The sequence below is a fragment of the Mercenaria mercenaria genome, chromosome 10 (assembly GCF_021730395.1).
Source record: "Mercenaria mercenaria strain notata chromosome 10, MADL_Memer_1, whole genome shotgun sequence".
NCBI lineage: Eukaryota > Metazoa > Mollusca > Bivalvia > Venerida > Veneridae > Mercenaria > Mercenaria mercenaria.
The window spans coordinates 41640215-41784393 of NC_069370.1; the positions used below are offsets into that span (position 1 = coordinate 41640215).

A 144179-nucleotide genomic window follows, 5' to 3' on the forward strand; every position below is an offset into this window, starting at 1 on the left:
TCACAACATTCAAAACTGATAAAAAAAAGCAAAGACAAAGACGTAATAATAGTAGCCACGGTCCCTCCAATCGGAACTTTACGGCAGGGTATGGACGTTTACGTAATAAAAGTTTTCACGGTAAAACATATGAAAGAATAAATAACGGAGCGTTTGGTTCCGTCTTAGAACGGTCAGTGGCAAATTCCACTGGGCATTTCATACCCATTTATGATGCACAACAAACCTCATTCTTAATCCAAGGCATGTTCTGAACCTTTTCTACCTAGCTTTGTATTTTTACATACTAAATGATTTCACAGATGGTAACATATTTTCATTAATTCAGGAAATTGCGACAGAAAAATGTAGTGGTACACTAGTTTTGTTTCACCTATGAAATAGCTGCTTCATTAAAACCAAACCATATTTTGTTATATCTAAAGACTTTCGTCACTATTTTAAGATCAAAGACGAGATATATTTTGTCAAAATTTGTTCCCACATCTTGCAATTCTTCAGCCATTGTGCACACAAGAACACAGCCATACATCAAATAAATGAAGTTTCATCTAGATAAAGAAGTTTCAAGTCATAGTAAACCATTCTGACTGATAGAGAGAGATATAAGCAAACACATTTAATATTCATCACGTGTAACAGTCATGATCTACAAATATATGCCATGAACCATTCGAACAACCATCTTAGTATTTTGTTTTTTGTTGGGTTTGACGTCACACTGACACAATTATAGGTCATATGGCGGCTTTCCAGTTCTAATGGTGGAGGAAGATTCCATGGGCAGGAACCTGGGTAGAACAATCGACCTTCCGTAAGCCAGCTTGAAGGCTTCTTTTCATGAAGAATTCTACGTCCCATCTGAGGCACAACACACATCGGTGAGGACCAAGTGATTCTTAAACACTCGGCAAAGGAGGCCCCTGCAATCTTAGTAAAAAGAATGGTGACGAAATGATAACAGCTCGTAAGAAAACTTTTTTTCCAATTTCTTTTCTCTGTAATGTTTTGAAATATAAAGTAAATGTAACTAGTATTGCTACTAGTATTGCTAGGCTATCATAATGCCTACATAGTTTATTTTTATGAAGACTTATAAAAACGTTAAGACCTGTACGTGTTTAGGATTGTAGTTTTAAAATTAGCGGCGAAAACAAGTATACTTGTCTGTAAGGAAATCAGCAAAGTCACTACAATGTTACCTTGGTATCAAGAATAGCCACGTATTTTCCCACACCAACTGTAGTATATAAAAAGTGATCCGAGCTTCAGCAACAAATACTAACAAATTTACAATATATGCATCTTGAGCTATTGAAACTATGTGATGAGAATCTTAACGTTGGTAGTATGGACGATTTTTGTGCACAAAACGGCTCTTACTTCTCGTTAAGACGTTGTACAGACAATATTAAACCTTTGGTAGAAGCAGGATAATGAGAATCCTCTTTCTGTATAAATTATATCTTGGGATACAAAAAATTGAAATCAATGTTGAACATTAATGGTTACTTATAATCATGTCTTACATGACAACCAGTGCGATTGGAGTTTTGCTTTTATACATAACGAAACGAACACCGTTGACGTTTTTTCGGAGCACTTTACTTTTGTAATTCTTGAAATAACAAATAAATAAACGTAATTATATACAATTCAAAGCCAGGTAATTTATCATACCAAACATCAGACAGAAACTGTATCAATGAAACTGATCTAAAGAAACCAACGTCAGCAGTACCAAGTGATTACAAACCTAACACCTGTACCGAAGGTATTTTGAGGAACACCCACAATAGTTAGTCAATACCACCAGTAGTAACATTTGAAATTTTAAGGATTTCCAGCTGGTTACAGAAGAACAAGATTAGTGTTTTAAATCGACTGTTTACTGATGCATTTTATTTGGCTTTCATAAAACTTTATCAGATCAACCTTACCTTAAACTAATTAAGTTATAAATCATAACAGAGTAGCAATAAATCAAAATTCAAAATTCAATAACTTTGAAGTTCATTCATGAAAATTTTCTTTAAAAAAATGGATGGTAGGTTTGAATTATCTCTAGATGAACATTTCATGGTTGATAAAATTCTCTAGGCTTGTTAGAAGATAATTATGGATAATTTCTGAAAAAGTAAAATTGCTTCATTCCTAAATTTTAACAGTAGCAAGCTGTGCGGTATGTTTTGCGTAAATAAAGGTATATCTGGAATCTGAACAGTTACATTATTTGTGGAAAAGAATAATTTCAAGGAATTTTGTCATGGTTACAAAAAATATATTGTTCTTTCTAACTGTATGAATTAATATTTTCGTAAGACAGTTACAAGCACATATCCGCTGGTTAAGTACCTATCCGAATATCAACACAGTTTCACCACGAGCGACCAGTCAATATCTAACTGCTTAATAAATAATAGATCTTGTGCTACATATACAAATGGGCTATTATTTAATGCAATAAACTGCATGCGAGCCTACAGAACACCAGTCTCTTATTAACCAATTAACTGTAATTGTGTTTGTTTTATTGCACCTACATGTCCTATAATAATGTATACAATACTGAATGTACACAAGAATAAACATTTCACAATATACTACTGTCAATGAAAGTTTTTCAGTTTCTTTTAAGTAACAGTTAATAGTATTGCTATTTAACATATTCAAGAAATCTATTCTAACGGTCAAACATTTCTGACATTCACACATTAAAGTTAATATAAGTCAAGATTATTTTTAACCCTAAAATTCTAAATGTTCAAATTTTTACTCAACCACTTCTATATACCCGAAGATAGCCGTGCAACGTACTTCTATTTCTAAGTCTAGAGAAATTTGTTTCAGATGTCTTCACGCAATTGGTGAATCAAATGCATAAAGTAGTTCCGCCAGTGACTAAACTTTTCATTGACAAGTACTAATTATTTTAATAAAATATATAAGAAGATCCTTTTGAGGCACAGAATAACTAAACAAAATAACATCAAACTCGGTCTGATTGAGTCCATGAGAGGCTATAAAATGTGCAACTACTCTCATTCCTACACCATTACTAGCATCTACTTAAGTAGGACTCTATTATGAAACCCCTTTATCACAATGGTCAAAAATTTGATAACATTTGTGTCACAATAGGGAGCAACTTTTCAGATGATAAGGTATATTAGTCAAATAATCAGAGATCTGTAGAAAATATTCCTCTAATATAAACCTCGTTTATTTATTCTATTAACAACTTCCTCTGCTTTGTTTGACTAGTTCTTCAGATAGTTTAGTCCTTAACGTTGATGATTTTATAGACAGACCGTAATGTCCATTTAGATAGTAATGCTTATTTTACACATATTTACTATTGATTCTAACAGCCATTTTCTTGTAGACTTACAAACAGATCCTAGACATTTGGTAGCGTTAAATAGACACTTAAGAGAATTGGTGTCGTATTGTTTCAAGTGGTGTGCGATAAGACAGTGTGAGAAAATCCATTTTTCAGTATACAGGAAAATGACAACCCTGCAAAGCAAAAAAAAAAGTTGCATTGTCATTTAATCGCTCAAAATTTTACAGTTTGACGGATATATCTGGTTCTTTGCATGTTGTTGATTTCATGAACTATGACAATGGCAGTATTTAAGTCCCGTGTGGCGGTTGCGATTGGGGACGACGTGATGGAGTTGACATTTCACTGCAGCAGTGAAGTCGAATCTGTTGTTATTTCTGTTATTTTACTTGGTTGTACTTTATTCTTGCAAATTTCCTCGTGCAAATATTACTTTGAAAGAACAAGCTAATAAATAATACACTTTAAAGCTAAATTAAAATGCAAAAATAGTACCATCTGATCCTCTTCCATCAATTAAGTTGGCAATACTGGTGTTAGATATGTTTAAATTAAACTATTCAAACTTTTCAATAAGTTAATGTTTAGATCAATAACAATATAGTTTTTGTAAGGAAAGCGGTTGTACAAATAATGATAAATAACACCGACTAAGTTTTTTTTTATTCTTTGAAGTTCAGTCCCTCTGATATCTGTCAAATCTCGAACTTTACCGAGGTAATTTTCTGGAGAAATGTCGAAAATAAACGAAATACTCAAGAATATCTTGTCTTTCTATTACTAAAACGTTTTGTATGAAGCCTCTTTAAATTCTTTTAAGTGGCTGTAGAGGTTATTGTGAGGACAAAAAATGTGAAGAAGTAAGTACAAAAAGGGCTATGGCTTTCTGATTTTCAAAACAGCATACAGCTTTTGTATTCTTTATTTGATTTTGATGGAACCTAAATTTGTTTCAAGTAACATTCAATTCCCTTAAGTGTAAGGTATTGTCTTAAATTTTCAAAATAGAACTAAATAAAATATAAGAAGTAAGTGAAACTAATTAATAGTTAATCAAGAATGAGTTATGATTCTTACGCCATCTCATCTTTCATTTTATCAAATTATATCAGATTTCATTATGTATGATAGAGTTAAGATATTGTTTTAAATATTTGAAAGCGTTCAAAATGGGATATTATCTTGCATTTATTATACATAAAGCTTTTCTATCTTTTTTTATCGATATAAATAATATTTCCTAACGTGGTTTGAAAGCTTTTGTCTTAAATGTTTTAAATGTGAAAAATGTAGGACAATAAGGCAGACAATTTTATAAGTATTCAAAACAGATTAACCTTCTTATGTTCGTTTCTTTTTCTCACTTAAATCTATCACTGCTTCATGCTACATTGTATTCCTTCCTGTGGATTTGGAATCGATGTCTGAAATGTGAATAACATAGCACATTTAGGGAAAGCAAACATTCAAGATAGTTATGGTACTTTGTTTTCTTTTTTGTGGTGTTTCCATGAATCATTGGATCAAGTTTCATTTTTTCTGTAATATCAGTAATAGAGGGTATCGAATGAATTCTGAAACTACATGAATTTAAAGATTTTTCAATGGAAAACAGCAACTAAGAAACAAGAAACATACTACCTTGACCTCGATATTATAATAAAGAAAGACATAAAGAACTTTTCTGAGCAACAAAGTGTTCTTCCATTAAAAAGAGGAATGAATAACATTATAGTAAAAATCTGATGGACTGAAGTTATATTCTCTGTGGATATTTTACAAAAACAACTTCGGTGACTTAGATCGTATCATCTTCACGGAGTCGGATAAAGCCAAAGTATATAGAAATATATGGCTTTCGTAAACGTCAAATGAATGGCAATATCTTCAACATTTTGGCTATTTCTCCGTTATTTGTTTTGTCTCTAACCCCTTAACACACGTTTTAGCGCAATTTCTGTTTTTGATTCTTTTTCAAGGAATCTATCTGCCTGTTTTCAATACAATTTCGTATCAAGTCCTTTCTGATTCAAATAAAACTGAATTATTTATGTAGCGAAGTGGCACCCTGGACGCAAAGTGTAGCAAATTGTGAAACGAAATAACATTAAAGACTTCATCAAGAGTGTTAGATCAAAGAAAGACGCAGTTTAATGACCAAGATTGGTTTCTATCTATTGAAGCTCAGTTTCACTATTTGATTGATATTTCAAATACACGTGTTAGGGATTGGGTTGTCCAGACTATTTCTGTGTGTATTTTGTGCTGGAAACGAAACACCACAATAAAAGAATATGGTACAGTTAATGTACGTAACACCTTTGCGACATAAAACGCTGCGTCATGATATATTGTAGGATCAGCTTATGAATGCATAACATTGGTATACAATAAGGGAAGAATTTGTATAAATGATCTGAAGTTTTGACTCTGTCATCATTGATTAAACCTTTTCAAAATACACAAAACCTGAGAAATGATAATTGCAAATTCAAACGATTGATTGTTTTTCTCTGTCCTGTCAGTATATCGGGACATTCATTATTTCCTAACTTTGGTTGCCAGTTGTTGCCATATCGTATAAAAACAAGGCAGTCTGAAAGACAGCTAAATCCCCCGCCACTGCTATGGATAGTGAAAGGGTAAAACCTTTGATTTTAGCTGTGACCTTGACCTTGAACTGACATGGCTGACTCATGAATTCTGCACAACGTCTTGATGAGGTGATCATTTGACCAAAGTTTCATGAAAATCCTTCAAGGGGTTTAGGAGAAACAGAGCCGAAACCTTTGACCTTCAGTTGTGACCTTGACCTTGAGTTGACATGGCTGACTCATGAGTTCTTGATGAGGTGATCATTTCACCCAAGTTTGATGAAAATCCTTCAAGGGGTTAAGGAGATACAGAGTGGACACCAAATGGAAGGCTCAAACCTTCGACCCTTAGTTGTGACCGTGACCTTGAGCTGGCATGGTTGACTCATAATTTCTGCACATCGTTCTGATGAGGTAATCATTTGACCCAAGTTTTATAAAATTCCTTCAAGGGGTTTAGGAGATATAGAGCGGACACGAAATGGAAGGCTCAAACCTTTGACCTTCAGTTGTGACCTCGACATTGAGCCGACATGGCTGACTCGTAAGTTCTGCACATCGCCTTGAAGAGGTGATCGTTTGACCCAAGTTTGATGAAAATCCTTCAAGGGGTTTAGGAGATATAGAGCGGACACAAACTGGAAGGTTCAAACCTTTGACCCTAAGTTGTGACCTTGACCTTGAGCCGGCATGACTGACTCATGGTTCTGCACATCGTCTTGATGAGGTGATCATTTGACCCAAGTTTTATCAAATTCCTTCAAGGGGTTTAAGAGATATAGAGCGGACACAAAATGGCAGGCTCAAACATTTGACCTTGAGTTGTGACCTTGACCTTGAACCGACAAGGCTGACTCATGGGTTCTGCACATCGACTTGATGAGGTGATCATTTGACCCAAGTTTCATGAAAATCCTTCAAGGGGTTTAGGAGATATGGACCGGACACGATTTTGTTACGGACGGACGGACGTAAGGACGGACGCAGACCATTCCTATAATCCCTCCGCCACGGCGGGGGATTAACAAATCGTATTAACATACTACACACTAAAAGATGAGTTTATTTTCCTTTACATCATTCATTAACATCAAACGCCTAAATACCACATTATATGAATGATGCCTGCCAAGTTTGCACGCTACCTTCGGCAATACGGTCGGAGTAGTGTCCCTTTTTAAGTAGCAAGTACAGTTAGCAGCATCGGTACCATGTGTTTGTAAAAATGTTCAAGTTCCGGAACTGGAATAAATTATTTAAGCATTATTACAACTGGACTAGATACTATGCTATATGGAAAGAATATAAACTCTTGTTCCATAAAAACGCTTCTAATGTCATTAACGTAAGTCTATATTTTGATTCCCCTCCCGATGTTTAATCGGACGTGTGGTTTGCCCTCCCTCTGACCATCTGCCAATACGTCAAGTCATACAAAATACAAGTCATTTTGTTCATGAAATTTAGTACAATATAGATGGTAACAAGGAAATAAACACGTCTTTCAGTTGCTATGAAAAAATGCTTGCTATTGACAACAACTAGTATACAAAAATGATAAAGAAGTGGTAGATTTGGATCCTGTGATAAGCTAGAATGTACAAGATGTTTTCATGAATGTTCATACATGGATAGATTGCAATACGGAGAATATGCAAGTCTTTTTTCATTTTGTTACAATATGGTTGCAATGGTAACAAATAGTCTTTAAATATTACAAAAACGTGGATTTTGCGTGAACTTAAAATACAAGAGATTTTTCACGAAATTTTGTAAATATGTGAAAATGTGGAAAACATGCACACTATTTATCTTTTTCGTTTGTCCGTCCGTCCGTTCGTCTCCCTGTTTGTTCTTTTTTCGATTATGACATTACTTTAAATCCGCGATTGATTTTATTCATGAAATCTTGGACATAGATAGATGGCAATTCGTAGAATATACAGTCCCTTTATTCGACTGTGTATCTACCCGTTAGTCACTTAAGACTGCTAAGTTCCACCGTACAAAAATATTTACATGAGACGACGTATAGATGGTAGGTTATTTTGGAGATTAGTTTTATTCTGTGAATGGAATTCTGAGAGCTCGATCGCTTGCTTACTGTCCGTTTTTCACTGGCCTTTTTTCTAAGCGAAATGAAATGGATTGGTGGGTCTTTCATTGGGCTTACACAAGTAGCTGACAGATTCCCATTGGGCACATCTTGACAGATCTTGTCATAACCAAGCCACTTAAAACAAGTTCGTGTAAAATCGGTACAAATTCAGCTGACTTCTTGCACATGTGTATATTTTGGTAGACAATTTTTTGTTTAAAAGTTCAGACACGAAAAAAAAAACAACAACAGGCCAGCGAAAAAACCAAGAACCACTCAGTTACCCTGTATTTGGTTACATAATTCAGTAGAAGAAGGCAAAAAGTCGTAACTACGAATAAAACATTGTCTACTTACAGTATCTACGTTTTAACGCATTTGACTGCTCCCGAACTGTAACGCCCAATATACTAACATACGCCGTCTTGACACCGGTAAATACAGGTTTCCAGAGGTGAAGTCAAGAGGCATGAAAGCTGTTGCGTACCAATCACTCCAAATTAGCTAGGCGGAAAGGGAAGTTCAGGACAAAACATCCTATTTCCCAAACAATCTTCACAACATTGCTTTCAAAACTAAACTCCCATGATGACAGACTGGTGTTACAATATCGCTGCTCAGTACAAAAATACACAAATGTTGCTTTATTGCATCGGTGACATCATTTTCGATTTCAACTGTACTTAGTACCTGCACATGCTTTACGCTACGTAACGGACAGAAACGTATGCTTATCTTAGATATCTATCAAAAAATCAAAAGATTATCTATTAAATAATCGGGGGCTAGACTTGTACATGAAAATGGTTCATAACTAACATTCCGGCAATTGATGAACGTGTCTGATTAATATGCAACTATTTTGAGATTGTTTGTGAACATTTTGCAAGGAGTTTCAAGTAATTCTTTGTCGCATGCTATTATTTTACACGGAAGGATTCTATGCTTTAAAAATACCAAAGTTAACTACATTCTATTAATTATGATAACATTGTATTTTTAGCTTAAAATGCTGTATTAGGATAGTAATTATCACCATATTACAAGCCTTGTGATAACTCTGAAGGTCAGAGGAGGCAGCATGCTCTATTGTTTTGATATCTGATAGTGAAATAGGTCATATCGGAGGAAATAAGAGGTATCACTGTATTGACTAATACGCTCGACGTGGGTGATGATGTGGGATAACAGTTAAAGTTTGAGTCAAATTCATTAGTAAAACTGAATCAAAGTCATTTAGTAATAATAGAGATAAAATAAAAGTGAGTCAAAGCATTATACCAGAAATGCTGAGTAAAAAGAGCATTATTCATAAAATGCTTGTCCAAGATTTATGAGCCTTGTGTCATATGCAATGGGTGCTGATTTTGAGTTTGAATGAAAGCCATATCGTTCACCAACAAATGAAGTAAAAGCGCCAGAAAATCTAAGTACAAAGAGGACATGATTCGTGGACTATTTGTACCAGAGGTATGAACCTGGTGTTGTGTCAAGATTGTAACTGAGATCAAATTTAATCTAAGTTGGATCATTATTGTTCAAAGTTATAAGTTTACTTCAAAAATAATAGGCAAAATAATTTACCCCGGTCATACACTGCATTTAAGTTTGCTATTAAACTTTAAATCGAGGCCTCTGTGGACGAATGGTTAAGGTCGCTGACTTGAAATTACTTGCCTCGCAGCGTTGTCTGTTCGAAACCTCGCTAATGTGTAGAGTTATTTAATGTAAGGAAGCGATCCAGCTGGCTTAAAGAACTCCGGTTGTTTACCAACGCCCATTTCTGAAAACCTAGGGTCTTCCTCTGTCAAAAGGTGAAATGTCGCCACGTGATAATTTATTCAGATCTCACATGAAAGAAAACAGTTACAGAAGTAAAAATTCAAAATCTGATCTGCTCTTTTTCTTACGATTCCAAAAGGAAAGCTTAATGAAATACACATAGAAGACACACCGTTTTATGCTGCAAAAGGCGCGACACAATCTTAAGCCAAGTGACTACTTAAAACAATTTGAAATTCGAACAAAAAGTAAGTTTGGGGAAGTTAGCTAATTAGCTACTTGAGATAACAGTTACTTGACACAAAATTAATGGTCGTTAAGTTGGTTTGTTTTTGTTTTTGTTTAACGTCGCACCGACACAATTACAGGCCATATGGTGCCTTTCCAGCTTTGATGGAGGTGCCCCTTCGTCCATTATTTCACCACGAGCGGGAGCCTGGGTGGAATCATCGACCTTCCGTAAGCCAGCTGGATGGCTTCATCACATGGAGAATTAAACGCCCCGAGCGAGGCTCGAACCCACATCGGTGAGGGGCAAGTGATTTGCTTTTAGCGACCTTAACCACTCGGCCACGGAGGTCGTTAAGGTAAGCTCAGTGATAATTCCACAAAGAGTGTCTTCTCAAAAAATGTGTCTACCGCCTCAAAGCGATCGTCGGCAAATAGTAAATCTAACCTTTTTTTCTTTTTATATGTTACCTGGTCGTAATCATATGCTGTACTTTTCAATGACAGAATAAAATCACCACTCCCATTATATTCGTGTAGCTCGGTTCTTCCTGAAATATACTAGTACGTTTTTATCTGTTTTATCAAATAGCATTTTCGGGCAGAATTTAATTAACGAATAAAGTTCACCTATAACTGTGTGCTTCCGTTTTACAGACATTCGACAAATAATTTTATATAAATTCTAACGTTATTGTTCGATTTTTACTTACATGTTAAAATACTTTCATTATGAGAATGTTCATCATAAAATAGTAAGGAGCCATAAACCTTACACTTTTACACAATAAAGGGGATGATAAAATCATTCCAGTGGCCATAAACTATATTTTAATTTTACCTACATTCTAGGGACTACCCAAGCAAACTAAACTGAACATTCTTTCCCTATAAAACAATAATAAAGTGACAATAAATCAGTTGTTAGGTCACTGATCAAACAAAACACCAAATTCATAAAGTCTTAGATCCATTCCTACTCATTGTAAGATCTAAAAGAATACGTAAATATAATGCATCCTACCCCAGATGTCGGCCATTCTTTTCTTGCCACCATACCGTTACATTCGCGCGGATCTTGGAGGTACTTCTGTTCACCAAACAGACTGTAGAAAAATAAAAATGGCATTAAAGACCCGTGAACACATTTTCTCCCTGATTTTACTTTCATTTCATCAAAATTATGTGATATTTATTTGAATGTTAGACCTTCGCCAATTTGTTCCATTATTGTTTATGACTCATAAAATAGTAATAATATTTATTGAATGATTTTGTCTTATGTATGATTATATTGGCTGACAGACAGAATTTCAATATAAACATCTGGAGTTCTGTACATGTCAATTAAATGACGTCATTCGATTAGTCTTGAAAATCAGTAACAAAGTAATTGTTTCGAGATTTCTAATAACATAGCTTAATTTAATTTTTATTATATTCTGTCATTATATTCTTTTAATGCTGTGCTTCTGGGTCAATTCAAATATTATATAAAATAAGGCAAAATTCCGCGAAATAGGGCAGAAGTTTGGAGTATAAACATACTTGACAGAATGTTTGGATGAATATGCTAAGTACTTCCAAACGTAAATATAGAACAAGTATGAAAAAAAGAAGATTTTAACTGGTATAAAATCTCTGCTTCATTTCATTCTATAAGATTTATAACCATGTTTAATTCAAATATTATTTTTCTTTTCCATATTTCCATGAATGAACGGATTTTTCTTACTGGTTCAAAGCTAGTGTAATTTTTTTTTATTTCCACGGGGTCTGGTGTAAATCAACATTATATGTGACATTAAGGAAGTAAAAATGCTGTTAAATATTTGGACAAATATCCAAACGTACCAGTACGTAGGTTTAAAGAATGCAGACTCGTTAAAGCATAGCACTGCTGTAGTGTATGTATGTTTGATCGTGTAAGTAACGGATATGTCGTGTACATAACGTATATGTCGTGTAGATAGTGGATATGTCGTGTACATAGCGGATATGTCGTGTAAATACGGGTATGTCGTGTACATAGCGGATATGCCTTGTACATTACGGGTATGTCGTGTACAAAGCGGATATGCCGTGTACATTACGGGTATGTCGTGTACAAAGTGGATATGCCTTGTACATTACGGATGTGTCGTGTACATAACGGATGTGTCGTGTACATAACGGGTATGTGCACATAAACAAAGATAAACAAATGCACACCGAAGACATAAACACATAACGGAACAAAAACTCTAAATGTTCCTTTTGAACATCTCAAGACACTTTACGGCTTTCGAGTTATTGTTTTTAACTTCAAAAGGAATACGTACCAAATATTCATTTGCCAGTAAGCTAAATGCCACTTTTACAATTACAAATTCAAAAGAATTCAACTGTAAAAAATGTCACTTAAAATGTTTCATTTCTTGTCGAGATATTTATCTAAACTTCGTCCTGTACATATATTTAGCTGCAACGAATTCCGTCGAACAACAGCTGTGAGATTTTTAAGAATATCTAGGTCGACAATAACATGCTAAATCAAATGTTATTTATCTAATATAGCGAGATACAAAATAAATTGTCAAGCTGCTACCACGCAATGACGAGCGGCAACTGCCATCTTAAAATTTAAGAGTGAGGAATTGATCTGCAAAAACAATGTTGTTTAATATATGGACTATACATGTCTGCCTCGCATGCATTTGAGATGAAAATATCATGGCAATTTTTACACAATGTAATTACATGTATGTTTCTTTTGAAGAAATACATACGTTCTAAGCAGAGGAAACGAAATGAACACCCAATACTGTTGTATAAAAACGCATGCTTGCAGAAAAGATATAAATTAATTTCCAAGCAAGGTACTGTCTGTGAGTCTGGTATATCTGACTTGAACTAAAGCTCTTGTCAGTCATAGCATGATTGCTTCTGGAACGCAGCGTGTGACGGCAAACTGAATGTCCGTAATCAATTTTGTTATCTTCAGCTCGACTTTCATTTATGTCCGAATTTGAAACAGAATCTTTGTTTGGACAAGGCGATAGCATACAGACGTTTTCATTGCACTCGCAACAGAATTTCGGGGTCATGGATGACTTTTATTTCCGTTTTATTGTCGTCTACACCATACGGGTTATCAGCATAGATTATTAGAAGAGCCACATTGGTATAATTGAATGATGCTTGATTTTAATTAACCGGCTGCTATCTCTCGTGCTTTCCATTCTTGGCTCCAAATGTCAGAGATGCCTTTCTGGACCCTGTCCAGTTAAAGGTGTTTATACATAATGCAAATACTGCTGAAGGTCACGGTACAAATTTAACAAATGCCATTCGTTTTTATTGTATAAAAACAAGATCCACATGTAAGAAACCGAAGGACCAGTATTGTATGGACTTTTGTGAACCAATACGATTTTATGGATGTCTCTAAATTTTGTACTTTTAACATGTGTAAATGTTGAGTTCTTCTCAACCCGGGGCTAGAGGGCGTGGACGGTAGCATGCATTTCCACTACCGTCCATGAACAGGCTCAATCAAACCGAGCCTGCAACATTTTCGTTTTTGTTGTGTTGAGCGACCTGTGGAGTTTCCACTTTTTCTATTTATGGTTTCATTTATGTGCTTTGTTGATGGTTTCAGTGTTTCAGTGTTGTTATATTTGTTTTGTCCTTCGAGATCAAGAACGTTCAAGTGTACTATCACTGAATGTCGCTTAGTCGGTGCTAGTCGGCGAGAGGGGTGTTGCACATTTCATTACCTCTCATTAACAGACTCAATCAAACCGAGTCGGCTATTATTTTGCTTAGTTGCGTTCTATGCTTCCAAAGGATCTTTTCGCATATTTTATTCACTTACGTGCCTAGTTGATGGTCTCATTTTTGTGCCCAGTTGATGGCAACTTATTTCACTTATAACAAAAATGGTATCATCTACGTTTGTCCCCGAGTTATATCCTGAGGAATTTTATTCATTTTAAAATTTCGGAATCTGTTTACTTCTTGTCGCAAAATCGAAGTGGTACATAACCTGTAAGACAATAAAATTATACTCTCTTGATGTTACATCAAGTGTTTACTATTATTAATTTATTATTCTGCAAATGCAGTTTTAAGCCTTGACTGTACAAACTAGAGCTATCACTTACTGCTATTAATATCCCGAACACCGCCTTGTCACAGGAAAGAAAACATTTTTGTATGTGGTTCATATCCAACACGCACTTCGGAAGTACGGTGCGTCACAAGGTTGAGGGGGATAGCGGTTCGGGTACGTCTTTAAATAATGGAAAGCGATTGCTCCACACATTTGAGGGGGATTACGGGTCGGGGGACCATCGTCTATCCAAGAAAAATATGTCACATCTACACTTAATGGTAATCATGTGTTGGAATTCCTTTAAAAATGAAGAACTTCTTTGGTCCACGGACCGCATGATAACATGGCCGTCCTACCAACCTTAAAATGACTCCAGCTTCGTTTGTTTTCGCGGGTATAAATATTCAGTTGTTAGTGGCAATAGTCGGAAGTAATCAATTCTAATTTATTTTGAACTGGCAACTATATTTTAGACTTCTTCGAACGTTAATTGTAGGCTTGGTTGCGCTTTATCCCTCACTAAGTCTCATAAAAGTAATGCATGAACTGAATCTAAATATTTGCACCAAATGTGTACTATAATTTGCGATGCGACTTTATGACACTGTCATCGGGAAATGTCAGGGTTGCTGGCGGGTGACAAACTTGTATAACCGCCAGTACATTTAATCTACAGACGTCGATACTACCCACTGGAAAAATATAGTAGACCATTTCAACAGCACATTTCTCACCTAACACGCTCAGTTCGTCAAATTGATCCTATGCATATAGAAGAACTGATAATTTATCTTCCATCGTGCACCAGTCATATTTTCTCAATGTTTCTTATCACAGATATACTTATTTATTATGCATCTGGATTGTTTGTACTTGGTTCTGGATGTATATTTTCTGTCCTTAAACTAGAAAATTTTGTTGGGATTCACTGACGACATGGTAACAAAAACGTTTTTGCCGCTGATTGTTTGAAGTGCCCTGCTGTGTTCCTTCATGCGTTTGTTTCGTCTTTGTGATCTATTTGGTACACTTTGTATATTTCGTTTGCATAATATGCAATACAGTGTTGTTTGGTTTTGCTTTAGCGGGGATGCATTCTCGGAACGTGGCTTTTCCTATGTGTTGGATATTTGTCCTTGTTTTGTTATGCCTTAATGCTGATATCTGTACCCTAATGTTACTCTTTAGTTTAAGGAAACAAAGTAAACAAAGTTTGAAGTAATAACATACTATTTTATTTTTTGCTGAAACCTTTAACATTTTTATTAAATCTACATTGGCTGTAAATATTGAAGGTCCACTGATTTAAAAAGAAAGTTAATTTTCTCAGAGATCTGCAAGCAGAACAAAAATCAATTGTTATATTGACGTATTTTAAATAACTGCAAAAAAACCCCCAAAAAACAGTCGTTAAATGTTTATATCGTAAAACATCTTTTGAGAAAATAAGCGAATAAGTCAGAACCACTTTAAAAGTTCATCAGCTGGAGCATAAATCACACTCACGGCAATGACTTCGTCAAAACCAACACCAATCTTGGCACCAAATACAGATTTTTTGCCCTCTTCCAAAAAGCCTGCACTTCTCATGGCAATAAAATTCAAGTCTGACATTTTTAGCAAACACTGAAACTTATCAAACATAAACACCTATTTCTGTCTGATAAGAGCTTTGATAACAGAAAGAATCTGTTCATTTCTTAGGGGTTGGTAGAAATACTTTTAATTGTGATGTTGTTTTTACTTCTCTGTATCTTCTTGAAGTCGTATTTTTGACGTTTGTTGCCGGCAGCTGTGAATCTAACTACATTCTCTGAGAGCTGACCTGAATGTTTTTTATCAGACAGCTTGACTGGTAACCAGTGTTTTATAACAAACTCCCATTACTGAGTTATTAAAAATTGCTTTGATTCATCTACATCTATCATGGAATTACAACACACCATAACCTTTCACGTAAGAAGAAATATATAATTATTAAAAAGGAGAGGCAATTCAGAATTACTTAAGCAATTGCTGCAGTTTCTAGACAAACATGAATATTTAGTGGATATTATTTTCTAAAATGTTCGATCTTCAGTAGATTTTTATTTAAAATTAGTTTCTTCTTGTAACGATATTTAGAAATTTCCAAAAACTGAAAAGTCAAGGCTCTCGTTATGTGTTCCAACCAGAAACTAGTAGGCATAGAACTTCATTATGCAAGAAGAACATGTTCTACATTTCTTTCCCTTAGGTTTTAAGTGCTGTTGAAATTGCCTAAAGGAATTTCTTTTACTAGTAAACTGATATACCGTATTACGTGTTTCTTTTTCCCCATTCGTTATGTGATATCTTTATCACAGTAGCAGTGCACTAATGACAATGAAAGGACTGGCTTTGTGGGTGCCCATGTCATTCATAGGCAAAGTCTAACTCATACAGATTTTGGTTTTATAATGTTCCAGTCCAGTTTGAAAACTGCCACTGTTTTCGAAGGGTATGCCATGACCGACACACTATTTAATTTGCAACACTTTAAAGCAATGTCTGAAAAGACTTACCTGTTAAGATTTATTTGACTATAACAACGGCAATTCAAAATTGCCCAGTGGTGGCCATAAAAGGTCAGCCAGTACCTGGATTCAGTGGTTTTTATTTCTGGTCCTTTGAGACCATTTATTTCATCCTTTATAATCGCTTCTGATTAAGATGGCACTAGATGGCGTCATGTGCATTGTACTTTACCTCTCATCTAGTGAACAGATTCACACAAACCGTGTCAGTCTTCTGTTATCTAGTTTTGTTGGATTATGTGATTCCAAAGAATCTTTTTACAGATACATAATCTTGACAATTTCAACTCCTTTTTGTTTGAGATACATCTATTAGAAAGCTATTAATCTTTTCACATATCCAAAGTTTAAAAGTTACGTCGGTAAAAGTACAAAATAAGTGATCAGACTATTAATATGTTTGTTTCGAAGAATATACTGAAGCTGCTTTAGTCAGGTGATTACTTAGATCAGGTTGAAATATATATACAATAGACAAAGGATAATGACGTTTAAAGTTCAAAAACACACCTAAGTTATTTCAGTTCATGGAATGAATAATATCAATTCAACCACTAATATAACAAAATGAATAAATCATTTTGACTGCAAGGTGAGACAATATCCACTTGTTTACATGCAATCAGTGTATATGTAAACACAGGACTTGTGTGGTCTGGTTAACTGTTTGCGTTCGATGCACTATGCTGCTGTTATAATTGAATTAATTCTATAGCATCATTGGGGCAAATTTAAGATCGGTTCCACGAGTATAAAATGGTCTCAGAGCAGCTTGCAGTAAAGGCAATGGCAATAAAACTAACCATGTGACTAATAAAATATCCAAACTTCCCGTGTTATTGTATTCTTTTATATCATTTAAACATAAAACGTTTTCCATGTGTGTGTGGAAATTCTAAGAGAGTTTCGTTCATACGCTTGAAAATCGAAGTGGTTAAACAAACAGGAATAAAAATGAGGTAAATGTTTCTGTTTCGTTAACTTTTTTGTTGTCTGTTGAATAACGGCAGTACAGAGCTACGTATTAATATTGAGTTTCAAAGCGTCCGTATTCATTAACGTTATATACATTTCTTTGAGTATAAAAAACGCAAATTTCGATTCTTTATGACTATGTTTTGTTTTCCGGCGCAGGAAGGTTTGTTTTCGCTTTACATGAGCTTGATGATAATACAACCGAGTGGTACGATTTACATGAGCTTGAATGAGAATAATACAACTAAGTAATACGATTTGCATGAGCTTGAGAACACGCGAGCTTGAGAAATAATACAACCGAGTAATACAATTTACATGGGCTTGAGAACGCATGAGCTTGAGAAATAAACAACGATTTACCTTGAAAACACAACCGAGTGATACAATTTACATGAGCTTGAGGACAATACAACCGGGTAGTAGGATTTACTTTAAAGTGAGAACACGTGAGCTTGAGGACAATACGACGGAGTAATACGCTTTACATGAGCTTGAGAAACAATACAACCCAGTAATACAATTTACATGAGCTTGAGAACATGAGCTTGAGAAATAATACAACCGACAGTACGATTTACATGAGCGTGAGAAATAATACAACCCAGTTATACGACTTATATGAGCTTGAGAACACATAAGCTTGAGAAATAATACAACCGAGTAATACAGACAAAATCACACATTCTGTATATGTATAATGCTAAATGTGTAGAGCAACCTATTATGATAAAAGTGAACTTTACTCTATGCCTGGGCTTGAAAGAGATCTGCTGTTATCCGTGTTAGAATCGTTGATTAATGCTTTAAACAGCCATGTATTAAAACGTTAAACACAAGTTGTAGTATCCTTTTAAACACACTACTCCCTGTACTTTTGAAAAACAGACTGAGAGATAATTTTATAATTATACATGAGTTCTTCAGTTCACCACTTCCTCTTTTTGTCATGTAGCATTGTGTTTTCTACTAATGTGTATTAAATGTTCAAGTATGCAGAAATAGCAACAGAAAAGGAGATGACTAAATAATCATACAACAAAGAATTGACGTTCTTGTCATTTTCTGTTAATCTCATTGAAACAAACGTTAATTATTAAGTATAAAAATGTAATTAATTATATTTATATTGATAAAGTTATGGTTCTTCTGTTCTTCTCTTCAGTTGCTTTCATTGTCATGTCCGACATTGTGGCAAAATAACATTAAGTTCTCTTCAGATGAGTCAATGTTATCTTTACTGTTAGAAATTGAGGAAAGGTACAAAAATGTGTATAACTTGGCCAATATTTAGTACAGATATTTTCTTGATAATGATCTTTAATGTTAAAAGTTGAGAAAAGGTACAAAATGGTGGATAACTTGACCAATATTTAGTACAGATATTTTCTTGATAACTCCCTTTTATGTTCAAAATTGCAAAAAGGTACAAAAAGGTGGGTAGCTTGACCAATATTTAGAACGGATATTTTCTTGATAACTATAATATATGTGTAGTTACATTTAATTCTGTTCAGTTTAATGCATGCTATTCTTTCATGTGAAAAAAAGTAAATAATTAAATACAAAGAAAAGGGGAGACAATTTTGTTTTAGACAGCTGTCAGGGTAATAGGACTTGAAATGTCAGGTTGATGTCTGATTTTAGAGTCCACTGCAATATTCTTCATTGGCTTCAGGGATATTAACAGGAACACACTGTTGCCACATTTCCAAGTTATTTTGTTTAAATGTAAAAGCAGATTTGTAGACCTTTATGTGTAAACGTGCATTTTGATGTCAAATGTTTTTATAAAGTTTCAGTTCAATGCAAGAAGAGGTTTCAGAAATATTTATGGAAATGTCGAAGTTTGAACATTTCCAAGTGCAAAAGAGGAAACTAATGTTAAAAACAATTGTCAGTGTTATTTTAACTGGTATGTGAACATGTTTCAAGATCCTTACAACGTTTTACATGTTTGGAGTTAGTATTTGACTAGGTGTCAAAGGTAACTATGGAAACTAATTTTGGCCAGGACGTGACAGACGGACATGGTGATTCTTATTAAGTCACACCTATCCCGCCTCCACCCCCACAAAAAAACCCAACAAAAGTTGATTGTTGATGGTATAACAAAGTAGACACATGTCGAAATGATCTTAATTATTGTCTTAGTGTATATTTTTCTCAGTAACACAAAAAAACGCCCCTCAGCTCAGTGACAAAATTAGGATAGGCCATTTCACAGTTCTTTTTTCATTAAAAGTGTAAGAAAACTACAACGGAAATAGGAGACGAGTTTCCATTATTAAGCTAAGTCACAAAAGGAAAATGACCTGTGAGGATTGTCCGTCTATGTTAAAAAAAGGCAGGTGAGTATTCTTTCGAAGGAACTTAAATTTCATTACATTAACAAATAAAACTGTCTGTACACCAAAATAACTGCAACGTCAGTTCATTGACATCAACTCAATGCAATTTCACAGCTGTGCAATATGTTTAGTAAAATTAGATACTATCATTTGAGTTTTTATTTAACATAATGTGCAATTTATAGAATCTAAGGGCTATGAAAGATAAATGAAGCACATGGTATCAACCAATCCAGCAACAGTAACCTAATTAACTTCAGGAAACATGTTAACGATAGCAATTATTTCAGTTACAGTGTAATCTAGAATTTCAAGACACGTTTTTTCGAACAAAATTAGATATAACACCCTTCTAATTTCTGGTTCGTTTTTTCTTACCAAAATTAGATACGACACCTTACTACTAGCAATATTCCTTTTTTTTTCACCAAAATTAGATATCACACCATACTAATTTCAAAAGTCGTTTTTTACACCAGAATTAGATACAATGTATAACGTTATACTAATTTCAAGACAAGTTTTTCAAAACAAAATTTGGTATGACCGCATTCGTTATTTTCCTAACTAAAATGGGATATGATACCATACTATAGTGGGTTTGCGACCAGCGTGGATCCAGACAATCCTGCGCTTCCGCGCAGTCTGGTCAGGATCCTTGCTGTTCGCTTCAAAACCTATAGCAATTAGAGAAGCCGTTAGCGAACAGCATGGATCCTGACCAGACTGCGCGGATGCGCAGGCTGGTCTGGACCCATGCTGGTCGCAAACCCACTATGTTGGTTTTCTCATGGCACGGCTCATTTCAAGACTCCTTTCCCTTCACCAAACTGAGATATGACAACATACTAATTTCAAAACTCTTTTTTTCGACCCAATTTAGATATGGTACAGTACCCATGCTCGAAACTGTTTTTGTTGTATGTGTTGTCTGAAATTCCAAAATAACAGTCGTTTTTATAGTATTATGATGGTGTAATGAAAATAAAAGTAAGAAAATGGAATACACATTCTGTGCATAACGTAACATATTGTTTAACACGGGATCAACGTTTTGCAGACTTTCACAACATTTTCTACTTTCTAACTGTACGCTTACATGAACACCATTACAGCCGCCCTATTGTAACTGACAGATTTCCATTTCAGACAAATAAGCTCTGCATTCACACTAAATCAGAACTACAAATTAGAGAAAAGCTTTCAGATTCCAATACTTCATTTAATGCGAAAACATCCATCTTTTCTCAACAAGCATAATCCGACTTTTTGCCTGCAAGAACTGATACTGGTTAAGTTAGCATGTTTAATGTATTAGGAAGAAATTGCAGGATTGTTGCACGAAATTATGACGCAAACGTGCCATAATGAGTACCGTATTTACGTCATTAGTTTTAAACTCTTCGTGTGAACGTATATAGATGTCTTTATATAATGACACAAAACTGTGACTTTTCCTTTGTTCTTTTGAAGATATTTACAACATCATTATTTTTAGGTTATGGTAACTGAGTATAAAGGCAGCGTTTTGTCATGGTTTATAATGAGCATTGTTAATTTTATAAAAAATACGTTGTTGCTAAAAAAAACATCTTTTTGCAGGGAAAAGACTGTATGATGTTGACCTAGGGTTCTACAGGCGTTTAAAACCTATGTCTATGGTTCATAATCATGCTGCCAGATTAGCAATTCCTCCATGTCCGTGTATTGTAAAGGGAAGTAATATAGAATGTATCATTTATTAAAAATTCCTATTCCAGTCGGATCAACCGTTATGTTACATATGACAATTAAATAAGCGTTTTACTAATTACAAAATTTGCATATTTTATTTATACAGTGCATTCTAATTAAAAGAACCGCGTGTTGTTCAAGTTATCCTTTTATTATCTGTTGCGAAAAAAAAAACAACTCCGTCATAATTAAGAAATGCCCAGTGGTTTTGGCCAGCGACAAAGTAATCTTCACCAGTACGATTAGTTAATAAGATGGGCGACGTAAGGGGAGCATTCATCAGGCGGTGAACCCACATAAAACCAGATTTTATGGTTAAGAGAAATATTTTTCTTGTTTATGACCACTGTGATAGACCCTAACCTGATGACATTGGAACAACCGGCGAAATCTCGGACAATAACGTGGGAATTATTTTCAACACCATCATTAAATGTGAGGACGTAACAAGTTAAATTAACTCCCCTGATAACAGGGCGGGTGGTAAATTCTGCCACTGGCGTTGAGTCATTACTCGAATTCCATAAAAGCTAGTAATCAAAGTACAGTAAATAGACAATACTGTTATAAAGTATGTAACACTCTAATTTGCAAGACAAAACAGCTAAAGGGGGTCAGTCGTGGTATTCTAAAGAGGCGTGTCTCTACATGTTAACCACAGTATCTTTCATTTTTAAAATAAATCCTTACAAACATTTACAACTATACATTTATTTTGGAGAATTTTTTTCAAAATTAGTAAAATATTAAGTCTATTTATATCTTTTCCATTTAACATACTACATTACTAACATAATAGTTGATAGCTTTCTACATTCTTACAGATAATTGTTGTATTTTTGTGTAAATTAGTAATGCGACACACTGTATAACTATGGTTTTTACTTCAGCATGGTAAATTATTGATGTTTGTATTTTAAAATCGAACATAAACAAACTATTTTACTGGTTTGTCCATTTAACAGATATCTAAACAATCCAGTAATAATTTCGTATGCATCATTACTGCACGTGGAGGCATATGGCCATTTTCTAAAGAATCTTTCAGGTAAAGCTGTTTAGCTTTTGTTTCCATTTTGATGTCGAATAAAGATACGTTTTGTATGTGATATTTCTTAAGATTAAAAAGGTACTATCAAAATTGTAAAGACCTGGAATTGTAGTACGCGTTTATATAAAAAAGAACTATCTTGGATGTTGCTACCAGTTTAAACGAAACAACAACAGAAAATATTAATAAGTACGGACTAATTGACAGTTGTATCCAAAGCAAATAAAGCATGTATATTCCTGATGGAAGTAAAATAGCATTTAATACACATCAGTAAAAAAACAACATTTTTTACAGGGGCATGTTTTTTGTTTTAAGCCATGCCGTTTGTAATATGAAATTTTTAAACTGATTTAGGAATAGATGGAAATATCTGGCTCTAGAGCAACGAGGCTTTCCCGAGCAACCATGTAAACATTTACCATCGGGCCGTATATTCCCATCTGCATCTACAGTCGGTGATTGAATCTTTTGCTTACATGCCATTTTCAACAAATGAAAATGAAATCAAACAAATCACCAAACGAAAGTTGTCATAGAACCACATGGGACACTATGATGCAGAAGGGATACCTTTTTAAGTAGCACTCACATTTTTTAAAGACGTAAAGTCGGTACTATGGGTAAAAGTCATATTCATTATATAGCTCATGCTCTCCAAATACGCGCAAGAGCAGAATTTGAAACAAAATAAAAGTTAGAACGAAATGATAACCTGTTTCATTCTGAAAGAAATTAGCGTTTAAGCCGGTTTATCTGTTGTTGATGGTGTTTATAGTTTGTGTTATAAAAGGATCTAATCTGATAAGAGTTTCTGAAACATAAAAATAGGACAAAAACACAGTAATTTTGAAATTGTACGGTTTAAATTATGGCCGCCAATGTAGAAACGGTTGCATCATTTTTCTTTCTTATATTGACATTTGCAAATATGATACATTTATAAACAAATAACTGCACAACCAACACACAGTTTAATAATATAAAATACTTCTTAAAGAGACGCGCCTTTTGGGGGAGGGACTAACTTCCATATCTGTTTGAAAGTAATATTTTTTCACTGGAAAATGTTTAAATGTTTAGATGGCAAATGCTACAGCTGATGTTAACAGTCATGTGGTCTTTGTCCACAAGGTCTCTACCTCAGGTTTGAAAGTAGACGTCCCATATCTAATAGTACACCGTTTTCTCCCAAGGTATTGAACAATAAAATGCTTTGACAAAGAATAAGATACAAGTCTGAAGCTGTAAAACAGCTTTTTGTCGATAAATTATCATATTTTATCAATTTGGTGTATCATGCCTTTTAAGAAACATCACAAATTACTTCCGGTTAACACCAAATGTGATATAATAAACAACAATTTATCCCCGATCGATACATGTTCAACGCTTTTGCGAAATGGCAAACAATAAATCAAACGTCAGGATAAAGATAAAATCTTTCACTAATGCTTGATTAATTGTAATGTATTAAAAATCAACAGATAAAAAAATAAGGTAATTACACCATAAAAATTAGCTGGTGGGGTGATTTTTACCTGTTCACCGTGAAATAAAATGATATATTACATGAAGTGATGGAGAATCTGAAGGAAATGAGCACGTAACAAAGTATTGCCTTTAAAATAGAATAAATTCTTCACATATCAATAAAATGCTGTAATTCGCATGATATCTATTGCATAAGGTGCGTAAATTTATGTGGCGTATCTAGTTATATTATCTGACGAAAATTGGTTTTAAAAATGTATGAAATTATATCAGAATAAACAGTTAGAATGTTTTTAATGTACCAGGATAGCTCTTCAAATCGATCATACATCATTTTGAAACTGACAATCGCGCAATAAAGAAATGTCGAGTTAAGGAAAACTGGGATGTTCTATGTATCTTCGTAAATGGTATGAGAGCTTTAAAGTATTATCAACCCGTTAAGGTTATTGTGAAACAGGTTGAAACATTTGATGTATGCTCGGAACACCCGCATGGCTTAAGGACCACACAGTTAATAGCCTAACCGAAAAAGTTACATTAGAATTTTTTGTCGTAAAGGCCGTAATCAAAGAGAAGTGTAAAATTGTTGGTAGAAAAATCAGCTCCTTATAAAAAGCAGGCATCAATTAAGAACCACGAGTTATATCTTTTTATTGATGCATAATTGGTAATGGTGTATGTGCATTATAACAATGACTTTGCTTGGTATCTCGACATACTGGGTATATGGCAATAAGAGATGTTATGCATGTCTACATTTTCACCAACAACTGACCTAGACACTTCGTTGTCAAAAGTCAGATGTTTGCCAAACCTTTGTTGCGTGTTTTCGCGATATCACATTGTCAGACAGCGCCTATTCTTGAATAGTTTTGCTCGACAAAATGATTTCTGTTTGGTTCACTTCATTTATCTGCATCAGTTTAATGGTACCAGCATTGATCTTCTCCATGTAAAAAACTACATCATCTTTTGGAAGGCATAACAGTAACATGCAGTATGGTTTGCATACTTTTGCAGTCTAGCTTATTGTCCTTCTTTGAGAGCACTTTACAAACTTCCTGAACTGGCCTAGTTTTTGTGATTAAAAACCTTTACTTCTTATTTAAAATAGATAGGTTTAGTTAATACATCTTTAATAACAAAGACACATACTCTGAAGTGAGAACAGTTTGTGTCAGAAGGTACCACCTTTAGGTACAAAGAAATATATTGTAATGTAATAAAAAGAAACTGATTTCATATTTTATTAACTCGAAATTTATAAAGTAGCTCAAAAACATATATGAATCTCTCGGAATTCACTGAAAATCGTTTCAATGAGGTATTGTTTGCAATGACAAATGTCTTTAAAATGCAAATATTTCCCATATATCAAGACTTAGCGATTTGAATTAGTCATTTCTCCCAGCCTACTGTGGCTCAAATTGTGTTAAAACAGCACATTTTGAAACATGAAAACAGCATGGCGATGAGTTATAACCATTTCGAAACAGTTTCAACAGTGGGACCACACATCTAGGTGCAAAACAATTGACTTCGAGATGATCAAATTCAGGTACTGAGCAGCTCTTTTGAAAATGTATTCATTTAAAATGGACATTCTAGACCCAAAGACAATTTTCATCCATTTTACAAATTAACAAGTAGCTCAGTAGAAAATGCACTTAAGTTGAATTAAATCCCACAACGTTAGGCGTAGCTGAAACACAAAACCAGCTCTTGGAAAATTTATGTGACAACCCAACAGAAAACACATTTATTTGAGTGAAATATTTTGTAGCTGAATTCCGCTCATTTCTTGTACCTGGGAACTATTAGGGAAGTGATAATAGGGTCATTTCATCAGATCGGCGATTAATTGATTTCAAATTTGTCTTATTAGCATAGAAATTATCTTAAAAGGTGATTTACGCCGGAAACATGAATATCGCTTTTGATTGAGTTTTATAAAAAGACCGCTAATGATTCATAGAAAAGTCATTTGTTCATTAGAGAATTATTTTTTCAGACAAATTAGTAAACAACAGGTATTTCAAACTAAACTTCGTGTATGGTTGCTGCATGATGCCATAAGATATCAATAGCGGTCTTATCATTTCCTTGTAAATACCAACAATAATACAATACCTCTACATTCAGTCATACGGACGTGTAAGTTTGGTGCACGATTGATATGCGTACAATACTATCACATGTCATGCTGTTGTGTGACGCATACGGACATGATACAAGTTAAGTGAACGGTAGGTGTGGGTTGTTTTATTAGACACACCCGGACGTATACGTTTAGTGAACGTTTGTTATGCGCGTTCAAAACGAAACACAAATTTATAATTCAACGGAAAAAGGTTCTTAACATAAAAGCATTGCTTTTAAGTTTTCAATATAGCCGAGCCTTTGTACAATCGGAAGACACAATAACATAATATGTTAGATTGCCCGCATAGACTGATTTTTGATATTCTTTCTGAAAAAAAAAACAACATTTTATCAAGTATATTAAAAAGTTCCCGGAATTTAGTGGAAACATGGTTGCCAGAGTGAGTTGTATTTGTAAAAGATGATTATTATACGGAAGAGAATGTCATGTACTGATATTTTGTTTAGATCAAATAAAAATGAAACAATGTTTCTGGCTCACCAAAACAAAGGGAAGTAATTTGTACCTTTTGTTTTGGTGATCAGTCAGCAAAGTAAAACATTAAAACGTCGTTTTCTATGGGGTTTTAGTGCGTCTTTTAGCACTGGATGAATGATTTAAGACCATACTTGCTTCCTTGGCCTGTGATATTCTTGTTAACAGTTACATAACATTAACTTTTACACTTTCATGTGACATTTATATGTGACAAACATACGTTTTGAGTATAATATATGTGTCGCTTAAATGTTTTTACCGAATAAATCTACTAGACAAAGCTTCTTTTTTTAATTATTTCAATTAGCAGAAGACGACTAAATTTACTTTCTCCAATCAAAACACGTAACCGGAAGTCAAAATTTCGTTCTACTTCGTGATCGAACGTAAATTCACCTTTTATTTTCTTCCCCTAGTCTTGACTGATGGAAAATTCAAGTTTTGGGAACGAAATGGCACATTAAAAGGATATAATATGATTGTAAAAGTGAAAGAAAAAAAAGACTAGTGATATGATGATTGTACAGGCAAGAGAGAGGGAGTCATATGCCTAGTTCAGATGCTAATGGCATTGTTCTCAATCATGGAAAAGGAAGAAAATTCATTGTAACGAACATTTTATTGTCTACATTATAATTACAAGGCCTTAAAGGTGGCATAAAAGAAGTCGTAAAAGGTTCTTTTAATTCCAACGTCGACACCATTCGAAATTAAACGCGGGCAACGTGATACGAAATCGAATATAACACTCAAGAATTTTACGACGTCAATAAAATGTTGCTCCTTATTTGAGGAACGTCTGCCAAGCCAACAACAAGGTTCGCTTCGCATTTTTATTCTTTTTCTTTTATTGTTGCGACTTAATTCGAATTTGCATATAGATTCGGTCCTTGCCGAACGAGTTTTATGACCATGCTCGCCTAAGATGTTTTATTCAAAAATTAAAGCCACTCTTAGAAGCCTGGTAGGACTTTGATGTTTAGCAGACTAATCTATACTTTAACATGTAAATTTGACATTTCGAAGAGACAAAGGAACGCCATTCTACAAGATTAGCAAACGTCTTCTACGTCATCAAGATGACTTAAAGACGACACCTCGTGGATGTAAAACTGAATGTAGCAATAGACATACATAAAGTGAACAGCAAAAGCTAAAAGCATATGTTGTTACATGTAAGGTTTACTTTAGATATACATCAGAAAAATTGTAAAATATATGTTTATGAATGCGATTAATGTATGATAAAACGCGGGCAACAGCAACGTTCCAAGAACACAAAACCATACGTCAGTGTATGTTTAGATGTCAACACATGCCTGAAAAAAAGATATACTGGTAGAATCTTCAAAATTTTGTTTTTGCCCACTAGAACAATATCCGCGGACAAAATATCCACTTCCCACTACGTAACGATATTCTACAGCACGATAGTAGACGTGTTTTGGACTAACCCAAGTAATGACGGCCTCACAGTCGGACAAAAGCTGTTCAAAAATTCGAGTCATGCATTGGAACACGGCTATCCTCTCACCAAAGCAAATATTTACTGTAAATGTTAACCAAAGGAGGCATACAGTAAAGATAGACGAGTTATGGATCCTGTATACTGCATTTCCTCTCAAAGCATTCTATCTTTGTGTGAAATAGAAATGTCAGTAATCCCTTGAATAAATTTTTAGATATGATCCGGACAAGCATAACAAAATGTAATAAAGAGAGTTAATTCAAAGATGAGGTAAGTTAGAATTATGATTCTTGGACAATATACTTCATCTCAATGTCCTCTAGCATTATGTAAAACACGAATCAAATTCCTATTACAGTCTATGAGTTATTTCTGTAAGTGTGGTCACAAAATAAACTGGAATAACTGAAAAATAAGGCAAAGTAAAGTTTTGGTTATTGGACACTGTACTTTTCCTGAATGGCCTCTATCTCATAGTTATATTTCTTCTACACTGCGACTTATCTCAATGCCCTCTGTCATTTTATCAAGATTCAACAAAAGCATCTTAATAAGTTTGGAGTTAATCGAAGTGGTATGGACATATAAACGAGTGGAAACCATTACCATATACCACGCTTCGCCTTCAGCGGGGAGTGGGGGACTGAAGAGGGGGTGGGGAACAAATTAACTATTTGGGCCGCACCATGTGAAAACCAACATAGTGCATTTGCGACCAGCATGGATCCAGACCAGCCTGCGCATCTGCGCAGTCTGGTCAAGATCCATGTTGTTCGCTAACGGTTCCTCTAATTGCAATAGGCTTTGAAAGCGAACAGTATGGATCCTGACCAGGCTGCATGGCGTTTTCAAGTCCAGTCCTGAAAACACGTGCGCAAAATATCTCTTTAAGTCAAATTTCGGTTATCTCGAAGACGTTTTCAAGTCCAGTCCTGAAAACACGTGCGCAAAGTATCGCTTTAAGTCAAATTCCGACTATCTCGAAGACGTTTTCAAGTCCAGTCCTGAAAACACGTGCGCAAAGTATCATTTTAAGTCAAATGTCGGTTATCTCGAAGTTAAACGCTTGATCCGATGGAGTTCGAGATACCGAGTTACAACTGTACTTAAATACATGGAGAAAGATCCAACAAGAACATAGCCTCCTGTCAGCGATTCACTGAATGGATGTACAAAGTTGCACAGACAATGTAAAATTAAGCCAAAGTAAACTGGGTCTTAAAATTTCGTTCAGTGATATGTAATGAAATTCCTAAGAAAAAACATGGCTAGTACATTTATTGTCACGTGCACTGCACGTGAATGTTTCTAATAAAAAGATAACATGCATACAAAAACAAGAGCACCATACCCGTTTACATTTCTGTAAGCATCTGGGCGAATAAATTTTTAAATATTGTGTAGCACATCGCCAAATCATTTAGTTATATCAAATATGTATGAATGAACAAATATGATCACGGGGGACAATAAAAGTCACTTCAAAAAGAAACTTTTACAATTTGTTATGCTTCTTTAGTTTCAAAACCAAACTAGCATGTAACGATCTCCTCTGTATGGACCATATTTGGATATAATTTCAAATTGTTAAAGTGATATAAAACAGCACCCATTCCAAACTGTCAATCAGAATAACTATAAATGTCAGTTTTAAAGTCAGGATGAGACAAGTTTGGATTTAAAGAGAGGTTACATTCCCTGTGATAGGAATCTCGTGCTAGTGCACGGGTAGAGGTCAAAGATATTTCGTACAGTAATATCAGGTAATACTTGCTGATAATCAAACAGTTTATGGAATAATTCAGAAAATATGATTTCTAAATTTAGAAACTTAACGTTATTTATGATAATCTTAACCGAAGTTGAAAGCCTTAGAGGAGAATACATATTGCCACAATTTTAAATACCCGTGCCAGCACGTTCTGCATTCTTGAAATCAAGAGGAACATATCAGAAACTAACACAATGGTTACAAGTGGTATTGTCTGAGTCATAAATATAAACGACATCTTACACCTTCAAGTATCATCTCTGACATTACTAAATTTTGCACTACTAGTTCTATCGAAAAAAACTTCAATTTTCTTTACAAACCAAACTCATTTTTCTTCGACGGCCGCAATCTCTCAACGCTTAATAGTGGCAACACGCTCAATGTCAAATATTTCGCTTAAACATGAAATACACCCCATTCTTAATCAAGTGATTCCCATTAAAGAGGGAGATACAATTATAACGTTTGGTTTAAGCTACTAGAAACACATATTTCACCTTGGCAGATTCCTATGTCAAAGCAGCGGGCTCCAACGACCGCCTAGTCCATTAGTATGATCCATCGGAAAACTTCGCATACTTCTTGCGGCAATGAGAAATATCGAAAGCGACTGACAGGCCATTTGCAATAAAATTAATACCTTCAGCATACGGCATATTGAAACCTTATTCCTACAATTCTTCTTTTTTGTCGTCACACATGCAATGAAATAATGATTTGCACGTTTTAAATGCTTAATTAAATGCTAAAAAAATCGCAGAGAAATTAAACATTAAAATGAAAAATATCTATATATATTAGCTTTTGCTAGATCGTCAAACAATTCCATTTTATTTTGGATTATCTGCTGAAATGAAAATTATTGAAATACACTATAATTCTCACTTTAAGGTATTATTGTTTCTCTATTCTGATAGGAGAATTAAAAGTTTGAAGTAACTGTCATCAAATTTTAAAAGCAACATTTACTGTGCAAATGTTTAACGTCTAAAACACAAAAATAAATACGTCTTATATTATTAAACCGACAAAACTTGATACAAGTAATGTTTACAGAATAAATGATTAAATCTAAAGTTTGAATAATAAGATTACCACGTTGGCCTCCCCACCTGGTCTCGAGTTAGCGGTATTCTAAACTCTTAAAATATTTAGAGAGAGAAAAAAAAACAGAGATATAAAAGCAATTGCGATGAAATATTGACTTGAGATCTTCTTAAATTAATAAAACATTATATATCAAATATTCACATCTCTCTACCCCTTTTCTCTATTCATATGATCCACGTGTGAGCTAATACATTTCAGAACGAGCTTACCTATCTATCCCCATAAATATAGTTTACCACCGTTTTTGAGTGCTCGGCTGACATGTTAACGTGATATATGGGTATATCTGGGTGGCCATGAAGACTTGTATTGCGGGAGTTCCACCGTCTAATAGGCACCCGGGGCAACTGTACAAAAACCCTCTGAATTGACGGCAATAAAAACACTTGTCCTAACCAGATCAAAAGTTTGAAAAGATTATATACTGACTCGATGAATTCATGAGTAAAACCGTTTGAATTCCTATCTGATTGCGTTATTATATTTAGGGGTAAATGTGTAATATTCTAGAAGTACACACTTCAAGTGGTACAGTCTTCTGCTCTCTGAGTGGGGAAAAGCATTACTCTTATGACATACTTGAAAAACAGCAGACATTTGCAAACAAAGAAATATTTACATTCGCTTTTATCATCTAGGCCATGCTAGTTATTGTTTATTATATACATATATATGAGTATTTCTAGATGATAAAGAAAATTAATAAATTTTAAAATCACATGCATATACCATGTAGAAATTGTGTTTATAAATTTGATCAAGATCTTAATGTTGATAATTTATAAACGTCTCTTGTTTGAATATGTGAAAGTTGCCGGTATGCAAACGGCTTTTTGGGCTGAATATTTATGCTTTATGGCTGGGTAGTTTCAATTGAAACTTTTTTGCAGTTTGTCACTCTTCCTCAACAAAAAAATACTTCAACTGGAATACAAACTCCGACGATCTCTTTCAAATATTGCACTGTTCAAAATCACAAAAACACACAGTTTTCATTCTTTCAAAACAACAAAAAACAATATTTGGACAGGGTTTTTATAAAAATGGAAAAGGAAAAGCGAACGTAAACATCATGCATTTGAATATCAAGCTGTATTGATTTCAGACTTAATAAATGAAAAATGCAAACTTTTACAATTCAGAAATGTGTTTATTGTCACAAACAAACAACTTTCTCTTTCAGTCGTTTGATTTGTTAATCCAGACACCGATTTTAGAATAAGATAATCAGATATTCTGATAAGAAAAATAATAATATTATATTGCCAGTTTTTTTCTCCATAAATGAGAGGCAGGAATTTTGAATTACATTACAAGCCTTTGCAAAGATACTTGTAGACCCGAGGTTTCCACTTATCTGTACCTCTTACATCATTGGACTGGAGGATCTTCGCACAAGATATGTATTTATTCTCGATAACACATGCTATATATGTAAATGGTATGCCCCGAGATAACAAAACTGAGTATTCTCAAAGTACCTAATGTTTTTTGTAGGAGCTATTTTACCAAAATCATTATTTTCATTTTTAAGATAAAAGCAAAATCTAGTGTAAAACGAAATAGGTGTCATATTGAAATCGTACGGTCGTTATAGTGAGTGTTTCTAGATTACACAATTTGCTATGTACTTAAACAATAGTCTGTTTATAATACACCCTAAAAATGATTTAAGTAACAGTGAATATGAAATTTTAATTTATTTTGTTACCGTTTTCCTAAATTTCACAATGAACTTGTATCAGTTATGAAACAAAAGCGGATATTTTCATATTTTATTTCGAATTATTTTTATACTTTATATCATTTTTTTTTACATTTATCTGAAAAATAAATAATCAACCAACTTTATGAGGTGCATTAAATAATGTAAAAGCATTAATGTTGAAGATCATATCTGAATGATAGACATTTTATGTATAGATATATAGAGAGTATACAATTTCATACCACTCGCATTATTCACCATAAAACAGCTTTTGACTGTGTCAGAATCACTTTAAATTGCTATCATTTCTGATCAGTCTTTGTTTTGTTTTTTTCTGTGTTTGTTTTTTATTGTATACTTATTTATATGTACAGCAATTTAAGTACCTTTAATAACAAATTCGCTTAAACTTAATAGCAATTTTATTGGTTATTAAGATAATCATATACTTGGCACACAGTATTATGCTATTCCAAATAGGAACAAACAGCTCGGCAATTTAACACTTGAAACAATGAAAATTTCATTTTCAAATGGCTTAAGAGTGAGTGAATATTTCTCTAAAAAAACAACAAGATAATTATGTTTTGTTCATTAGCGACATGTCCAATACATATAACTTTTTCACTTTACAAATATATCTGATTTAGCTAGTCTAACTTGAGGAATGCATTAATCAAGTCAATAAGTATATTTTACTAAGAACAAGTACTGGGATGGCGTTTTATAGAATACAAACAGTGCAAAGCCGTGAGAAAGGAACTTAATGAAATATTGTTCAGTATTGCCCAAGACAGGCAGTACGTGTTACTCCAGTGTCTCACACAGTCTGGCTTATTTTCATTGACTATTTGCTTTGGTGCATACAGTATATGCTCTGGTACATATAGTAGCAAATATGAATATATTCGTTATTCTAAACTTCAAGGGATGCAACTCGCACCAATACCCTTTTCTGGGTGTCATTAACCTAAATTTACTTAAAGAACCCTATCACAATTTAAGAAACACAAGCTCGCTGTAAAATTGTGTGTGAATGAATTCTAAGGTGGAAAGAATTCATGATGGAAATACAACCTAGACCTAGAATTGTGACTTCAGTCAGAAACTGCTCTTCAGAGCAAACGATTTAATTCCTCCATCATTTAATGTGTTGTTTGTTTATTGACGCAGTTTGTGATACAAACAAAGAGAAAACACGATCAGTACAATATTCCAAATACCGAGTTCTTGTAACATGTCTGAAAAAATCGATGTTGCATACGTTCTTCATGTATTGTAGGTTCACCACAATATGTATGGTAGCAGGCTCTCTCGTGATACCAAGGTGAGTAAAATCATTGTTTACAATTTTCTATAATTATTAAAAACAGAAAAAACAACACTGTGTTTAGATGGTTTTCTAAACCTACCAGAATTTACAGGTTGTGTTTTGTTATACATAGGTAGGTACACTAAACAATATGCTGATGAATTGTTACATAATCTAGGGATATTGCTCGATGTTGCTTGGATAAAAGGAAAAATTGTAAAATGTTCGCACAACATTATAACCTCATTTAAACTAACTCTGAAGTGAAAACAGACTGTTGTTACTATTAAAGACACAAGGCGTGTGCAAAAGCATTCTGGAAAACTATAACTCCCAAGTATTCCGGCTGTATAAAGTATGTGAAGCTCGTTTAATCCCAATACCCAACTCGGAAAGCAATAAACAGTTCTATAAAGTTAACTGACCAAAAAGATGACCAGCGTTTCATGACTAGAACACAGAAAAAGTGCATCTGGTTTTTCAACATGCGCAAGACCACGGATAATCTTACCCTTTTATCTTTTACTTTGCATGTGATTTTTATGATTATTTCCATCATCAAAATGAAATATTAAAAGGACGTGGACAACATTTATCAGTGTTTACGAGCTTCATAACTGGACATTACTTTCGACTTTTATCAAAAATGCAGGTTGCAAATACAAACATGAAACAAATTCTAAACAATAATGCAAAATCTAATGCGTCGTAAGGATAAAATGTGAGTTATAACCTGAAAGACTTCAAAGTTAAAATTTCACATGTGCAAAACGATACTGTTTCCGATGAAATGGTTCATTTTTTCCCGCGAAGTTTTTTATGGTTGCGTTTACATTTCAAGTTTCATTGTAAAGTATTCCGTGGTTCTGTAAATGTATAATATTAAATCACAGTAGATATGGAATATTTAGATTATTGATTTGGACACTTAATTTTTTTTTTCTGGTATTCATGAAATATCTGCAGAAAAAAACAATAAATAGCAGCAAAACGCCTACAAGATATATAGAAAAATGTTTACAAGATAGTAATAAATGCGTTCCAATGGCTAAAAAGCAGCTAATATTTAAATGCTATGTAAATGATGCAGAATTAAAGAATACAATGAAAATGGTAAAAAGGCATAAAAAGTAAATCATTGATTTTAAATATTTTTCAGCAGTCATTTATAAAAGTTTAATCATGTTACCTTATTCAATGCTAGGCAGTAAAGAACCCAGTTAATATACCAAACTGTGTGTTAAAATCTTTTTACCAAATCTAGACTGAATTTTTGTTGTTGATTATTGCTCTGTCTGTTTCATTTCTAAAACCTTGACATTATCTGTAAACCAGTCTTACATGCAATGCTTCTGTCTTTTAAAATATTTCATCTGGTGGAATGCTGTTAATAATATGTGTTTTCTTTAGCTATGTAATTAATGCATATTGAAATGTGTTGAAAAGCATCAGACCAAATATTTGGTTACGGGCAGTGTTTACATTTGCAATAGAATACTTTTTCATATAAAATTGTTAACGTGTCAAGAAGCTATTTACTTTTATATACTCAAAAGGATGGAAATAGAAAAAAAAATAGTTATTATCCTGTATTTTGACTATCCTTACAGAAAAATTGGGGCGGTTTTCACACTGCTAAGGATTCATACAATGTTGTTGAAGCAATAATATAATATGGTATCAAGACTGCTATTAAAACTGCAGACTATCAGGTTTAAAATTGGCATTAACCAGTGTTCAATGTCATCGTGACTGGAACACTAAAAATAAAGTTGAATGTTTTAAAAATTAGTATTTCTAGTTTTAGAAAGTCCGCCCCTATGAGATGATATATCATTAGCACTTTAGGTTTAAAGTATTATATTACATATTAAGCTAATAAAGACAGAAATGTGTACACATTTATGATACATAATACACTGAATGAATTAAAACCCTTTGCTTTTAACATCGTTTGTGGTCAAACATTTTTGTGCCTTCTGTGCAGGGACTGTAAAACTGATATCAAATTATACATGGGTACTGCTAAGGTTATGGTAAAAGACCATGCTGTTTCATTGTAACATTAACAGGTTTTAGAATTTCTACGGATACAGGAATAAATGAATTTGCCGAAAACTTGGAAATTAATTCCAATTTTATTTGCCCATGGAGCAAAATGAACAAGGCAACATTTCGTGACAACAGATGATAGAAATTCTGGTCTGTAACTATACACCAAGATAGTAGCCAAATGGACTTTTTATTACCTTTTCTCAAGAGTTCATTCCTGTTCACACAGGAATTTCGAGTTTTCAAGAAAACTGAAACTCAGTGGTTCTGACTCAGTTCTGTCTACGCTCTTCTGATAAAAGAATTACGTGGAAAATAGTAATGTTTCTGATGCTACAAAGCACTTCTATCATTTTAGATAAACTGCCCTTAACTAATTCAAGTATAATAATTCTTTAACCCTTAGCCTGCTGGCGGCAGATGATTCTGCCTTTGCGACCAGTGCAGACCAAGATCAGCCTGCACATCCGTGCAGTCTGATCATGGTCTGCACTGTTCGCTATTCAGTCAGTAAATTTTCAGTGAAAACCCCTTTGAGTAATAAGTGGTACTGTCCAAATTGAAAGATAGACCAGTCCATTATAGAAATATAGCAAGTTAAGGGTTAATATTTCCATATTGCTGTAAATCTAAATACAGGCAGAATATCAACGACTTGGTTACATCTTTCTGCAAATAAAAAGTAACAATTCAAAATAAATTAAAAGCAATAATTTCATCATAACTGTATCGGCCAAACTGACGCCAAAGACAGTTTCTGTTTACCTAATACAAGCAAAAACATAAATGAGCCGTGCCATGAGAAAATCAACATAGTGGGTTTGCGACCAGCAAGGATCCAGACCAGCCTGCGCATCCGCGCAGTCTGGTCAGGATCCATGCTGTTCGCTTTCAAAGTCTATTGCAATTAGAGAAACTGTTAGCGAACAGCATGGATCCTGACAAGACTGCGCGGATGCGCAGGCTGGTCTGGATCCTTGCTGGTCGCAAACCCACTATGTTGGTTTTCTCATGGCATGGCTCAAATGCATTTGCTATTACCTTTTTAACGGTCTTAAATAGCCATAACCAGAATATCACCATTTCAAGAACAGATAGTTCTAAGTCAATACAATATCATAGATAATAATAGTTTAAGCCTTTATTTTATGGCTATGAGCTACATTCTTTGCATTAATGGTTTTTTTTATGGTCTAAAAGGGTTTTCCCGTGCTTACAGGAGTGTTTTCTTACATAAATTCAGTCCAGAATTGCTTATATTTATTATTCAAATTTACCAAAAAAATGAAATACGTCCTATATTTTTATTTATTTTTTTACATACTGTCTTTGATTCTGTTTGTTTTTAATCCCTAGCGGTTGTTACAGGCAATTGCTTAAGAAGAATGTTAGTCAGGCTTAGAAGGATGTTGCCTGAAAAGTTTTGCATATTAGTAAAAAGTGCATATTTAAACTGGTATGGTGCTTGAGCTGCAGTTTCAGTAGAACCTGAAAGCAAAACGAAGCCACTCAACGCTTTATACGGTCACTGTAACATTTAAATGCAAGTATTGTTTACATACACCACTGGAATTTAAAGCTAGGTATACCAGTAGGATCATGTTTGATTCATGTACGTCCTTTGCGGAATTTCTTACTTAATTACAAGGTTAGCCGCATGATCAAAGTTATATCGCAAGTTCACTTCCTAAGCCATAATTTTCGTGAAAACATAGCCAGGTCAACGAGGTACATTTTGCTTCAGTTTAGCGTAAATACGGCAGAGCCAGATGCCCTATTACCTAAGTAAAAGTAGTTTAATTGTGGCTAGGAGAAAGGCAAAAAATTTCAATATAAATGCATACATATACTATGTATACATACACTGCATACACATTTCGTATGTAAACAAAATCAAGTTAATATGTTTCAAGGCTATTGTTGTTTGAACCAATGAACCATTATCTAAATTTATCCGCGAGCATGAAATGTTTTATGAGGAACTATATTTCAACGCGGATGGATATACTAGAGTTTTTCACACGAGTGATTCAATGTAATAGTAAAGATGAATAAAATACGATTGGAATAAGAAACAAGCGTTCCGTATATTGAATTTCGAATGTTTAACTGACTCTCGTGTGGAAAAATAGTAATAAAAATACTTCAAAGACGCTGGATAGGAACTCGTAGTTTGACGCGTGAACGAAAAGAGACGTGTTAGTTAGTTCCAATACTTTAAGGGCTTTGCTACTTTCCTACAGTTCTGCTTGCGCCCAAGTTGTGTAAAGATGTCTTAAAGTTAAGGCGAAGATAGATCACAGCTTTTCAAAAAAATCGGATTGTTCAAGGTAACAGCTTTTATATTGATATTTCTTTCTCTCAAGTTATAAAAATGATGTAAATATGTACTTAAAATCATCCAAACAAAAGCTTAAGCAGCCTGATAGCAATTAAATCTAATGGAGGCGGACCACTGTACATTTAATGGCCGCTTAAACGAGCTTGGGGCTCTGTCTTGCAATAACCTCATATGATGGGCAAAATTATTGTTTTGCGACCCATAATTTTCATACATTCGCATTTTAAGCGTTATTCCAGCAAGCCTTAAACTTTTATTACATCTATAAAGTTGTATTGCATTTCACATAAATAGACCGTATTAAGAGAAGTGATATTGACATATAGTTTTGTTTAATGATAGAATAATTCGTTGTTTGCCGAGATTTTTTAGATAATGATACATAGGTATAGACAAAGATGCGTTTTGTAGGAGTTTCGGGTAATGAAAATAAAGATAATTTTGACGCATGGATCAGTATCTAGTATGCATATAATTGTATCTTATGCAGGGCTCTTTCGCCATTTATGGCGCAGTGTAATGGCATTTTAATGTTTAATTTCATCCTATAACTCCAATTCGCCTGATACTTGATGTCATAAAACGGAAATAACTTAAGCAGTAAAAGACAAAACACGCAGTGGATTTTTGGAGAAGCCATTTTGAATTTAATTTGGAAATTAGGGTGGCTAGCGCTTTCAGATTTTAAAACTGTTTAGAAAGTACCAAGATAGACCTTCTCGGATTTTTTGTATAAAATCGCAGTTACTAACTTTATCTAAATTAGAAATTTACTTAGCATTTCATACTTGCATTTAATTTGCCACTTCCGAGGATTTTTAAAGGATATCTTAAAAATGGAGGCACATACCAATGGGTAATAATTATTCATTTATTTAAATCTTCATAGTTTACTGCCTCTTTATTGTTTCTTTTTTAACTATGCTATAGAATATTAAGAAGTTTTATATGAATTTAAATCAGTCTTGTGAATTACCGTAAAATAGCTTTATTGTCTATTCATCAACTGAAAATGGCATGAAAATTGTTTCAAAGGGCATTAGAAAAGGGAATATACAAAAACAATTTTTAAAATGCGTTCAAGTGAGCTTGAAAACACTTTACATAACTGACACATGTTTATGATTTTTCTTTTAAATCTTATACATTTATCTACGAACTGAAGGTATAAATGATGTATGTATTTATGCACTTAGTTATTAACATAAGCATTTTTCAAAAGAAAAATAAATCATTTAATGTTTATGCTTGAATACTACTGAATCGACACATTTGATTTCAACAAGAAAAAAATATTAAGTGACAAATCTGTGAAGATTAATAAGCGTTTACACTTTATTACTTAAATGAAGTAAATTCATTTATATTGATACAAATTAATCTTCAAATAGATTTATGTCTTTTTCTCTGAAGGTTGCTGCAAAAGTCACAATTTCTTTTTGATGTTTTTCTTTAAAATATTGCCTAATATACAAGATATAAACCTTTAATCGGATGACTTCTACAACCTACGTACGTTTACTTTCAATATTTTTATTTTGTTTCTAAATAGAAAGCCAAATGATTTTTTTTATATTAAAACTACAACTGCATAGAAGTCGATGTTTTTTTTCTTTCAATTTGTAAACACATTACAGTAAATCTTGTGTTATATCTGTAAAAGTGTCATAATATCGGCTGACACTGATAGGTTTTAAATGATTATTTACTGCCTTTAAGAGGGCTTCAAAATAACATTCTTTATCAATATATATTTATTTTGTAAATTTCAATATGCAGGTAAACTATATAAATCACATACAGGATACAGTGTGCCCCACATTTTGGAGTGAAAAAAATGACACTTTTACAAATGTGTGAAACAATATGAAATAAATATAAAGAGAGGTACTTAGAAAAAAAAATCAGTTGTTAAAAAATAATGTGCTCCACAACTGGCGCAAAAGACATTGAGAAAAGTGTAGTAAAAATACATAAAGCAAAAAAGATGGATTTATAATATAATGTTTACATTTTATATGCTTCCACAAATGGATTTTAATTAATTATAGACCTAAAGTCTACTTTCTGAGTTTAATTTCAATTTTATAGAAAATAAAATCAATATTTACTTGTGATTTATAATCAATAAATGGAATATTTTATATAATATATATGCTTAGCTGCATAACCATACAATAAAACAACAGATAACTGTCTATAAATGTTTGTTTTGTTACTATAGTATCTGAGTGTTTGTCTTTTGAAATTGTTCATGTTTACTTCAGAAGTATAAATCAAGCAGATAATTGTGAACTCATTATTTAAAACATAAACTTTTCAAAATCTGCACTTAAAAGAAAAAATATAACATATTTTATTTGGAAAATATGATTACAAAAATACATAGAATATTACCTGAAGATTAAGGCAGCATAATACATTTAACTTTACACACTGATGCACACAGATAAATTTATTTATCTTTTTTTGCCACCATTCACCAGTATTTTCCCTGTAACTGAACTATTTTATAGTTTTATTGATTTTGTGCAAAACCATTTTTAATAAATTGTGTTCCAGTGTCATCCGCTCGATTCCGCAATGCAGATAACGTTGAAAAATTGATAAACTTGAAGATATAAATCTAAAACGAAACTGTCATTATTGCTATATATAGTAACCACAAAAGCATACACATTCGTATCATATGCAGAAGCATATGTGTTATGTTCCGTTACATGTTTTATATTAATTCTGTAAGAACTTTAAGCTCCATCAGTTAATGAAAATATTCTTAAATGAAAACTGTAACATATTCTTTCAATATTTCAGTTAAGCTTTTAGATCAAATTGTGTTTTTCCTTCACTTCATTTTAAGAAGCCTCCCTCTAGAAAAAAACTAACTTTTCAACTAGGCAGTAAAAATGCACAAACTTTTAGAAATCTTAAGTCGGAATTGTTTAACTTGATGTTCTATATATCTATTAGAAAGTGAAGCTAAATTTGACTACTGATCAATTTTCTACATAATTATATTAAAACAGCGTTTTACTCATAGGAATCAGGGTCATTGTGTTTCACTCATTTCACACCACATGAATAGATCTTCACAGCATTTAAAACATAAGTGAATAACAAGTAAACCAAGCAAGACTAAAGTATAAAATAGTTTGCAGGTTCATCGATTTCACAACTTTTCTAATTAGGTCTCCTGGTGACATTTAATATACAGTTGCAAAAAGACACACAAAGCTGGAGACACATTTGTAAACAAATTGTGGAGACTAAAAAATCTAAAATATTTATTTTCTTAAGTGTATCAATATCATCATTTTAAAAGGCGATTATTGGAATAAAAAAATATCGGATACTGACAAAATGGTAGAGGGTTAGTTGTTGCATATATTGGCCATTTTTGCAAATAAATTGTAATTCAATATTTCATAATTCATTCTGTGGATGCTATCATAGTGCCCGAAAAATGTAAAAAAATACAGTATTATTATGTTCAAAATGTCTTTATCTTCTGTCCTTCAAAGCACACATATTATGCCAAAAGGCAAGTAAAACTATATGATGTTACAAAATCTATTTTTTAAACATTCAACAAATTACAGATGTAACTAGAAAATGAAAATAAGTTACTTTAGCATATGTCAGTGACTTTTTAAACACTATTTTAATTGCATAAGGACAATCCCCTTGGGGTTACCGTCCATGCATAGTTGTGGTGTCAGTGGTGTGGCAAAATAAGTTAGAACCTACAGAATTTTAAGAATGAGTGTAATGTAAACCTTATTGTAAGTTGCTTATGCCTTTCTCTCATAGATCTGCATTGTCTAGATTCAGGTGCGGTTTGCACCCATAGACTCGAAACGGCCGTTACGAAGTTTAACAGAAAATCAACGATTGTGCCATTGGTTGTAATACTGTAGAATCAGAGATACTGTTATTCTATGCTGTCGCTTTATACTGTTGAACGAAAGACTTCTATTAGAAAAGGTCACTTCTATATTTGTAAACTTGAGGAGTCTAAATGACAATGATAAACTGTTCTGTTATTCACACATCCAAATTTGATAAGAATAGTTGCAAAAACCTGTTATGATATACTTAAAAAAAGAAGTAATACTTTATATAATATAAACACAGTTTAATGTACCTGTATAGATAGGCTTTTATTTATTTATAAATTTTTTTTTTTTTACTAAATTGTATGTAGATTCTTTTAAATAATTACAGTATTTTAGTGTTAAGTAAGAGATATCTGCTAATCTGTTCTCTACCAATCTGATTGGTGGGGATACTTGATTCTTTAAGCCATTTTTTACTAGCGCACATTTAGTGCACCTGTCTAATCTGGTTCAGTGTCCTATAACCCTTTTTTTTAATTAAATTTTAGGACACATCTTTGTGTTATGATTAGCAGACATGTCTTGCTTTTTACTGTAATATATGAGAATTGATTTATGTGAAATATGTGATATGTAGAAATTTTATATATATAGTCTCTTGTAATTCAAATTTGAGTGGCCATTTACTTGTGTTTTATTATGTATATGTCATGTTTTTATACTGTAAACATGTAAATGGATGAGACTGAAATAAATAAACAATAATATATAGTTTGTGTTGACTGAAAATAATTACTAGAACAACATAAACAATATACAATATAACTGCTATCAAATAAGTACATTTCTTGGACCACATTCTTCAAATTCTAGTCTTAGACTTGAGTCACTAAATACTAAGTTTGCCAGATATGTGTTAAAAGTAATACTAAAATAATACTGAAATAAATACTGACAATAAAGAAAAATACTGATGTCTGCAGCTATAGGAGGGTCATTCATGCAAAAGTTCATAACAATATGTACTAGATTTTTGATAATAGAGGAAAAAAACAATTGACAATCTAAGTTTCAGTTTCAGTTTCAGTTTCAGACTTCAAACATTGATGAATATAGGTGGTGTTTATTATTATCCAAACTCCTATTACAAAGAACACATCTGAAAAAGAGTTGCAAATTGTTTATAAAAATCTAAAGAATCAAAAACATATTGAAATAGCCAAAGAAAAAACAGTGCAGACAGAAACAGGTGCGTTGACAACATAACTCATAAATATGTATAATCATTACACATATTTTAAGAAACAAAAAATACATATTCCTTATTAACCAATTCCATTGAAGTATATATTTCTCTATTACATTTAAATTTCATTCATTTCTGTTCACCAGTATTTTGATAAAATCAAATGCATCTACTAACTATCTTATATGCTGGATTTTGTTTGTATTCTACACTTACATTTTTATTTTGAAAGATTCTACAAAAGTAAAACTGTTATGAAATATTCGGTCACCTTAAAACTGATTGAAATGTTTCTCTTTTATTGATATATCATTAATTATTTAATAGAAACCAAATGTATTAACTATTGCTACTTTAGAAACGTTTGGTTTGTCAATGATTATTACAGGACTCTTTATACAAATCGCTGGCCCAGTTTGTGCTATAGGCCAGTCAGTGATTCGACACAGGTTTGCTGGGCTAAAGTCAAATTTTTGAGAGAAAAAAAAATCTAGTTTCATGTAATAAAACGCTTCCTGAATGTCTTACCTTTGGGATCATGGAGTCCACTCAATATCTTTGAAATAGAGTTCCGCTTTCTTTGTAAAAGACTTCCGCTTACGCCGGTGCTATGGGGCGTGAGGGGTGTTGCACTTTCCATTACCTCTCATGAACAGACTCAGTCAAACCGAGTCTGCTATTATTTTGCTTGGTTGCATTATGTGCTTCCAGAGGATCTTCTTATAGATTTTAATTACCGGTCAATAGTAAGAACTATGAGGCAAATAGTTTAGACCATTTTCCGGCAAGCCATCCAATAAGTGTATATTTTAAAATAAGCACATTAGCCTCATATAGAAAAAACCTAGTTCAATCTGATGGACAAAAAAGTTGAAACAAAACTTTAAATGACCGATTATACATACACTGGTACTCTATACTGTAACTTTCTGTACTGTTTTCACTGTCATGTCCAAAATAATGGAATGTGATTACGTTTTTGAAAAGACTGGTAAAGGGTTTGCAATCATTTATTTACAAGCAAATAGAGTTTATATAAGTAAAGGATAGATAAATAAGTAAATAAGTAAATAATAAGTATGAAGATAATAGGCAAGTTCGACAAATAATTTTATTAGTATGAACAATATTGAATTGAGCCACAGCATGTCAAAGTAACATGATAAATTTTCGTTACGTCATTCATGACGTATAGAAAACTTTAGAGACGTCATAAATCTTAGCTGCATATTTTATATTTCTGTAATAACTAGTTGTTTACATGTGTAAAATACACCACTTTACTAACATACGGATGGTAAGATTTTCTAAATATTTAGAAAGCAGTAAAATGCACAATAAGATTTCTTTGGCGTATTGCATTTCATTTAACCACTACAATTACAACAAAATAAAATTATCTATACAGTTCCTATGTAAAACTATCACTCTTTTCGCCAATTCTAGAATAGCATTAGACATTTATGCTATATTTACATTAGAAATGCTAACAAACTTAATAAAAAGCATATAACTAAACTCTTAAAAATAATTTTATGTGTATTTGTTACGAAACTTAAGCCAAAACATGAACACGTTTTCCAAGATTTGTTCCATATAATCACAGTGAATTGTTGAAATAAACATTATTGCTTTTGCTCGAGGCAATATAAAATATCTTTCTTAATATCATACCATCAAATATGCAAGCAAGGATCTATAAAACAATAAAATCTAAAGAAATACTGCATTTAAATTATTCCCACACCGGTTTTTCTTCTGTGTGTCCTAGGCTGCTACCACGATTCAGGAAAAATGCATAACAGATTTCACTAAGTACCTCGTTTAGACGGATCCCCGATGGTCTATAGCCTATACTTAAATACGTTAGACTGTACAACGTATTTAGTGAGATGAAAATGATAATTTCTTCACCACACACAAAACCCATCTATTGCCTCGCAAATTTTCAATAAATCATATGTAAAGCCCTGGGATATAATAAAAATGAATACCACACAAAAATCCCATGTGGCTTCAAGTTTTGTTAAAAGTTTGTAACATTGAAATGTTGCAGTAGTATTTTGAACACACTGGTGACATATTTATGTGTTAACATATTGAGCTAGCTTTCACAAAGATTTACTGATACATGCGCTTTTCCTTCTTTTATTCCTGTATCCTGTTAAGAGCCTTATTGTACAGATGAAAAGATTGTTCAACATATTCTATATTTAAAGATATATAATCAGCTAGATTTTATGACTAAACACCAAGGAATGTCACCTTTTTGAGTTCATAAAACAAATGGAGCATTTTTGTAATGAAATTAAAACTATTTGATGTTGTTTTGTTTTGTTCAAAGTATTGTTTGAAAGTCAAGTATAGAAAAATATCTGCTTAGATCTTATCCATATACAAGATCTGACCATTGTCATATATATTCGCGTGTTTTGTAATGGTGTCGCATTGTCATTGCTTAGATCTGATTGTATCATTGTATCGAATAACTTGCCGTTCAATAGTTGTATCAATAATTTGACTATCATCCGGCAAGACATTAAATAAATGTTTTCTTATTTTTTTCTTTTGGCTTTTGCCCAACAAAATTTAATGTCATCTGCACAACGGCGAAATTAGTGTTCTTAAATTGATTAGATCATTATTGCAAGTTTGCAACATTCCGTACTACAACTGTCAGTGTGATGCAATGACTGGACTTAACACAAGTGTTTCAGGTGTTAACCTTACTGCAGGTATGATGGTATATTAGTATTTCTTTGACAAGTTTAGTCATTGAATATTTTCCGGAGCAATGGTACTGCTTTCATCCAACCATACACAAAATGTCATTGCATAGTTAGGACTGTAAAAGATAAGGTACTAAACATACAATAGCAGGCATTCAGGTATCGACCAGTTTCATAGCCGTCGAATATAGAATATATTCTACTAGTATATCATATATTCTGGCGTAGGGCGCTCGTGTTAGAGGCACGTCTGGCTGTCATTTTGGACTTGACTGTCGACTTTAAGCCACAAAGAACATGGTACAAAGACCACGCGCTATAGAATTTAACCCCTTTTATACCAAATATCTCTTCACTCTCGCTTGATTTTCAAAAGTTTCAAAATTGATAATGATGGTATTTCAACTACTTTGATACCTAGAAACTCACCTGTACCCGCTAATAATTCTAATGTTTTGATTCGTTTTTCCGCCTGTTTGATCCACAAAGGTATCATTAGCTTTCACCAATCCATCTTCTATGTTACCATAAGGTACCCGAGCCGCACGATTAATCATTGACAATGCATCTGAAAGTTTCCTCATAATTTTCAATTGTCTTTTAAATGGTTTTGTTTTGCATGGATTGTGATTTTAGAAAGTTAAAGTATAGTTTTGATAATGCGCATTCGACGGATGGAATGAAAATTAAAGAGAACTAAACGGCTGGCGTTACCGCAGGTGAACATTTTCTGTCAGCCTTTGGTATAAAAGGTTCGTGAGTAAGGCCCATTACTGTTTAGCTTCATGAATGAAAAACAATTTCAAACAGATACATTTTACATGAAGCCAACTTAGTCATTGATTTATTTGTTAAAGACGTAAAAGACAACGATTAAGTCTCAAGACAGAGTATGTTTTCTTGAGAGATATTGATATGCCTGTAAGTATTTTCGACACACAATCTTAGCCGTTTTTGATAAGTAGAAACTAGCGTCGGAATAGAAAATGGCTGTTCGTCTCTGTAGTGTACTATGCTAGCATTCTTAAGTATTATATCATTCCTAAGCATGAAATATATAATACTACAAGAAAATCCTCTAGAGCATAGAATGTAACCAAGTAAAATAATAGTAGACTCGGTTAGATTGGGTCTGTTCGTGAGAGAAATGGAAAGTGCAACAGCTCTCACAATTCATGATAATAGTGTGTAGGTGGACACGGTTTAAGTTTATCAGGTACACTCTGCCAATGGCCTGTATGTGGCGCTCTGAAGTTGTGAATGTTCCTAAATATTTAAGTCAATTTACATTTAGGGACAGTTTCCGGCAACACTGTTAAGCTAGGTAAAGGTGTATGAAAAGGTGAGTCATCAAAATTCAACAACATTTCATGAGATTACAAAAATATCGGCTCATGCAGTGTTACCATTTCTGGTCCTTAGATATCATGAAGTGTATTCGAAGTGGAGGTGTGTTTCACTTTTCGTTATCGCCCAGGAACAAACCATGCTATTTTTCAGCTTAGGTACATTCTAAACTTAGAAAAGGAATCTTCATATATATTTATTAACGAACGTTTGCATTAGGCAGGCCTTACCTTCTGAGGGTAAAAAAGACTCTGTGAAAGGTAGTGGTCCCGTAATGACACTCGGCAATTTCCGTGTGATTACGTATTCTTGTTACTATAAGCAATTCGGAATTCTTCGGACTTAAATGTAGCTCAACGCGCACATAAATCGCAAAGCACGGAGAATGCCGAAATCGCATACGGAGGACACGGAATTTGCCGATTATAATGACGGGTTTACAACCTTATGTAACCACCGGTACATAACTAAAACTATGCTGAAGTGACAAAAGGAAGATTAAACATTTCAGTCACATTCATGAAAAACAAAACACATACATAAGAAGGCGTCTTTAAAACATGGAGGTTTTAATTTGAAATCTACTGCTATTTTATAATGGTAACGGCTTGCATTGACCTTTGTAATAGTGTCCTTATAGCTCGATGATCTGGCAAAAGATCTAAATTCTTGCACTGAATTTAATTTTCGACAGAAAGCATATATTTTAACTGTACTTTTATGCCTCGGTTCAATGTTTGGCACCATTTTTCATGCACGCATTTGCCAAAGTTTGTAAATTTTTAAATCAGAGAGCTTAGTTACTCGATGATTCCTCACAGACATTAAAATTCAAAACAATCCAAACTAGACACGCACTAGAATGATTATCTTACCATCAGTTGTAAATCCTCATTGAGGTAAGTAGGGATTAAACATATATATGATAAAAGATCGCGGTTACTAAAATATGAATAGCTTTGGGATAAATATAGATCTAGATAGATGTGAATAAAGCTCACGATTTCGTGAATTTCCTCTCAGTAGATGTACTTGTAGAGCTAGATGTGTGTTGATCGGATCCGACTCAAAAGTCAACTGCCACACACTTGCCAAAACCTTGGGCACTAGAGGTAAGCCAGAAAATTTATAACCTGAAAAGAAATCAAATTATTTCTGAAAATAATAGAAATAAATATCAACATAATATATATGATGCAGACGAAAATATACATCGTAAGAGCCTTTTATTCTTTCGTCACACACAAAAGAAGTGTCTTGAGAATGAGGGTGGAATTTGGATTTGGGCTTCTTTATATTGAGATTTATCAAACAGGAACAAGTCTCTAATATTTTCCGTTATACCAAAGCAACATGCAGAAAGATTGGAACTGATTGTTATCTGATGTGACTACTAAGTACACTTACCTCTGTCTGAAATAAGACAATAACTAAATTAGTCACTTGCCTGAAAACGTTGTCCACTAATTTCCAAATGCTTCATTTTCTTTTCGCAGAGAGCTCAATATATCCTTCGTGTTATTTCTATAAATTATATTAAGGATCGAGTAATGATAAAAATAAAACCTGAAAGCAAACACTGTTATGTAAATATACAAACTAAAAGTCATTGAAAATAAAAAAACAAATTATTACTGTGACAGAACATAAAATGCGGCTCTGTGGAATGGGTTCTAATATAATAAACATGTGAGTATAAGTTCTTATAATTTCCGATTAACGTATCGCCTTTTGACTATATATCAAGGAAATTCCAACATACAATTCATTTGACAAGTGTTTTCGAACAGTTTAATATAAAATTAGGACCGACAGTGTGACAACTCAAGTTACACAAAATCCCCCATTCAAGGAACGCCTAAAGTAAACAGGAAAAAGATTCTGTTATCAAAAACACGTTGCATTTCGTAACTCCAGACGATAAAATGCAAAAAAAAATCTTTAAACATGTAAACGTTAGAGCACATGCTTTGACTATGTATACACCATGACCGAATAACACATTGCAAAGAAGCCGGTATTCTTACGCCCTATACATTCATTAAAAAGAGGACATGGTACATAACTGAACAAAATCTGGACCAAAAGTACAAACAGTCATGGGTATTGTTCGTACGTAATCTGCAGTAACACTCCAGTTTGAACTACAATATATTTTAAAGTATGTTTGCTACTCTTTGATACAAATTATTCCGTAACAATTTTGTAACATATTATTTGTGTCATTCTAGTTGCATGTAACTATTTCATATGCATATGGAAGAATCTATGTTTATACTGCACATGGAACCAAATTGAATATTTTTATACCAGGAAAATTATTATCTACAGTTTTGAAAACAATCTGTACCAACATCGAACATGTAATATCAGCTTTGCATTCAGTACAGTTCATTAATACACATTGTTCTAAATACGGTGTACCTATATATTTCGGTTTTCTGTCGTTTTTAACATTGTTCCAAATACGGTGTACCTATGTATTTCGGTTTTCTGTCGTTTTTAACATTGTTCCAAATACGGTGTACCTATGTATTTTCGGTTTTCTGTTGGATTAACATTGTTCCAAATACGGTGTACCTATGTATTTTCGGTTTTCTGTTGGTTTAACATTGTTCCAGGTATTTCAATTCTTCTTTAAAATTTCAGTTGTGTACATATTGTTCGAATAGAGTGTACCTATTTTTGTTATTCAACGTGTGCTACACTCATAAATACTATCTTAATGGTATGCACAATCTTATTATATCTGAATCATTGAATGTGATACGGGAGTACAATCGCTAACTTAGATAGGCCTGATAGCATAGAAATTGCAAAATTATGCAAGGATGATCGAAACATATATTTTAGATAACTATGTTTTAAAGAAATAAGTCAGCTGTGATATAGAGGATATAAAATGAATGTTGAATTTAATAAACGAGTTGAATAAAATAATAAAAGCCGAGCGTTTTATCAATTTTATTCGAGTTTAATAAATTCAATGGGGAAAGTCACAAATGTAATATTCTTTTTATCACATGTTAACTTTTCCTGTCAAAACATAAAAAAATCTACTTTCTTTAACTGTCATAAACAAGTCGGTTTGACCAACGTCTTCGATACCTTAAACGACGTCAAAGCTTTATTACACTAGTGTATTATCAAAAATGGCTTTATTTCACTCCCGCGTCGTCAAACATGTGATAAACAAGGAAAAGAAAGTAAGGAAAAGGCTTTTTGAAACCTTGAGAAATACGGGGAAACTTCGAACGGAAAGAAATTAACAACCCCATTACCACTTAATAATAAGGCTTTCTATAGGGATATCATTTCCATCCAAACATGCGCTCTGAATGTCGGGTTTAGAGTCAAACCGACACAACCGTGGCCATATGGTGACTTTTCTGGATTCTTATGGCGGAGGAACACCCCTCTGGACATTGTTCCAGGTGGGGACCTGGGAAGAACCGCCAGCCTTCCGCAAACCATTTGGATGGCTTCCTCACATGAGAGAATTATATATGCCAAATGAGATTTCGAACCCACTTCGGTTAGGGGCAAAATTATCTAAATGTATGAGTTGATTAATAGTTGTAGTGGAACATGTCTCATATGGACAACACAATGTCAGATAATAATAAACATATTCAAACGTAAATAAAATATTGTGTAGGTATGATCTTTCTACCTGTTGCAGTATTTGTACTGTGTGAGTATCTCTTTTCTACTTGTTGCAGTATTTGTCCTATGTGATTATCTCTTTTCTACCTGTTGCAGTATTGTACTGTGTGATTATCACTTTCTACATGTTGCAGTATTGTACTGTGTGATTATCACTTTTCTACATGTTGCAGTATTTTACTGTGTGATTATCTCTTTTCTACTTGTTGCAGTATTGTGCTGTGTGATTATCACTTTTCTACATATTGCAGTATTGTACTGTGTGATTATCACTTTTCTACTTGTTGCATTATTTTACTGTGTAATTATCACTTTTCTACTTGTTGCAGTATTTTACTATGTGATTATCACTTTTCTACTTGTTGCAGTATTTGTACTGTGTGATTATCACTTTTCTACATGTTGCATATTGTACTGTGTGATTATCACTTTTCTACTTGTTGCAGTATTTTACTGTGTGATTATCACTTTTCATACTTGTTGCAGTATTGTACTGTGTGATTATCACTTTTCTACTTGTTGCAGTAGTTGTACTGTGTGATTATCACTTTTCTACTTATTGCAGTAGTTGTACTGTGTGATAATCATTTTTTTACTTGTTCCAGTATTGTATTGTGTAGATATGACTAACTTTTTCTACGTGTTGTGCAAAATTCAGTAGTACTTGAATACATAAATTTTGCCTAGACCTTTCTCAGTCAAAGTCTTACTAACAAATATAAAAACGCTTCTAAGTTTTAAACAAACTGACAAAATATGTAACACCAAGTAGATTTATTTTCAAAGTTACTTTAGAAGACAATTTTCATCACTCAATATTAATGTTTCACTGATTTTTAATAAGATAATATACAAGGAGAGAAAATATCAAACATTTGCATACAAATCTATGACAAATTGCTTTGAAACGTTTTTGTAGCATGGTACTACATGTCATTGCATTGTGTAACCCATGAAAATGGGTTTCTGTCATCCCTGTTGAGCATTTAGATCAACTATTTGATTTGATTATGATGTACTTTATGGGAGGATATCTGAAACATCTACTCTCTGTGTTTTCACTATTCAAGCAGCTGTTATGGTTGTCACTAATGCAAAACAGTTTCCGCGAGTTTAGTGTTGATTTGCTGTTGTTGGTTCTGGAGAATACGCTTTCAACGGAATGTGATGTTATTATAGTATGTATGATTTTTAGCATCGTTTTTTTATATTGCATACTTTCTGGAATCCCTTTTTTAACAACATTCTTGTATACAGTGCTTCAGATTATAAAGAAAAGAGCTTCCTTGGTCAAGTCACTGCCTACAAATAACTCGCCTCACAGCGCTGTGGTTTGAAACCTCTTTCGGTTGTTGATTTTTGTTTTCATGTAAGGAATTTATCTAGTTGGCTTGCAGGAAATGGGTTGTTCTATTTAGGTACGCTCTCGTGTCTAACATAACATCTGTATGTGCACTTAAAATCTTCTTGCTCCGGTAAAACTGAATGGTTGTCATTGATACATTGTGGAACCTTTCTTCAAAGTCCATGTTGTAATAACATCGTTCAAGCTTTATTTAAACAAACACCCTGTGATATATTTGTCTAAAGGCTTGTGTTTGGTAAAAACGACACAATCAACTCTCTTGAAGATCATGTAATATCTTTGTTCAAAGTTTTATGTTTGATAAAAAGCACCCCAACTTTCATTAACCTTCTGTCATACCTTTGTTCAAAATTTTATAATTAGAGCCACATTGTAAGCAGCATGTCCCCCACATATCAATTCTGCTTGAATAAAACTCGTTTGTATATTATCTTTAAATGCGACTGATTCACATTATTATTGCAAAAGATAAGTCTCCTCCCCATAAAACAATTAAACACATTTTAGAAGGGAACAAAACGCTTGAGACGTTTAGACGTTTAAAAATTGATGATCTACAAATTCCACTTCTTTAATTTTACTCCATGTCAGCTTTACATTTTATTTCTAACGGTATGAAAATTGAAACCTTCAAATTTTTCGTTTGGGTTGTGAACAGGAAGCTGTTTATACGAGTCAGATATTTGACGAAATACTATGTGACAGCTCACATGGGTCGGGTGGGGGAAGGAGGGGGGTGGGGCGGGGGAGCACGGGAATCGTTCTTATGACAATAAATGTATGTGATAGTACTAACTGACTGTATCTGGCATGTCAATGGAATGCATTCTGACACCTCTGTTTAACATACAGTGTTTTATTTACTGTATTTATGGCAATATTATTCCTGTATTTCTGTTTAATTTCCTTGATATTGTATTAAAATGATTTATTGCACTAAAGATCTGAATAAATGGTTACAGGAACTACTGCAAATACTGGAACAGTATTCTGCAGTTGTCGTATTATGAGCAAAAAGCTGATGTTGTTGACTTTTAAAATCCAAACGTCAACATTCAGATTGTTTTAAGTAATATTTTGAAACTTTTAGCACCTTTTGAATTGCAAATTAACATGAGAATCGAAAGGGAACAAATATTTAAATATAAGAGGTGAGAAATAATGTATGTATTCAAAACAAAAAATGAGGGTAAAATCTTCAGATCGAAAATACTGATGCAGCAGAAAAGAAGTAATGTCCCTAAAAATGGGACGTTTGCTGCGCAAATGAAATATGTAAATATCCTGATTTTTGTTCATGTACTGATACGTTGTGCCAAAAAGTCCCATTTCAAGGTAAATAATTTTCAATTTTATTGTATGAATAGAGAGCTATGCATTCTTGACAGATTCTTGTTAGTCCTTAGACGATGCCCTGTAATGTTGTGGCGCACAGTATATTCAGCTGTTTGTTTGTAACGTAATTTTATTCTGCCACACGGCTAAATTTAGATTTATCTTTTTTTTCTTCGAGTTACCTGGTGACATGAAACTTAAATCAAAATCTGACAATAGCAAAAACATTTCCTGTGAAACATTTTTTTTGTAACCGATGTGAAAGTGTCCCTGTCAAAGCAAGATGAAATCTGAATTACATTGCCCATTATGCTCATATGGAAGAAATTAAGATTTTTTTTCCTCTCTTTTTTTTCTCAACAGTATTTCTGTAATGGGTTGTTCATTCATACACAAATGTTCGTCTGTATATTTCAGTTATGAATAAGGTACACTTAGCGTTACTTCGTCTAACAATGGCACAAAAAGCTATCAATTTATAAACTTGTAATTTGACTAAAATGTACTGTATATAGAAATTATGTCACTTACATTATTCAAAAATACCTTATGAGTCATACTTTCATTTAGAATAATTTAAATTTTAAGACAGAAAGCCACATTATTTTGACCAGAGAAAAAAAAAAGATTAAATAAGCACTGTTGGTGCAACTAGGATTAAAATTCGCTTCGAAAACGACTCAAATTCATAACTTCAAACGGCACAAGGCAGCTCAACCTCCTACGTCGAAACCAATATTGTAAATCATTTATGATATTACATATTTTTTCGTTTGATGAACATTAAGTTATACTTCCATTATTCAAATGAACATGATATATGGCGCGATGCTTTTAGTTGTAACTTTACAAATAATGTAATTGTAACTGCTTTCAAGCGTTTGATCATTAATCTAGACCTCAAGTCGTCTGCTTACACCATGGGCGTGCTGGGTAGTCGCGACTGCATTGGGTCATTTAGGAAGCTATTTGGACAGTGTCGTCTGCCAGAATGATTTGTTATCAAAACTAATTACACTTTGATATGAATTTTATCTGTGAAAACCTAAAATAGAATACTTTGCCGTTAAAACGGTATGTAACAACACAGAAAGTATATGGTTATATAGTGTGAAAATTGTAAACATTACTATAGTAATCGTATATTTTAAACGAAAGTTATAAAAAAAACTGACTTACAGACTAACCTTTTAATTATTTAAAGATCGTAAAAGAATACAACTATCATCACATCGTCGTGCTATAATGTACATAACTCAGTTTAAATGTACAAAAATGAATTTTGCTGACTGATACATTCATATCAACGTATGACTATTATCTTTATCATTAAACATCGTATATTTCATTTGTGTTTTACTAAAAAAGGTGCAAATATGTACTTACATGATTGCACTCTTGCATTGACCTCAGTTTTTCCTTCTATGTAGACATTTGCAGGGTAACTGTTGTGTGAAAATATTCGGTCCACTTCAATCATTTTGTTTTAGGGCTAGAACAAAAAATAAACACAAGAAATGTAAGACTCTTTGTTGAACACGCAACTGTCACTGATATTTCTGTGATTTAAATTAAGAGGTTTTGTGAAATGCAATAACTGATAAATACCGGATTATTCTTTCTTAATATTTTAAAATGTTCTAGAGTGTTAATTACTTGATACATATCAGATATTTACTTAATATGTTTATGTTTATTTAGAAATAACTTATGCAACAGCCCATGAAAAATAAACATTTATCAGTTTATAAAGCAGTACCGTCTAACTGTGTCACGGTTGTCATTTTCTGTTACAAATGGCTTATATATAGGGAGGGGAGTAAACTCATTTTTGCATTTTTGTATAGCATGCAAAAGGCGTTAAGTGTACGAAGGGTAATAAGTTACAAATAGTGTCCAACTGTTGCGTATGTATAAATATTTGTGTTTTGTAATGTGCAAGTTAAAATGATCAATTTAGCAGTTTAGTTTAGATGTAACATTCTATTTTAAATTATCTCAGAAAAGTAGTACATCATTCAAATATGACACAAATTCCAAAATAATACCAAACTAACAGTTCTATTTGCAAGCATGTATCTCTTTATAACTTATTTTCGGTAATTCTTTGGTCACTTTGACACTCTAGGCAATAACAAGACAAAAACATTAAGAGAAAAATAAAAACTCTATGATTTAAAAACCGCTACAGTAACAGCATATATCTTGTTACGTTTTAATTCCATACTGACCCTTATCAGGCTGGACACGATTGATTCTGCCTTTGCAACCAGTGTAGATCATGATCAGCCTGTGCATCCGTGCAGTCTGATCATGATCTGCACTGTTCGTCATGCAGTCAGTATTTTTTGGTAAGCACCCCTTTTAACAGTTAATGGTACTGTCCAAATTGAAAGAGGGACAAGTTCATTATAGAAATTTAGAAAGGTAAGGCCTAAGATGATGTGTTGTGTATAAGTTCATTACACGTGTATCTTATTCTACACAAAATCGAAAATCTTTTTACAGCTTATATCAAAATACCACTGCGGTAAAGATGGATTACTTTGTAAATTTGAATTTACTGACTTTTTGACTAAATATCTTATAATCAGAAATGCTATAAATCTATACTGAAGTTGAAAACGTACAAATTATAGCACAGTCTACAGAAATGTGAATCAGTCCAAGGTTTGAAATTCCCAGGCCCTTTATAATCAATAGTAAGCAACACTCATAGAAAAAGCAAGATAAAAATGGCAAAGTGCTATTACTGCACAATATCAACGTATCTTTACAGATTGTTAATAACAACAAAATATCAGCTTATCTGCGTAGGTTCAAATTTCGAACAGGGGTCTTATCCATCCTCGCATTATGCGGAAATATTAGAACTACCTGCAAAACGGTTTGACACCTCGAAGTATTATCCATATAGTTTGTATTACATTTTATGGTTTCGCAGGCCACAGTGTTTTACAATTTCTTGACACCACGTATAAATAGTTGAATGAGGACCACCCTTAGCAATAATACTACATCATTCTAACTGTAATTTATATGGTTATCGCATTTCTTCTCTCTGTTTATAGGACCGCGTGGAATTGCAACCATTACGATTTGCCCAAAATTGCCCTAATTACTACCTATTTGTAACAATAACGGGTCTCTTTGATCTTTGTGTATTTCTATGTCACAAGGGAATTTAAAGCGAGCTTTATGATATTGTTAGCCTATATAATAGTGGTCAGCTTTTGAATACAATGCCTTTGATATGGTCGTGGCCACCTCCGAAATGCGAGATAAATGTTTCAGATAATATGAAATAAAATTGTACTAAATCAGTACTTGTCCTATAATAAAGTAGCGATGGTAACCAAACAGAATGCCCGCCCAAGGGTAGTACGTAAGGTAATAAAATGTCTATATTCCGATCATTCGAAAATAAACAAAGGTCTCGTTAAATGAAATTTTATGTAATGATCTAGAACCTGGTTGAAATTAAATGTCAGATAGATCGTGCATTTATGGTCAAATTATGACTAAAATGTGTTCCTTTACAAGGTTATAGACACCGTTTTATGTATTCTTCTAGAATAAACATTTCAGTCCGTATCGTTAAAATGCACTAAGATAATAATTACACTATTTATCATTAAGTAAAGAGTACACTCGTAATCGTTAAATACTAACAAGCGGAAGAAAATTATTCTCCATTATTTGTCTTAAAATTTTTGTACTTAGATAGTATTTTTGTGTTAATTACAGCATTTTGTTGGCTTTATAGGAGCACGTCTCAAGATTTTTGTCTTTTGTTCAAAGTTTTAAAAGCTCTTTTTTTTCGATTAAGAAGATAATGGCAAAGGCAGGACTAAGGCAAGGCAGAAATAGAAGGAATGTAGCGTTTCTTCGTAGCATACTCAAACAATATAAATATGAGCCGCGCCATGAGAAAACCAACATAGTGCGTTTGCGACCAGCATGGATCCAGACCAGCCTGCGCATCCGCGCAGTCTGGTCAGGATCCATGCTGTTCGCTAACGGTTTCTCTCAATGCAATAGGCTTTGAAAGCGAACAGCATGGATCTTGACCAGACTGCGCGGATGTGCAGGCTGGTCTGGATCCATGCTGGTCGCAAACGCACTATGTTGGTTTTCTCATGGCGGGGCTCATATAATGGTACCGGTATTATGCAAACGTGTACGTTGTAACCTGTTTTGAAATGTTGCACATCTGGAGTCATGCCCCATTAAAGGGTCATAATGGCTTTGTTTATAATGCGGCTGTTACATGTTTTGTTTTGAACATAATATTTGTATATCAATTTATTTTTGTTTACTGTTTTCGGCCGTTATTATCTCAGGTATTTGACGTGGTTAGAATATTTAATAAATATAGAAGGAATTGTGATTGAATCCATTGTCTTTGATTACCTTCCTTTATGGCATTGACTGAGTGTGTTCATGTGTCATGTTGAAACAAGTGATGACTTTATATTTTCTCTGTTTGGACACTTGCTTTGCTCCATTCGTATTTGATGTAGTATTGTAAGCAATTATTATGAAACTTTTGTAGTTTTGCAATATTGCTTTAATTAATTACTGTTTTTTTTGTTTTTTGTTTTTTGGCTTTATAGTAAAACTTGTTTAAATGTACATGTACTAAATCAAATAGCTGTATATTGTTTTATTAAGGCTGTGTATATATCAATAGGAAAGACTATATATTTTATCTTGCTATCATTTTCCTTATGTCAATCAATTTTGTAATATGTCATAATTATATGATGGTAAATATTTTGATGAAATCATTCCCCGACAAATTAAGATTGTCTTTTCCCTTCAAATAATGCTATATTTTCAGATTAACAATTGCTGTATGTAAACCTTACTTGAAAAAACTTACATTTGATTGGCAGTGACCTCCGTGTTCCGTGTAGGAGTTTATTTACAGTATTACTAGACATAAAAATAGGATATTCGTTTGTAGGGAGATTCCGTGCATAGACTTAATTTGAGACCGTCGTTTATTTGGATCCCAGCGCACGCTTCATTAAACTATTAATAATTAGACAGTGGTTTTATTGGGGGTATTGTCAATGCAAAAATGTTTTTACGACCTTTGCTTCGTATTTATCTGAGAACCCTTTAAGCAATCAATATTTGTTAGAGGCAGTTGCACCGAGTCACTTGCAAATATCCCTCCGCGCACTATTTTTATGACCAGAATACCTGCATTTTTGAACACTTTCGGACAAACGGTTGGTCATGAAAATGATTGTAGCCACCTGTGTTTCGTCTCTGATGGGTGGGAAAACGGACATGTTGAATAGCCACCGTACTGTTGTCCTCTGTAAAGTGACGGTTTTATTTCAGCGCGGTTGTCATTTTAGGCAAGTTGTATGATGGCCTAATAACGACGGTAAAACTGTGAGGCAGGAAGAATGACATTTTTATAAGAATTTCTTCCTTTTTGACCATATTTGTCACGATATTTGATAGACATATTGTCCATTTGTCTCCATACTAATGAAGAATGCAATTCCCGATTTTTGTTTTGTCACTGTTTGTATTCAGTCTGTCGCCAAGATTGTTTTCCAAGTGTTTCACTTTACTTATACAAAATGTATACTAAATAAAAGACTTTTGTCTTTTTAAAAACTTAACAAATTAATTAAAATTAATTGCATGTAGAAAGTGCCAAAAATTATATATTTTTTAACTGAATTTTCTAAAGAATTTTCTATTCGGTACGTCAGTTTAATCAAAGCATTGATAAAAAATCCTATTACGGACAAAAAAAGTACCGTCGCGGATATGGACTGGGCATATAGTTTCCGAAATACAACTTAAAACATAATATTTTAAAAGTAAAAGAATGGCCCTTCAGCTTCCAATCTGTAGCAATGCATTTTTAATCATATGGGTCTTAATTGTTACATCATAAGTGACGTCATATGCAACATTCAGAAAGGCATACTCATTCAAGTTCAAAATGGTATGATGAGTTTTTGTTGTCCTGTTATGGTATTCTTTCGTCCTAAATACAAAAAATAAAGGTATAACCAACCAAAATGAAGCGAACTAAAATACTAAGAAATGCAGAAAAAAATGCATAATACAATGATCTAAATGTATTTTAGCTAATTTGAGGTTCATTTGTATTGAAAAGAAAAAATACTTAAACAAGAATGATGTCCATTGCCAGTTATTTTCGCCATAAACATACTTTTTTATCGTCCGGGGAGTCCCATAATAAAACGACAATACACTGGTTATAAACATCAGACCAAAACATGTATAAAACGTATTTTACTATACAATAGCAATAGAAAATCACTGTAAAGAAGACATGACGGCCCACAAAACATTAAATGTAACAGATATATGCCAAACAATAAATTAATTTGATATTATCTTGTAAGTTTAAGTCTTTATAAAACAATAACAAATTGCTTTAAGTGCTGTTCATGGACGTTTTAGTATGATTTTATGGCTGCTTTACATTTTTTTTATTCAGGGAACTTACTATTTAGCTCCCTCAGTAAGGTGTGATGAAATTAAACTGTTAAATGTCATACCTTATAGTCTGCACAATAATTTTGCATAAAACGTTGATAAAAATGATGTTTAAACTAACATAAATTTATACAATAAATTGTTAATACACCGTCATACTTCTTATGTCTGTTTACATTAATATATACTAGTATATAATATTCAGAAATAGTTTGCCTATTACTTTCGAGCGAAAAGGCATCACAGTAAGTCAAAATAAAGTAACATTTTATATGACCTACGTCAGAGTATGTGTATTACACACAGGTGTTCTTCGAAAAAGATATTGCTGTTCAAATGGACTGATTTTTGTTTTACATTTTTGACAATGTTGTGTACAAAAGCAAAGCGAGCGTTCAACAAACGTGTTATTTTCAATAAAAATGAAAGCAACCGACAGTAATGGTCAACAAGTATTGCCATTAGAACAATGCCATATTGCAATAAGAACCATTGCGCGGAAGTCGGCCATATTACAGGCATAAAAATTCGACCCGCCCTGCAATTTCATGGATGTTTTATGTTCTGATGAACTCTTTGATGATGAGTGCATTCGTAATCAAACCCCGTGTGGGGTTTCAAGTGTGCAAGTGAGTGGGCTGGTGTCCCCTCAGAAGATGCTCCTTTTGAAGACGGACAGACAGCTTACAATGGTTGGCACATTCCATCCACATTATGGTCTAAATTAGTTCTCATGTACGACTCTCCTATCTTTCAATGAAATTTGAGCGGAACATCATTATTTATAATCAATATAATTTTGATTTTACTATTTCATTCTTTAGCGTTAATGGAAACGTGTACACTGTCAGTGCTATAAAATAATGAAAAATTGAACTTAATATATTTACGCCCGATCATATTCCTTCTGTCATTACAATACACAAAAAGTATATCTACTAATAAGTCTTCATTTGTGCTAAGTGTACTTATCTTTTCTAGCGCTTCATATGTTTTCACTTGACTTTAGTTTATCTTTTTTTCTTGAAATAAAAGTTGAACTTTTCTTATATGCCAATATAAACCGATTTAATCTGTGGCTGACTTCATTCCGTTAATAACACGTTTTGTTTTGATATGATATGTATATGTAGCATGCAAATTGCTTTTGTAGCTATACTTATCCATAAATATATTAATTATAATGCCTATAAAAAGCAGTAACATATGACTGTGGTGGCATATATTATATATCATAAATGCAATTAAGATAAATAAAAAATACATTTACGAAGTCTTAAAATACAAATAAATTGAGTTGCGGCTGATATTTTTATTTGTTCTTAATGTTTTAAAGTTCAATTTTATTGATATTGCCGACAATAAAGTCATTTAAAATAAAGATTACACTTTTTATTTAAAAATAACATGTCAGGCTGACGCAAACCTTGAAACATCAGTTACAACAGATTCTGTTAAGAATGTATGCCCTTTTATATACAGGCTTTCATAAATCATTATGTTAAACAAAATTCTTGTCATTTATGTAAATATGAATATACGACAAAACCGCTTTAGATGTTCGGCGTTTCTTTAACCAAATGCTTAATTAAAAATTACTCATTTTTAACATCAAACGTTTTGCTGGTATGCAAAACTGTATGAAAGTATTATGAAAATATGCAGAATTGTTAAATAGTAAAATCATCGTTTTGTTTATTAATATTGGGTGTTAGAATAATTACACGTTGTATGACAGTACTTTTGTTTCATCTCGCGTCTTGCCTGTTAATTTCGTGACCGCCGCTGTCAAACGTGACCGCAGCGATATAAATTTATTCTCTATTCACCTTCTTATTTATTCTAGATTATGTTGATGACCGTTCATCAGATGATTGATATATCAGAGAGTGTCATATACCGAAAGGATGTATGCCCGAAGTTCTGATGTAGAGAATTGTCATTATACTACTTTTCCGGCATGCAAAACGCGAAATAATATGCCATATAAGTGCATAAAGTTTATGCTGGGATGCATATGTACATTCAGCAATATGTTAGCATTTAAGTTTAATTCAACTCGCGATGATGACTGTGATGGTGGTGGTGGTGATTATGATGATGATGATGATGATGATGATGATGATGATGATTATGGTGGTGGCGGTTGTCAAGTCCGAAATAACCAATAGTTCATAGATAAGTAAGAGCGATTTTTTTATTCAATGCAAAGCTACTTTTTTAACAGGTATTGGCTTGCATGGTGCTTTAGAGTTTAAAATTCGTCCAAGATTTTGCCCTTCAAACTTGGTCATAGAAAAATTTGTTAACAATTCAATTCTATTATTATTCGAACTTTGATTTACAGCCGACCTAGACGATTATTTAAAAGCAATAAACTAATTTGGAAACAGAAGCGACCCTTGTCTAATTCCCTTATTCACCAGAAAATCGTTTTATGACCAGCGGTAATCAATTAAGCATAGGTAATTTTGTCCGAACAATTTGTTATTAGTATCAATTTACAACTAAAGGCCAATTGGTGAAAATGAAACCACAAACATATTTCAATTTCATTCAAGATCATTTTATATAACCCCAATAAAAGTGTCATAAAGAAACAAAAGTGAAAGAGTTAAAGCTTGCCATTACGAATCATTACGCGCTTTAACTTTGTCGATACGTGCTAATGATAGTATTATATCAAAATAGTTTCGGTTCGAAATTTATGTTTTTTTGTTGATTCGTAATACCCCTGTTGTAACTTGCTTCGGGGTTTACGAAAAAAAGAAATCTGTAAAAAGTCACAGGATACTGAAAATCTATCGAAAAAAGACCATATTCTTGATTTTTCGAAAATGTTTTACATGTAAATAGTATGTCTAATTTTTTTCTTGAAACATGTTACCGTTGAAAGTTAGCGATACAACTTTGAATTTAAAATGATCTTTTCAATGTTGAGCTTTATCTGTCGCCCGGTTTGTGTCAGAATCAAAGGATATCAAAGCTGTTACAGGGACATATCCCTAGGTCCAGTCATACGTTTTAAAAAAAACTATACAACAACATTTTGACAAGTTTCTAACAAATTTCTAACCCAAATGGTTTCAGTTCTCGTAAAGGAAATAGCAAGACGTTGTTACCGTAATTTTAACATAAACTCAATGATCCACTCTTGAATGTAACCTTACTTACAATAAAGAGCTTCTAGGACGGACCATTTGGCAAAACTCTTGCAAGGTTTTGTTAGCAGTACACTTATGGATTCTGCAACATCCTTGACCAAACAAAATCGGCTAGGAAAGGATTACTAAGTAGTAAGGCCAAAGTACTATGATTTAGAGACCTACTCGCGCGGTAAAATGTTAGTGGACTCACAGATCAAATTCACAACAATCTGCCACGGTCTTCTTATTCAACTGATGTCAAAAGCATTGTTGACTGTTCGGAAAAAAGGTCATTTGTCTATTGTGACACATTTTATTTTGTATTCTAACTTAAAAAAATGCACAAAAGCCATTTTTGTCGTTTCACTATTGCTGTCAATAGACATTGTATAACCAAAGTTATGCACATTAAGAAATATTAATACTCCGAAATTTGTAATGTACTAGAAAATTATTATTTACCGGTGGATCATCTTGTTTAGGTGTAAACTTACAGTAACACCGGATTGCTACTTCCTTTTCATTTCTAGCCTAAAAACAAATTGAAACAATACTGACTGATTTCGATAACGGATCATTATGTTTCCCTGGGTCATACTTCATGTACAAGATATAATGTTAATTATAGTCTGTTATGATTATTTAATTAATAGTTTACGGTAGATGTTGAACATAAATGCTGCCATTAATGAAAGAGTATGAAAATAGGTTTTCATGATGGATTGGGTTACATTCATGAATAAGAAAAAAATTCAAGACTGTTAAACGATTGACAGAGCTAATGGTTTGTCATTTATAATGTTGAGTAGTTAAAAGTCAGGAATGTCTCTGATTAAAATGTACCACACATACGAGATATGCAAATGGTCAATGTACCACACATACGAGATATGCAAATGGTCAATGTACCACACATACGAGATATGCAAATGGTCAGTGTACCACACATACGAGATATGCAGATGGTCACTGTACCACACATACGTGATATGCAGATGATCAATGTACCACACTTACGAGATATGCAAATGGTCAATGTACCACACATACGAGATATGCAAATGGTCAATGTATTACACATATGTACCACACATACGAGATGGTCAATGTATCACACATACGAGTTATGCAAATGGCCAATGTACCACACTTACGAGATAAGCACATGATCAGTGTACCACACATTCGAGATATGCAAATTGTCAATGTACCACATATAAAAGATATGTAACCCTGTCGCAACTGACCAAGAGAGACCCCTTCGAAATGAAAGTTGTTTTCTATCGACGGCTTGCCGGAGTCTGTGTGCTATACCATATTTTGACATGGATAACTGTTACAAGTCATTGTCAGATTCAGGGTAGATATGTGAAAAGTGTAAGAAATACACTGGTTGAATAAAAATCTAAATCAAAACCAAGACTTCTGTCATAAATTGTTACTTTGCCTAGGAGTTTATTTACTTTATGGTTGTCTATATGTGCAACTTTTCTTGTCTTTGTAGTGATTGTAGATACTTTTCAATAGTATGTCATAGCCTTTCAATCACGGATATGCTGAAAAGTGGCATAACTTTACGGAAGATAACCTTGTATGGAAGGTGTCTACAGTAAGCTGCTATATGGTACTGAGGTGAGAGGAAATTAAATTCACAAATACTTTTGGCCTTTATAGGCGGTGAACTTGTTTGCATTATAAAAAGCGCAGTCTGAAAATATATACACATGTATGTAATGCCACAGACAATAAACTATGTAGTTCGAAGCTCTCCAAAAGGATCTGTCATTCATCATGCCGTGTACGGTCGCATATTAAACAGCCTTTATTAAATTGTTGTATTTTCTAGATGGTCACTTAAAAATGCACAATAAATTACTTAAATCTTCAAAAGCCCTATGTTTTCATTCATTTAATGGACAAATTTGCACTTCAGAAGATAAGGGCTACTAATTGTTATTCGGACGCTTCGTTGAACCCCCAATTGGCTGTTTCCGTACCTTCAAAAATAACACACTTAGTACATCGGAATTAAACAACTGTATCAAATGCTATTAAAGTCATGGCTGTTGGTCGAAACTATTTGAAAAAAGGCAATTTTGCTCTCAATGACCTTACATATATCAAATGCTAGAAAGCATTTGGTGTTTCGAACTTTGGAGATACATTGAATTTTCCGCGTTGTTGTAAACGCTAAATCTAACATGGTATTGTCGGTGTAAGATGTAAATTAACAATTGTTCCTCATTAAGCTAGGGATACCTGTAATTACGAATTTAAACCATATGATAAAATAGGTCCATGTTGACAGATGGGGCGTTATTTGAACATCTTCAAAGATTTATAAAAATCTGATACCAGTAATTCTTTTTAGGAATTCGTCAAAACCGTTTACATGGTTTATAGGTTTTGAAATTGAAAACGTCACAATCATGAGAATGTTTAATAAACGGCACTAGTTTATCAAAATGCGGAGTCAGAATTGTAAATTTGCAAACTCTGTTGCGGAGATGGTTTAATCGGCAACAGTTTTTCTTTAAAAAAAAACCCCCACCTATTTTATTCTGTTAATAATGGAAATGTATAATCAGCGACGACATGATTCAAAATGCTGTTCATTTTGACCAGTCATAAAATGTCTTTTGGTAAGTAATGCTTATGCAGAGACAATGTTTATCAAAATGCGGTCCATGCCCGAGTCCATACTTGATAATTCAAACGTGAAGCTTCCAAGCTAATGAACTAGATTTCATCTGTAACCAGTTTTGCATCTAAAACAAAGCTCATGCAAGGAATTTATCGGCATATTATAGGTCAAAGATGTTCCTCGCAACGGCAATTATAAATCAGACACAATTTCTAAATAGAAAATATGTTTACGGCACAAAATTCCTTTTTTCTTTGCCAACTTGAATGTCGAGCAGCTAACAAAAAATTCTGCGACCCTAAATTTTAGAATTGCGAAAAAAAGTAGTTGTTGTAGTAGATATTATACAATAAGAAGTATGTTTCTGATCTAGTTTCAAATGAATATTTAATGTACGACTCGGGAAAAAAAGTCTTCAGATCAAACACAATTAGCATGATGTTACTACTCGATTTAACGATCTATTCGTGTAGTTATTTCGCATCTATCTGCATAATTGTGGTATTGGTATGTGTGTGTCATGTCATCTTACGTTGATTATAGCAGATGCGACAAACACTTGGGTTAGAAGACAAGTTTGATTAGTCACTTACGGAGCGTCTGATTTGCAGTTTTAACATACTAACTTCCATTTTATGCATTGACATTCATTCATTTTTATGATACTTTTCCTGAATTTTAAGAAAATGAAATGGAACGTCCTCTGAAAACAAATCAATCAGCCACGTGTTATTTGAGTCCAGTCAGACAATGTTATTGCCTGTTGATATGTTTGAGACATTCCTGTCTTCTGTCGGTCACGTGAATATTGTTTTTGAGTGCATTTCCTTCATCCATAATGCTCGATCTTTTTATCATTTCTTTTATTTTAACGGCTCGCAATATCAGGCTAAACTGCTGACTGGTGAAGAACTCTTCCTAACTCATCTAATGTTCGCTAAAATGTGATCTTATGGGCGATAGCAGTGGTATCCGGTTAAGGAATAAAAGTGCTGATACATTGTCAGTTGTCAAAACAGATTTACTTTGGGGAAACCGATGTATTCCTCTTTAGTCTTGATCTTCCAGACGACAACCAGAGCGTCATTTCGCTTCAAAATAGAGACGTGGACGTCTGTTGTGACGCATTTTTTCCAATGAAAGCTAGGAAGCCCCTGATTTGATATTACTTGTTTGTTTTTCAAGGTCACATACGATTTTACTGTTATCCTCTCCAATAGATTATGCTTAATTAGGCTCAAACGTTATATCGCTAATTTGTATGAACATTTTACCTTTGTATTTTGTACAACAATGACCAATGATAATGTTATGTACATTTTTGCTGTCATAATTGCCACATCAAAGCTCCGACTGACCATGATGTATGTGAAAGCGTTTCTCAGACCATAGATCAATCTTGCTACTCAACGATGAGTGACAAGCGGTCCGAACGTCTGTCCACGTGACAACCTTTGAACCCAGGTTGCGAAGCAACTCATAAAAGCGTAATGCGATTGTCTTTTAAGAATGTATATCAACCAATAAATAATATTTTGTGAACAATTCATCATCATCGAGCTTCAGTCTACATTCCTCATATATTTTTTTCGTTCAAAGTGATTCCGAAAACATTATCGTCTGCGTCTAAGCGCCAAGAATCTTATGGTAGACAGTTGGGACTGCGTCTTAGGAATTCCATTAAGCAATTGTCGTCTACCAATTATTTTATTGATTATTATATTCTTCATAAGTGATATAATTTGAAATGAAAATGTCAGTTTTTATTCATCCATCATTGTATGATACTTAATGTAAACAATTGTGTGTTTAAGGAGCTTGTTATGTCTGCGTTATTTGAGTGTTTGCTTACTGGAAGTATTATTTTGGTGGCATACTTTCTTTTTATTTAGAAATAAGAACTTTAATCGAGGAAGAAAATTCTGGCAGAATATACACATGTTATTAAAACCAACGAGGAACGTGATTTAAAGGAAAATAAAAAAAAATCATTTGTGTATTGAAATATGCATGATTTTATTTGAGCGCGCTGTAATATATAATATAAAGTATGAATTAATTTTATCAATCTATTTTCATTAATATCTAGAGTATGACCAGAATGTCCTTAATATGAACAATATTTTGCATCCGTGCATATTCTAAGCGCAGAATATTAAGCGGCTTTTGCACAGAATTTTGGTAAAATGTGTTTTTCTCTTAAAAATTATATAAAACCTGAACTTAAGACTGATAATGCAAAACATTCAATTAGCGATATCTTTTTATGAATAAATTTGTATCAGTGAAATTTTGATGAGCTGTCTGTAACTGAGGAAAGCACATTCGTGCAAAGTTTCGTTACATTTAGTACTACTATTATTTGCACAATGACGGACCAAAAGGACATTTTAGTTCAGTTATAAAGGTCCCGACCTTTAAAATAAACTAAAAGACGTTTTTAGAATAACCACTATACAGTTCTTTCGTGTGCTTCACAGCGGCATAAGTGTTTATTGAAAATATTATACACGTTTATAATTTATTTGAGTATCTGCTCGTACGTCTCTTTTTGGAGATATACATTTTGCATTAAACCGTGGATTATAGCAGGAAATTTAGAAGTTTTGAATCATTCTGTAGCTGGTTAGATGAAAAAAAATCCTGCAATGTCTGATTTACAATGTATTTTCAATCGGGAAGAATTTAGGCCAAGTGTGTGTTTGACATTGCATTAACTGGTTTGCCGTCTTCACTAGCTAAGTTTCATTCATTTCCGTTGCATGACCTGAGTTTCCATCTTATAGTGTTTCCACTGTGATGTAAGGTGTAGTTGAAGTTATGTGTTTATCGAGTCCCCAATTCTAATAGCATTTATTGATGTATTTCATTTCAAAGTATCCCGTATATGTATTTTCCAAGTCGTATGACTAGACTAGCTTTTCATTATCTAAAAATAGCCAAGATAATGTTTGATGTGCTTTAGCGTTGCTGTTGAGGTTTGTTTTCGTTGGCTTTGTAGTTTTACACTTTCCTGATACAGAGTATTGTTAATAATGGGTCTGATCTATATATAGAAATATGTGTGCAGTATCATTGTCGTTTGGAGATTTTAAATAGTATTACATTTCTTTCATTTTTCCAACGGAAACACCGTCTAGGCGGTCTTCTTGTTAAAGACTTCAAAACTAATGTCACTCGATAGCAAAGAGCATGAGTAATGGATACATTTGTTTGTTTCTTTACCTACAAGAATATTTACATTTTAACAGATGTTGACCCTTCGTGTCTCGTTTGATATGAAAATGATAAAATGAACCAGCGAATCTGCATGTTATTCTTTTCTTTAAAAGAAGATACACAAAGGCACGTACAGTGAACATCCTACCTCATGTCGAACCGCTGCTAATTACTTTAAAATCAACTTTGAATACGGAAGAACGCTAACGTGCAACCGCGAGTTGAGCTTGTCAAACATGGATGTTGTGTGATGTCGAACATTGCCGAAAGTTGTCGAACACTGGCGGACAAGTAATGTGCTGTAACGTCAAGGTGACCGGGGTCGCTTCCGGAGCATTGGGTGCAGTTTTGTATAAATATATGAAACAAATACTCGCAAAGTTTGAAATAGCCCAGCAGTGATTCATATAAACCGCCCTTATCAAAATACAACGTTGTGTTTACTTATGAAATATCTTTATTATTCATGATAAAAAAGATTATTTTGTAAACGTGTACAAATTATTTTAAGTTCTGCTTTACTACTGAAGTATATTTTAATCATCTCCAGCTTCCCATCTTTTCAAATATATCTTCATTTTTTTTTGTTAAAAATAATAAGCACGTGCGTGCACCCCCTTGATATACATAACACGTGCGTGCTTAATTAGCTCTATGCGCACTGTAAAATGTAGAAAACCAATTACACCAAACCAAAAGGCGTACATAAATGTTACGATTTCTAAAAGAATGTATTAAATAAGATCAGTAAATCCAGTGTGGTAATAAATAAATTTTTACGATATTCTTTATTATCAATTTATGAATAGGGAACAATGTGTTAACAATGTAATCTTTCAACAAATAAGTTTACTGTCGAGATAAATATTTTGTAAAATAGATGTATAGATTTAACATAATCAAGGGCAATGTTATTTATATAAAACGGTTGTAAAATGCAGATAAATTGATCACAATTTTATCTTTTTAAATATAAACAACTTTATTTTGTGTCAGTTTCAGATATTGACAAGAACGCCTCCCGGCCAAATCGATATCGGTTCGTGTTTTGTGTTAAAGTTATAAAAAAGCAATAAAATTAAAACAAGGCAACAAGCTATCTTATCATTGTTTAGATCTTATCTCAGTTGGACCATTGTTTCGTGATTATCTTGCCCTAAAATCGAACATAGATCACTTTTAACCTTGTCCCATAATGCTTAGATAATGTAAGAGTCAATCAGCCATGAAACATTTTGAACCCTGGTTAGGGGACACAAAATGTCTTCGAAACATCTTTAATTGCTATTGAAAAATATCTAAGCAATTACATCCCTTATTAAGATGTAGATCACATAGATGAAGAAAGAGACAAGCAAAGCACGGCTGTTATAACCCTCGGTCTGCGTGCCTAGGGGGTATAAATTTGCTCCCTTCTTTTTCAGTGCAATATATCGACCTGTCAGTATGAAATGATTAATGGGTCTGGTGCAGACTAATTTTCTTACCATTTCGATAATAGCACTTTCAGGTAATGCCCAATTATAGACCTTTTGTCTGTTAGTGATTGAGCGATTACAAGCTACTCCCATAAGACAGTGACTGTAGAACGTAAAAACCTGATCGATGAAGATAGAAAATATGTAACCTTGCGTCTTTATGGATACAGATGTAAAAACAGTAAAAACTGCTTCCCATTCTATCCTTCTTTCTTTTTCATTGCTTCTTCACAGATTCTGTACCATTTCACATTATCAGTGTGTTTTCTAAGGGTACAGTGTTGTTGTTGAGTAATGGATCGGGTTAAATTTAGAATAAAAATACAGTCGTTTTTCTGAATTTTCATTTAAATAAATGGTATGTTTGAAGGTAATACCAATTAATCATTACGCAGAAACACACAAAACTAGATTTTATTTAAAACATCCTTAAGAAAGTACTACTTTGGTATACTCCCCCGTTTTAACCAAAAGTTGTGCATATATTAACATTTTAAGGATGTACTTTTTTGAAATATTTTAATGAAAAAGTTATCCTCATTTATGATGTATTGTATTGTGAATTTATGAAGTATATTAAATATTTATTGAATGGCTTGTCGGCCGATAGTTTTGACTATTGACCGCCAAGTCATGAAGAAAGTGTTATATCACATGACATTAGAAAAGAAAATATTTCTGTTCTTCAGGTTTTCCTATAATGCAACAAAAGTGCTGAACTATGAACCGGTCAATAGCACAGACTATGGACCGGTGATTTATATAAGGTGTCAGTCATTTAATAAACTGAATTATAAAAACTGTGGCGATTGGATCTTTAAAAACTGAAGTTTTAGCCCAGTCTCTTGCTCAGCTGCATACAGTGCAACCTTCTTTTTCTGTAATTAACATAAATCTTTCACGCGACCTTTCAATTAAAATAACAAACAAGAAACAAAGATTTTGTTCTCTGAGCATATTTAAGGAGAGGCCCAAAGTGCATATAGTTGACAGAGGTCGTGTTTTTAAGGATAGGTCAATTATTAAAAAAAGAAACACCGGGTACTTAGAATAATTCTCATGATCAAAATAACTTTGCTCTTTTAGTCGCACATACTTTATCATGATGATTTATAATTTTCGAATTACCGCACCAAATCAAACATGAAATAAATACAAAAAAATTAGGAAACGTAGCAAATTATATCAATGACACATGTTTAAATAGATTTTATGATTACTATCCTGTGTAAATAAACTCTAAAAGACCACCAACAAATTTGTTTAAACATTGCTGATCCTTATTTTTTATGAAACCATCTATATCATAACCATATATCATCTTGAACGAAATGAAATCACCCAAACACATCATAAAATTGCTCTTGAAGTTAGAAACGTATCATTCATAAAATGTCTGTTTTTGTAATATAGTTTCGGCCCAACTCTAGTCGCATGGGCTGTATTTTCTTCGGTTTCCATCAAAATTACATTTTACAGAGTATTGGATTTCGCGCTTCGGCGGCCTGTGATTGGATACTGTAATCAGTTCATGAATATGCATAAAAATAGTTCCGCTTTCGCGAGATCCAATACACTGCGTTTAAAATGTAAACATTAGAGAGCAGTCGTTAAACTTTGATATCTGTTTCATCGTTGCAAGTAAGTGTTTCGAATTTTTTCTTTAAGATTTCTTTTTAGGTAAAATTTTGCCGAAAAAGTTGTATTTCTTTCTTGTATTAATGTTTAAAGATAATACGTAGATAAATCAAATACTTGCAGACGACTTTCGCTGTACTATTTCGCGATTGGATTGCTTGGTCACGTGGCTTCTTCAGTGAAAATATGGTTGCGCCCCCTAGGTATTCACAGGTTTTATGAGATAGAGGGTCATATTCGTAAAACTGCTGTCGTTGTGTGAACTAAATATATACGACATTCTATATTTCAATCAAACTTTAAAGGATATTGACGATAGTGTTTGCAATAAAAAAAGAAAACATCTACATTTGGACTTATAAAGATTAATGGCGATCACCTATGGCTACAAATGTAAGTTGGCTTTTTAAAAATACATTATCGCTTAAAACAATGCTCTCGATTTATCAGTCACATTAATATCGTATGAAAATCATTCATATGACAATAAAATATAATGTCGGCTCATTTTAGCACCTTATTCGAAATAACTTTCAAAAGATACGATGTGCGGCTGATTATCGAGAAAATAAAAGAAATTTAATGAGATTTTTACCGTTCTTGGCTGTTTTGAAAGACTGTTAGCCGATGCGCGGTATTATGACCTTATGTGCCTATTAAATCGGTTTAAACCTCCCTTAATCGTTCTGTTTTATGAATCAAGATACTATGAAATTTGCCTTCGAAATGTTTGTTTTATTACATATGAATGGTGTTTTTAGTCTTATTCGGCAATTTTCCTTGGTAGGAAATTTGTTTATTTTATTAACAATGGTGGACATTAAATGATTTTTATTTATTGTTTAATGCCGGAGTTAAGAGTATAAGTGTCATTAATACAAGACGTATGATATCTCAAGTTACAGATTTAGTTCTGATGCGCTTTTAATGATTTAATTCACACTTAAAAGTTATGTGTATTGTCAAATAAAGACTTATAAAAAAAACTTATAAAAATTAACATTGATTGATAATTATTGATGTAGGTTGTAATGTTTAAAGTTAATATAATCATTGCAAAACAAGCTAAGCGCACAAGTGCAAAATGAAGCTATATTTGTGATATTTGAAGACAACTCCGCGTTTTTTTTCTTTAAGTTTGTTTTAGTCAATTAATTTTCTTTTCCTTTTAACTTCTATTAAATGATAATGTGTGCACATCGAATTGAGAGCCAGAGAGCTTAGACTCTATAAATGTATGGTCATGTCGCGGATATGAAAGTGGGAGCACAAAAAATCGCTAAAACTTGGCTACATTAATAGGAACTTTTCTGAAGCATATGAAACTCGGACAAAGTATGTTATATTAGGACGTTTTGAATGTCTGTAACATTTGGTAGTTTACCTTATGTCTAAAATAAGTATAAAAAAGGATTTTAAACTGTATTGAGTTTTGGCATTTCAAATAATAATAGAAATATAAAGGAAAATCAACCAATCATAAGTTTAACTTAAAGCTAACTTTCCTTTTAAGACAGAGTCTCCTGTCTAGTACAATATTAGCCTTGGTAAAAAGAAAAATGACTTACAGCTGGTGGATGATTTATTAATGAAAACTGTATAATATAAATGTACATCAGTATTATTTCTTAATCATTTATAAGGTTTTAAATGTTTATATAGTGTGTATTGTCATGCAAAACAACTAGAAAACCAACATTATCCACTCCCATTTTACATTTTACAGCCCAAATACAGTAATCTCATAAGATTTAGATATGACAAATTATCTGCAAGATTACACCGAAAAAATGCACATAAACACTCATTAAACATAACACAATAATAATAGGTTAGTTCACAATTAAGATTTATGTACTTCATACAAATAGACACATTTTATTCACTTTGAACCAAAGGAAAGCAACACCGTTTCATTTTATTTGCATTCCGTTTATATGCATAACATCATATTTATTGTAAATACAAATTTGACATGATTTGCTAAAATTCTCATGATAGGAAATCATAACGAAACAATCAGTAATTTTATTTGCTTTTTTATGACAAAAATAAATGTTTCCACTCGTAGGATAGGTGGCGAAAAAGAATTTTCATAGTCCTTTTATTTTGGTTTCATAGCTTTTATTTTTATGTAACAAACTTTGACAGATGATACGTTTTTTGATTGGTCAATAAAATGAAATCAAAGAAAAAGACCGCCTTTGATCATGGCTATTGAGCAACAAGATTTGTATTTGGTAATAAAACACACATATATATGAGTAAAAACGATGCTGAAGTGATGAGTGCTAAATTATATGTGTCATAATTTTAACATAAAACGATCATATGCGAACATTTCAGACACACTAGACTGGTAAACAGTTGACAGTAAAATCGAATTTCGCATTGGCCTTTAAGCACCTAAAAGTCAAGGTGATAGTGGGCATTTAAACGGTTACATATTACATTTTAATGAATACATTTTTTTTGTAGTACATGCAGTAATAATGCTGGATTATTTATACGAACTTTAAGTAAGTATTTCTGAATCTTTATTTAGATTTCATTTTATTTTTTGATAACTGCGAACGAATCATTTACAAACTAAATTTTGTCACTTTTGTCTACACATTGCATATTCAAATAGTCAATCCTTTTTCAATGAAACATTAATAATAAACCGTGTTTTGTAAAAAACACAATCTCTCTGCTTTATTCTTACATTCTGTACTGACATTTACTGTGTCATTTATGCCATTAATAGGACGGAATCATATTGATATCTATCATATTTAACTTTCTTCACAGATATCAAGTGCTATAGTTTTCAACTAACACGCATTTTCGGATACTGTAATCGAATTCTCCCTTATTCGTTTAAAATGAAATGAAATAATCATACTGCGGTCTCTAAGGACCTTTATCTCTTGTTGAATTTTACACTCCAATTCTTAATCCAATATTAACGCAAAATTAGTTATTGTGTTTCATTTTGCAAAAACATTCTATGAAATATTACTTAAAATGCATGATTGCGTGTTGGAAATTTCAAGCATGCAAAACTCTAGAGTGAATGTTATGGAACTATTTTTTGTTTGCTCTAGATTCTTCAGTGACGCCATTTGCAAATTTTCCTCAAAACATATGTTGCCCAGGTCGAGCAATAGACTTCGCGTGCCGCGGAATTCAAAATTTATGTTCTTCTTACGCTCTGGTTTAGACTACAAGATTGCGAAGTTAAAGATTTATACTGTCTTCTTGAACGTAAATAACAGGGATTGTGGGAGGCCAGGATTTCAAACAAACGCATATTTCCCGTGCTTTTTCGACTTATTTATGTTCTTGTTTTTTTTTTCCTTGGTGGGGCTAGGGTGGAAAACTTATCAGTTTTAGGCGAATGAATCAAACGTTGAAGCACATAATATTTAAGTTTTGGTGATTTTTTTCCCGCATGATATGACTGAATTCTGGCTAAAAATGTTAGAGTATATGTGCTAAACAATATCTTATACACGCACATACTTTAACTGTATTTTAAATCCTTGCATATAAAGAGATAAAACGAGGAATATAACTCTGTTGAATATAACGTTTTGTTTCTTCCATATCTAATTTCCATACATGATACACCAGACTAGATTTGAGAACTTCTGCAAAGTCAAGTCAAGTATAGTCATGAAAGTTTACCCCTTGAAAATCCAACATCAACAACAACAACAAGAAAAAACAAACGCGGATGAAAACTTTTAATTTCCAGTTTAGTTACTCCATATAGATTTAAATAATAAGTGTAGACTTTCTGACACCTGATTATGTTCGTTTTATTAAAGGGATATCCTAGCTGCCCGAAATTCTTCCTTACTTTTAACTTCCTTGGATGTTGAAAAACCGTGCGAAGTTGCGATGTCATTAAGCCGAACATGATATGTGTAATAGCGAAAACTTTTCACCTATTTAGTGCATTTGTCGTTATTTATGTTCCTTTCGCGTGTAACTGAAGCTGATAATACTCTCTAAATTGACGTAATTTAAGTTCAATTTGATATAAACAAACCAACATTTCCCATACCCACAACCTACATGAATTTAAAAACGATTTCGGTATATTCTAATGTTTTGAAAATGTGTTTTTACACCGTAAGAATAACTAGGTGTGATATATGCACTTGAACGGTGCACGCTTAGGCGAATTGTACATTTTTTCTGACCAGAATTGATGTGTTTTTAATCGAGCATGTATGATTAGAAACAAATCTGGATATATGAGCTAAGGAAAACGTAACACCAAGGTGCGTTAATGAATTCAAGTTATTTTAACAAATACAAAAATGTACTTTTGAAAATCTATCCGTTGGAATGCTTGCGCAGTTACTTTAGACAACGTTTTTCGACTTACAATATGTTTTATTTAGCTTGCACCTGCTTAAAAGGATGTTTTGATCTTATTCGTTTTCATTAAATGAGATGAAACTTTCGAACCTTGTTTCAACATTCAGTATACACTATATTAAATTATTACACGAATCCTTATATATATCATCGCTCCATGGTTTGTGCTGTTGACCTGTCTATAGTCCAACAGCTAAAGTCAAAACGTGAAAATCTATTCCTTATATGATGTAATAAAACAGTTATTTAATGGACTGCCGATCAACAGTCAAAAATATCGAACCTCGTCCTTGTGACATCGGGTAATAGTATTGAGTATTTACCGGCAAGTCGTTCAGTAAGTGTATACTAATACATGCTAACACTCGGAAGTTATATATACATGGACCTCGGAAAGATGCATGAGGTTTTAATAATTAAATGAGCCATGCCATGAGAAAACCGACATAGTGGCTTTGCGACCAGCATGGATCCAGACCAGCCTGCGCATCCGCGCAGTCTGGTCAGGATCAATGCTGTTCGCTAACGGTTTCTCTAATTGCAGTAGGCTTTAAAAGCGTACAGCATGGATCCTGACCAGACTGCGCGGATGCGCAGGCTGGTTTGGGTCCATGCTGGTCGAAAACCCGCTATGTTGGTTTTCTCATGCCCCAGCTCAATTAAATACAAAGATGGCATGCCGTGACATTCACCATTATAAAGATCATTTTGTGATTTGATTCAGTTTTTAATACAAGCACGAAACCGTTATGGAAATTATGCTTCCAAAACAATATTTCTATAATGTCATTTACATATAATATCAATTAAGTGATTAAGGGTATAAATGAATGTTTTAATTATTTTCCAAATAGTCTGGTCTTAGATAGACATTGTCACAATGTAGTTGAATGAAGAAACAAATGTTGAACAAATATACTGAATTAAAAACACCGTTGTCGTTTAATTGTGGTAGAAGGTATGAAAAAGAGTCAGACTCTAGAAGACTAGAATTTTAGCGAAGTCTTAAGTTTGGCTGCCTTTAAAATGTTAATATACCTATCTTAAAGAATTAACCCGAAGCATCATTTAATTACAGAAGTACAATGTCGAGGTAAATAAAACATTATATTTTGGTCAATGATTTATCTCGGTTAAACAATATTATAAAGTCTTCTTTATATTTTTCAGTGGTTATGGTAAACTATGGAAAGCCCTGCTAACAACATTCTAGCCGCCCATTCAGGATTATCGTTGTATCCAAACCCCATTAGTACTTCCGTCCCAGGTCTGCTGAGTTCGAGCCCAACACAAGAGTCTTCGTCATCCCGGTTGTCCGGGAACAACTCGTGGGGAAGCTACACCGGTGACAGTGGAATTGTTGCCCACAATTCGTGTTCAATGGCATCTTACGGCAACCTGCCCCTAGGGGCCAGTTTTTCAATGAACAGCAAAGCAGCTGCATATAATTCTGCTTTTGGAAGCAGTTCTGACTACCTAAATTGTAGACAAATGGTTAATCACATGTCCCCCTTGAACGCTATGCCCATGCGCAATTACCCCTCAATATATGGTGACATGTATCAAGGACATACCGCCGGTTACACTAACAGTGGATTTTATCCCGACATGACCGCCGGAATCCCGCCTTTTCCAGGCAGAGAGTTAGATTGTCGGCAACCACCATCAGAATCTTCAGAAGGAGGTAGGTTTAGTGGCACCGGAAGTTCAAAGAATGTTATTACCGGATGTAGATTTCTAAAAACCTAATCGATTTTGGATACGACCAAGTGTCCAAAATATATTTGTCGTTTATATATGAAAATGCTACATTAGTAACGGGTTTTCTTGGATTTTTTCTTTGACTACATCCAAGTTATTACTTCAGCAACATTATTCTTGTGTCCTGATGATCACACATTTTTTTTCCACTTGTAATTTTACAAATATTAAAATTTCGCATCATTTGAATACTCCTTCATGTAGTATGGTTTTTATCATACTTCTGATAACCGTCAGATTTCACATACGGACATGTAAGTAACAAATCTTCACGTTTCGGGAAAATTAAATGGGACCCCGAAAACAGATTTTGTTTCCAACCGCAAATGATAATGGATTTTAGTAAATATGTAGAAAACTTGAAACTTGAAATTTTGTCTGTCACCACTATGTCTTATTGATAAGGAAACAAGAAAATCCCAGAAAAAAAAAAACGTTATGAAATAGGAATACTGATCTCTAAATCCTTTAATTTTTGGCATGCTTTTTCTAAATTGACTGTGAAGAAATATAAAGGAAATTGATGTTCAGTACTTCTTTTCAAATTGATATACATATATTGACATCGCCTTTTTTCCAAGATTATATATATATATAATATTTGAAATTAGTTTACAGACGTTTTGAAAGAAGCATACCCACAGGTCTTCAAATCTGTGTTACTTGACGTACATTAATCAAATCAAAATATTTTGATATTAATTAAGACATCATTACAAAACAAATTATGTATAAATTGCAGCATAAATGTAAGATTTTAAAGGCTGTAAATCAGTACCCCGCAGATATAAAACTTCAAAATTTTCAATTTTTATTACGTTAATATGTCAAGGAAGTAAATAAAAAATTTGAGACTAAATTTTGACAGCTGACCTGATGTCAATATTGAGTTTAATCAGTGCGAACAGTGACCACTGGTAATAGTCTCTAATCTGTCCTAAAATATACAAACAAAACAATATATACAACTGAAACATAAATGCTAGCCATGTATACTTGAACAACATTAAGCCTTTTCTTATTTACGAAGAAGAAATCATAACCAATAAACAAGATATGCTGACGTCTATCGCATATTCAAAATTAATGTTGAGGCAAGAAATTAGTTCGAACATTGAGACCAGTTTGATACAGCACATTATGCTATTAGGGACAGAAATGACTTTTTTTCTCTAAACAAACACTTTGCTACAGTAGCTGCGTTTGTTTTATGCCATCTGGTCAGTTTTTAGCAAGCAAGCGTTTTAATCGAGCACATCTCCAAATGACCGTATAATTAAGCGGAACACGTGGCACCGTTTGGAACCGATGTTCCAAGGATAATAAACATGCAATCAAGTGTGCATGCTAATGGGCGAACTTTGATTGGGTTTTCTAACAGAAATGTCTAATAATTTATCCATTTCCGACATCTATAGCGGCTAGTTTGTTTTATTAGCGAGAAAATCATTATGCCATTGATGGAAACTGTACTGTAATTTGTATTTTTTCCGAGAGATATGAGGGAAAATTGACCAGTATCTTGATTTTTGATACAACACTTGTGCGAGCTACCTTAAATCGGATTGAATTGGAAAGAACTTGTGTCCTTTTTCGATTTCAGAAATACATTTTCCTGTCAGTTGTATTTTTTAAATAGATATTTCCCAACATTCTAAGTTAAAATTAATGTTGATTTTTCTTGTATTCCTATCATTTTTTGCTTTAAAGAGTAACATTTAAAATAAAACATTTTTATCATGAAATCAGAAATTGATGTGGAAAAAATGCTATGTTACAATTACAGACTTACATTATATAGAAACTTAGTAAAATACTTTGAGGTTAAAAGAAAGATTTTCTTCCGGCTTAGCGCTTTTTAGTCTTAAAGTTTAGCCAGGGACTGATGGAATCTAAAATGTTGAGCAGTTCCACCCATGAACATATGGATGAATACCTGAACTACAGTTTTGCCGTTCCACGCATCGTTATCCTAAACAATACACATGAAATTAATTAAGCACCCTTGCAAAGTTTTGTTTTAATATCAATAAACGTTTAATTAACGCAACGTTGAATGTAAGAGGCAATTAATTAACCACGCGAGTACCTGTTTTAGTGTAATACGCACACACAAAGACTATGTAGTATTTGTAATCTAAATGCAATAAATAGCTGGTTAGATAATGCAGTTGGTAAAATAAGGCTATACTGTATTTTCATTGATGAAAGCTGATGCCAGCTAACTTGTGTTAGAGTCTCCGGTTTCTGATTTACTGGAGCTGCCATCAACAGTTTATAAAGATTCAGCAACTCAACACCTCATACTGCTGGGACCACAGCAAGTATTTATCTATAAATCATTTCAAAGCATAAAGAATAATGCTTGATATCAACAAACATGTATCATCATGTATTTTGTAGCCATTTTTGATTTTTTTTTAATATTTAATGTTGCGTATACATTAGGTGGAATTATTACACGATTTCTTGTATACATTGCCGGTCAGTAGTTTCTAAAAAGTATTGTAATGAACACTTATTGAACGGTTTGCTGGTCAATAAGCCTTTTATATACGCTATTTCCGTACCGATTAAATAGATTGTTTTCTAGCATCTTGCGGTTTTTGGCGATGTTTTGTTGCGGTGATTTGTTTATACTTTTCTTTTGTTCTCGCTAAACTTGTTGTTCAATATTATTAAACATATCGTGGCGGAATTTTCCTTTATTTTAAGGATATCCACTAAATTTTCGTTAAGGCTTAGGTTGCAGCAAAGTTTTATAGAAATAGAATTGATGGGCAGACAGACTTTCATACAATTGATTAAGAGAACTCTCCTAAAATGAATTCTTTAAACATTGTTTTGATACATATCAACCAATACACGGATTAAGACTTTACACCAGTAGCGAAATTCACTTTTTTTTTTGCTTATTAAGATTAAACGCAGAAAAACATAATAGACACTCAATATAATAAAGTAACGCATACTTATAGTTAAAGTAAGTAAAAGAACATCCCTCACCCGAGACCTGTCAGCTCTGTCAACGCTAGATGTTTATACTCGCATCTTCACACCTAGGTAGCTAATTGATTCATGTATATATATTAGCGGCTCTTTTGATGTATATAAGAGCTGCTGTCTTTGAAGGTGAAAATAAATTGCACGCATTAGGTCAGTAAGTAAACGGGCAGTGAATTCTCAAAATATAACACTTCGTTTGTGAAGTAACAACTTTAAAACGCTCGTGGTCAGATCTAAGATTATGACGTCAATTTCGAAACATATCTTTATCCCGTGACGTCAAGATATATTTCAATAAGCTGCGTTTCTTGTAAACAAAAGCTATGACGTCCTATCTTCGTAGTTTTTGCAATGTATAGTGTTTAAATGACACATCATTCTACATCTTTGTCTAAATTTCAACTGTAAAATTACTTATGTAATAAGAAGACGTGAAAAGCCGGTAGGAAAAGAGAGGGGAAAAAAGCTTCAATCTCTGAAAAAAAGTTACTTTACATAAAGAATAATAACATGGGAATTAGAATTACATTAATCAACCAGGTTTTCAAATATTTCATCCAATCGAGATAACGCCTTTCCTTTTTCAAATGACAATGTGATATTTAATTCTTATTTATACATATGCCCGTCAGATTAAACCGAATTAACGTTGTTTTCGATGGGAAGCGTATCTAATTAACGTCCGACGATGATTTATACGTTATGTAAATGAAAACTCCTCAATATTAATAAACGCCGATTGTTTTCTGAAATAACACGCATTGAATGTGTAAATATACATGAAAAAATGATAAATATGCGGTTATTTGTCACTGTTTTGACATGAATTCGATAGGTATCGGTCTCCTGTACGTAACATATAACGTTATAAAATATACCATTATATTCGGGCTATTCTAATTCTCATCAGACGTGAATATTATAATTTCTTTGAGTACTTGTATGGTTTAAAATACATTTTTAATTAAACTTTGTTTTCGTTCATATACGTATAAAAAAAGAGAGCAAAGAGGGATATAAGGAGTACCATAAGTGACATAATACATTTTTCATTTTGATTATCGAAATATTATAACAAATAACGAAATTCAGTTTCCCTTTTTTCGAAATCTCATTCCGTTAAGGGGCTCCTTGGGAATATGAAATAAGCGGTTACAATATTTCATATATCTGTTATGCTATAATTGTGCTTTTTTCATGTAATGTCATATTATTTCAACAGAACATATCTTGCCCACTTACTATTATTAATTAGAAGTCATATATCATATAAATTACATGTGCAAAGCACTTTTAATACTGCAGACATCTTGTGCAAAGCACATATTGCACTACAAAAGCAAATCAATCTTATTTTCTCATTTTCTTTTCAAGAGAAGACAACAGTTAGCATAAGTATATTCTTGCTTTTATATAGCTTATATAAAGTAAAAGGAATATAAAAACAATATCAATTCGCCGTACTTGCCCGTAAAATGAATTGTTCCAATTATATGTCGTAACTGAAATCTTGTCTTGAGCAGACTGGTGAAAATTTATATAACATAGCTTGATTAAGTAAATTGCATAAAGCCGCTTCTATTTATTAATAATCATTATTAAAATATCAGTAGTAAGCACTCTTTTATTTTTGTCGTCTTGCAGATTTTGATCATGTTTATCATAGTCTAATTAATAATTATTGTCCATAACCAAACTGGTGTTGTTTTTTCCCGAAAATTCTTTCAGAGCTAGTCGTTTTGAGGAAAAAAAATGTGAGTAAAAGTATGAAATTTGTCACGATTACATGTAATAGTAGCTTCATCAGTGCAGAGTTAGACATCCGAAAAAAGTTCAAAACTAGTTAGTTAACTTCTTTAAAAGAAAAACTCACAAAAAGGGAGAAAGTAATGTGTTTTAAAAACGGTTACGGAAACTAATGTTCTATACATTTGGCCTTTTCCGTTGCAGAGTTAAAATAATTCCCATTATATGGAGACTCCCACAGGGAGTCGAATATACTTAATCATTGTTATGTAGTCGATTTATTTTTGAACTTTTGCAACTCCGCATATCAGCTTTCTTGTATTCTGAAATACGATGCGGTCATTCATTGAAAATCTTCCATTCTGCATTATGATTTTACGCGTAATTTCTAGAAAAACGCATTACTGTGCTATGTTTTGTTTGAACAAGCGCAGACATACAGTTGTATAGCGTAAGTCCGGATAAATATTCATCATTCATTTTGTTAGGGTTGATTGTTGTTTTTATCAAATGAATTGTAATAATTTATCATAACGGTTTAAACAGATGTCGAATTGATCTTTATTTCGAAATTTAACCCAAGAATTTACATTATAAATTCCATTAATTAGTTAATATTTTAGAAGGAATTTTTCTATCAAAAGCGATTAAATGCAAAAAAAATCTAGCTTAGTTTTAAAATGCTTTATTTCATATCACATAAAACAGTATGTGTTCTGTTAGCATTTAGAAGGGTGTTATATAAATCTCACTATTTCTACCGAAATGAAAAAGAAAAAAAAATACATTAAAACAGCAACAAAGACACAAACAAATATTAGGCAAACATTAGGAAAACATCACAATGAAATGAAGAAACAGGGTAAAAGTGTAAAACAGCAGAGGTAATTACGTTGGCTTGTGTCCACCAGTTATATTGTTATAAGTTATAAAACGTTTAGCGGAAAATCTTGAGAGGTATTGTTTTATTGTTTCATTTCGATTTATGAGCAGCTGACAAATTTATTGCTAGAATTGTCGTAAACATTGCTTATAGACCGCTATGCAAATATTTATTTAAACCTCTCTTAATCAAGTATCAAGGAAAGTAAGGTGAGAATGGTGTCCGACTTGGACGTTTTCCCAGGCTTTCGGTGGTTCAGAAATGTGCTTGAAACCTTTCAGTAAAGTTTCGTACAGATTTTCACTTCCGCGCGCATTCCAGGAACATGGTTCCGCGCAGATCTCTTCGGGTACTTCCGTATATTTCCTTTAATTTATCATTTAAAAAAAAAGGCTTTTTACCAAAATAAATGTCTAAACCTGCACAAGATGGAATAAAACTATAACCTGTTATTAACTGCGAATAAAATGTCTCGTATATCAATAATTAATAAAACCTAACTACTATTTTCTAAATATATCGCGCAAGAATTTTCGCGCACTTTTTTCTTTGATCCCTTAGACTAAACAAATCATAAACATCCCGTAATTACAGCAAAAACAGACATAACTTAAGATTTTATATGCTTTTATATTGACCGTCAGAATTTATTGGTTATTTTATATGAATTGACATATATTAGCAATACAACGGCAATAATTCCGCATTATTAGATGTGTTTTAATACTTGCTTCTTGTTAAGACTTATAGTATAAAAGACATTAATACGAGGTTTAATGCCTATGTAGAATCCCAGAATACCTCGTGTTAACTGTTAGTTAATGTTTCTTTTACACCCTGAGGTCGATATGTGTTTTGTGTTTATTGTTACAGACGCGATTATTAATTGCGTGAAAGTGACTATTCCGATTAGAAGCGAACAATATCATATTTTCACGCAATTCACAATTAAAACAGACATTTACATTATCAGTTGAACATTTCCTGTTCATGATACGTTTAGATATCTCATGTTGTGCATTTGCCTATCAATAATTATACAAGTGAATGTAATGATCAGAAAGCGGGGTTTTCCATCGACTTAAGTGCATAAAAGGTAGACTTTTTCATTTAAACCGACCCGCTTGTAGATGAACTTTCTTAAAAAATAATAAAACACACAAATAATGAAAATTATGTTTTGTGAAAAAACTTTAAAGCAGCAAGAATTAAAAATGGTAAAAAATCTTAACCACAAAGCAATAACGCGGCGTCGAAACAGGAAATATTCTTTAGACAGCTTTTTAAATGAAATTCATGAATAATAACTTCTACTTTTTTAATAATGTTTATTTATAAATGAAGCAACACGCCGTCTCTCAGTACTACAAAACATCTCAGACCAGACACTTAAACATCCCGTTTACCTATTGTATTCTTTAATAAGATGTATATCCCCTCTGTTTATACAATTTCTTTCCAAAACCTCAAGTTGTAATGTGAAACATTGTATCTATTAACCACCCACATTGTTAAAGTGTAGCTCGTAGCCTCCTTACCGCTCGACGGGAGCGAACTATAAGAAACACACACGAAATGTGCGTATCTCGTTATTTTTACTGCATCGCGCCATCTTGGAACCCAACTAAGTACTCGCTCTTTCAGAAATGTTCGTATGATATCTTATATTTCATACATATCAAAGAAGTTTCTCAACTACGAAATGGACATTCCAGACAAACTTAAACGGTAGCCTCGTAAATATTATGTTAAAGATCAAAAAGGCATGACATATCATTTTTCTCGTGCACCTGTTTATAAAACACGCCACTGATAATTTACACGAATATTACCATACGATCCGTGTAATGTATGTCTATTGTTTTCAACAACGACTTTCAGTTTTCAGTCATAGCACGTGCTATCGGGAATTGAACAGGCTCGAGTTAAATATGGTCATGCTATGTGTAAATCATATTTGACAATCTATACCATACGTTGAATCTTGGACTGACGGCTTGTCTTACACTGTAACTATCATTTACGTCAAATAATGCAGAATGCCTGAATATCTTGAACGAAAAAAAGCTCATGTGGTTGGTGAAGGTCGTAAAATTGAAGACGACATAAATTCTGGAGCAAATTCGCGTACCGAAACAAACATTCTTATTTGGTTGTTTTCAGTAGTTTAGATAATATTTTTTAAACGATAATGTAACTTTCATTGTTTTTATCGCCATTATTTGGTTCCATTTTAGTTAATAGCGTTGAAATATTATGAAAATCGATCAATTCTACATTGTAATAAAGACCATTTCCGAATAATGACTTCAAATATATAGCCTGTCTTAAAAGGACACCATTTTCTGTCCGGACTAAACTTCAAACTGAATTTCACCTCGTACATGTGACATCCTGTTAACAACGGCATCGTGATTTCCCAAAGTTCGATCTTTATAGACATATATCAGACAAGGTACAGTTACATTTGAACTGTGCCGTTATCGTCCGGACGTCTGTCACATTTTCTTTTCTGGTGTTTCAAAAGAATCAGAAACGACCTTGCCAACATACATTTACATTTCCTTTCATATAGCCTCAATAATATGCAGAAGAGTTGCCTTAGAATTGAATAGAAGCTGCCACGGCGGCCATAAAAATTTGAGTTACTACCGCACTTCAATTATTTATTTCTTAATACAGTCTAGGATAAAATCCGTAGCGGCTATCCCGTTATTACGGTATTCATATCGACCTACTCAGATTATATAGTGTTTGTTCATCGTGGGATTTATTGATATTTATCTAATTATATCCATTTTTATAGCTTCTATCTGTCTGTCTATGATTGTCCTAAGTGTTTACAGGGCCGGTATTCACTGTTAACTATGCTGTTGTGCTTATTTTCTCCCATGTCATTACACATTTTTGATAATGGGACGGATCCAAACCAAAATAGTTATCTTTTTTAATCAATTCGAATCTAAGTTTCGCTACTCAACAATTAATTCTTTTTTTTAGATTGTTATTTCGTAATTATTTAACAAAAGATGAGAACAGCATGATTATGAACAATGAATAATAATTCTGGTCCTGATAAGTCGAACGTTTGTTTTGCTAAAAAAGTCAAAATTTATTATCATAAAGTTTTAAAGGTTCCGACGTATTCGAGTTATCCAGGTACAACAGTTCACACTTTCATATTTGCTTGACCTTTTAGATTAATGATATCATTTAATAAGTTAATTCAAAAGTTTCCAACCAACAGTTCATAAATTATATTCAGCGATTGTATTGTATCCTAGGGCGACATGCAGACCAAAGAAACTTTCCCGCCTTTCAACAACATCAAAGTCCATGTCATGACAAACTTCATTTCTCAGTGTTCGGACTTCTTATTTATGACTAAAAATCCTTTTCCTCATTTGAATCACCAGCGAGGTGAATATATGCTATAGTTCATTTATTGTGGTTTGCGAATGGTATTTTTTATTTGTATAAAGTGTGCTTAAGTGCTCTTTTCACCTTGAAACACCAAGGTCGCAAACGCTCAAATTTCTTACAGCATGTAATTGAAAATTAAACAAATATAAAACAATACAAAGAATAAGTTTTTGTTCTGGGGCATTTAGTCCGAATTAAATAGACTACATAGAAATGAATATTAATAAAAAATCACAGAACGTGCCATTGATTATAACAAAAATAGTTTCAAATCGAGTCTGACAAAGAATAATGAAATAATGAAAAAAAAAATCTATATGTGAACAAAAACAAAACAAAATAACGTGTACTCGATTGCTAAAAATCCTCACTCAAAATCTTCAGTTACAAACGGAAGCACTCCTTCAAAAAGTACATTTAAACAGAAAATGTTCGGAGTTTCTGATAACTCAGCTATAAATCATAATGTGTGTGTAAAGACATTTTTATATGAATGTGTTTACAAGTGAAAAACAAGCTTGTAGGAAGCCATTACATAAAGTATATAAATACACGCACTTTTTATCTCTTTACGATATAAGAAATAAAAAACAACAAAACAAGACAGTATCAAAGATAAACCAAGATCAAAGAATCAGAAACAGAATGTATTCAATACACACAGTGACAAATGTGGGAAAACACAAAGTATGACATATATGGTGATTAATATATCTTCAAATTTGACAATATTACACAATAACAATATGTAAACTGACAGTGGGTATGCTCCCAAAAACGTTCATATGTCCTTTTCTTTTCTTTCTCCAATACGTCATTTACACGACAATACGTCGATTGGACATCTAAATCATTTATCGATTAACGTAATATTGACTTTATGACGTAATTATTTTTATAACGACCCGAACGCTTGCCCTTGACGTTTTTAAATCAGACATTGATGGATAAATCAAAGAAATTTCTGACGGCGGCTAGACATATTTCGTCTGCTACTATACGAAAGTTTTTACCATCTTTAATCAAAGCAGGCAATTAATGACAAATTAACAATCGTTAACAATATTTGTACAGACATGCCTGTATACAATCGAACAACATTAAAAATATATCAAGTTATGCATTGATAATGAAAAGTTTGCTGTTAACATCCTTAATGATGAAGTTATTTTTCTGATGAGATATAAATAGAATAGTTGACTTAACTTGACTTTACTCGAAAGACAGCACTGCCGCCGGCATTTACGTATCAATGCCGTATTTTCTGTTTGATGGTAGTGAAACCTGTCTGTAGCCAGAATTATAATTATTATATTGGCAAAAAAGCTCTATGTTGAAATTTATTACAACACTGTGATTTGATTTTTTTCATGAAATGCTAAAATGTAATTGCATCGTTACAGTTATTACAAACATGTTTCATTGAAGACAATAGGCGTAGTTATATACACTGTTATATCAAAATCGCACAAACTAAACGTAAAACAAGATCAAAATTCTTGTGACTGCATTTTTTTCGTATAAATCAGGACAAATGGTCATGTTTAGCCCTCGTATCGCCCAACAATGGGGGTAAATTTACAAATTATTTCTACTATCGTGTTCTCCGCTGCGAGACTCTCCAGACAAATTGAAATCGATTACCTAGACTAAACTATGGACGAACTGGTCTCACTTTGTTCACAGAACACATTACAGTGGTGTCCGGAGAGCAATAAGTTATTGACGGCACTTTTACGACCCTCTCAGACACAAGACACTCCAGACTACAGTGTGTAGAACAAAGTTACTACTCGAAGGGAAATGATATGCTCTTAGATCCTTTTTATTATTGGAACACGACCTGTCTTTAATATTGCAATGGATGTTTTATCTGACTGACAAGCTTTTTGAAGACTGATGCTTGAAACGAAACTTTTTTTCCGTTGAAAAAAAATAATTTTACATGTCCTCTGGAATGATTTCATATGTAAATACTTTAGTTATAAAACAATTGCACATTCTGCCCCTTTGCAAAGGTCAATTTAAGGTATGCTATTTATATGCAATAAATCTGTTATCTCACTTATGATTTGAGAGATAATACCAAAAAAGCATATGAAGCATATATTTTGATTGACAGTTGAAGCTATTTATAGCATTCAATCTGTCATTGCTTTTAGCACAAGAGGAATGAATATGACCTTTACATGACCTTGGCGTCACTATGTTGCATAATGTGTCAGTTTGTGGTAAGTAAAAATTGTTTCCCTTTATATTTTCAGAAACAAAAGGTAGAAAGAAAAGAAAGCCGTATACACGTTACCAAACTATGGTTCTGGAGAACGAATTTTTGAACAGCTCTTGTATTACGAGACAAAAACGTTGGGAAATATCATGTAAATTACAGCTCACTGAGCGGCAAGTAAAAGTATGGTTTCAAAACAGGCGAATGAAAAGAAAGAAATTAAATGAAAGAGCAAAAAATAGACTCAGAGAAGAGACTGATATTAAAGATGTTCCCCAATTACCACAAGCACATAACCAACATCCGCAGCATTCTCTTGCTGCACACTCTCATTCTGCGCTTGCGCAACAACACTTACAAGCCTGACGATTGGTTAATTATTAGCTAGGGGGTTATCTCAAAACATTTGATATTGTCTGAGAAATGACTTGGCAGCTGGACCAAGTTAAAGTGCTAAAAGTGACGAGGAAGTTAATATAAAAGGTGCTTGAATAAACAGGCTAAATGTTTATAGAAAAGTTTCAGAAAATGGTATTTTACCTAGGTGTCTGAAAATGGCTATGCCAGTAGCTTCGATCTCTTGCCGGTTTGGAAGTTTTTGCTCAGAATATTTAGAGCATAATGTCCCATTTGGGTTGGGTTTTCACCGACCTGAACAAATTTACATAATTACACGTTGTGATTTAAAATTCCATGAGTTATTTAATATTGTGTACATAATTTGTGTATAGTTATTGTGCACTGTGTAGAAGTATTTAAAAGTGAGAGTTTAAGTGCTAATGTGTTGTGTTGGGGACGTCTCATCATGAACTACTTTCTTTGACGGACTATTTTTGCGTCATTCATTGAATTGCCAGTGCCATTCGACCTAAAGTTATTGTGGTTTATGTGATATTTCCCTTATTTGCATTGAATCTTAATATATTAGGGTTGCTTGTAAGTAAGTTCTACAGAACTTAGGAATGGTAACGGTGTACTTCCGGTTGCGTATACTTCCGGATGACCGAAATAAGCAGAAGCGCCACCACAACATTATTTCAACACCAACAACAACATTATCAGAATAAACGGAAACAGATTATTTACCGTTGATTCGATGCAGGAACAGTATTTTGATTTAATGCTGATTTCACAATCAGACATTCAATCCGACGAATTAGAAAACGAAAACGGCAGACGATAAAATACATTTGCATCATTACTCATTGTGTGAAGACTTGGTTTGAGTATTGGCCATTTCCACGGACATATTGCTTCGGTGTCGTAAAGACGCTTGCGTAGCTTTGAAATGAAATACTAAAACATTTCTTAGTGGTAATACTCTTACTGGCAACAGACTTTATTTCAGCATAAATAAAACAAGACAAAACAGAAATTTGTGTTAAATGATAATTAACATATGTATATTGCTTACAAACACAACACAGAAACGTATGTGGTCAAAACCTATAGACGTGTTTAAATGACATATGGAAAAGAAAAGTTTGTTTCTTGATTGAAGAATAAACACTAAAGAATTGAAAATGATAAGTTTTACAGGTTATTTAAAATCGCTTTAAATTGTCAGTGAAATATGTGTAACTGGAGATACCAGTTTATTTTTAGAAAATTATAAAGAAATCCTAGAAAATTAGAAATTCTTAAATTTTAACTAATATTCAAATTCGATTTGTTCTTAAAGAAATTCTTTTCATCGTTCTGCTTTTTCTTTCTTTCTGTTTTCTTTTTTTTTATTGTGAGAAAACTTGCTATTAAGATTACTAATTGCGTCCGATGATAAATAAACCAAGAAAAAGAATTTTTTTTTGTTTGTTTTTTGCTTCGTCTGTTAAAAGAAACAGTTTGTATACATACATGTATATATTGTTATCATTGTTTAAAATGTGCACTCCTAATACTCTTTGTTATTCACATATAAATTCAGAATCATATGTGACAAATATGTATTTAATACATTTTTTACCAAAATTTGTAAAATTGATTCTAAATGCTGTGAGATTTATTTTTAAAAAAAAGCGTTAATACAACCAATGCTTTAAATAAAGTGATTCAGTTCAAATTGTCAATATCCCATTGAAGAATCCGTATGTAAAAGCGACATTTTTTAAAAACAATTTAAACCGAAAAAAACACACACACACAACTCCTTAGGCATTTTATAAAACCAGAAATATATGTTTTTATATTCTTAAACGTGTTAATTAACTATTAACTGAAACCACAATATGGCACTTAATTGTGACTGGCGTTTGTTCCTGACATAGAATTTGTATTGACTTCTTGAAAACGGTAGTACATCCTAATGTGATATTAGTATTGAAAGGAATTCACCATTTGTATGAACCCATGACTTTTTGAGTATCGTACAGAGCTACCCATACTTAAGGTAGCGGCATAGCTTTGAATAAATAAATGCTTACTGTCGAACACAAAATAAAAAAGAAAATTAATTAAAATTAAAAAGTACATGTATACGTCTATATATTTCACACAAAAATTACTGCTGTACAAAGTTCATAACAGTATTTAAGAGTTTCAGCAGTAAGTGATCAGTATATGCTCTGGCTTTTGATTTTAAAAACTCATTTTATTTGCATTTGAAATTCAGTTTTGTTGGGCAGTCGGACTGAAACTTCATCGGTGCTTCTAAAATCAAATGGTGTTTAGCTTATAACGTTTATAGACAACAGTTAGATTCTCTTTTAACCCTTATCATGCTGGACACAATTGATTCTGCCTTTATAACCAGTGAAGATCATGATCAGCCTGCACATCCGTGCAGTCTGATTATGTTCTGCACTGTTCGCCATTCAGTCAGTATCTTTTTTGGTAAGCACCCCTTTTAACAGTTAATGATACTGTCCAAATTGAAAGATGGACAAGTTCATTATAGAAATATAGCAGGGTAAAGGTTAAAACTAATCGGAGCTTTGCCGCTACCTTAAATATAATTTCACGTGTTACCTCAAATTGCGTAATAATTGTGACATGGCATTTTTGTATTGTTTGAATGTTTATTGAATAGACAAAACTATGATACTATTGTTCTGAATAATAAAATAGATTTAAAAACATTTTCAGATTTGCTGTTCTATCTATTAAAAATCTTTTAGATTTGTTCTACTAGCTCAATCCAGGGGGTCGTGGTTTCGAGTCCCACTGGGGTCACGACCATGACTTCTCATATGACACCAGTACTGGTTTTTTTCCAGCAAGCGGACTCGAGAGTGGTTCGAATAAGCTCGAAGCTTTCATTACAAATGAGCTAAAACAAATTAGTATAAACTAATTACTTCTATTTCTCGGGGGAAAAGGTTTCAACAAGACCAAAAATATGTAGAATATTTTTGTTTGTTTGTTTGTTTAAATACACGGTTGAAATAATTTTCACCGTGTTAACATAAGCTGCTAATACAGAGACATAAGATCTAGCGTTCACAAACGGGAGATAACTTTGATCTTAACCCTTAGCTTGCTGCAGGCGAATTTAACAGCCATGGCAAACAGCTTGGAACTAGATCAGACGCCGATTAAATCGGCGTCTGATCAGGTTCCAAGCTGTTTGCTACTCTGACAATATTTCTTCAAATTTTGGAGCAAATTGAATGAACTTTACAATTTTAGCAGACGACATTTCCAGCAGACGACAATTTATCTAGCATGCTAAAGGTTGAATGTAAAACAAACAAATATATTGTCTGTTGTTACCGTTTCAATTAACCAATGAAACGCATCAGCTTCATCTAGTTATATTTTTGTGTGGATAATTTCCTAAAAATCACGAGGGACGAAATTATTTAAACAAATGTAAATTTTTGCCTAAAGTTCAGTATAACGATTTTATGACATAATTCTATATCAGCGTACAGGCTATAAAAATGCAAAATGTCATTTATATGTATTATGCATATAGCATATTATGAATATATTTGGAATTTTGGGTGTTGATTCATTAGAAACTATGATGAGCCGTTTGACAAATTACATTATAGTGTTGGTGACTAATCAAAACAAATACTGTAGTTTTAAAAAAAGTTATTTCAGTATTACAATATCAAGTTTAGTTAATACTAACTATTTTAGCTCGATTATGATGAAAATCATGTTTCCACGTGTATGCGCATGTGAAATATATTTTTGATATGCCGCATATTTTTGTGATCGCCTTTCGTCCGTCCGTCCGTCCGTCCACAATTTCTTGTGAACACGATAGAGACCTCATTTTGCAATCAATTTCAATAAAACTTGCACACAACTTGTATTGGCATAACATCTCGGTTTCTTTCGAAAACTGGCCAGATCCCATCATGGATTCCATAGTTATGGCACCTTAAAGGGCCAAACTTTGCTATTTTGGCTTGTGAACGCGATAAATTATTATTATTATTATACCACATTTATATAGCACTCTTTTCATGCACATGTACACGCTCAAAAGTGCTTTACAAAATAAATTGCAAACAATATAAACAAATACGCATACAAAAATAATGCATTCCACATTAACAAAAATCATGATTGTAAAACATATAGATAAAACAAGACAAACATACATACATATTTAAAAGTATTTAAATGACACTAGGATAAAATACTGTTCTACACTGTTTTATGAAGAAGACAAAAACATCAATGTATCGGTCAGTTAACAAAATATTGTACAAAGAAGTGGGTTTTTAGCAGGCTTTTGAAAGTAGCTAGCGTGTGAGCTTCCCTGATCTTGACGGGAAGGGAGTTCCAAAGCTTTGGAGCAGTGAACGAAAAGCTGCGATTGCCATACATCATGGTTTTAGTTTTTGGCATAGCCAGTGACAGCGTTTCTTGTGATCTTAGGTTTCTGACCGGTTTATACACTTCTATCATATCCCTAATATAGGCAGAGGATTGATTGTGTAAAGCCTTAAAGGTGTGGGTCAGAACCTTGTACTGCACCATGTATTTCACTGACAACCAATGGAGCTCCTTCAGAACCGGTGTTATATGATTGCGACGGGGCGTCTTAGTGATGAAGCTGCCGTGTTCTGGACATGTTGCAACTTGTTAAGTGTGCTGTTTGGAATACCACTTAACAAGGCATTACAGTAGTCAAACCGTGAAGTAATAAAGCCCGTATTTTGCAATTGATTTTAATACAACTTGCACACAACTTGTATTGGCATAATATCTCGATTCCGTTCGAAAACTGGCCAGATCCCATCATGGTTTCTAGAGTTATGGCCCCTTAAATGGCCAAAAATTGCTATTTTAGCTTTTGCAGCCATATAGAGACTTTATTTATGGTTTGATTTAAAACAAACTTGCTAAATATCTTTAACAACAATAGATCTTGGATTCCATGATGTATCCGGCAGATCCAATCATAGGTTCCGGAGATACGGCCTCTGATTGACCCCTGAAAGAGCCAATTTTTTTTTTTAATTTTACCTTGTGAACACGATAGAAGTAACAGTTTACATTGGATCTTAACCACACTTACACAACTTGAGTCACAATAATGTTCCTTTCGAAAACTGGCTAGATTCCGTCATGGGTTCAAGAGTTACTGCCCCTGAAAGGAGGAAAATTCTATATCGACCCTTTCAGCCATATAGAGGTTTCATTTATTCTTTGATTTGATACAAACTTGCACAGAATGTTTATCTTGATGATCTCTAGGCCAAGTTCGAAACTGGATCATGTGGGGTAAAAAACTAGGTCACTAGGTCAAATCAAAGGAAAAGCTTGTTAACACCCTAGATGCCACATTTATGACCCCATCTTCATGAAACTTGGTCAAAATGTTCATCTTGATGATTGCTAGGCCAGTTTTGAAACTGGGTCATGCGGGGTCAAAAACTAGGTCACCCTGTCAAATCAAAGGAAGTGCCTGTTAACACTCTCCAGGCCATATTTATGATCTTATCTTCATGAAACTTGGTTAGAGTGTTTATCTTGATGATTCCTATGCCAAGTTCAAAACTGGGTTATATGGATTCAAAAGCTAGGTTACCCGGTCAAATGAAAGGAAAAGCTTGTTAACACCATTGAGGCCACATTTATGAACCTATCTTCATGAAATTTGGTCAGAATGTTCATCTTGATGATTGCTAGGCCAGATTCGAAACTGGGTCATGCGGGGTCAAAAACTAGGTCACTCTGTCAAATGAAAGGAAGTGCTTGTTAACACTCTAGAGGCCATATTTATGACCTTATCTTCACGAAACTTGGTCAGTGTGTTTATCTTGATGATTCCTATGCCAAGTTTAAAACTGGGTCATATTGGTCAAAACTAGGACACCCGGTCAAATGAAAGGAAAAGCTTATTAACACTCTTGGGACCACATTTCTGACCCTGTCTTCATGGAACTTTGCCAGAATGTTCATCTTGACGATAGCTGGGCCAGGTTATGAACAGATAGAAGTGACATTTTACATTGGATTTTAACCACACTTACACACAACTTGCGTCACAATAATATCTCGGTTCTTTTCGAAAACCGGCTAGATTCTGTCATGGGTTCCAGAGTTACTGCCCCTGAAAGGGGAAAAATTCTATATTGGCTCTTTCAGCCATATGGAGGTTTCATTCATGCTTTGATCTGATACAAACTTGCACAGAATGTTTATCTTGATAATCTCTAGGCCAAGTTCGAAACTGGACCATGTGGGATAAAAACTAGGTCATCAGGTCAGATCAAAGGAAAAGCTTGTTAACACCCTAGAGGCTACATTTATGAACCTACCTTCATGAAACTTGGTCAAAATGTTCATCATGATAATTGCTAGGCCAAGTTTGAAACTGGGTCATGCGGGGTCAAAAACTAGGTCGCCCTTTCAAATCAAAGGAAGTGCCTGTTAACACTCTACAGGCCATACGATCTTATCCTCATGAAACTTGGTTAGAGTGTTTATCTTGATGATTCCTATGCCAAGTTCAAAACTGGGTCATATGAGGTCAAAAATAGGTCACCCGGTCTAATGAAAGGAAAAGCTTGTTAACACTTATGAGGCCACATTTAGGACTCTGTCTTCATGAAACTTGTTCAAAATGTTCATCTTGATAATTGCTAGGTCAGGTTCGAAACTTGGTCATGTGGGGTTGAAAAGTAGGTCACCCGCTTAAATCAAAGGAAATGCGTGTTAACATTCTAGAGGCCATTATCTTTGACCTTATCTTCATGAAACTTGGTAAGAATGTTTATCTTGATGATTCCTTTGTCAAGTCCGAAACTAGGTCATGTGGGGTAAAAAACTAGGTCACCACTCAAATCAAAGGAACAGCTTGTTAACACTGTAGAGGCCACATTTATGGCCCTGTCTTCATGAAACGTGGTCAGAATGTTTATCTTGATGATTCCAAGGCCAGGTTTAACAGGTGAGCGATATAGGGTCATTATGACCCTCTCGTTTATTTAATACAACCAGTTGTAAACTGTTCTGTGTGATGCGACGCAATATCGTAAGTAGCTGTAAAACTATGGAAGCGATGGAGGGACATCTAACTTCAATACTTCAAGCTTTATGACTTTCAACTTCCTTACTTCCTACTTCAAACTTCATTACGTTTTTACTTCCTCAAACATTAGAAGCAATCAAATTGGAAGTTAAAAATTAGGAAGTAAGAAGTAAAGCTTTAGGAACTTAGAAGTTGGAAATAATGAAGTTCGCAGTTTGAAGTAATAAGGTAGGAAGTTAGAGGTTACCAAGTTGGAATTTAGAAGTTAGAAGTAATGAAGTTGGCAGTTGGAATTCATGAAATTAAAGAAGCAGGAATTTAGAAGTCAAAAGTACTGAAGGTAGAATTCCCCCCAGATCCTCCATAAAACAAAATAGGCTTTCCTCAGGTAATATAATTGCAAACATGTCTTCAGACAGTTGTATGTACCACAGCAGGAAGGATTTTTTTTTGTAAAAATACATAATTTCAAAAAAAAAAATGTAATCGTGGAAAAAGTCTTCTTACATGTATCAAACGCTAAAAAATATGAAATTGAATTTGATTGTTTTTTTTACTGGTTATCAACACTAAAATGATTTTCAAAATGCGATTCCTATTCGCATGAAACAAAAGAAATTTGTGACAAAATACATCAAGTCAATAACAATATTAACACTCTGCAATCTACAAAAGAAATTAATTGCCTTTATGTTTTAGCTGTTGTTGGTTCAAAAACACTTTTTTTCAACGAAATGAGCAAAATAATTCATTTTCATTTCCGCCACATAGCATATGGCTAACCTTGAGTTCTAAAGGAAAGTTTTTAATAATCTGAAATGGAGGCTGATAACGACTGAATCCCTTTCAATTTGTTTGATACACTGATAAGTGTCTTAACGACTTTTGTTACACGAAAATCCCGTTCATTTGTTGACAACATATTATTTTCTAGAAGAGGAATGAGAGATCTTCTCAAAGAAGAAGAAATCTGAGTTTAATGGAGGCTTAAATACATAAAAGAAAAAAAAGTTACTTTAAGAGAGGCTTAAATGATTTTAAAAAAATTAGTTCTGAGGAGGTTTGAATGTATGAAAGAAGAAATAGGAGTATTAGGGAGGTTAAATATTTTCCTTGAAATATCTTAGACGTAAGTACAGAGGTAAGCAACTCACATTTAGCAGGGTGTCTCTGTTTTGAGTGTATGTTTAGTTAGCTTGACATTGCACAATGAATGTCATAACCAGCACAGGGGTTTATTTTATCTAGTTGACGTATGGACGCACCGTTGTTCTAGAACACTGTCTGCGTTGATGGTGGTGGAGGAGGCACTGGGTGCCATCGCCAAATACCTGCGCCAGTTAAGCTGGAATAGTGAAAATATATACATATGAGCCGTGCCATGAGAAAACCAACATAGTGGGTTTGCGCAGTCTGGTCAGGATCCATGCTGTTCACTTTCAAAGCCTATTGGAATTAGAGAAACTGTTAGCGAACAGCATGGATCCTGACCAGACTGCGCGGATGCGCAGGCTGGTCTGGATCCATGCTGGTCGCAAACCCACTATGTTGGTTTTCTCATGGCACGGCTCATATAATAAAATGTAAGTTGTCGATATTTTGAATAAATCCATTTACTCAGAGCAGTTTGTTTTTACTGGGATATTTCGGTTATCTCACAAAACAAATTGCTCTGAGTAAATGGATTTATTCAAAATATGAACAATCCAGAACAAGAGAACAACCTTCATTGTTGTATAAGTTGTCGAATTTAGCGTCCGTCGCTGTCCCAGAGTATAATCCTCCTACGCTGTTTCTACCCTTTGAATTTATTCCTAAAATTCAAATTTCTGTAAAACTGATCAAATCAAAAATTAAGATAGTTTTTGTTTCAGATTAACACTTTCCACTAAACATATGTCATTTTCAGAAGGAAATCTCTAAATAAATCTAAACAAATGAGTTTTCAATCGTGACTTTTTTTTAGATCCATTAGAGTCCCTTCTGGTAGACGAATTGATTGTTAATTGATAAAACAATCTTCCTTACAACAAAACCGTTAATTGATTAATTGATCAATTAGCTATTAATGCGTTGTAAAATATCTCTAATATCATTATGAAAGTACGCTTTAAAGGCTTTAAAGTTTTATGAAGGTTACTGTATCTTAAAACGAAATATTTTCATGCTGTAAAAGTTAAAACGTCAACATTTAGTGTTATTTCAAAATAATTGTAGAAATGTCTGATTAAGTAAATTCTTCGACAACAACACAATTGCTTTAAAATTTAATGGAATTTTGATAATGGTGATAAGAAATCCTTGTTTTATGAAGTATAACAGTTTCTTATCTTTTGAATGGGCATATCATTTTGATTTGCGGAACCTTTTTTCTAGTACATATCTACCTCCCAAATTTTATCCTTTAACGTCAGACATCAAGATGTAAAGCTTTCGGTAAGAATTTTTAACTAGCAGGAGGCTCACCAACCAGCAGCATCGGAACGGCTCCAAATTTGAACTTTGGACTTCCCGTTTTGGAGGTGCATGTCTTAACCACAAAGGCAAAGTGTGCGACCGTATGAATAGAAGAATTCTTCAGTTCTCTTGAGGAGAACCATTCAAAACTAAATTTGTAACTACTGAAAAGAAAAAGGCATTTCACAGAACCCATATCTATCTATCTAGGAAAGTAATGAAACTACTGGATCGATAGCGCTTCTGTGTACTGAATGCTTTTATATAAAGCAGTGGTATTTATCTCTTAGACATGGTCATCATTGACAGAGTAGCGGTCATTTACGAGTACGTACATTTTATGGAGTAACAAAAAAAAAAAAAAAAAAAAAAAAAAAAAAAAAAAAAAAAAAAAACGTCATGTAAATTGCTACAATTTGAATAAGTAGATAGTACCATTGTCCCATTATGTGTTGCTTCCCTTTCTCTGTGGATATTTTCTTTAGTGGAGACATTTTGTCGTATAACACGGCACTGTCCGTACACTGGGCAAATTTTTAAACGAGTATTCTTTTAAGAAATATGCGGTTTTCAGGGATCTGGCTGATACACACGCTTCATCCGTGTATATAGTCTATGTGTGCTCCATAAAACGGCAAAACTAACACAGGAAAGGGATGAAAAATTGAAAAACTGAGTCTCTCCTCGCTTAAATTTATTTTCGGTTGTTTTTTTTGCATTCAAGGGCAAAGTCTAGAAAATCGTCTGAGGTAATGGTATACAGCCGATGAAAGACAAATGTCAGTGCCGTGCTATACGACAAAAAGTCTCCCCTAAAAGAAATATTCACAGAGAAATCAATGAACAAATACCTTTCCTCCTCATCCACGTCCGCCATCTTTACTTTTTCATGCCGTACACCAGGTCACGTGACAGCATACTGTGATGTTAACTAGTTTCTTTCGATGAGCATAATTCGTTCAATGGTGAATTAAAGAGTACACTGTCCTACGCGCGAAACATATAAACCTGATAATACAAAAAGAAACAATGATTTGAAAAAACAGAATTAAAAAGGGAGAACACACTTTCTTACATCATAGTACTAGAAACGTCTAGAAACTTGTCATCTTGAAACTAGTGTACCTAAAATAAATATCAGGCATTAAATTGTTTTTTTTATAAAGATAGACATAGAGCCGTTATAACGGGATTGTGTCTCCTTTCGTTGTGTATTATTTAACCATAGCTGGTTTTCTGTTTGAAAATGAGTTGGACATATGTACCCGATATAAGTATGGTGTACCACTGGGGCCATAAGACCACTTTGTGTGTACTCACATTTCAAAATATACGTGCACATATAATATTATTTATATGTATATAAGCGTGCACGGCACTGCACGCACACTTTTATACATGTATGTGCACATATATTTTGAAGTATGTGCACACTTAAAGTAGGCTTTTAGTCCGAATGGTACACTATACACAAATAAGCAATTTGTATGACTCGCAGATGCAACAAATAACAAAATATCTACAATCTGGTATCATCAGGAAGTTACATAATCTTTTTTCAAATGTAATTTATTACTAGATATTTCAATCTATTAATCGCCGATTATAATAAATGTTTTTGCACACAGTTCTTACTGCAGTTTTTCTGGTATTGGATGCTGTTTTCATAAGTTCTTTGATGAAAGCAAAGGCAATACTCATGCTTGCTTTCATTAAGACCTGTTATAATACTGTTATGATGGTGTTAGTAATATATGAATGGTGATGAAAAGTGGTAATGACGACGGCAAGGACCATTTTGGCGATGATGATGATTCTACTGTTTATATTGGACAAAGAAGATGATGTTTTATGGTAGTGAATTACCATGATAATGAAGATGATGATATTGATGGCAGTGATAATGATTATCATGAACAGAAAGACAATGAAGGTGAAGATGATTATGATGATGATTATAACGACTATAAAATAAGTGATGATGGTGGTGGTGATGATGATGATGATGATGCAAACTAATGGCAAATAAGTACATATCAGAGAAATTCCGCCGCTAATCCTGTTTTCCTGTTATGTTTGAAAATTGCAGTCCTGAATGAAATGTAATATTGTAAATGAATGACAATGCTGAGGATAAGTGTGCTAAAGAACGGCAGTCATCGGAGAGGTATTTGAAGCTGGAGGATTATAATGACAAAAAGTTGTAAAACTAATTACTTCCATTTCTAAAAGTCATTCTCAGATGCTATCAATAACAGCAAAGATTACTCCAAGAGAAATACGACGCCGTGTGGCCTAGTGCTTTACGACTGTGTAACGGTTAGCAGGAATTGGAGACCAGATATCAGTGATTCTATTATTTTGTGTAGTAGAAAGTAATCGAGAATTTCCCAAGTTTCCCTGTGGAAATAATTTAAAATCTTACAAAAATGATTAAATCTATATCAGCGACAAGATAAGAAGTTGGAAGTGCCATTTGCAAATCCCTAGGTACTTTGTAAGATATTATATTCATCAATTTCACTTGGCGCTTCTAGAAAAGCAGAAAATTTATTAGAATTTATAAAATCATTTGTTTTTGTTTCCTCTTCCACCAGAGAGTTCATTGAGAATTTAAATCATGTGAGGTCTTCAGGAAAGTGATTAGACAAATCATTATGAACAATTTCTCCAAGGAAATATCCAAATGAAAAAATACATTTATGCAAACCGTTTTGAACAATTAAAAAAATCAAGATGATATCTAGATGTGAATGAAAAGCGCTTCGTTTTCCATATTATGAAGTCACAAATGAAATATCTAAATGAAACAAATATATTCATGCAAACCATTTTGAACAATTAAAAAAATCAAGACGATATCTAGCTGTGAATTAATTAGCATACAGAACAGCGCTTCGTTTTGCCATATTATGACGCCACAGATGAAACCAGCAAGCTCTTCTGTTTCCCAACCAGTACCTGTATCAACAGTCTGTAAATGTTACATTTTCTACCGTAACTGTATCAGTGAATGGTAACTGTTACAGTTAACCCGCTTTTGTTACATCAAAGTTACAGTAAAAGTTACAAAATACATTTCATCTGTGTCACTTGTTCTTATAATTTATACAATTGTTGCATACTTATATCGCCTTTCCAAGAATTTAAGTTGAACATTTCAAATGTAACATTTAGGGAAAGACTGTCGTTCAGATGAGTATTATTATATGAGCCGTGCCATGAGAAAACCAACATAGTGGGTTTGCGACCAGCATGGATCCAGACCAGCCTGCGCATCCGCGCAGTCTGGTCAGGATCCATGCTGTTCGCTAACAGTTTCTTCTATTCCAATAGGCTTTAAAAGCGATTAGCATGGATCCTGACCAGACTGCGCGGATGCGCAGGCTGGTCTGGATCCATGCTGGTCGCAAAGCCACTATGTTGGTTTTCCAATGGCACGGCTCATATCACGTAGTTTAGACCCTCTTGATATAATTCTTTCGCATCTGAACTCCAAACAATGATTTTATTCAGACACATCACTGTTTGGGAGATGTTATTTCTTAAACATTTTTAAAAACGACAGATATGTTATTTCAATGATTTATGGATACAAAGTCACTGTATCAACAACATGTTTTTCACCTCCCATTGATGCTTATCTAGGAATAAAAGTACATAACTTGTTGCGATTGACTGTAACTTCTACGATAAAATTAAATTGTAACAGTTGCTGTTTCTTACCCTACTGCTGACACAGATATCAAGGATGTAACAGAGGTTGTTGTCACAGATGCTTCGAAGCATATCAATACCTGGTGCACTTTTGTTGTTTCAACGGAATTGCTTCAGTTTGACCAAGACATATTGACTAATTTGTGACTTCACCGCCTTATAAGATATGAAAGGAAAGAATGAAATGAAATGAATGATACAATAAAACTTGCAGAGATAATAAAGTACCGTACAACCTGAAAGTGTGATGGAAAAGAACGACCAATGATATGCAATAATATGTAAGAGAAAATATATCCCAAGATCCAATACTGCACAAAAGAAAATATACCTCGGTCAAATGATATAAAAAGAAATAAAAAAAAAGTACGGAAGGTCCGATTACTATATGCCTCCGCATATATAGAGCATAAATACATGTAAAGTTCAAATAAAGTGTTAAAGAAAAAACATCTCAACGGTAAATGTTGTGCAAAAGAAAAAAAAATCCCATTGTTAAATATACTACATGCAAAATAACATTCATATTTATGTTCAATTATGTGCAAAAACAAAATACAACGAAGCATTCTGATGTCCAATGATATATAAAATGAAAATGAAACCGAAAGTTAAATGATGTGTCAAAGAAAATACAACTGATTGGAAGACAACCTATTGGGCCACACGATCTCCAAACTCCGGTATTTTAACTTACTGTATTCGGCCATCTAAAATCGTTTATTTTTTCTGAAAAAGTTAAAATCACATACGTTATTAACAAACGGACAAATCCTTGCATCCACACGCTCAAAGACATCCTGTGGGCCTGGTGACCTGTATACATGCAGCCAGTAAATAATGCAGGTGTCCGAAAAAGGCACATAAGAATACAGGAACTTTCATAATGATGCCTATTCCTTTAAAATAGGCTCTGTTATTGGAGGGGAGATAATAGCGTTGGTATGATCTCCACTGGTTATCTTTCTTTTATAGTAGTAGTAAAACATATAGCGTGTAATTATCACACATTCACCGCATTGCTTCTTCAGCAAACAACGGGTAAGAAAATGATAGACATTTGGTTTTTCCATCCAATTTAAGAGTCACCGGTGGAGTTAACCAAAAAATGTTAGAGTCTTTAAATACATAAACGTCAAAAATATCTTATGACAAATGCACTTCGCTGGATGGTTAAATAAACATGGTAAATCATCCGGATTACAGGTTTACTCTCCTTACAAAAGGAATCTGAATGTCATGAACAACAAAAACTTTTAATGAATTCGAATAGATCTAGATATATGTAACTAGTATTTTACTTTCAGATTCATGCTTTCTGTTTTTAGCTGCAAATAGCTGACAATGGTATCTGACGTCATAATCACGTTGATGAAAATGGAAACTATTTGTTATAAATCTAACATAACATTATACATTCACCAGCTTCGGCTGTAATGACCTTTGATGAACAGTTGTGATAGTACCTGCCTTCGCTCCTTCCCTAACCCCTGACAGATATTTAGATTCAGTCAATTCAAATTTCTATCACATCTGCATTGCCATGTTGCCATGGCTTTTTTTATTCCACTTTCAAGGAAAATATTCATGTTGCCAAGATATTTTTCTTTTTCGGCATATAGATGTAATGTACATTGTAGTCTACTTGAAAGTGCCACCTCGATGATGCTGTCTGATTAATTAAAGGAATCATTAGGCAAATAATTGATGTGCATGTTAATAAACAACATGATAGTTGCAGTTTCAAGGTACTAAGGTCTACATATACAATGAAACCTGTGAACATAGACCAGTTCCAGGGGGAGGGATAAGCCCTTGTTATTGAAAGATGGTATTTATATACTAGTAACTATTGTTGGTTTATTAGTTATTTGCAGGGTGGTTCTATATGTGGAGGTCTTTTAAACAGGTTTGACTGTATTTATTATTGATTCTTACTATATGGTATTACTTAAACATAGTATTTACTTTGTATTGAAATAATATTGTTATTTTTATTTCATGGAAAATATCAAAAACCAAACTGAAATGGTACGTCGCACTAGAAAACTTAAGCGTCAGGAAGTCAGACCAGACAGTTGATCCACCGCCTGCTCCCCCGTTGCAATCACAAGTTCCATCACGAGTTGGTCCAATATTGCAGCCTCCAGTTATACAGCCTCCACCGACTGATACAGTGCTATCTGAGCCGGCTCCAGTACTTCATCCTGGTTTCCCACCACCACTTGCTCCACTGGTTGATCCAGGGCTGCAGCCAGCTGTGCCTCCAACTGTTTATCCGGCACCAGTTGGCCATAATATAGCAGGTGTAAATATTCCTGTAAACTTTAGAATTTCTACCCAACCAGGTACCAAGTTTTCACTCGGCCTGAGCATGCAACTGTTTTAAGTACTCATCGTCGCATTTCAGGTTAAGCTGGCAGCTTCATGTTAGATGTACATAATTATGATGTTTCTAACGTCCCCAAAGATATTTTTAGGAAAAAAACATTTAATCAGTGGGTTCCTCGATTATCAAGAGAGCCTTCTTGGCAGCAAGGAAGCGTCCTGAAGGTTTGAATCTGGGGTTGTATCCTAGTGAAATTCGGTGGCAGGGATACAGCGGCTTAACATTGAAGGAAACATAACGTAAGCTTCAATCCCTGGCAAGCGTTGGGCCGGATCCTAATTTTATTTTGTTGCATGTCGGCTGCACTCGGCCTTAGGTAGCCATCTGTCTCAAGGCACTAAAGACAAAATTGTATCAGGTTGCTTTGCTGCTTGAGGCTCCTGTTGGAGAAAATAAAAATTAACTAATTGTCAATGATGCTGGTTCCTTGGTAATTCAAATAAGTAAAAAAACAAAAGATTGATACCATTTCTAAATGGACAGACGCCTTTTTGATTTATTCTAGTGTCTATTTAAGCAGTCACCCAGAAAAAGTAAAAAATATGTTAAAATATTTGCAAATACTTAGACTGGGGGCAGCCAGGCACTCGGTTGGCTGGAAATTACATGACCAGCAATTTCGGCTGCGAATGGGGGCTGATCCAACAAAATCTTGGGCGATGGTTGATCTTGAACTATGGCTGCTTTACATGGGACCTCCCAGGTATGTGGATTCGACACAAGCTGCTGGTCCTAACCGTCTAACGAAAAAATGCTATGATTACAATTATTCTAAATGTTTGAGGCAGGATTCTAAGCATTATATGTAGTAATGTTCATCCTTCCAGGTTATGTCAGTTCAGGTCTCATAATAGAATACCTCGCGGAGCAGGGAATATACGTGGGGGAGCCTCCCAGTCTTCCGTCAGGCATCGGACATCAAGTCCAAACCCTTGGGATCACAGCTACAATGGGGCGAGGGGACCGTCATATAAATGATGTTTCAAAATTTTGGTCATTAGGCAACTCTCCAATTATTGTAGAAAAACTGTGCAAATATTTAGACTTATACCCAACTCATGAAGATGTCACAATTTTAAAAGAAGGTTTCAGGTTTGGCTTCAAGTTGGGATACACTGGCTCACACAAGGCTTCTACGTGCAATAATTTGTTGTCTGCACGATTGTTAACAGAAGTCAAAAAGTGATTGGGGATGGCACCTCATAGTTCATCTTTCATATCCGTTTGGTAGTGACGTAAAACGATGGTTTTGAACCAGGTTCTTGCTCAGTAAAATACACTTCATTTGATAAAGAAGCTAACATGGTTTTCAGTTTAGGAAAAATTGCTTTGATGGCAAAACGAGATATTAAGGGTGCATTCAGATTATTGAGGATTTTTCCAGGGAAATATCACCTATTGGGCATGCAGTTTGATAATATGCACTATGTAGAAAAATGCCTCCCAATGGGCTTGGCAAAATCTCCTTTTTTGAAAAATTTTCCTCCTTTATTCATTGACTGGTAACCTTTAAGACAGGCTTGGAGTCACTAGACCACTATCTAGATGATTTCTTTTTCGCTGGCAAGTCAAATACATCTCAGTGTTTAACTCTCAGTGTGACCTCTTTCGAGAACATTTGCGCCGGACTGCTGACTAAAAATCTGTTGGCCCTACCATAGTTCTAACTTTCTTGGGTATAGAATAAGATTCAGACGAAATGGTCATTCGGTTTCGATTTAGTAAAGTCCAGGAGCTGTTGCAATTGTTGTTGAGTTGCCTTGACAGAAAAAATGTCACTGAAAGAACTTCAGTCATTGGTTGGTAAATTATGTTTTTTTCAGTGAGGCAATTAGATCAAGCAGCGCATTTTTGCGACGTTTTTATGTAGCAATATCGGGGTTAAAGAAGCCTTATTATAAGTTGGGTATAAATGGGGAAATGAAAGAGGACATAAAATATGGATAACATTCCTTAAGGAATTCAACGGGGTTTTATACAATCCAGAAACAATTTGGCACGAAATGCAGCTCTATACCGGCTGATCTTGGATGTGGCTGTTATTTTGCAGGGAAGATGGCTTTCTTCCCCTGGCCTGATCACTGGAAGAACACTGGTATTTTAGCAGACATAGCAGTTTTAGAAATGGTCCCAGTTGTTCTTTCGATGATGCTGTTGGGTGCAGAGCTCCATGATAAGAAAATTATTTTTCATATCGACAATGAGGCTTTGGTCCCAGTAATGAATTCTCAGTCTTCTCAGATTCAAGATGTTCCTTTGGCCGAGAAGTCTCCCCAGGAAATACCGCAGGAATTCAAGTCCTTGATTTACGGAAGGAGGCTAATAGATTATTAAATAAGTCACTGGCAGACAATACGAAAAGCTCTTAAAGTGTAGAAAAAAACGAAGACAAATATCAAACAGAGAATGCCACGTACCAAAATCGCAGCCTCCCCAAAACGAAACCTACAGCACGCAGACGTGCACACCACAAACACACACACATACACGCGAACACACACAAAGCCAACACACGAGGACAAAGCGAACAAACAAAGGAACACGAACACATACACGCGCACACACACAAAGCCTACACAAGAGGACAAAACGAACAAACAAAGGAACACAGTTGGGCACCGCCTTGGAACGGTCAGTGGCAAAAACACCACTGGTGAGCTTAAACCGGTTTATGGTGCGCACCCAACCTCACTCTTACCCCACTATGTTCCAGAGACACGGGGCAGTGTAAATAAAAGTAATCCCCTCCAGGTGAATCTCTAACACACGTAATGGAAACAAAAAGGCATGGCATGTTAAACACAAAAATGCTCGTGTATAAAAATATAAAAAAGCAAATCTTTAGAACCAAAAACGTATGTACTCAATGCCTTTTCAGAAGACAGAGCAACAAGAGAAACACCCTTAAGGGCCCGACGAAACAGGCCAGAAGACAGATATCAAAACAGTTCAGTCCTGGTAGGATTTAAAAACTGCTTATCATAGAGTCCTCCCCATCTTCCGTCAGACACAATCAAAGAGGGAAGCGTAGTGTCCAACTGTAAACGGGTTGAACACTAAACATGCGGTATGCCTCAAAACAGTTGGGTCGTAACCTCTTTTAATAAAACGTTTTATAATTTTACCAAATACATTTGGAAAATTACCATGACCCAAGATCTTACGAAGTTTGTAAAGCACATCCCCATAAAAAACGGGTTTAGAAATACCTTCTCGCAGAAGTGTCTTTAAATTACTATTGAATTTTAAAGGTCTACAAAAGTTTCAGGCTTTTAAAATTCAGTTCGGCCTTCCAGATGAATGGACACCAAGTTTGGAACAAGCAGCCTACACACTGGCATTCTTTGGTTTTTTTTAGGTTGGGTGAAAGTACAGTGCCTTAACCAAGTTCGAATCCCTTATGTTCCTACCAAGTAAGTACTATCAGTTGGGGATACTCATCTAGATTTTAGTCGGGGAGAAGTAACTATTTACTTGCGGTCAAAAACTGACCAGGAAGGCAAGGGAGTGTCAAAACATTGTAGCACTGGTCGGGCACTTTGTCTTATCCGTTCCCTGGGGATTTATCTTGATGCAAGACCACCGGGAGACGGACCTCTACTCATACACTTCAGTAGACTACCCCTTACCAGGTATCAATTTACTGAGATACTTAAGAAGGTAGTTTCAAATATGGACATTGTTTATTCCCGTTTTAAAGCACATTCATTTCGAATTGGGGCTGCAACAGCAGCTTCCCAGCGGGGCTGCTCAGTTGATACAATTAAATGCGCAGGGCGGTGGTCTTCAGACGCATATCAGTCTTACATTCGGCCTTCAGTCATAGTGATTCCCAAACGTTTAGTTAAACTTTACAAATACCATATGGCTTGACTGTTCTATGCCTAAGTACTCATTGTCGCAATTCAGGTTAAGCTGGCAGCTTCATTTGATCAGTGGGTTCCTCGATTATCAGGAGAGCCTTTTTGGCAGCAGAAAGCGTCCAGAAGGTTTGAATCTGGGGTTGTATGCTAGTGAAATTCGGTGGCAGGGATACAGCGGCTTAACATTGAAGGAAACACAACGTAAGCTTCAATCCCTGGCAAGCGTTGGGCCGGATCCTAATTTTATTTTGTTGCATGTCGGCTGCAACGATTTGGGTCGGCGCATATTGTGGGACCTTAGGCATATTATAGATGATTTATTTCACGTTTCTGCTACATTCTCAGATGCAAAGATAATATGGTCTGAATTATTACGTGCTCTAAATAGAGGTATTCTACTAACATAGAAGCCATGGATAAGGCCCGCAAATGACGAAATGGTCACGGGGCATCTTATGCATTGCAGCATGGGGGCCACTATTTAGTCCACGTGGATTTGCATAAATTCAATCCTCTGCTTTATGCTGACGAAGGAGTCTACTTGTCAGAATTAGGTACACCCATTTCTTAACAAATATGGCTACAGGACTATAAAAGCCTTTTTGTCTGGTGTTACCGGTTTACATCGTTAACAAAGTAACCACATTGAAAAGGTTGTATTATGTACCATTTTAAACGGGTTATTTTCATTCTTGCAGTTATTTCAAGAAATTGCTAAGAAAGTATAGATAATTTGCAGCACAAATCACTTTGCCTGCATGACCATTGTTATAAGACTATCTAACTATCGACCATTGTATCCGTATAAAACAACAACAACAAAAAAATAAAAAACTGTATTAAAGTTAGAGTCCATTTGTGTGTGTAGTATACACTGCTGCTTTCTAATTTCTAAAAGAATTTATATATTAATAAAAAAATAGAAAGAAAATGTTCTACCATTTGTCTGTGTAATTTAGGCTGCCAGTCTACAGACCATTTGTCTGTATATATTACTGCTGCCAGTTTACAGACCATTTGTCTGTATATATTTCTGCTGCCAGACTATTTGTCTGTGTATATTTCTGCTGCCAGACCATTTGTCTGTGTATTTTTCTGCTGCCAGTTTATAGAACATTTGTCTGTTAATACTGTGTGTTAGTTGATCACGGCTCCATTGTTAGTCTGCGCTGCCAGTTTACAGATCAGTTGTCTGTATATATTTCTGTTGCCAGATTATTTGTATGTGTATATTTCTGCTGCCAGACCATTTGTATGTGTATATTTCTGCTGCCAGTTTATAGACCATTTGTCTGAATATATTTCTGCTGCCAGACTATTTGTCTATATATATTTCTGCTGCCAGACCATTTTCTGTGTATATTTCTGCTGCCAGTTTACAGATCATTTGTCTATATATATTTCTGCTGCCAGACCATTTGTCTGTGTATATTTCTGCTGACAGTTTATAGAACATTTGTCTGTAAATATTGTGTGCTAGTTGATCACGGCTCCATTGTTAGTCTGCGCTTCTGCAATGAGTGGGTTTGTCAGTGGCTGCCAGCATGTCAATTCTCATGTGTCTAAAGAAGTTGGTGTTGGGTCTGGTTGAGTATTTTCAGGCATGAGAATTGCCTTGTTGGCTGCCATATGGCAAACAGCGTCAGACTATATCAATAATGTCACACGGTGTAATTTGTCAAATAGACATTTAGGTTGCTAGTAGTCGCCACACCCGTTGCTAGCAACCATACTAGTACTCAAATATGTACTTCTTATGTGCTAAGTGACAGTCAGGGTCAAGCCATCTAGCTGGCGAGCCACGCTTCATAATGGAGCCATGTCAGTTTGAAAATCCAAACCTTTAATAAATTATCGACTATAATCGTAAAACTGTTCATAGGAATAAAAATAAATGGTTTGTAACCAATAATATTTGTTGGGTTATTGGTTTGAAAATACAGGTACGTGTAGCACTTATGTCGTCGTGGTTACTGGGTCAAGGTCACTCTCCGTAAGTGTTGCATATCATAAGAAAATATTGTTTTTCTGCCTCACCAATAATAATGCCTATTCTTTTAAAATAGGCTCTGTTACTGGAGGGGTGATAATAGGGTTTTGTATGAAATTATTCACGTTTCCCGTCGTTACTATATTTCAGTCCCTGCTCACTTTCTTGCCTCAAAAGTCTTTAACATATTTTTGTTTATGCATTATTAGTCATGCTTTGCACGATTTTTTCTAATTAAGCGTCAGTGTATATTCAAAACTTGCGTTACAAGTGTTCTTGTTCTCGAGGCAAGAATTTGACACCAGAAAGTTATTTCTTACTTACAACAATTTATCCCACCCACCCACCCACCCGTTATTTTACAATGGTATACAAAATTTACTCCCTTTTCTGTTGACATAGGCACCTTTTGGTGTTTCTTTTCTTGCTGTTGCTTAACAGTATTTTAGTATTTTGCAGGTAAGTCAAAGATTCCCTGGCTCCAGGAAAAGATACAGAATACATTGAAATAAACTATTCAGTTGCTTTGTATATCGAAATGGTGTCAAATACAATTGCCCGTATCCTATTCTGTTTTTGTTGTCTTTGTAGTTATAGTAAATAATTGATTTACTCACGAGTTAAAGTGAGTAAATGATCTCCACTGGTTATCTTTCTTTTATAGTAATAGTAAAACATATAGCGTGTAATTATCAAAGATACCCACCCTCCTCCCCTTAGAAGGCTTCCCTTGCAATTGCAAGCAACATTTGAAAAAAAATCTGATTGTTACGTTAACTGCCCGTCTGTTAATAACTTAGTTACTGTTGTTAAGGGCGTTAAGCGGCAAGAAATCTAGACAAATTCGAGTTTATGCCAAGAAAGGGGTTACACTTTGTCACATCAAAAAACATTACTATCTAGCTCTGTGAAGATGCAAGAATATATATAAGTTGTCGTGGTATGTTTGAGAACATTTGTTGTGGAGACGTTGCTGCTGCTGCTTTTGTCAATTTCATGATTTATTCGTGGATGCTGCATTAATACATGGATAGAACTACACTAGATTGCATTTCTTACGGAAAAAATGACAAAAAAATTAATTTAAATACACAGAAAAGTGTTTTTTAAAAACAAGTTTAAAGCTAGTGGTCGGGTGAAATGTTTAAGAACTGACTGTATGCTTTTATGCCATGTTATTGGTATTGTTTAGTTTCTCAGCTTGAACATTTCAGCCTGGCACTGGTTCCAATACTCCCGATTTCATAGTTTTGGGTATTGTATAAGCACCATTTGGATATGGTGCCTGCTTTTTAATTTTGTCTTTTGGCAGTTCCTGTGATATGCAGGCTCCATAACCTCAGATTCCCTTTCTAAGTTCTAGTTTGTTTAGTTCTGTCCATTGTTTTCTCGTTTAGGGCAAACCCATTATTTTAACTGGGGACCATACGCCGCTTTTCATGGAATTACATGCAAGTGTATCATTGAAGGTTCCATGTGCAAACAGAGTCTGCTATAATGTGGCGGATCTCTCTAATTATTTTTTGTACTTGTAGCATATGTAAATGTTGAGTTCTGCTCAACCCAGAGCTAGAGGGCTTGGATGGTAGCATGCATTTTCACTACCCGATCCATGAACAGGTTCCATCAAACAGAGCCTGCAACGTTTTCGTTTTGCGGTGTTGAGCGATCTGTGGAGTTTCCACTTTTTATACGCCCGTCTCTGAAATAGCGGGGAGCATTATGTGAACACCCGTGGTGGGCGGCGGGCGGGCGGCGTCCAAAGCATGTCCGCTCTCTCTAAGTCGAACAGTTTTCATCGGATCTTCACCAGACTTGCATGTTTGTGGGCATAATATCTCTACCAAGTTCGATAATCAGCCAAATCGCCCCATGCACTCTTGTATTATGGCCCTTGAATAACTCGAAAAACAGCGAATTTAGCCTTGTCCACTCTCTAAGTCAAACAGTTTTCATCCGATCTTCACCAAACTTGCTGACATTGTTTGTGGGCATAATATCTCGGCCAAGTTCGATACCCAGCCAAATCGCCCTGGGCACTTTTTGATCATGGCCCTTGAATTACTTGAAAAACAGCGACTTTAGCCTTGTCCGGTCTCTAAGTCAGACAGTTTTCATCCGATCTTCACCAAACTTGCTGACAATGTGTGTAGGCATAATATCTCAGCCAAGTTCAATAACTAGCCGAATTGCCCCAGACATTCTTGGATTATGGCCCTTGAATTACTCGAAAAACTGCGAATTTAGCCTTGTAAGGTCTCTTAGTCGAACAGTTTTCATCCGATCTTCACCATACTTGCTGACAATGTTTGTGGGCATAATATCTCGACCAAGTTCGATAACCAGCCAAATCGCCCCAGGCAATCTTGGATTATGCCCCTTGAATTAGGCCAAGTTTGATGACGGGCGTATTTTGTGACAGTCTGGCACTCTTGTTCTATTTTGTTTACATTTTAATAAAAAGGGAGATTACCTAACCTCGTCAGATTTTTTCTTAATTTTTCTTAGGATAATTGATCAATGATCTTCCTTTTAAAATAGAAATGTGTTCCGAAAACAACAAAATTATGCTGCTATATCACAATCAGTTTCTATTGTAGTCAATGCTACATAGACCATAGACCGTTTTTTTTATCATTCACGACCTAAAAGTAATTTCCAGTAATAGAGGAGACAACACCCTAGTCATTTTTCTTGGCCAAAGCAAATTTTGATATTTGCAGCACATGCATTTCATTCACCAAACACAAAATAGGTTATTTCCTTCAAATTCTGCAGTAGACAAACCTAAAATAGTTTCTTTTTAATTAATAAATGTCACATTGGATCTATAGAATCCGGAAAATACGTGTTAAAATGTATTGTTTAATCTATCCTTTTGACAACGTTAAGAAGACGGATGAATTGTAATTAAACATAAATTAAACTACTTTGTTTTAATTATATTTAAATAAAGATGTCAATTTTATGTTTATATGCAAATTTAACTTCACCGCTGCATTTTTAGCGATAGAAAAAACATATTTCAAATCAATGTTTGGATGCATCTTGACAGGAATCATACGTCTGCGTAATAAATTTTCGTAAAATGACATTTTTATACACGAATTCATAAATAACTTGTAAAATTAATATTTAATATTTTAAAAGAAACAATAAAATCATTATGCATATGTTCCAGCTGACAATAGTCCCGTAATCAAAACCATGACAGATAAGTAGATTGATATATTAAACTGAATTTACAATTATACAATTGTGAAACATTTTGCGGCTGTTAGAAAAAGATGTTTAATTTGTGTATGAATTACATTTAAACCTGTCAACACGTAATGTTTGGTTTTAAAACCTGCAGAATAAGAATACAAACAACTATGAAGGCATTGAACTATAGACAAATGACTTCTATACACTGGAAAATAACTTTGACAGCATCTTTAAAATCAGTAAACATTCCGCAACAGTTTTATATACACTGTCTTGTAATATAGAAACATGATGGGTTAGTTTAAACATATTTTATTTCATTCAATCAAATAAAAGAGTAACTGTGCAAACTACATTTATGGCTTGAAACCTGTATATAAGCCCCAGTGGTGGTTTTGTTACTGACCGTTCCGAGGAAATGATCTGCAGTTCCATCTGTTAGTTTTGTATTAATGTTATTACCTTCGTATGTGTTTACGTACACATGTGCTCAGTCAATGTACAGCAAAGAAGGAAATAAATTAGTATAATTTAACATACAGAAGGAAATGAATTAGTATCACTCAACCTAGATGATATCATCACTTAACCTAATAATATAAGAGTGAAAGCGTTATTTCTTTTGCAAATAATATATAAGAAGCCACATAGTCCAAGCATTGCATACATTCTTTGGAATCATTTTTCATTTTTATAAAATTTTATGTTCGACCCAATTTTCATGGACTGATATAAACCTGTTTAACCTAAATAATATTATGTACACGCCATTAAAGCATCTTCAGTGTATATATAATACTGAGTGATACTTTACTTTACTATTGAATTGTTTATAATTTTCATTTCAATAAATAAGCGGTCAAAATCATGTAATGTCGTAAAAAAACGTCAGTTATACACGAACAAATATATTCCAATTGTCTTGTAGTGAAAACAATAAATATCTTTTATGTATAAAAGCCATTTTCAATTTTGTTCTTCATTGTATTAGTGCAAGGGAAGTAAACTAATAGATATATAGGCTTGTAAGAACCTTATAGATACCTATTAGCGGCAAGAGTTGTCATTCCTTGCAATCACATATTAACAAATTCATTTATTGAATATAAACAAAACGTCCATAAAATATGTATTTTTGAAATAGTTTCTAGTTATCGGAAGGGCTGAGAAATCAACCTCTAGGCTATATTTCATGTTTTTCTGTATTTGAAAAAATTTAAGGGTTTATCTCATGATACTGTGTGAGGGGTGTTGCACATTTTATAACCTCTCACGAACAGACTCAGTAAAACCGAGTAGGCTGTTATGTTGTTTGGTTGCGTTCTACGCTTCCAAAGGATCTTCTTCCAGTAGATTTTATTAACTATTACAACAGCAGTCCTTTAATTGTCCCGTACTTGGCCTCGATGTTGTTATCTATTCTAGTTCTTTCGGATCATGGAGTGCTTTCTTTCGAATTGTAATAGACTTCCGCTTAAACCGGTGCTTAGAGGGCGTAATGAGTGTTGCACCTTTCATAACCTCTCACGAATAGACTCAGTCAAACCGAATCTGCTATTGTTTTGCCTGGTTGCATTCTATGCTTCCAAAGGATCTTCTAACAGAATTTATCAAATGTCCTAAGATTTAAATATTTGAACTTTAAGGAGAAAGTAGAACTTCACACAATGTAAAAAGTAGTTTAAGGAATGATAATATATATGTCTGCTATGTATTTAATTGATGATAGATACGCACATGTCAACTTAAATGTTACTTTTAAACTAATTAATTATCACGATTAATTAATCATTATGTAAGAAAGCAATTAATCACGAGCTATAACTGATATCCTAACAAACGATACAGCAATGCATTACATATGATAAGCCTAATCAATTTATTTCATTCAATTAAAGCAACCCTTTCACATCTTTTTGGTTAAACAATAAAGTTCAATTAAATTTGTTAAAAGCATTTAGTGTATTCAGAACGGGGATCCCGTGCGATCGGAATAAAGATTAATGGCGACATATACCAAACTGTTAGACCATGTCTGAATGTCACAAAAAGACATGTCGCCAGTCAGAGTTCCGCGACTGGACCGATCTATGACGTCATCAAAATGGCGGCCAAATTTGAAAATATAACTTTGCGTAATTCATTATTTATTTATGTTACACAGCAAAACTTCATTTCATTATCTTTGGTTTTCCATCCTAGAATATTTGTTGTCAATGTAATAACAATATTGAAGTATATAAACAATTAAATAATGTGAAATAATAAAAATATATATATTACTCCACCCACTTTATTTCAACAGATTATTTTCTTGTTGAATATATTTGTCTGGTATATGCTATACCATCAAAATATACGAATATCATCATATTCCAATAGTGCTGTAGCTGTTTATTTGTGCTTTATGACTCTGCTACACATGAACACTGTATCAATTTGCTGGTCCACCATTCGTATTGCGTTGAACTCCACATTGACTTTAAACATTCGCACTTAAGTGCAATGATTAGAATTCCTACCTTAATCAAGTGCAATGATTAGAGAATTCCTACGTGTCCTTCCCGATAGATATGCTTTAGTTTGATTGAACCTTTCAAACGTTAGGATTAATAGTTTCCATAGGACCTCAAAACTTTATTGAATAATAATGGAGTTTTAAACAATAACCTTCCATAGTCCATAGTTTGGATTGTTACCTTCATATGTCAATCATTTTAGCCCAGTTTGTTAGAAGGAAACTGTTCATTATGGGTATCTTGACAGTGTGATGAAACATTTGCCATCGTCTGGCATTCTGAGGACTCTTGAAAATTCTGTGATAATTTTTATCAATTGTCAAGGGCTGGCACAACATTTGGCATTTTTGGAGAATTTTCGTAACAGTTCTACGACAAAATTCTTGCTATCAAAAGTGTCTTTCTTGAAATTAAAATTGTCAACGGCAAAGAACATATGGCGACTATTCACAAAGTTTCTTGGAATACATTTTGTAAAGGCAACCTAATTAGAGAACAGTAACCGTATACTATTATTATTAGCTATCAGATTCAAACTGGCTACATGTAAGAGTAGTCAACATAAATATATAACCCGTGTAAGAAGTATTTTAGTTGTTTAATATATAATACACAGGATGCAACCTGTAAATGTTATTAGTTATAACCACGAATAGTTGCAGTAGGTTTGTGGATGTATGCGTACATGTAAGGGTCGAGCACTTAAGATTCTGTGACGAGCTGGGAACGTGACTGTCCTTGACATGTTCAAATTGTCATTCTTGCTTTCCGAGGAAGACCCAGAATCAACCAACACAGATAACATGCAATGTATTAGGTATGGACTTCCCAGTAAGATCTTGGTAATAAGCAGTAGCTGTAACTGGTCCTGTAAGTACCAGCCTGAGGGATGAGTATCATTATTCCCTTAATTAAGAATTTGGCTGTAAAGGAAAGCTCTTGTATGTTAGCCTTTCCGTCCAAAAACTGAATTGCTATGTATTCGTTTCACCGACAATAGCTTGGAATAGTTCGTGTTTGTTGCCGAATTTAGACGTATTTGAAATATTGTAAAACTTTTTGATTGCCGTTTGTACTTTTTCACCCACAGAGCAAAGTATTCAACAACTAATATTTGCGACTGCCTGTCTTAACAGAAAACAAACAAGCTTTTTATACGCCCGAAGGGGGTGTATTATATTATGACGCCGGTGTCCGTCTGTCCCTCTGTCCGTCCGTAAGCAATTTCGTGTCCGCTCTGTAACTCTTGAACCCCTTGAAGGATTTCGAAGAAACTTACACAAATGTTCACCACATCAAGAAGACGGGCAGAGCGCATATTTTGAATGATACACTTCAAGGTCACGGTCACTTTGAGGGATCAAATGTCACATGACTCTTGTTTCGTGTCCGCTCAGTAACTCTTGAACTGCTTGAAGGATTTTAAAGACACTTGGCACAGATTTTCACCATATCGGGACGAAATGCAGAGCGCATGTTTCGGATGGCTTGCTTCAAGGTCAAGGTCACACTTAGGGGTGACATGTAATACTTCAGGTGTATATTTATCCGCCTTTCGGTGCTCTTGTTTCTTAAAAGAATCATTAAAACACTTCTAGTTAGTACTAGGGGTGCTTGTTTATTTTCAGTCACATTTGACTCAATTGCTTAAGCAATAATAATCGTTTCGTATCTGATCTTAGCGCGGTCCATTGTGTCCCTTCTGTATCACGATCTCTTTACCAAAATGCAAAGTCAGTCTATGTCAGAGAAATCACCATCATCATATTAAATGCATTCTCGAATGGTAGATAAGACTGTTGCATAAGCGCTAGCGCAGATGTTACCACCGTATGTTTAATATATCATACCCGTAGATAGTTTCCATATCGTGCAAACGTGTGCTGCTTGAGCTTAGTGGTGTTGGGATCAGACATTTTGATACATATTTACAAGTATAAAACAGTAATAATTAAAACAATACGGAGAAGATATAAACAAACAGATGATAAAACATTGTAAAAAGTTTGTTAGAAGCAAACTTATCGACGTGTTTCATACAGCAGCTTAAACATTTTTGAAATGACTGTGAAATGCTCCACAGACATCATGTCAGTTTTCACTGAATGTTGTGTATATTTTGCGGAAGAGTGATATTTCATGGATAAAGGGTTTATTGACGACACATCAAATTGAAAGGGTCAATAGCGATATATGAATGTCACAGCAATAGCAACAAAAAGTAGAAAGTAACTTATAAATATGAAAAATAAATAAGAGATAGTTATAGTTTTTTATTCTATAGTAATGTCCAGCTGTGTTAAATAGGAAGACAATAGATCAATAAAAAGAACAAGAGTTCACTCATTCAGAAAGATAAATCTAGAATTATATTACAGTAAATTAATATTCAATTTTGAAGGGTCGTGAGTACAAGTCCCTGCGAGGCAATTGTGCTTTTGGTTATAAGCTTGTCAAATCTACTATTTCAGTTATGTAAGACTATTACTATTAGATAATTATCAACAGGTTTTCTATTTTTTATTTACATTTAATAATGATGCAGCATAGAAATTACTTTATCAAAGCTTTTCCTTTATTTCACGTCCCTTTAAAGATGTACTATGCTCACCTTTTACATAAATATTTCATCATTGCATATTGATCTAAATCAAGAAAATCCTCATTAAACATTTTTACCTTGGCTAAATATGTAAACTAACTGTGTATACTGCAATCACAATTAAATGTCTGTAAAGTAACAACCATTTGTTCATTTCATTACATTAATTAGTATTTAGCATTTAAACCTCACACACTACCTTTCATACTCACAAACATGGTTATTTTATAATTCCATAATTGATCTGCGATAATTGTTCATATATTCAAATATGAAATTTGAGCATAATATATCTTTAATATTGTATAATTGTCGTTCCTTTTATTTAGAATAACATAATGCTAAATAATTATGCATATGTACGATGTACACTACAACAAACTTCACTTTCAGCAACAAAAACAAACAACTCTATCAATCATTTGAAGCTGATGATATATCTAGTTTTTAAAAAATGGCCGCCATTTTGATGACGTCATAACTCGGTCCAGTCGCGGAATTCACACTGGCGACATGGCTTAGAATGAACTTCATATATTACGGAACAGATTGGTATATGTCGCCATTAATCTTTTTTCCTATCGCACGGGACCCAAAATTTGGCTCTAAGCAAATACACTAATTTGTTCATTCAATTAAAGCAACCCTTTCACATATTTTTGGTTAAACAATAAAGTTCACTTAAAATTTTTAATTTGTTAAAATCATGTATCAAAGAAGGTACTTTAATATAAACTGTTGCAAAGCACTTGGAAAGAAATGTAACTGAAATATTGAACGGATAAGAACGGACTAAATGCTTTTGGAAAGATGGAAAACGGAACATGCTACACGAATTTTCACAAGTTTTGAATAAGATAATACCTAGAACAATAACAACAACAGACTGCAACCTATCGAAATATAAATATGTCAAAAATCTTATTACTCTGATCGTAACGTTTTCATAATGATGCATTTACGGCTGCATTTACAAATGCTTCCTCTAAGACTCTTATTTCATGTAATATTTTAGAGTATGTTGTGTGTTTGATAACGTGAAAACCTGCTGTCACGTACAGCACATGGATATGCTCTCTGTTTTTCTTTGATATTAGCTGCCTCTAAAACTATATCTACCTGAGCTGTTTTATATTAATTTTGTAAACCCTTGTATTGAAATAAAAAAGTAGAAAACCACAAGTCGCCCAACACGACTGCAGGCTCGGTTTTACTGAGCCTGTTCATGGATGGTAGTGGAAATGCAAGCCACCGTCCACGCTCTCTAGCCCCGGATTGAGCAGAACTCAACATTTACACAGGTTATAAGTACAATAATTATGAGGCATCCGCAGATGTATTCATGGAACCTTCAATGATGCACAGAGTTTAATTCCATGAAAAGCGGCATATGCCCCCCTTATAAAATAATGGCTTTGCCCTAAAAGAGAAAACAATGGGCAGCACTAAAGAAACTGGAATTTAGAGAGGGGATCTGTGGTTATGGAGCCTGCATATCACAGAAACTGCCATAAAACAAAATTAAAAAGCAGGCACCATATCCAAGGGTTGATTTTACATTACCCAAAGCTTTAAAAGACTTTTTTCACTTAGTCCGTCTCTTAGACTACTTTTTCAAATGGTTACTGAAAATTGTATATGCTTAATCAACGACCACTTTTACATACCCTGTCTATCGCAAACTGTTTGGTTGTGGTGTTTTTAAGACAAAATCTATTTGTGCTCTCTCCCAGACAATTTTTCTGGTAGAAGATGAATTTTGCGCGCCCTAAGTGGTTGCCTTTGTTTATAAATGGCCTGTTTATCGTGAAAATGGTGCTGGCATATCTTATATATACTTTTGCATAGTTTATCTCTAAGACTCCACTTGTCCACTTTCTAAATATATACTTTCTGCAAAAACAGGCTTTGCTTGTACTTGCTTCGCATATTCCTCGACAGACACTACTTGTTCATAAGCCATCATTCCAAATACCAGATGTCTGTTATCAGAGCAGATTTGCATTTATCGTTTGTTTAACCACATTTTAATGGTTTCTTGTACATATTCTACACAGTGTTCTTGCTTGCTTTCTTTAAAACAGCTTTTACATTATGGTATCTGGATCTGACCTGACTTTACCTTCATTTCTATGAAATCCTTTAAAGATCCTGTCCAGAAATGCTATCGTTCAGTCTGCATTTACAAATAACGTCTCCACTGCCATAAATACTTACTCTAACAGTAATTTTGCGCATGCTCTAAAGGTATATTTATATGCCATCTCTCATGTAGATTATAAGGTACCTTGGCATAAAGTTACTCTAAAAGATCTTTTGACCTCACATGTATCTCTAATATTTCACCACTTTCCGTATTTTTTTCAGTCTGCGTTTGCACAAGCTATTCAGAACTACCTTTTTAGATGCACCTCTACCGTCTCCAGTTTTATTGTACATTTGTCACTTAAATGCTGCAACTCCTAGCACAAACAAAGTCTGTATTTAATCGTTTTTTTTGTTTCACTGATTCCAATCAACTGACGTTTTGTAGCATTTTGTTATAGTCATTTTTTCCAGCACTCTTAATAATTTAACATTCATAGTTTACAATAACTATGTAAAAACAGTTTAAACTGTCTCAGTGGCAACCTGTATTAAGCAGTGTTTTGTCTTAAGCAGACAGTCAGCTAGCTACTCAAGGTGACTACCTTTTCTAATTTCAACTTGCCTTAAACTGCCATCTCCCTAAAACAGCCAGTGTGTCGCCCCCTTAGCTGGCTGTGAAATGCAAGTTTTACTGTAGAGATTAAAGTTTCATAATGCTTTAAAATCAGGTAATGACAATATAACTTCTAATCATAAAAAATATGGCAGCCACATTGTAATAAATTCATTATCACACCTTAGATTGTATAATTATCTTTATTACAAACACCAGAGAGAAGCATAACCACATTTTGATAAAAAATAAAATAACTAATTTATTATGTGTGGCTACATTTGCACTTAACGACATTTACTTCAATAATGAGGATATATCTATTATGAAATTTATTTTATACATTTCTTTGCATGATCAACAAGGCTATTGTTCTTACCTTGTAGGTATACTGTGCTCATCCGTTCTGCAGAACATTCCTTCGGCCAAAAATCGATAGCGGTCAGATTTTCTATAAAAAAAAAATAAGAAGGGTATGTACACATTTTACTTAATAACAAAAATACTGAATTTAAAAATTCTTAGGTGCAAAAAGTTTTTTTTTCAACATTTGATGAATGTTTTAAAATGCCACCATTTCGTCATTTTTCCCCTTCTATTGTCTATATAAAATCTGTAAAAATGTCATACACGCGTGTGTGCGTGTGTGTGTGTAAGTTTATTTATAGACTCCTCCAGAAGATTGTAAGTAATGTTAGTCGGAGGATTGTGCAAGATACATAAGAAGTCCCGATTCCAGAAGCTTCCCTGGTTCTTTAACGTGCCAGATGTAAAGACCCATACACGGGACTCTTACCCCAATATTAGTAATTTTAGTTGGAGAAACGGGGGCTTGAACTCACGATCCCTGGTTTCGTAGTCAAACAGTGTTACCACTGGACCACTGCGTCCGCTCTCACATACCTGCGTTTATCTAAAGGACCTTTTTGTATCAAACCATTGCTATGAAACCTAAGGCTCAAGCGTTTTCCTACCGTCAATGCCGTTCTTGTTTCGAATTTCCAATGTCGTTTTGGGTTTGTTTGTCCAATGTTGTTCTGGATCCGAATGTCCAATGTTGTTATGGGTTTGAATGTCCAATGTCTTTCTGGGTTTGAATGTCCAGTGTCGTTCTTGTTTCGAATGACTCATGTCGAATGTTAAACTTCTCGCCAACTTCACACACTTTACTTTCCTACTAATAAACTAACTAAAATAATGTAAACGCCAATTCCATAAACCCATAACTCTTTCTTTTACATCCAAATTTAATTTCAGAGATCCATAACTAACTAACTATCCAAGCAAATATTAAACTTTTGTACCATGTGATACGTTGCAAAATTGTCATGTAGCCGAATACCAACAAAACAATATATTTCCATTTTTGATTTAGGGTTTCGTTTATGATCATAGCATTTTTTGTATATACATAACATTGATAAAAACTATAGCTCGGTCAAAATATTGTATTTCCAAGTAATAACCCGGAAAGCATTAAGGACATCATAAATTAGAATATTGGATATCTCTGAATACAAAGTCTTTTTATATCCTTAATTGGATTTAATGATATCCTAAAATGATTTAATGATACCAAAATTCATTTGAGAATATTTTCCTAAATTATATCTATGGATATTAATGATTCATGCACAAAAGTATGATTACACTATCTTAATTCATTTAATCGAATTTAAGATATCCGTGATTAATTCAATGATATCCTTAAATCGATTTATTTTATGATATCCTTCATTCTATTTAATGATTTTGTGATGTCCAAAAATCATTCATGAATATCATAAAATAAATTAAACCTATCATGAAATTAGATAAAGGATATCATAAAATTAACTTGATTTTAAGATATCCAGTAATCAAAATATAGATATTCATAAATCATTTTGTGATATTCATAAAGGCATTAATTTTAATGATATCCAAAAATAATAGATGATATTATAAAATGAAGTTATGATATCCATAAATGATATTACAAAGTGAATTTTTGATATCAAAAGGTAAAATAAGGATAATAATTAATTAAAGGTATCCATAAACGAATATAGGGCATCACAAAGTAGTGAATAAATAGTAAAATTGCACCTCATACTCTCCCCCTTTTCACCGTATTAATGGGGAAAGTCCTGCATGGAAATAGAGTTGCACTGCTGTATCAACTTAAAATTGCAGTTGCAAGTGGGTTTACACAAGGTGGCTAGTTTGTCATGGATTGTTGCATTAGCGTAAACACGTTTTAAAAGACACAATCGTAACATCAAACGCCTTTGTCCTGTATGTCAGTCATAATGACGTCATAAGCTTCAAACGAACGTTCGCAAGAATCTCCCCAACTTGTAAATAAGAACACTAATTGAGACGCAACAACAACAACAACGACAATAATAATAACAACAAAAATAATGAAAATAATAATAAGAAGAAGATGAAGAAGAAGAAGTAGTAGTAGTAGTAGAAGAAGAAGAAATATAAAGTAATAGTAACAATATTTGTAGCATCAGCAGCAGCAGTATCAGCTGCAGTAGTAGTAGCAAGTAGAAGCCTCTGTTGAGCGAGCTTTACGCGGTCTCATAATGCAAACTAGGCCTTCATACTAGTAAAATCAAAAACGGAGAATGGTATACATTGAAAAGACAATCACAGTCTCATAGCGCAAGTTACAAAAGTTAAGCGAATAAAACACAAAAGCGATGTGTACAACTAGGTTTGGTATCAATCACCTCTGCTAAGGGGTATGGAGACAGACGGACGGACGGACGGCTAAAAAACAAAGATAAATATATATCTGCTTTTCAAGATGATGATGATGATGAAAACATGATACTATAATTACGTTGCAACACATAATCTGTGAAAAATGTGATTTTCTTGTTAATACAAAATATGAAAAGATCCTTTGGAAGCATAGAACGCAACCAAGCAACTTAACAGCAGACTCGGTTTGACTGACTCTAATTATGAGAGATAATAGAGAAACATGCCACATTTTAAAGTATTTAGAATAGGATCTTATTCTTAACATGTCTGTGAAAAATATAAGCTGGGAAAAATAAGATCCTACACGTGTATTCTATGTCTTTATAATGATTGAAGTACATAATATAGATTTTTTTAAAAAATGATAGAAAATGTCAAAACACATATTGTTGTTGTCAATATGCTATAAAACTCACTTCACATGTTTTGGAATAAACTGACTTTCAACATATGGTCTATAGATTTTTTTTTAATGAAAATGGTAAACATTTTAATTGTCACAAGGTTTGACAACATATTCTATTTCAGTAAGTCATAAGATAAATAATAAACGGAAATGGATGACAAATATTTCATTTGGGCTCTCCTTAACCGACAGGCCTGTTGCAAAATTCCTTAACATGAAAGAAACATCATATGAGCCGCACCATGAGAAAACCAACATCGTGCGTTTGCGACCAGCATGGATCCTGACCGATCCATGCTGTTCACTAATGGTTTCTCTAATTGCAATAGGCTTTGAAAGCGAACAGCATGGATCCTGACCAGAATGCGCGGGTGCGCAGGCTGGTCTGGATCCATGCTGGTCGCAAACGCACTATGTTGGTTTTCGCATGACGCGGCTCATATTTCAAAATAGTTTGCTTTGTATCGTCGGAACATTTTTGTCTTTGCGTGTTACATCTTTGATAAGTACTGCTCATTTCATTAGACCTTAGTCTAAAAGTCAGAGCTTGTGTGAACTAGCATTGGGTATCACGACTTACATTTGTACAACAATATACTGTGTTATATTTTAAGTAAAATATGTCTATATTACATTTGAAAGAAATGTTAACTTCGTAAATCATAATTTTTTAACAACACCCATATTTTACAAAGACCACCTTTTTTCAAATGTGCAGGATCCTATCTCACAGCAGAGAAAAATGGGATTTCATTTGTCACACATCACGGCCTTATTTTTTACATTTCCTATGAAATTTTTGATCAATGCTTTTTTCCCACGTGACACGAAATCTTCACATTTCAACATTTATGTGCAATTTTACGAAACTTGTGCATTTCACCTCGGAATCGCATTTTTTCACATGTTGCTGTATTATGAACTTGGAATTTAATTAATGCTATTAGGCTCTTTTCTATTGAAACTGTTCCATCAAAACGGTTAAAGGTATATTAACTTGCAAAAAATTATTAGGAAGTTATTCTGGCAGCGTTTTCTTTCTAGGCGCTTTCGCCATGGCGATGCGGGTTCGATCTCGACTAGTGTCAAAGTAAATTATACTTTATGTTCTCTATGGTATAGCACATGTCCGTATGTTAAGATTTTGGGTCTGTGCTATAACTTGAAAATGAGGATTTTTAAATTTGCCCCAAATATTCAAACATATGAAGGTGATATGCTCTCCCACTATTGGTCAATTTCAGTGTCACACAGTGATAAAATATATTGTATTAAATTTCTTTTCTGCTCCATGTCTCCTTAGTCCTTAAAACGTGGGCATATGTCCAACATCTCAAAGCGACTTGGCCGAGTGGTAAGAGCACTGAACGTGCTATCAGAGGGTCTAGGGTTTGAGCCCCATTCGGAACAGTCCATGTTAAAACTGTTCAGAAGCAAATAAAACAAGTGAATGAAGTATTGTCATGCAATAAAAAGTCCCCTATTGGAAGGCAACTAATTTTCTCTACTGTAGTGTATGAATAATATAATGATCTGATATCTGTCAAAAATGTTTAAACAATATTGTATTATATATACAATATGTTATAGCACAAAGTTAGGATTAAAATTTGCACATATAAAATGTACAGTTGTTGATTGCTTATAATATATATAAATATAAAAAAGTATTTAATTTCAATTTGGATAATATTTCGTTTCGAAACTGTTGGAACATGAGAAAAAATGAAGGAGTCTTCATATTAAAGGGAAGTAATTCTGAAGAAGATATACCAACATTTTATAGCGTCCATATGACACGTAAGCTTACATTAAAATATTTTACAGACGGGAAGGAAAAATCAATTTTGACTTTTGACCTTCAAGTGTGACCTTGACCTTTGAGCATGGGGTGTGGGTATCACACATAGGACATTGTTTCATTATGAGGAACATTTATGTCAAGTAATATTAAAATCCCCTATATATGGATGATAGAGTTATGGACCAGGGAAGTGAAAATGGTTTTGTCGAGTTACAGACCGGACAGGAAAAATCCTGTTTACCTTTGACCTCTATGTTTGACCTTGACATTTGAGCTAGGGGTCCTGATTTTTAGCATGACACGGCATCGCATCCAGGAAAATGTTTGTGCCAACTAATATTAAAATCCTATTTTGCACGACAAAGTTATGGACCGGACAGGAAAAAAAAACAAAACGATTGACCTTTGATCTCCAAGTGCGACATTGACCTCTGAGCTACGGGTCTGGGTTTTGCGCATGACTTAAAGTCTGATTATGGGAAACATTTTATCCAAGTAATATCGTTATTCTTTGATGGATGTAAGAGCTCTGGACCGGATAGGAAACAGACCCTGTTTATGCCATGTTAACATTTGACTGCCAAATGTGAACTTGACCTTTAAGCTAGAGGTTTGAAAGTTGTGCATTACACATTGTCTTATAATGGGGTACATTTGCGCTAAGTAATATCAATATCCCTTGAAGGATTGTCGAGTTACGGACCGGACAGGAAAAAAAAAGCCTGCTGACTTTTGACCTCCAAATGTGACCTTGACCTTTGAGCTAGGGGTCCGGGTTTAGCGCATGACACATCGACTCATTATTGGGAACATTTGTGTCAAGTAAAAGTAAAATCCCCTAATGAATGACAGAGTAATAAACCGGACCAGACGGACGGGAAATGCGCAATCTTATACTGATCGAAATCTTGTCTTCAACCAGTAGGGGACTAATAATTATTCTAAACATGTATATCAAAAATGTACACGTATTATTATTACATATATGCTTATATAAATTATCGTGCTAAGTGCTGTATGGTAGATCTACTTTCAACACATGTTACTGGGAAAATAAAAATAAACCAGTGAATATTGATATTCATTTCTGATGTCATTTAATAAATCACTTTTAAATAGTCAACTGTCAGAACTATTCGCCCCCCCCCCGACTCGTCCTTTCGTCCTTTGGACCTCAGGCAGTAATTATGAATCGTGATCGGCAAAGTGTCCGTTGCATGGATTTACGGTTGAAGGTCAGAGTCGAGATTTGACTATATGCTAGTGATGTTATATCATTTATCCGCTACTTCTCTTTGATATCCTAAATTCATTTGCTGATCTCACAAATTCAGTTTGGTGATATCATTTATTCATTAAAAGGATATAACGAACTCATTTTTGATATCATTGACTAATCTTGGATATCATTAAATACATTTAAAGATATCACAAGAAGAAACACATATTCGGATTCTTTCTTAGAGAAACAATTATTTTTCATAGAGCAAAGAAGATATTTTACTGTAAAGTGTATTACTGTGTTTATATATAAGAATCAATCATTGTATATAGCCCTATATATGAACAATTTGTAGCCGTTTTCCTTTTTGTCATGTGATATATTACTGAATGTATGTATTATAGAAATGTATATGCTGATGCTGCCCACATAAAGTGGGACTCATGCTTATTTGTAAATAAACTTGAAACTTGAAACAAAAGTATTCAATTCAAATCAATGATATCTTTAATCCTTTTCATGATAACAATACATTAATTCCGATATCACTATCATTAATTAAGGAGATCACAATTTAGAACAATTTGAGACACCATGGACTCTATTTTATGATATTATCAAATGCGAATGTTGATATGGAGAAGTAAAGATAACTTTTTGATATCTTAGAATAAAACTGATTATTTTATTTACTAAGTAAAATGTCACAAAAATAGTATTATGTACGAACGATTTATATCAAAAAACCGAATGAATATCATAAAATCGCATGCAATTTTAGATATCTTTAGTTAATTTAATATCATAAAATGTAACTTCAGGTAACAAAAATAAATTAAAGATATCATAAAATCAAATTAAGGATATGAGAAAAATATTTCATAATTAGATATATCCAATATTCTATTTTGTGATATCCATCAATCATTTTATGATATCTTTAAGCCATTATACATTATATGAGATATTGAATTATGACAAGAGTTATCATCGAATACTTTATATCACAAAAAACCCCTTATGCTATCGTAAACTGAATTAAGAATATCACAAAATGAATACATTGTCCCTTAATACAATAGTTATGCTTTCATCAGTCAACTTTGTTACCTACACTAACTGTCATGTATCGCATAACATCAAACACATTTTCGCTGTATGCCAGATGCCGACCTACATTTTCAAGCTTCATGCAGACATTTGTATACTCAGTTCGCATGAAGCTACCCAACTTGCGAAGGTCACAAAAATCTAAATAGTATTCTCCATATATTCTATATAATTTTTTCACAGAGCTGCCACACATTTCAGAGTACAAATCCTTGTATCATTTCAAAGAATTATGATAAAGTTGACATAAATGAAGAGAAAAGTAGGGGTCATATCTCTTCTAAAAGATTGGCCGTAGTACATATAAATCTCGTTGACCTTAGTACATGTTTAACTGGTTGCCCTTAGTACATAAGTAGCTGGTTGACCATAGTACATGTTTAACTGGTTGAACTTAGTTCATGTTTAACTGGTTGACCTTACTACATTCTTAACCGGTTTAGTACATGTTTAATTGGTTGACTTTTGTACATGTTTAACTGGTTGACCATAGTACATGTTTACATTATTGCCCTTAGTACATGTTTAACTTGTTGCCTTTATTACATGTTTAACTTTTTGATCATGGCCATAGTAAATGATTAACTTGTTGCCCTCAGTATATCTGTAGACCGTAGTAAATGTTTAAATGGTTGACCTTAGTATATGTTAAAATGGCTGACCTTAGTACATGCTTAACTGGTTGACCTTAATACAAGTTTAACTGGTTGATTTTAGTACATGTTTCACTGGTTGACCTTAGTACATATTTTACTGGTTGAACTTAGTACATGTTTTACTGTTTGACCTACGTACACCCTGTATAAGAAGTGTCTTATAAGACCTGCTGTATGTAAATGCCAAGAACGTGACGCGAATTAGAAAATAAGAAACTCAAAAGTACCTCGTCTGTAAAGCTTAAATCAAAGTAACGGAAACAGCCTTAAAATGCTATTCTTGACAAGTTAATATAATTATTTTTAGCACGATTGTCTTTTTTCCTGAAGCTGAAAGAGGTGGCTGTGATTTATGTCAAATATATATATAATGTGCCATCATTTGAAATCAAAACGTCTAAACCCAAAAGGTTTGAACATTAGCAATTAATTAATATATTACAATTCGGGGAAGATCGTGTCGCATACCACAATCATAGACCGACACACAGTTTTTGTAATTCACCTGTAGGTTAGCTGTTTTAACGAAATGAAAAATTTGATTTTTGAAAGACAACATGATTAAATGGAAGTGTGAATTAAAATGCAATATCTGGCTATAATAAGAATGGATGTGTTCGTCTCGAAACGGCATTGCAGAAAGTTGCGCTTGTTACATATTTAAAAGTGTTTTCCAAAGTGGTTCATATTGAAATCAAAACAAATGGTTTTGTCACTGTGATCTATATTTATATTGGTATTATACTGCATTCTAAAAAACACAAAGAACCTGTTCTTTTTTCAGTATATTGATCAGTTTTAAATTATTCGTTCGAAATTCATTTTGAAGCGTATTTTTCCTTCAGCCATTTGGACACCATCTTAATAGTAATTATATACTGTTTGATCTTTTTTTTTTAAAAAAAGTTTAACATATCTTAGCAGGTATAAAAGGTATGCAAATAAATGTTTTTAAATGCAACATTTAACCAATGGAGTATACCGTTTTGGTCTATCTTTTAAACTGTATATTCAAAATTCAAAAAGTCTACACTTCCACGTCTGAGACCATACGTAAGTAGGAATTTTCGCAAAAACCTGTTAAAGAAATCAGTGAATCAAACATTTGACCTGTCGGCTTCAGCGTCACCTTTTTGTTTTCGCAAAAAAGTACATTGCAAGTATAAGTATAAATAATTTTGCAAAAGTCTTTGTAACCTTGTAAGAGAAAAGTTTATATAATATTTTATTGAATTAAAAAAAAGATACGGTATTTTATTTTTGCTGTCTCATAAAATCAAAAGACTGTAAGTTTAACAGACAGATTGAAAACTTGACTTACAAGCTCTAAATTTAAATATTAAAAAAAAACATCACTCACAAGGAACACCAAGAAAATAGGAAGAAAAAACTAACTTTGCTCTTTTGATTTCAGTTTAAGATAAAATAAGAAAAAAAACTAAATTTATCGTCAAATCATATCATAAAGAAATAAGGATGATGTCCAACAGGGAAAGCCACGTTCTAAAAATGCAGCCTCCCAAAACGTAAACCACACACACACACACACACACACACACACACACACAAAGCAAACACATAAGGACAAAACGAACAAATAAAGGACACAGTGGGGCACTGCCTTAGAATGGTTAGTGGCAAAACCACAACTGGGGATCTTAAACTGGTTTCTGGTGCACCTAACCGCACTCTTACAGAACTCAACATTTAACATTTATTAAGGCTGCCACACAAGACTGCAATTCATCTGCATTTTAACATAACTGATATGACTTGAAAAAACATCACCTAATTAATGTACATGTAAGTCATCGCTTTAAAAAGTTTCGAAATATGCAAAGCATTGTTATTATTTTCTTCAAATTACCAGATCTGTCGAGACAGAGAAAGTTGAAAGGTTTGGGATTGCAAAAGAATTTACATAACGTTGTTTGTCATTTTCTTTCAAGATATAGGTGATACCTCGAGAATGTCAAAAAAATGCAAATTATGGAACATATTGAATCTCACGTGTGCCCCTATGCAAATTTAATCTGCATTTTGAAAAGGTCACAATGTCATTTGCAGTACCAAACGGTAACAAGTGACATATCTATGTTCTTGCACCGGTTAATACGCGCTGAAAGAACAAATTTTAATGTAAAAGGACACTGTACGTGTATTCAAATGAATGCTCCCTGTAATCTGTAATACTGAAAACAGCAATATGGCAGCCAAGGCTTTTACCCATCTTAAAGACGTATCCGGGAGTTACCAGTGCGCATCTTATTGCGCATTCACTATCATGATACAAAAAGCTGTTAAATTGTTTTAAAATGCGGATGATTTAGCAGAACACAGTGAATTGATTACTTTATCAATAAATAGTTATAGATATAATAAACAATTCGACTGTAATGAGCCAGATATGAAATGCTTAATTTTATCAGATGAAATAGTGAAACAACTGCAAATAGCGGACATTGTGTCCAGCATATTAAATTCATTAATCGCAATGGTTTTTATGGTTTAAATTAATTGTTCATGGAGTTATTATCAGATGGGAAGATTGAAAATGTTTTAAGGGGTAAAAAAAAGCAATAACAGAATGTGTACTGAATATTAAAAGTTTAAAAGGGAGGTAATTAAATGCTATATATCTCGGAAACAAGCAAGGCGACCTATAGGTTTTTTAACATTTTCTAATGATATATATGTTGATCTATATATACAAGAAAAAATGTACATTTCTCCGCACTAGGATTTTTTTTTTAATTTATGAAACCATTTATATTTTATCTGGAATAACCGATACAGTTATGATTATTCTAGATTTAACACATATACCATGTGCGGCTGAAATTAAGATTTTAGTAAATAACATTCCGGTATTATCAAATATCTTGGAATATTATTTCTTGGCTTTTCTATTATAAAGTATAATACATAGTTTTCTGATTTTTGGTAACTGATATTTCTTCGCCCATTTTTTGTTAAATGCCAAATAGTGGTGTTCTAAAAATAGTCAAAATACAAGAGTTGGCATGGCAACCGATAGTTATGTTTGTTTTTATTTTATTATATCACATAAAGGACGTTTAAGCAAATTTCTAGAAAAATCTCTGCGCTACAACATATTCCAGGATACGTTTTTGTCTTTAAGCAGTATTAATATCAATTAATTGGTTCATGAAAGTGCTACGTGCCTTCTATATTCATACACATAGCACCTTCGTGCACCAATTAGTCGCTATGTGTTGTCTATCAGATGACTAAAGTGACCGAATAGTTGTCGAAATTTACTGTACAATCAGGCTTTTACCCATCTTAAGCAGTATTAATATCAACTAATTAGTTCATGAAGCTGCTACGTGCCTTCTATATTAATACGCATAGCACCTTGATGCACCAATTGGTCGCTATGTGTTGTCTATCAGATGATTAAAGTGACCGAATAGTTGTCGAAACTTACTTTACACTCTCAGGATATTGGCAAATAGTGACGTCACCATTTATGATACTGACACTAAGTCGACATGTGCATAAACATAAGTAATATAAATGATATTTAAGTTCTATTTATCAGCAGAAAGGTTTTAATTAACCTTTTCAGTAAAAGCAATTTCTTTCAAAACACTAACCATTTCACATTAAAATACAATTAAAATGTTTTCTTTGCCTGTCTTTCATTAGTTTATATTGTTTACATCAAAGCAATAAATTATTCTTCCTCATAAATTTGTTTCAGACAAGTATTGCAATTTAACTTCAACAATAGACAAAGAAATTATTACGCTTGTTAGCACACACATTTTCCTGACAATTATGAGCAATACTTTTAGTTGGTAACATATGTCAAACTGTCACCACGGTGTCCTATTTCTGATAGACTTTTCCTTAAAAAAACAAAGACAAATATCAAACAGGGAATGCCACGTACCAAAAACGCAGCCTCCGCAAAACGAAACCCACAGCACGCAGACGTACACACCACAAACACACACGCGCACACACAAAGCCAACACATGAGGACAAAACGAACAAACAAAGGAACACAGTGGGGCACCGCCTTGGAACAGTCAGTGGCAAAAACACCACTGGGGAGCTTAAACCGGTTTATGGTGCGCACCCAACCTCACTCTTACCCCCACCATGTTCCAAAGACACGGGACAGTGTAAATAAACGTAATCCCCTCCAGGTGAATCTCTAACACACGTAACGGAAACAAAAGGGCATGGCATGTAAAACACAAAAATGCTCGTGTACAAATATATAAAAAGCAAACCTTAAGAACCAAAAACGTATGTACTCAATGCTTTTTCAGAAGACAGAGCAACAAGAGAAACACCCTTAAGGGCCCGACGAAACAGGTCAGAAGACAGGTATCAAAACAGTTCAGTCCTGGTAGGATTTAAAAACTGCTTATCATAGAATCCTCACCATCTTCCGTCAGGCACAATCAAAGAGGGAAGCGTAGTGTCCAACTGTAAACGGGTTGAACACTAAACATGCGGTATGTCTCAAAACAGTTGGGTCTAACCTCTTTTAATAAAACGTTTTATAATTTTACCAAATACCAAGATCTTACGAAGTTTGTAAACCACATCCGCATAAAAAACGGGTTTAGAAATACCTTCTCGCAGAAGTGTCTTTAAATTACTATTGAATTTTAAAACTAAATCAGAATTACGATAGTAAAATTTAGCAAAATATTTAGGCAATTTGTAATAACGGTAGCCTTGCTGAAGAAGTTTACTTGTAATATATTGTTTACGTTCATTGAAATGCCTGACATGACTACACGCTCTGGCAAACCGAATTAACTGAGAAATTTATACCCCATAAGATGTAGCCATCCAAATGGGGAAAATTTACAATATCAAAAATTAAAATCATGCCTCTTGTCATAAATTTTGGTATGTATAATATTGTCATGAATAGAGTGATGTAAATCTAAAAATGAAGCATCAGCATCCGAATTGTTAGCTTTAATTAACTGAAGCTCCCTAGGATAAATAGTACCCATCATTTGAGGGTCAAAGTTCATTTTCTTCCAGCTTTTATTGATTGTCATTGCTTTCAACTTTCTTATTTAGTCTTCAAAATGTTACTTCTTCGCTGTCTGATATATTACTCGTTGATATTATCGTTTATGGTAATGGGTTGAGCGAGTTGTGTTTTCGGAAAGTCTCTTTTCCTATTGTATATTTATCACCTTACTATTTCTTTTCTTTGCGGTTTCTGTCACCTCCAACCTTTGGTAGATGAATAAACCTTTTATTTCCGGTCACGGTTAAAACAAATAAAGTTATTTAAAGGTCTTTGCAAGCGCACACATCAAACAAAATGTTCAACGCCCCTCAATGTTCGTCCCTTCCTCAATGGCACCAGTCTATTTTATTTACCCAATGATACATTGTTTCACTTAATGCATTTTCCAGGGCGACGTTCAATTTAATGTTTTCTAACTGATCTTAGATACCTTGTTCCTGTAAACTTTTCAAATAATAAACCAGGTGCACTGGGTATTTGCACAAGACCTTTGGAATTGAAAACAAAAATGAACCCGTTTGCAACTTTGAGGTTTTTTTTTTGCGGTAACTGACCGTTAGCCAATGTTTGTTCTTTATCCGTCTTTGAGGTTTAAAATAATATCTATGAGAAGTTCATCAAACCTCTTTTCATCTGCATTTGTAAAACATTTTAGGTTTTTTTGCAACCTTGCACTCGGAATATTCGCTCTTTGGTCAAAAGCGGAGGTACCCACCTTTTCACACACTTTCGATAAATTTGAAGTGTTTGGTCTGAATTTCATATACTGCCCACTGATGCAGCTCTTTGGGAAACTAACTATACCTCGAGAGGATGTAAAATGATCCACAGTCAGTTTGTGACACCGTAAATCAATTAAACAGCCACTAGATGATTGGTCTAAACCAGTTCAAACATGAATATGACTACGCAATTTCTTTGAAACAAGCTTCTTAATTATTAACAGACCGCCTAGCCAAAACCTTGAGAAAAAAGAAACGGTCGAATGATTATGAAATTAAGACAAGTATACGATACATTTTGTGAACCAGTATGCCCAGATTAGTCCCATCATGCAAAGTATTAAGAAATACGATGACACCACATACATAATTAATCTAAAATCTGTAACATAAGAACAGTAAATTCAAATAAAATTAATTTATTAGAAGAACAAACTTGTTCCTGGTGTAAAGGTTACATCATTCTGACAATCCATTTGCATAAGGTGGATGAAAGACAAAAGCAAACCACCAAAAACGGAGTGACAAATGTAAAATCTGTCGTTTAAGCATCCTTTGGTGTAATACTGTCACAATAAATTTGCTAAATGAAAAGAAATTTATAACTCAAACAACTATTAATGACAATTTTATGCACAATTCATAAGGAGCATAAACATTTGCATATAACTCTTTTTTAAACAATGGTTTTAATTAGAAACAGATGAGCAATCAAAGTAAAATAAGTAGTTACTGATATGCCATTTTGCGCCCGTCCGTGCATGCTTATGTGTGGATACTTGTTCTACAATTTTGAAAGATAGAAGCTGTTGCTGAAATGCTTTTTTGAATTAGTTTCATAACTACTGAAACAAGACATCTAATATGAAAATAGGGTCATGACGGCCGTACTAGATCTCAGAGTTTTACAGCTCAAAGTTATAACAGGATGGCTTTCGCAGTAGATGGTCATCTAAGGAACATTTTATTTCAAAATCCCTCTAGTGGTTTAGGTGGCGATAGACATTTTTAAATTTAGTTTTAGCTCTGTGGCGACGTTTAGGAATTAGTTGAATTATCATGAATTTAGGCTCATGAAGTTCCCGATTTATTCGGACTGGAAAAAGTGACCACGAACTTTGGCGGTTTTGTTGAAGAATCGAAATAATCTGAAAACTCCTTGCAGTATATCTTAAAATCGGACAAGCACTTTAGGAGATGTAGGGGATCTACTTTAAACTGATGGCATTATTTTGATTCAGAATGATTTGAACAAAACTGATAAATGCTCATCCGATTCAATCAAAACCAGCAGTTTTCATTATACTCGACATAACTATACGCAAAGATGACATCGCTATCGTTCGGCCATGTTTTTGATGAAGTGAAGTTATATGAAAAAAATGTGTAAGGTATTCTTTGAATTAGGAAAAAATGTTCAAGGAATTTCCTATCTCTACTAGCTCTGGTGGTCCCTGTGTGTAACTAAGCGGAAACATTTGAACAGCTTTGAAAGAAATACATCCGAGGAATATTTAGGATCTGTCATTGCTGGGCGCTGTCGTCGTGTTTATGTGGATTCGATTCCTGGCTAAGGTCAAATATATCTATTATTTAGGTTGTAAGAGAGTAAATATGAGACAAGACGATAATATTTACAGACGCGTTACAGAATAAATGTATTCTTTTGTATTCCGATGACGGTAAATGATTTGCATGGAAAAAAAACAAACAAGTACCTAGTTACAAATTGACAGTGACATATATAAAGCCAAGACAGTATGCTAAATGTCTAAGCATGTATCAGAATGCACAGTGCTTTATGTATTAAGCTCTTCCTTTGTATTTTTCCGAAATGAGATTGAGATGAAATTATTAAAACACATTAATTCAGAGAGGGCCTAAATTGTCCACCTTTTCACGGAGTTCATGTGGGAGGAAAAGTAGGTCACTAGGTTGTGGTTGGTGTTTAAAGTATCAATTATGGTTACTGCTTAGTTCCATTTTGACAACCGATGCCATAAAAAAACCCGAAAACAAATTTAAGATTTAGCCTGCTGGTGGCAAGTGATTCTGCCTTTGCGACCAGTGCAGACCAAGAGTTTTCTCTTTATGTACTTCTTACTTAAGAAGATCCTACCACACTGAAAATTCAGCCGTTAATAAAATAAAACTACGAAAAACCGAACAAAATAACATATAGTTACGTCTAACTAACATCTGTTCACAAACAACGCTTTCAACGGCCATTCGCCCTCATTCAGGACAATACAAAGGGACCGGTATCAAACGTTTTTGGTTTGTAATGGCCTATATATACAAGGGCATTTTCAAAAATTGACATTCAGCTTAAAATCAAATATTTTCCTTTCAATATTCCGTCCCAACAGAACAGGTTTAGTTGATTTTTGTATTTTCGTCGGATGGTTATATTAATTAGTTTAACCGCCATGCGGAACATATGCTTTATTTAAGAGATTATACATTCATGCGCTGAAATTGTAAGACAATATTGAATCTTGGAGAGGGATGTAGTTTTTTTCAATGTGCTGTAATATTGTATAGGCTATTTTAGAGTCCGATGCCGGTTTTTTCATCCGCGTACACGTACGCCTTTGCGTAATGTGAATATTAGCATGTGATTTAGATTTGAAGATTGAATACTGCTTAAGCCGGTGCTAGGGGGCGTGGGCAGTGTTGCATTTTCCATTACTGCTCATGAACAGACTCAATCAAACCGAGTCTGCAATTTTTACTATTCTCGGTGCTTCCGAGGGATCTACTTTTCAGATTTTATTTACATTGCGATTTCCACATATTGGCATTATTTTATAACACTTTTTTCGTCGGCTTCTTTATGTCCTTGTAGCGATGGATTCCATCAGGAATGAAAGGTCAAGAGTGATTAATATAAATTGTAGAACTTGTTTCATAATCGACCTAAAATAAATAAGTATAAACTAATAAGGTTGCTATCAAATAGTGAAAATGACGACCAAACAAAGCCAGAACATAGTATGTTTTCAGCATACACATGTTACAAACGGTAACAATCATTTGTCTACCTTAATAAGGCTGCCACATTTTACGCGCAATGTAAGTATGTAGTATATCACCCTAAAGAAAAACAATAGTTCATTTTTTAACATCAGGACGAAGATGGACCAATATATGTCAGCATTACCTTGTTAAAAGTAACATGTAACATGCCGTCTGAGACAAACTGCACGCGGGAACAATTCCGTCTGCTACTAAAGGAAAGTAATTTTATTTGATCCGTCTGTACAGAAGGACACATAAACGACAGTTTGTATGACAGGGGAATAATATATACAGGCGAGACATTGAAAAAGAAAGCTGAAGTCGAATTTTAAGCAACACTTAATGGGCTATATTTTTCACCTAATGGTTCATACAATGGCATAGAAGCAACACAGTATCAAATGAAATTTGCTATGATAAAGGTTACCAAAGGCACATAAAAACTTGACATTTTAATTCAGAACATAAACATAACCAATTATTTTAACTCAATACTTTGTAGAGAAAAGCTGAATTAGAAAAAAAAATCGACATTTTCTATCTAGGGGTATTATTTATTAACTAACTTCTTTTCAAGTAAGTTTAATTTAAGTCTTTTACTATCTTATTTAAATGTATTATTCCAAATATCTCCTAATTTTCAGAAATAAGTTTGCGGTTGATAAACCATTCTAATATGCTTGTCTCTGTTAAAAACAAGAAAGAATATCCAACAGGGAAAGCCACGTTCCAAAAACGCAGCCTCCCCAAAGACACACACGAACAACACTCGCACACTACACACACAAAATAAACAAACAAGGACAAAAAAAACAAATACAGGAACCAGTGGGGCACCGCCTTGGAATGGTCAGTGGCAAAACCACCACTGGGGAATTTAAACCGGTTTATGGTGCACCTAACCTCACTCTTACCCCCACCATGTTCCAAAGTCACAAGACAGTGTAAATAAAAGTTATCCCCGCAAGGTGAAACCCTAACATACGTAAAGGCAACAGAAGGCATGAAATGTTAAACACAAAAATGCTCTTGTATATATGTAAATAAAAATGCAATCCTTAAGAACCTAAAACCTAGAACCTTTGCAGAAGACAGAGCAAGAAGGGAAACACCCTTAAAAACACGCTAGCATGACATCATGTTAATGTGCGGTGACGTCAATGTTTTTGTTGCGGCCAAGAAAGAGCGCTGCTATATTTCATCTATTGATTTAGATTAACGGCATATTAGAATCGAAATAACTTATAGCAAAACCGTATTTTAACACTTTTTATACACTAGGGCGGTAATACGTCGAACAAATAATTTTACTCGGGCTGCGCCCTCTTAAAATTATTACGCCCGACGTTAACCGCCCATCGTGCATAAATAGTGATAAAACACTCTTTTGCTATAAATTATATCTTACATATAAATGGCGTAACGTCATTTATCGGAATAAGTAAGAATAAAGCCAGGACTCTATACGGAAATGAAAATCGTTTGATGAATTAATGGCAATTCGTAAGGAAATTTATTAAAACGGCAACGCTACTATCTCTCTAAAGATAACATGTTATAATAGAAACGTTTGACACGTTGAATAATTACAACCCGACTTGATTCACTTTCCTATTCAACAAAGAAGGCTGAAATTGTGTTATTTTATAATTTTTTGTTCTGACGTCACAATTATTACATCATAGCGGCGCGTTGGAAAAGAAACCAACAAAAACCAGGCAAATATTTGATGGATGTCGTCAAGGATATACTTAAAAGTTAGAATCGAAATAATATATCTCATTTGGTGATTTGCTCTTGAATAAAATCATTGTTTGTCGTTCAGGTGCATATTATTATTATTATTATTATTATTATATATATATATATAACTCCAAACAATGATTTTATTCAACGACAAATCACTGGATGAGATATATTATTTCTTAAATAATGCCTTAAATTAGCGTGTTATATGCGGATTGGCAAATATCTCAAAAACATACACACGGATCTATACATTTTATTTCACCATATTATAGACCACATCTACTTTGAGAAGTTTCATTACAATGTACATAGCAGAAAAAAAATCTATTTGCGAAAACGTTATCAAAACTGTGATTTTCCCAATGACGCCCATTATGAAAACCTGTATGAGTTCCACATTTTTCAAATCAGTCTAGCTAAACATCAAGCACCCGACCCCTTTATTTGCCGAATGTTCTTAGTTTATTCTGAAGTTTTGAAAAAAATAAGTTTTTTTTTTTTTCCAAAACTACATTGTAGCAAACAATTTTATCCAAACGTACAGAACTACCTTAAATGAACAGATGCTATTCCGTTGAATTCATCGGAGGACTGGGGCTTGTGGATTTTTAATAGATCCAAAGTTGGGATGTCAGTAATCAGAAGAATGGGAAACAGAAGGCGTTGGTCAACAGTCAAAGATCTAAATAAGGAGAATGGTAAAATGTATGAATATCAAACAGACGGAATGGGCATTCGGAGATATAAAGAAGCATCCAAAACTGTTTTAAAAAAAACCCAGACCCGTTTTCCTTTAATATAATAGTAGATATAGTAGCCGATAGTTGCCATTTTGGTACACAAGTAAACAGGACTTCATCCATGGGGAAACACCTTATGAGTCAATATTTACACTCCCAAAGAAATACATAGTTCCACTGATTACTTATGTACAGGTAATTTTATAAGCAATACCGATAGCCTAGTGGTACAGCGTCCCCTTTCAGTGTGGGAAGTCGTGGCTTCGATCCCCGGCCGTGTCATATAAATTAGTATAAACTATACTATATCAGTAGTATTCGTTAAAGGTAGCTGTATGTTTATTTGGTGTTTCCAAGACACAAACAATAGTGTACCGAGCTTACACGTGTCACTAGCAAACTGTACGACTGCTTTTTAATCAAGTGTTCGTAAATGTACCAAAACGTTTTTTTCTCTTTCATATGAAACACTTTCTTTTCCTTCCTTTTTTCAACATGAGTTTTACATCATGAGTTCACCGCGCCATTGTTCCTATCCTTGTCCTTATGTCGATTGTCTTCGTATGAGAAAAATTGATCTTGCAATGAAATTAAGGCCAGGGTCGCCGCCTTGACACGAAATAAAGGTCGGAGACGCGTCGTCATGAAATAAAGATTGGAGGTCGCCTGGGCATGAAATAAAGGTTGCAGATATATTGATAGTCCATCTTGGGCGCACGGTTTACTGTTTTTTACTAAGAAATGGCAAATATTATACGTAAAAGAAGAAAAATTGTCATTTTAACAATATCTTTTGAATCAATCTAGTTTTGACTTGTAGGAATAAAATCTATTATTAAGTATATATAATCAATAACTGAAAAAATAGTGTTTTAATACTAGTTCCCAACTTCGCAGCTACTAGCATAGCGGTTATTGTTATTTAAGTGCCATACGAACACTTAACATATTCAAACATGACGTCCTGAAATCATTATTGTCAACCAAAAGTATAATAAACGTTTCATCTACCTCATGTTTTATACATTCTCAACATTATATAGTATTACCTCTGTGTTAAAAATGACATTAACGCCAATATATTAAAGTGAAAATGGTAAAATTAATTATAGCATGCACACCCCCTTTCTTATTTTCAGTCTACTTGACGAAACTCATGACTGTTTGCTTCGAGAACATATAATATAGAAACATAACACGAGTGTTGTTACATTGTCTGGTCCTTTGGGGTGATGGAGTCAATCCAATTTTATAGAACAGAATTCCTCTTACTCTGGTACTAGTTTACACATTTCATTACAAAGGTCATGCTTAGCGTTACTAATTTCTGCCCTCTGTACATGTGTATATGGTCCTTTCTATGTATTTTAGGCGAACATTTTTGTACTCTTTGTTACTATTGCGTGTGTTATTGACTCAGCTGGCATGGGTAGCTCCACTTTGCCTCTTTTTTATAATCCTTTAGTCCAATTGCTTTATTTTGTTGATGTAAGTTATTGCAAATGATAACTCTTTCCATATCCATATACACACTCACTTCATTAATGTTCTATCCTGGGGAGGTTGCCCTCTTGCAGCATGGCTTTTCCTAATGGATCTGTATCTTTTTTTACCTTCAGAGGGATATCAATGGCCGTGTGGTTAAGATCGCTGACTTTGAATCACTTGCCCCTCACCGATGTTGGTTCGAGACTCACTCGGGGCGTTGGATTCTTCATATGAGGAAGCCATCCTGCAGGCTTACGGAAGGTCGATGGCTGTTCCCAGGAGCCCGCTGGTCATGAAATAATGCACGG

General features: G+C 33.8%; 1 protein-coding gene across 6 annotated transcripts; it reads left to right on the plus strand.

The window, feature by feature from the left end:
* Positions 1–17584: 17584 nt before the first annotated feature.
* Positions 17585–93355, plus strand: LOC123561811 (homeobox protein php-3-like). Of its 6 annotated transcripts, XM_045354417.2 has the most exons (4): positions 17585–17658; positions 34291–34335; positions 78406–78919; positions 90319–93355. In XM_045354417.2, the coding sequence occupies exons 3-4, from the start codon at positions 78421–78423 to the stop codon at positions 90645–90647; spliced, it is 828 nt and encodes a 275-aa protein (XP_045210352.1). In that variant the 5' UTR covers positions 17585–17658; positions 34291–34335; positions 78406–78420; the 3' UTR covers positions 90648–93355. The 6 variants fall into 6 exon arrangements, with proteins under 6 accessions (XP_045210352.1, XP_045210350.1, XP_045210351.1 ...); XM_045354415.2 differs by lacking the exons at positions 17585–17658; positions 34291–34335 and adding an exon at positions 38395–38702; XM_045354416.2 differs by lacking the exons at positions 17585–17658; positions 34291–34335 and adding an exon at positions 39320–39569.
* Positions 93356–144179: the final 50824 nt, after the last annotated feature.

What these genes read in the sequence shown, in the direction of transcription:
- LOC123561811 (XM_045354417.2), top strand. Translation starts at nt 78,421, where the DNA reads ATGGAAAGCCCTGCTAACAACATTCTAGCCGCCCATTCAGGATTATCG. An exon ending in ATCAGAATCTTCAGAAGGAG is followed by an intron (nt 78,920 to 90,318) that starts GTAGGTTTAGTG and finishes TTATATTTTCAG; the next exon opens with AAACAAAAGGTAGAAAGAAA.